The 142449-nt window shown below is 43.6% G+C and overlaps 7 protein-coding genes and 1 long non-coding RNA gene across 17 annotated transcripts in view; 3 read left to right on the top strand and 5 right to left on the bottom strand.

Moving 5' to 3' along the window:
* Positions 1–5239: 5239 nt before the first annotated feature.
* Positions 5240–9876, bottom strand: LOC117403021 (cytochrome c oxidase subunit 7A-related protein, mitochondrial-like). Its single transcript, XM_034004844.3, has 3 exons — positions 9702–9876; positions 7128–7262; positions 5240–6258 (listed from the first exon to the last, which is right to left on the bottom strand). The coding sequence occupies exons 1-3, from the start codon at positions 9771–9773 to the stop codon at positions 6118–6120; spliced, it is 348 nt and encodes a 115-aa protein (XP_033860735.2). The 5' UTR covers positions 9774–9876; the 3' UTR covers positions 5240–6117.
* Positions 9877–19174: 9298 nt separating this feature from the next.
* On the bottom strand, positions 19175–32985 carry LOC117403018 (potassium voltage-gated channel subfamily G member 3-like). Its single transcript, XM_034004840.3, has 2 exons — positions 32001–32985; positions 19175–25459 (listed from the first exon to the last, which is right to left on the bottom strand). The coding sequence occupies exons 1-2, from the start codon at positions 32651–32653 to the stop codon at positions 24814–24816; spliced, it is 1299 nt and encodes a 432-aa protein (XP_033860731.1). The 5' UTR covers positions 32654–32985; the 3' UTR covers positions 19175–24813.
* Positions 32986–43132: 10147 nt separating this feature from the next.
* Positions 43133–91617, top strand: LOC117403011 (metastasis-associated protein MTA3-like). Of its 5 annotated transcripts, none has more exons than XM_059024727.1 (15): positions 43133–43382; positions 48096–48163; positions 52421–52514; positions 56695–56821; positions 59744–59807; positions 60836–60953; positions 71217–71319; positions 81512–81611; positions 84068–84256; positions 85727–85801; positions 86382–86440; positions 86810–86937; positions 88428–88618; positions 88865–89087; positions 89442–91615. In XM_059024727.1, exons 1-15 carry the CDS (start codon positions 43355–43357, stop codon positions 89537–89539), a joined length of 1665 nt encoding a protein of 554 aa, XP_058880710.1. In that variant the 5' UTR covers positions 43133–43354; the 3' UTR covers positions 89540–91615. The 5 variants fall into 5 exon arrangements, with proteins under 5 accessions (XP_058880710.1, XP_033860715.1, XP_058880707.1 ...); XM_059024724.1 differs by lacking the exon at positions 43133–43382 and adding an exon at positions 46084–46205 and having other exon boundaries at positions 89442–91616; XM_059024728.1 differs by lacking the exon at positions 43133–43382 and adding an exon at positions 46085–46205 and having other exon boundaries at positions 89355–91617.
* A 16503-nt stretch (positions 91618–108120) lies between these two features.
* On the bottom strand, positions 108121–113147 carry LOC131737189 (zinc-binding protein A33-like). Of its 2 annotated transcripts, none has more exons than XM_059024734.1 (6): positions 112610–113147; positions 110814–110909; positions 110490–110720; positions 109999–110018; positions 109795–109913; positions 108121–109036 (listed from the first exon to the last, which is right to left on the bottom strand). In XM_059024734.1, the coding sequence occupies exons 1-6, from the start codon at positions 113009–113011 to the stop codon at positions 108483–108485; spliced, it is 1422 nt and encodes a 473-aa protein (XP_058880717.1). In that variant the 5' UTR covers positions 113012–113147; the 3' UTR covers positions 108121–108482. The 2 variants fall into 2 exon arrangements, with proteins under 2 accessions (XP_058880717.1, XP_058880716.1); XM_059024733.1 differs by having other exon boundaries at positions 108122–109036; positions 109999–110021; positions 112610–113144.
* On the top strand, positions 112297–119156 carry LOC131737190 (uncharacterized). Its single transcript, XR_009328776.1, has 3 exons — positions 112297–112506; positions 118594–118754; positions 118826–119156. It is a non-coding gene; the product is annotated as an uncharacterized LOC131737190 (long non-coding RNA).
* LOC131737188 (zinc-binding protein A33-like) lies at positions 114702–132705 on the bottom strand. Of its 4 annotated transcripts, XM_059024730.1 has the most exons (7): positions 132632–132705; positions 124700–124894; positions 120319–120414; positions 119994–120224; positions 117312–117334; positions 117103–117221; positions 114762–116925 (listed from the first exon to the last, which is right to left on the bottom strand). In XM_059024730.1, the coding sequence occupies exons 1-7, from the start codon at positions 132683–132685 to the stop codon at positions 116366–116368; spliced, it is 1278 nt and encodes a 425-aa protein (XP_058880713.1). In that variant the 5' UTR covers positions 132686–132705; the 3' UTR covers positions 114762–116365. The 4 variants fall into 4 exon arrangements, with proteins under 4 accessions (XP_058880714.1, XP_058880715.1, XP_058880713.1 ...); XM_059024732.1 differs by lacking the exon at positions 124700–124894 and having other exon boundaries at positions 114709–116925; positions 132632–132700; XM_059024729.1 differs by lacking the exon at positions 132632–132705 and having other exon boundaries at positions 114780–116925; positions 124700–125386.
* On the top strand, positions 126821–129869 carry wu:fj16a03 (uncharacterized protein LOC335475 homolog). Its single transcript, XM_034004845.2, has 3 exons — positions 126821–126976; positions 128467–128565; positions 129672–129869. The coding sequence occupies exons 1-3, from the start codon at positions 126931–126933 to the stop codon at positions 129755–129757; spliced, it is 231 nt and encodes a 76-aa protein (XP_033860736.1). The 5' UTR covers positions 126821–126930; the 3' UTR covers positions 129758–129869.
* Positions 132706–138729: 6024 nt separating the features above from the next.
* LOC117403008 (echinoderm microtubule-associated protein-like 4) overlaps positions 138730–142449 on the bottom strand; it is a 110131-nt gene continuing 106411 nt past the window's right edge. For both annotated transcript variants that reach the window (XM_059024736.1, XM_059024735.1), the window contains exon 24: positions 138730–141925. In XM_059024736.1, coding sequence (XP_058880719.1) covers positions 141245–141925 — 681 coding nt within the window. In that variant the 3' untranslated portion in view covers positions 138730–141244. The remainder of the gene's footprint in view (positions 141926–142449) is intronic.

Genomic DNA, 142449 nt, shown 5'->3' on the forward strand with positions numbered 1-142449 from the left:
GTCATCCAGTGGCGGGGTTGCAGTCACGTGACTCCAGCAGGCTACGCCTCCATACTGGCGATCAAAACAACCATGGCGGCTAATGCAAAACGGGTATCTTCCACAGCAAAATCTAATCTACTTGCAGCACAGAGCACACTTCTGACCTCCAGCCACAGCAATTAGAAAGACATTATGATAAGTGCAGATACTTGTGACTCCTGTTATGTGCCCCCAGGAGCGAGAAACACTTTGACGTGATTTCACTAAGTTTCTTTTTTTCCTTTTAAGAAAACTTACTTTCCGGTACATGTTACCAATTAAGAAAATACACATTTTCAATAGTTTGTTTCAAAATACAGTACTAATAGCCTAAAATTCCAGGTAGATGGATGCAGTTTGCATTATTGTGTATTTAAAAATGTGATTTCATATTGAAGTTCAGTAAAATAATTCATGTAGCATATTAATGCAAAGTAATATTTTATGTAAGGAGTGGGAATCACCAACCCGCTGAAGTGTAATCTCCGTTTAATATTTTTGCAAGAAAACAGTTATTATTATTATTATTATTATTATTATTATTATTATTATTATTATTATTATTATTATTATTATTAAATGGATAACCGATTTTTCAGAAATATTTATATGAAATCACTGAACCATCAATTGAACAATAATAAAAACTGCATTCGTCTACATGTAATTTTAGGCTACTTGATTGAGTTTGATTGCTAGAAGAGCACAACACTGTGTATACTGCATGCTTATTGATTTGTACCACGATCTGGTGCTATTGTGTTAAACACGTTACTGCACGATTATTGATTTGTACCACGATCTGGTGCTATTGTGTTAAACTGTATTACAGTATGCAGTTTGACTGACTGAGAAATATGTGCAGATTTGGTCTTTGGAGAAGGTGGCAACAAGACAAGTACAATTTTTTTTTTGTCACTGTTAGACGACAAACACTAAACTTGTGTAAACTTTAGTAAAAGAAAGACTGAGATTGTTATTGCTTCACAGAATCAGAAACGTATCACTGCTGCAGTAAGTTCAAACATTGCTTATAGAATCGACTGAGTCTACTGAGTGCTGCGGAAGTAATTGGAACATAGAAGATATCTGAGGAAACAGCAAAGATATCGCAAGAAGGATTACAATCGTTGGGGACCGGTTTTGTGGGCAATTGTGATCCCTGCTTTCTTTTGCACAGGATCCTCGCTCCCCCCTAAGGGTGGAGGAGGACCGAAGAGTATTAGTGGCTCTATTTCCAGGGTCACCCGGACTGCCCGTGTACAAACAAAATAGGATTACAAATTACAGCGCGGGACGCAAGGCTCGGACTGTGGTCATTTCCCTGAACCAACTGGATTAATGGACTTGGTTTGGGGCATTTCAAGTAACAAGGTCTAACGATGCTACAGAGGCTTGGGTTCTGGTCTTATGCATTATGTTATGTCTGACTATATATATATAATTTGTGGTGCATGTAGTTAGTAGGTAAAATTATAATAATTTATATGTTAAAGAATTAATGCTAGGACAAATGTAAATAGAATAAAAAATTATAATTCAATATTATAGTTATTAATAGTGTAAAATTGAGATTTGTATTCATAGTTGTAGGAATAATAGCAGCATTTTAAAGTATTAAATAGTTAGTAATAGTTTGTTTTGTATTGTCTTTTCTATTAGTCACTGGTCTACTTGTGGCTGTTCGTCGAATTTGATTTCTGCTGTGTTGTTGTTCAGTATTGTGTGTGGAAAATAAAAACATTTGTTTCTTTCCTGTTGTGGTCCCTCCTCTCTCATTGTCTAGTGGTCTGGGTGGTGACCTCGAAATCCAAAGAACCTATATAGGGGAAAAGAGAAACATTAGTTATTTATGAAATATAACTTCCCATTGTCACGAGTCCCCCTGTGGCATGTCTTTGGCTAATCTTTGTTCATTGCTGTTGAATAAAAAGTGAATTGAATACAGTGGTGTGGAGATTTATTAGAACACCCCGTTGCTTCTGTAGTTTTGATTTGTTGTGCATATGAAATCAAACCTCTGGAACTGAATACTAGGAAAATTGTCAAAATAGGCAATTAGCGATTGTCTAATTAAATTCATGACTTTAACAGGCCACACGTGGTAAAGATGCTGGTGTCGTCCCTTCTTGGATTTAATGAATCATATTTTAAAGAGCAGGTTTCCGCTGCTGCAGGTGAAGCCTGGTTCGAGGTGCTAGGCACACAATGTCATTGCTATCAAAGGCTATTACCAGCTGTTAAGAGGTATGGTTAGGACATGCTTTGACTGTGCTGACGTGAATTCTTGTCTTCTCTGAAGAGCCTGGATGTTTTAATATTCATTGTGTGTTGAATTACAAAGTAGATAAACATAATATTAATGTTCCATATCATACACAGGCAAAGGGCAAAGTCCCCTCCACCACCCCATGTTTCCAATCTGTGCTATTCAATGATTTCTCAGCTCAGGTTGCAGGAGTGGCAGTCACGCTGCCCTGCCTCTTGCCTCTTGCTGCTGCCTCTCTTAATCGTCTCTCTTGTCTCCAGGAGCACTGCGGAGCTGCTATTTCATTTATTGCTTTTTAATTGCCCATCAATAAAAGCATCTGTTGTTGATCTCAGTTAAATGATTAATTTCCTTCCCTGCATCCTGCGAATGCAAAATTAGACTCTTGTCACTGTTTGTTTAAATCCTGTGTTCTCTCCGCTTGTCCCATTTCCTTGTGGCAGGAGTCCACCTGCCACCCTCTCTCCCAGATCTCTTGTAGAGGCTAGTGTGAGCAGAGAGGCTGCAGGCTCCCCTCCAGCCTGTCAGCACAGCTCTACCTGTCAGAGACACCTGTCTGAGAGCTGCAGTGCAGGGAGAATCCACTCTGTACTACCAGTCAAAGACACCTGTCTGAGAGCTGCAGTGCAGGGAGAACCACTCTGTACTACCTGTCAGAGACACCTGACTGAGAGCTGCAGTGCAGGGAGAACCACTCTGTACTACCTGTCAAAGACACCTGTCTGAGAGCTGCAGTGCAGGGAGAATCCACTTACTACTACCTGTCAGAGACACCTGACTGAGAGCTGCAGTGCAGGGAGAATCACTCTGTACTACCTGCCTGAGAGCTGCAGCGCAGGGAGAATCCACTCACTACAAAAAAAAAAAAATCAGTTTCCTTGAGTTTTGTATTCATGGATTTGAAATACACAAAGCTCCTTTGATGCTAAACAAAAACAGACTGCAGCTATCCTTTGACCAGTGAATACACATTCCACATCCATGTGCAGGTAATAATCATGTAATAATCACACAAGAATCTTTTGATATTAATGGACCAGACATTCCAGTGCCTCTCCAGTATGAAAACAGCACTAGTGCTCATCATTTCACAGAACATTTAAAATCCAGTTATGACTAATCATTCATTTTCATTTTCAACAAACTGGGAATTGTTCTCAAGTACAACTGCCTGCTTTTGTGTTCAGACAAAGAGCAGCTCAAAGCGCAGCCATTTCTCACACTCTTGTTGTTGTTTTCTGAAGGCTACATTGTTTCTAAAGCACGGTGCATTAAGTACACATTATCATCTGAGTGACAGTTCAAAGCCAGAACGTCATGGTTTTAAAAGTTATTTGTTCATTATTATCTACATCTACATTTGGTAAGGCATACAGTTAATAGACTCGTATGTGACAGGCTGCCTGTCTTCAGTGTCTCAGCAAAGCCCTGCAGAAGGACTGCAAGGCCTTGATTACTGCCACGGGAACTTCACGCCTGTCTCTAGAAGTAGCCAATTCTATTCTGGTTTGTTGCTCATCTTTGAAATGAGAAAATCATTGTTATTTGCTAGATGCAGAGTACCACCAAGACCATGTGTATGATGTATGCAGTGTACGTACTGTATGTTTCCTCTTTCATTATATATTGTAACCTTTTATTATTATTATTATTTTTTGCATTTCCTCTTTCCTTGGAACTCCTAACAGGATTCTTTCAATGCTGCAATTGGTTCAAAACACAGCTGCTGTTCTAAATGGAACAGAAGGGTCAAACACATTATTCTTCTTCTGCTTTTTTGCATTCACTGCCAGAAACATACACAATAAAGATCTGCTGGTCAAAGCCAGTCTCTTATAGCATCCCTGGTTGCTTATTGAAATAATTTCGCTGGTTTGTTGCATGTGTTCAGATCTAGAAGGTGCGCACATGTTGAGATGAGGTGTTGATGCACAAGGTTTGAGGAATGTAGGTACAAAGAAATGTTTCCCCTTTTTTTCAATTTCACAATGCTCATATCAGTTATACCCAGCCTTTTCAGATACTGTGCGACTATTGAGTGTGCAGTAAACAGGGCAGAAAGGATGTCCTAGAATCAACAGTCTGATTGTGAAAGTACACTCTAAATCTCCCTCAGCACTACAATACGCTGTGAAGCAAGTCCAGCAGCGCGCTTGGCTCCCTTACTCTCCTTTGTGGCGTTCCCAAGTTAGAAATCCTCCAAACAATGCATTATGGGCTTGAAGGCATACATTTTTTATAAGACCCTAACCAAGAGTGTCCCATGCCATTTCCATGACTGCGTGAAGGGTCGAGGAAGATTTAATAGACTGTGAAACACTCAATCAGAACCCCTGGGAGATTTACCTATAATTAGCTTTGAAACCGTACAAGTACTGGAGATTAAAAAAAGAAACTCCAGCCACACAAAACTTTCAACCCTGAATGCTAGAAATAGGTTTGCTGCAGCATATAGCTGTGCTTTAGAAAGACGTGCTGCAGCATATAGCTGTGCTTTAGAAAGACGTGCTGCAGCATATAGCTGTGCTTTAGAAAGATGTGCTGCAGCATATAGCTGTGCTTTAGAAAGATGTGCTGCAGCATATAGCTGTGCTTTAGAAAGATGTGCTGCAGCATATAGCTGTGCTTTAGAAAGATGTGCTGCAGCATATAGCTGTGCTTTAGAAAGATGTGCTGCAGCATATAGCTGTGCTTTAGAAAGATGCAGCAACTCTAGTGACTGGAATTCCCTTCTGCAATCCACCAGGTTCCAGCTGCAAGCATTTCTCTATGGAAGGACAAGTTGTTTAGATTTTGTGTTGACCTCGATATCCCACAATTTCATTTTGACCTCATTTTATTACTGTATTACCATCGAAAACTTTTTCAGGAAAAAAAAAAAAAAAAAATTATGTGGTGGGAAAACTCAATAAACCATGAAATGAACAAAAAGAATGAACACAAAGCATACACAATAAATGCAATACTTTTTATTGCTGCATTTAAAATTAAAGAGCAAGACAATTGTATTTTTCAAATGTGCCTTTACAAATAAAATATCTTTCTATTTCCCAAAAGTACAAGGACAACAGATGCATCCCAAGTTGTGGTGACAATATAACAGTGAGGCAACACAAGTGACACATTGCAACCAGCAGCGCGGTGTCTCAACCACTGTGATAATTACAGTATTTCTGACAGTTACACCATTCTGATATCTTCTTGTTGCGGGTCTGTTTTATACAAATAATAATGCTAGCTATATTTTTTTCGTCCCATTGTCACAAAAGCTGACAAACCCACCCAATAAAATCCCAGCACTTCCATCTGATCTTGATTAGCAGGTTTACCTTGAATCTGTCTTCCCTGCTTAAACCATCCCAGCTAAATGTGCTCACATAAACCTGCAGCACAGCACCACCCAAAGAGACTACTGCAAGACGCATTGCAGAGCTGCATGGAAGTTTTAGATTTTTGAATAAATTATTATAAGGATTTGAATCATGCAATCCTAATAAAATGTGTCATTGCTTTTTCGCGTGGCCTAATTAAGCATCCTTGGAAGGATGGGGGGTTTGCACACCTCTGGTCTATTAGCATACAAACAATGTATGTTTCCATGCCTGCTCAGTTGATGCTGCAGTAAGTTAAGCCAGTCCCTTAAAACAAAAAAACTCTTAATGGATGAGACCCGAAACCAGTCTTGTAAATGGAAGTAAAATTAGAAATTATATAGTAGTATACATCATAGCTGGATCAATTTTTACATGAGGCTGTTGAGTTGACGACTGTTTTAGTTTTTTTTAGATCATTTATGCTAACACGATGCGCCTGTCGGAAGCTGCCGATCAGCGTTTCCTGGGCTGGGAGGCCATGTAAAGCGCTACCAGGCAGTAGAGGGTCCCTCCTATCGTCAGTGCCATGGTGGTCCTGTACAGCAGCTTGTCAGGAACACCCCGCTTCAGGTGGACAGGGACTCCATCAGACCTCTGAGGAGAGAGCGAGAGACAGAAACCAGGGACCAGTTTACCACTGCTGAAAAGGAACTGATTCTGTATACACTTTAAGGGGCACTTCATTAAAAAATAAACTATATTGCAGTAATTAAGTCTTCAATATCAAGACTACAGACAAGTCCAATAATGATTAAACTTCTGTGTATTACAATAGATAACCACACAAAAGTGCCACATGTACAGAAACAAAACTGGGGGGATATTACAGAGATGTCTTTTTATCAGGTCAAGCAATAACCTGAGCAATGCACACATCTCCACAGATACACAGCTCATAGACCATGAAGTCTCCACAGATAAATGACTCATAGACCATGAAGTCAAGTCTCCACAGATACACAGCTCATTGACCATGAAGTCAACTCTCCACAGACATGGATCATAGACCATGAAGTCTCCACAGATACACAACTCATAGACCATGAAGTCTCCACAGATACACAGCTCGTAGACCATGAAGTCAAGTCTCCACATATATGGATCATAGACCATGAAGTCTCCACAGATACACGACTCATGGACCATGAAGTCAAGTCACCACAGATACACGACTCATGGACCATGAAGTCAAGTCTCCACAGATACACAGCTCATAGACCATGAAGTCAAGTCTCCACAGATACACGACTCATAGACCATGAAGTCTCCACAGATACATGACTCATGGACCATGAAGTCTCCACAGATACACGACTCATAGACCATGAAGTCTCCACAGATACACGACTCATAGACCATGAAGTCTCCACAGATACACGACTCATAGACCATGAAGGCTGTATGATTCCCCCCACCCCCCCCCCCCCCCCACCCCCCACCCACCCCCCACCCCCCACCCGTACCTGAAAGAGCCTCTGCAGGTCGGGGACTCTGTTGGCCCCCAGGTACTGCACCGCCTCTCCTGAATGGGACGCCACTTTGGTCGGGGTGGCGAAGATCAGGGGCTGGGGCTGCGAAGGCACACCCGGTCTCAGCCCCTGCAGAGAGACAAAAATCAGATCCTCATAAGAATGTGTGCCTTTACACTATGGCTAACTGACACCCCTTTAATGTAAGCAGTGCTGCCAACTCAAGCCCATTCATTCTTCATTGTCTGGACAGGTGCAGCTGAAGTTCTGTTAATTAAAACTACCACCATCACATAAAACCACAAGCGTGCCTCAACATTTACCTAGTAGAACACACCGAGAGATAAGAAGGTGATAATTTGGGGTGTGCAGAAACTGGTACTTGGAATTCCCTTTAAGAAGTATTTAAATCAGCAGGTATTCCATAAATCCATTCATTATGTGTGGATTTCAAAACAGCACGTCAGTAAAAATGTCAGCGCCCTGAATGACAGGAAAATATTCTTCCAATCGGCTTTTAAAACACTCAGTATTGAAGTTAATTGCCATTGACTGGTTCTCAATTGTAAATCAACACATTAAGGAATTAATTTATTGAATACCTGCCGATAAATACTTCATAGACAATTCATAGCAGGAGTTTTTGCACACCCCTAGTAATAATGTCTCTACACTGACTCCTAAACTAACTGTGCCTTTAGCCTTACCTGAATGTAGATCAGAGCGTTTAGTTTACACTTGGAATAATGTATTCGCCTTTTGAACCACTTTAAAACTCCTGTCATGACAGTTCTCTACTATGCAAAGGTTCCTTAAAATACATTTGCCCTTGACATGTAGAGAACAATGTTTACGTCGAAGACTGAGGTTAGAAACTACAAGGCATGCATCCCCCTGTCCTCTTCCTCCCACCACAACCAGCCTCGTACAGTCTCACTGCAGCTAGCAGGCAAGGTGACCTTGCTATACAGAGCTTTGTTCTGTACTCAAAACTGACATCTGCCTGTCATGCCCTGTTAAAGATAAAGGTAAACAGTGTACTCTTTGTAACTTTTGCAGAAAAGCAGAGGTACTGCAGCTGGCACAGTGCAGGGATGGAAATAAGACTCCCACTGCATAGCAGTTTGATCCATTCCTGGTTTTCCTATAAGTTTAATAAGACACACCTAAGCCGGTTACCTATACAAGCTTAGAATGGGTAAAACTGCTATGCTATAGGAGTCGCAGTTCCATCCATGCAATGCATGTAACAATGTAATTAGGAGTTATCTAATCAATTAATTTGGTGGAATCAACCTAAGTGTGATACATCATGAAGCACAGTATCCCAACTGAGTTTTCCAATATGGGAAACATCCCACTCACATCAGATCTGAAATTGTACTTCCCATTAGAAAACATTGCATGACATTTCAATGAAATACTCAAACGATAATTAAAACAAATGGCAAATACATTAACATCTACTTCAGGGCATCCCAACCCTGGTCCTGGGGACCCCATGTGTCTCAGTTACTTAACTAGATGCTTAATTGAACTGATAATTTAATAACAACAACAATATATTTATTTTGTATAGCATCATTCATTAAAAGAAATACATAAAATAAATAAAAATACATAAAACAATACAATAAAAACTATACAGTGCAGTAAGCCAATGTATGAAAATGAGTCTTGAGGTGCGATTTAAACACACAGTCTGTCAAGTCCCTGATAGACCTTGGAAGGGAGTTCCAGAAATGCTTAACAAGTTTAAAGTATAAAATGTTACAACTAACTTGAAACCTGCTACTGTTTAAGAGCTGAGCATAATTAAAAAAAGGTATAATTAATCAAATCAGTTCAATGAAGGGTCTAGTTAAGTAATTGAGAGCTCAGTTGGAATGAAAACCAGCAGACACAGGGGGTCCCCAGGACCGGGACTGGGAGCCAGTGGTGTATAAAGAACACAGACTGTTCTAGGGAGAGGGACCTACAAGGAGAATAATCAGATTGTATCAGTGTGACACGGTCTCCTTGCTGTGTTGACTTAATCTGACAGTTGTATGCAGGCTAGGAGATAATGTCTTTTTTATTTTCTAAATGGATCCCACATTATATAATTAATAAAAGACATGGACTACAGGGAAGGAAAAACCGGTTGAAACATCCCTGGTTTTACCAGGAGTTTAATTAAGACACACCTGAGCTTGTTACCTATACGCACTAGTACTAATCAAGCTAGTAGTGAAACCTATGGGTGAAAATGCTATGCAATAGGGATCTTATTGACATCCCTGGACTTGGCGATGCACCGGTACGAGTCAAATTAAGTCCAGTTTAAACCTTACCCCGCTTTTAAAATGACATTCAACCCCACACCATGTATATTAAACTGTAACCAGGAGCCGTGAAGACATTATGCACATCACTTAGACCGGTAAGTGTCGAGAGGAGTCGGACTGCCCGTCTTTCTCAACGCAGACAGAGCCGACACGGTACAGTAACTGAAGGTCATGCTCATGCAGTCTTCATCAGTCAGGATGTTTAAAACCTCATATAAATCCCCCTGATTTAAGTCGTTACCTGAGGGCAGTAGGCGGGGGCCGGCTCAGATCCGATGAGTCTCTGGGAGAACCCGCTGAATTTGTAGTACATTGTATATTTTGATTTGAGATTTTAAAAAGCACAGAGTTCACCCTCCTCCAGTCCAGGCACCCTCTACCAACCGGTACACACAGAGAGACGGACCACAGGACAGTCGCCGAGCAGTGACGCGATTAGGCTGTCTATGCAGCGCCTGTAAGAAATACCAGGACTCGCAGGTAACATTGTAACACATCTGTGCGTGATCTGTTTTTTTTTTTAATAGTATACGTTCAATAAATATCTATTTATTGCATTAATATACCCGTTGTTTCTTGTTGAATTGGATTGTATTTACAGGCAAAGTAAAAAGCCGCCCTAGAATTGCACATGGTGTGAATGCATGCGCGCTGTGCGTGTACTCTACCAGTTCAGTAGTCGTAGGTCAGTTCAAGTTCGGTCAGGCGTTAGGAGGAGTTGTTTCTTTGCTTAGTGAGTGCGTAATCACCTGGGTCCGTTACAGACCTCCATCTATTAATACAACACAATGCCATTCAGAGAGTGCACAGTGTGCTGGTAACCATGGCAGCGAGAATGGAAAACCACGTGTGATTAATTAAAAGACAGTCACTTGACTGTTACAGCACTGTGAAATACATCTTTATATTGCAACGCTTTTTAACTAGCATCGTGTCAGCTTAGCCTGTGCCGTGCATATTGCTTTGATCTCTGGCGGTCTCGGGATGATTGTGTAAAAATAAGTGTAATGTCGACTTTACCTCAATATTCGCATGCACGTCTCTGCTGGTACCATGCTACACATGTAGGGATATTGGGGTAAATCGCAAACGTCTTGGGACTTGTGGAAGAAAATTGGAGACAATCGTAGAAATGCAGCACAGTGTCTCTGGGGGGAGGCAATATCGGGGATTCTGTCTGTGGAGGGCGCATTACATGTGAACTGCAGCTGAGAAGAAGCCAGGTCGTGAACCCATGACCCTAACACAGCTGAGCGCTAACACAATGCTGCTGATGCTGAAGGGACGTCTCTGATTACTGAGGAGGAAAGCACCACACAGGGAGTAATGAGCAGCGACATGCATTGCATTGAACACACACACACACACTTCAATGAAGTGATTAAGCAGCCTGAGATACATATATATATATATATATATATATATATACACACAATAGATGCCGGTTATTAGCAACCTTGATAATGACAACTTTCGCTTATTAACAACATTTTGTTTCCCAGGAACCAGTCCTGGCCCATACACTGTAATGTTAATGGAATTCTGATATTAGCAACTGCACGCCGCTTATTGACAGCTTTATTACTAGTTGCCAGCGCTACAGACGCACGTGCATGATGTGTGCACATGCTTCGTGCAGCTTTTATAACACACTGACTAAATACTCCTCTACAGCTTGGAATCTTTGGAAAGTGCCATTGTAATGTTCAAACCATACATGGTTCAAGGCTGCTTTTCGTTGTTAATTTCTGATGCCATGAACATGCTGTTGGCTGAATACTTCTTCTATTGTAATAATATTACAGCATTCTGTCCTGGCCTGGAATCAAGCAGAAGATTGAGAGGTGAATCCTATAGTGAAGTCACAGATTCCCAGCCCCCAGCTCTTTATGGGATTTACAGGGTTTAGTATGTGTGCCCCTTTTCTGTTTAATGTGAGGTTTACTGCATCACTTCTACACCACTGTTGTGTTAATAATGCAAGGAGCTACATGTTGGCAGTATCTCATTCTGTTTCTTTTGTCAGCCTCTGGCCATGCAGGATCAGTAAGGACACACAGTGTGTGGATGGTGAATGCAGGATTTATGTGCTGTTGGATGTGTTGAACTGTTAAGGACATCGATAGTAATTGATCATTTTTTAAGAACAAATGAATTCAATAGAAGAGAGGCTTTAAAGTCTTAAACCAGCTTGAGTTTCCCACAGGTTGTGAAATGAAATGGAATAATGTCATGCTGTAGAAATGACAGTGACTGTTGTAAGTGAAATCAGTGAGGGTCTGAAGCTCCTTTTGTGTACAGATTGGACTGCAGTCTAGCTCCCACCTGACTGCATGGCCCCATTCTCACTTCAGTTAACCGCACGCATCAGGCAGTGCTTAAAGAAAGATTCACCCCATAGCAGTGCTTAAAGAAAGATTCACCCCATAGCAGTGCTTAAAGAAAGATTCACCCATAGCAGTGCTTAAAGAAAGATTCACCCGTAGCAGTGCTTAAAGAAAGATTCACCCCGTAGCAGTGCTTAAAGAAAGATTCACCCCGTAGCAGTGCTGAAAGAAAGATTCACCCATAGCAGTGCTTAAAGAAAGATTCACCCGTAGCAGTGCTTAAAGAAAGATTCACCCGTAGCAGTGCTTAAAGAAAGCTTCACCCATAGCAGTGCTTAAAGAAAGATTCACCCATAGCAGTGCTTAAAGAAAGATTCACCCATAGCAGTGCTTAAAGAAAGATTCACCCATAGCAGTGATTAAAGAAAGATTCACCCATAGCAGTGCTTAAAGAAAGATTCACCCATAGCAGTGATTAAAGAAAGATTCACCCATAGCAGTGCTTAAAGAAAGATTCACCCGTAGCAGTGCTGAAAGAAAGATTCACCCGTAGCAGTGCTTAAAGAAAGATTCACCCGTAGCAGTGCTTAAAGAAAGATTCACCCCGTAGCAGTGCTTAAAGAAAGATTCACCCCGTAGCAGTGCTGAAAGAAAGATTCACCCATAGCAGTGCTTAAAGAAAGATTCACCCGTAGCAGTGCTTAAAGAAAGATTCACCCGTAGCAGTGCTTAAAGAAAGCTTCACCCGTAGCAGTGCTTAAAGAAAGATTCACCCATAGCAGTGCTTAAAGAAAGATTCACCCATAGCAGTGCTTAAAGAAAGATTCACCCATAGCAGTGATTAAAGAAAGATTCACCCATAGCAGTGCTTAAAGAAAGATTCACCCATAGCAGTGATTAAAGAAAGATTCACCCATAGCAGTGCTTAAAGAAAGATTCACCCATAGCAGTGATTAAAGAAAGATTCACCCATAGCAGTGCTTAAAGAAAGATTCACCCCGTAGCAGTGCTGAAAGAAAGATTCACCCGTAGCAGTGCTTAAAGAAAGATTCACCCGTAGCAGTGCTTAAAGAAAGATTCACCCCATAGCAGTGCTTAAAGAAAGATTCACCCCGTAGCAGTGCTTAAAGAAAGATTCACCCCATAGCAGTGCTTAAAGAAAGATTCACCCCGTAGCAGTGATTAAAGAAAGAGTCACCCCATAGCAGTGCTTAAAGAAAGATTCACCCGTAGCAGTGCTTAAAGAAAGATTCACCCGTAGCAGTGCTGAAAGAAAGATTCACCCGTAGCAGTGCTTAAAGAAAGATTCACCCCATAGCAGTGCTTAAAGAAAGATTCACCCGTAGCAGTGCTTAAAGAAAGATTCACCCATAGCAGTGCTTAAAGAAAGATTCACCCGTAGCAGTGCTTAAAGAAAGATTCACCCGTAGCAGTGCTTAAAGAAAGATTCACCCCATAGCAGTGCTTAAAGAAAGATTCACCCGTAGCAGTGCTTAAAGAAAGATTCACCCGTAGCAGTGCTTAAAGAAAGATTCACCCGTAGCAGTGCTGAAAGAAAGATTCACCCGTAGCAGTGCTTAAAGAAAGATTCACCCGTAGCAGTGCTTAAAGAAAGATTCACCCCATAGCAGTGCTTAAAGAAAGATTCACCCGTAGCAGTGCTGAAAGAAAGATTCACCCGTAGCAGTGCTTAAAGAAAGATTCACCCCATAGCAGTGCTTAAAGAAAGATTCACCCGTAGCAGTGCTTAAAGAAAGATTCACCCATAGCAGTGCTTAAAGAAAGATTAATCCGTAGCAGTGCTGAAAGAAAGATTCACCCATAGCAGTGCTTAAAGAAAGATTCACCCGTAGCAGTGCTTAAAGAAAGAGTCACCCCATAGCAGTGCTTAAAGAAAGATTCACCCCATAGCAGTGCTTAAAGAAAGATTCACCCCATAGCAGTGCTTAAAGAAAGATTCACCCCATAGCAGTGCTTAAAGAAAGATTCACACGTAGCAGTGCTTAAAGAAAGATTCACCCCATAGCAGTGCTTAAAGAAAGATTCACCCGTAGCAGTGCTTAAAGAAAGATTCACCCGTAGCAGTGCTTAAAGAAAGATTCACCCCATAGCAGTGCTTAAAGAAAGATTCACCCCATAGCAGTGCTTAAAGAAAGATTCACCCCATAGCAGTGCTTAAAGAAAGATTCACCCGTAGCAGTGCTTAAAGAAAGATTCACCCGTAGCAGTGCTTAAAGAAAGATTCACCCATAGCAGTGCTTAAAGAAAGATTCACCCGTAGCAGTGCTTAAAGAAAGATTCACCCGTAGCAGTGCTTAAAGAAAGATTCACCCGTAGCAGTGCTGAAAGAAAGATTCACCCCATAGCAGTGCTTAAAGAAAGATTCACCCGTAGCAGTGCTTAAAGAAAGATTCACCCCATAGCAGTGCTTAAAGAAAGATTCACCCGTAGCAGTGCTTAAAGAAAGATTCACCCGTAGCAGTGCTGAAAGAAAGATTCACCCGTAGCAGTGCTTAAAGAAAGAGTCACCCCATAGCAGTGCTTAAAGAAAGATTCACCCCATAGCAGTGCTTAAAGAAAGATTCACCCGTAGCAGTGCTTAAAGAAAGATTCACCCGTAGCAGTGCTTAAAGAAAGAGTCACCCCATAGCAGTGCTTAAAGAAAGATTCACCCGTAGCAGTGCTTAAAGAAAGATTCACCCCATAGCAGTGCTTAAAGAAAGATTCACCCCATAGCAGTGCTTAAAGAAAGATTCACCCGTAGCAGTGCTTAAAGAAAGATTCACCCGTAGCAGTGCTTAAAGAAAGATTCACCCCATAGCAGTGCTTAAAGAAAGATTCACCCCATAGCAGTGCTTAAAGAAAGATTCACCCCATAGCAGTGCTTAAAGAAAGATTCACCCGTAGCAGTGCTTAAAGAAAGATTCACCCGTAGCAGTGCTTAAAGAAAGATTCACCCCATAGCAGTGCTTAAAGAAAGATTCACCCATAGCAGTGCTTAAAGAAAGATTCACCCGTAGCAGTGCTTAAAGAAAGAGTCACCCCATAGCAGTGCTTAAAGAAAGATTCACCCGTAGCAGTGCTTAAAGAAAGATTCACCCATAGCAGTGCTTAAAGAAAGATTCACCCGTAGCAGTGCTGAAAGAAAGATTCACCCCGTAGCAGTGCTTAAAGAAAGATTCACCCCATAGCAGTGCTTAAAGAAAGATTCACCCGTAGCAGTGCTTAAAGAAAGATTCACCCGTAGCAGTGCTTAAAGAAAGATTCACCTGTAGCAGTGCTTAAAGAAAGATTCACCCCATAGCAGTGCTTAAAGAAAGATTCACCCATAGCAGTGATTAAAGAAAGATTCACCCCGTAGCAGTGCTTAAAGAAAGATTCACCCCATAGCAGTGCTTAAAGAAAGATTCACCCCATAGCAGTGCTTAAAGAAAGATTCACCCCATAGCAGTGCTTAAAGAAAGATTCACCCGTAGCAGTGCTTAAAGAAAGATTCACCCATAGCAGTGCTTAAAGAAAGATTCACCCCATAGCAGTGCTTAAAGAAAGATTCACCCGTAGCAGTGCTTAAAGAAAGATTCACCCGTAGCAGTGCTTAAAGAAAGATTCACCCCATAGCAGTGCTTAAAGAAAGATTCACCCCATAGCAGTGCTTAAAGAAAGATTCACCCGTAGCAGTGCTTAAAGAAAGATTCACCCGTAGCAGTGCTTAAAGAAAGATTCACCCATAGCAGTGCTTAAAGAAAGATTCACCCGTAGCAGTGCTTAAAGAAAGATTCACCCGTAGCAGTGCTTAAAGAAAGATTCACCCGTAGCAGTGCTGAAAGAAAGATTCACCCCATAGCAGTGCTTAAAGAAAGATTCACCCGTAGCAGTGCTTAAAGAAAGATTCACCCCATAGCAGTGCTTAAAGAAAGATTCACCCGTAGCAGTGCTTAAAGAAAGATTCACCCGTAGCAGTGCTGAAAGAAAGATTCACCCGTAGCAGTGCTTAAAGAAAGAGTCACCCCATAGCAGTGCTTAAAGAAAGATTCACCCCATAGCAGTGCTTAAAGAAAGATTCACCCGTAGCAGTGCTTAAAGAAAGATTCACCCGTAGCAGTGCTTAAAGAAAGATTCACCCCATAGCAGTGCTTAAAGAAAGATTCACCCGTAGCAGTGCTTAAAGAAAGATTCACCCGTAGCAGTGCTGAAAGAAAGATTCACCCCATAGCAGTGCTTAAAGAAAGATTCACCCCATAGCAGTGCTTAAAGAAAGATTCACCCATAGCAGTGCTTAAAGAAAGATTCACCCGTAGCAGTGCTTAAAGAAAGAGTCACCCCATAGCAGTGCTTAAAGAAAGATTCACCCGTAGCAGTGCTTAAAGAAAGATTCACCCATAGCAGTGCTTAAAGAAAGATTCACCCGTAGCAGTGCTGAAAGAAAGATTCACCCCGTAGCAGTGCTTAAAGAAAGATTCACCCCATAGCAGTGCTTAAAGAAAGATTCACCCGTAGCAGTGCTTAAAGAAAGATTCACCCGTAGCAGTGCTTAAAGAAAGATTCACCTGTAGCAGTGCTTAAAGAAAGATTCACCCCATAGCAGTGCTTAAAGAAAGATTCACCCATAGCAGTGATTAAAGAAAGATTCACCCCGTAGCAGTGCTTAAAGAAAGATTCACCCCATAGCAGTGCTTAAAGAAAGATTCACCCCATAGCAGTGCTTAAAGAAAGATTCACCCCATAGCAGTGCTTAAAGAAAGATTCACCCGTAGCAGTGCTTAAAGAAAGATTCACCCATAGCAGTGCTTAAAGAAAGATTCACCCCATAGCAGTGCTTAAAGAAAGATTCACCCCATAGCAGTGCTTAAAGAAAGATTCACCCCATAGCAGTGCTTAAAGAAAGATTCACCCGTAGCAGTGCTTAAAGAAAGATTCACCCATAGCAGTGCTTAAAGAAAGATTCACCCCATAGCAGTGCTTAAAGAAAGATTCACCCCGTAGCAGTGCTTAAAGAAAGATTCACCCGTAGCAGTGCTTAAAGAAAGATTCACACGTAGCAGTGCTGAAAGAAAGATTCACCCGTAGCAGTGCTGAAAGAAAGATTCACCCCATAGCAGTGCTTAAAGAAAGATTCACCCCATAGCAGTGCTTAAAGAAAGATTCACCCCATAGCAGTGCTTAAAGAAAGATTCACCCGTAGCAGTGCTTAAAGAAAGATTCACCCGTAGCAGTGCTTAAAGAAAGATTCACCCCATAGCAGTGCTTAAAGAAAGATTCACCCGTAGCAGTGCTTAAAGAAAGATTCACCCGTAGCAGTGCTTAAAGAAAGATTCGCCCATAGCAGTGCTTAAAGAAAGATTCACCCCATAGCAGTGCTTAAAGAAAGATTCACCCATAGCAGTGCTTAAAGAAAGATTCACCCATAGCAGTGATTAAAGAAAGATTCACCCCATAGCAGTGCTTAAAGAAAGATTCACCCGTAGCAGTGCTTAAAGAAAGATTCACCCGTAGCAGTGCTTAAAGAAAGATTCACCCATAGCAGTGCTTAAAGAAAGAGTCACCCCATAGCAGTGCTTAAAGAAAGAGTCACCCCATAGCAGTGCTTAAAGAAAGATTCACCCCATAGCAGTGCTTAAAGAAAGATTCACCCATAGCAGTGATTAAAGAAAGATTCACCCATAGCAGTGATTAAAGAAAGATTCACCCGTAGCAGTGATTAAAGAAAGATTCACCCGTAGCAGTGCTTAAAGAAAGATTCACCCATAGCAGTGCTTAAAGAAAGATTCACCCGTAGCAGTGCTTAAAGAAAGATTCACCCATAGCAGTGCTTAAAGAAAGATTCACCCCATAGCAGTGCTTAAAGAAAGATTCACCCCATAGCAGTGCTTAAAGAAAGATTCACCCCATAGCAGTGCTTAAAGAAAGATTCACCCGTAGCAGTGCTTAAAGAAAGATTCACCCGTAGCAGTGCTTAAAGAAAGATTCACCCCATAGCAGTGCTTAAAGAAAGATTCACCCCATTGCAGTGCTTAAAGAAAGATTCACCCGTAGCAGTGCTTAAAGAAAGATTCACCCCATAGCAGTGCTTAAAGAAAGATTCACCCATAGCAGTGCTTAAAGAAAGATTCACCCAATAGCAGTGCTTAAAGAAAGATTCACCCATAGCAGTGCTTAAAGAAAGATTCACCCCATAGCAGTGCTTAAAGAAAGATTCACCCCATAGCAGTGCTTAAAGAAAGATTCACCCCATAGCAGTGCTTAAAGAAAGATTCACCCATAGCAGTGCTTAAAGAAAGATTCACCCGTAGCAGTGCTTAAAGAAAGAGTCACCCCATAGCAGTGCTTAAAGAAAGATTCACCCGTAGCAGTGCTTAAAGAAAGATTCACCCGTAGCAGTGCTTAAAGAAAGATTCACCCGTAGCAGTGCTTAAAGAAAGATTCACCCCATAGCAGTGCTTAAAGAAAGATTCACCCGTAGCAGTGGTTAAAGAAAGATTCACCCGTAGCAGTGGTTAAAGAAAGATTCACCCGTAGCAGTGCTTAAAGAAAGATTCACCCCATAGCAGTGCTTAAAGAAAGATTCACCCCATAGCAGTGCTTAAAGAAAGATTCACCCCATAGCAGTGCTTAAAGAAAGATTCACCCATAGCAGTGCTTAAAGAAAGATTCACCCGTAGCAGTGCTTAAAGAAAGATTCACCCATAGCAGCGGGCTGGTTATGCCACCGTTAACAAGTGGATTATTCTTCAGTATGACGGGCTGTCCTGTTTATAGCAACAAAAAACAACACACTTTTGAAGCAGAATGTAGGGGAAGCGGTTCCAGTCAAAATACTGTCCTATAAATCCATGCTTTCTGCTCCCTTGATCCTCTGCTTTTGAAACCTGGTGTCGACCGCCTCGGTACATCTTCTGAGCAAACAAACCATCCTGGCTGTCTGAGCTGTCTGGTGCAGTTTTGGTGTCAGTCTATGTTTTTTTATTTTTTTTCAGCAGCAGCAGCCTGGATTGGGTTTAGTTTGCTCCCTGGCATAAAGGCTTGGTGCCTGAACCTCACAGCTGTTTTACAAATCCTCGTTGTGTGGCAGCAGCCTCAGGCATCACCCTGGTATTAACTGTAAAGAATGTCAGGAGAATAGGCCAGGTCCTTTACTACAGCCCAAGACAGACTCCCCCTGCTATAGGAAACCACAATCCATTATTATTATTATTATTATTATTATTATTATTATTATTATTATTATTATTATTATTATTATTAATAATAATAAAATAAAATACAAAGCTTAATAAAAGAAAGTTGTATTTAACTCTTCTAGGAATCATGTATTTTTATATCATATTATTGCTATCTGTTGAAATAGCACAAATATTATTTGAATACAAAAAAAGAGGCAAAATTGAGAAGCAACATTTTTATTAATTTTCAAGTATATAAGCCATAGAGACATTCTATCTGGAAACATAAGCAATATATAAAATAGATGTTTATACAATTAAAACTATAAACTTGTGTTTTTATTTCCTAATGAACAAAAGAATTCTGCTGAAATGGCAGTCACATTTACAGAATAGATATTTAATCCCATTGTCCTAAAATAACGTCTAGATTTAACACGAAGAGTCGCCAGCTGTTTAAACTCTGAATCATGATTTAGTCTAGAAAGGATAATCACTGCAATGTGAACACATTAGTTAGATGAAACAACAGAGAGCTTTGTTCTGACACAAATACAGTATTACAGCTGCTGCATTGCACATCTTAAAACATGTTTGAAAGAGAAAGAACATGATGCATACTGTACAGTGCATTGAGTGAAGGCTTCCTTTCCATCCTCTGCTGTTGCTCCATGAGCAATCTGACAGTCAGATATCTGAATTGTTCTTATTGTGATTCAATCCGAAAATACAGCACTGTATCAGACCGCCAGTGTATCCCTCCTGGCTAGATTTCATCCTGTAATTGAGATCAATTCTATACAGTGCCATCCTTCTTTAGTATATCACCGTAGATCAGGCAAATATGCACTGTTTTTTTTGTTGTTTTTTTTAATATAAATCCAACTCCAGCCCAATGTTTAAAACCACTCTGTTAAATTAATAATCCTCATGGAACAGTATCATTCTTTTTTTCTCTGTAGAAGCAAAGCTGAATTAAACTGAAGGGCTTTTGCATAATTGATTGCTTCTATTTTAGTTGAATCCCAGCAGAAAATCTGTCTTCTAAAGAAATGGACGATGGAACAGGATGAGCCCGTGCTCTGCAGTACAAGAATAGACACAGTTCAAATGACAGGGTCACTTTAAGAATGATGGGAACTCATATGGAAGTAATGAGCACAGGGTTTAAAATGAAGACAGGCTGTACATATATGCCCATGTGCATTGTATATATGCTCTGTTTGTTTGTAACACTTAAGAGAGACAGCATTGCTACTTAGGGGGGATTCAATCAAAACTGACAGCGCTGCTATATAACCCCCTGTTCTGTGCCGGTATTCAATCAGATACTGCTAAGGGGTGTCCTACATTAAATCTGTTCTCAATTAAGGGCTTATCAAATGACAGCACATTTCTTGCTTTGGCAAGGGTATGTGTCCTCCTGTGTCTAGCACTTGGATTGAATATCGCTATAGAATGGAAATAACATGAGTCATAAAGTGGTGCTGTATTTGTTTTGATTGAATCCCCCTCTAGCTGGCTTGTATGAACAGTTCAAAGGTAACGGGAGGGGAATGCCAATGCTAATTGACTCTGTCTTACAGTACAGTGCAATGCAGTAATACAAGCAGGGTAGACAATAATGCAGTAATATAAACACTTTCAAGGGCCACGTGCACTAATATTTGGCTCCCATGCAAGTTCCAGAGGAGCAAACAGGCTGTCAATGGAACAAAACGTTGAAAATGGGAAGCAATACAATCTGCAATATGGATTTGTTTTGAGTGACATAGGAATCTTTTCACTGGATCACAACCTTTATAACCTTGACATAGAGTGTTTTAATACTCTAGAAATGGTAGAAATATTCAGAATTGTAATTTAAGGGTTCTTAAATCCTTGTGTGTTCAGAAGTTGTTTCTGAATAATTGCATAATATTAATCGTTTTTTTACTTCATTCAATTCTGTAAAAAGTCAAAATAACAGAGATCTTTTTGCCTGAAATGTTGGAGCCTATTTCTAAAGTATTAGCAGGTAGACTATTATTCACTGGTCCCCTTATAAAGTTTTAGCATGATAATCCCCATGTTATTAACCATCCTTTACCAGGCTTTACCATACTTTTCTGTGATTTACCACGCTTACCACTGCTTGACCACACTTAACTATCCCATGGTGCATTGCAGTAACCTCTTGTAAGGTTCCTAGCATGCTAACCCCTTCTCTGCTTGACCGCACTTTGCTATCCCATGGTGCACTGCAGTAACCTCTTGTAAGGTTCCTAGCATGCTAATGCTTTATAGAAAGGCCCTTGCTTGAAACAGGCCCAGACTGAGGTAGCAGAAAGCTGAATATCTCGTTCTAGCTCTCCGTTCAGCCTCACTGAATACATTATGGCCAGATGACGCTGACAGAGCTTGTAAATGAAGAAAGTTAATTAGTGTTCCGGAAGGCAGCGTTTGCACATTTGCCTGACTGGATTGTCGGTGTAAAAGGTCATCCTGAAAGAGCTTCCAGAGCCATGCACCCCTGCACCCCAGTCTGTAATAGCAGTAATAGCAGGACCATTGAAGAGTCCTAAACTTCACTATCGTTATCGGTGCTAATCAGTTTAAAAGTGTGGTTTTATATATGCATGTGTATTGCAGAGTGTTACAACATTATTATAACACAGCAGCATCATCATTCAGCCCCACCACGTTGAATACATCTCAGATCCCTTCTGGTTTAGTGTCCACAGTTTAAAGCATTGTAACAGGCGGTTCAACCTCGGTCTAGGAAACAAATAGGTTAATTAGTTATAAACACCAACAGGAAAATAGCTAAACATGTGATGAGTCTCCTGAATGGTTATTAGTCAGACGTGGTTAGTGTGTAACCCTCAGCGGGGAAACCTTTTCTTTATTGACCAGCTGCAGTGTAACATGTTTATCAATCAATCAATCAATCTTTATTTTATATAGCGCCTTTCATAGTGGACCACCATCACAAAGCGATGTACAAGATGCAGTAACAACAAGAACATCCATAATAACTGATTACTGATGAAGGAATGGCCCCTGATGAATCACACAGGTTAACTAACTGACACTTTCCTTGAGCAGCTTGTTTTTTTTGTTTTGTTTTTTGCAGGTTGCAGATTTCCTCTCATCAGCACGTTTTAATTAGCTGGATTTACATGCATTTTCTTTCTAGCATATGGGATCCAAGAGGATCTGGATTCTGTTTAGAACGCGCTGCAAAGCGGCTCCACTGATCAAGGTGCGTTTTCATGCACAGCTTGTAATGGGTCATCATGAGGTCACAGGCTCGACAAAGACTTACATCTTTACCTAAGTTTCAGACTGTTTTGATGAAAATCCAAGTGCCATATTGTTTACAACTGAATGACATCTGTATTCACATACAGAATGGTTCACAGTCAATATTCAGATTTCAATCAACACAGTCAGAAAGCAGGGTATAGATAACTCAACCCTGATTTTCTACATTTTCTCATGATCCGGATCTCGGAATCCGACCATCTGAGCGGAACGAAATGGGCCGTGTCAAGAGATTTAACCCATGACATCACACGAAATGGGCCATGACAAGAGATCTAACCCATGACATCACATGAAATAGGCCATGACAAGAGATCTAACCCATGACATCACATGAAATGGGCCATGACAAGAGATCTAACCCATGACATTACACGAAATGGGCCATGACAAGAGATCTAACCCATGACATCACACGAAATGGGCCATGTCAAGAGATCTAACCATAACATCACACATGCAATATTTTCGTGCAAATCAATTGAACGGGGTCGAAGTTATTAAAGTACAAAAATGGAGGCCTTAACATTAAAGTACCATCTCAACCCTTAGAAAATAACACTGTTTATTAACTAATAAACACATTGAAGCATGTCGATACTCTATTAACTTGGATTCAGACAGAGTGTGATCTTTGACTTAAAGAATGGGTTTCTGCCCTTGTATGTACAGCATTATGAAACAAACTAACTAACACAATGACTGGAGCCTCCTTCACACCCTTCCAATTAGATAATCAGTCATGGGGGTGGATTCAATCAACTAACACTAATAAATATAAATAAATAAATAACAAGCATGTCCCTTGTCCCTTGTCCACCAATGCCATGCTCTTCTTCCTGGAAGTAGCAAGACGTGCTGGTTTCCTGGGACAGGCACATTTACTGGCTTCGTACTTTCTGTAACATGCAGTAGGAGGTTTGGAGACACTCAGTCCAGGTTTACTGTACTGTTATGAGACATTTTTTTTCACAGAGGGATCAGACGTGCTGCTGCTTAGATCCGTTGATTAGACTCCAACACTCTTTTCTTAATCAAACCAGAACAAGCAGCTCTTGGTCCCTGGACTGCCAGTGACTCCTGCTGATGTCTTTGTTGAGTACAGTCCAGTCGCTGGCTTGACTCTCAATGTGCAGAGAAGCCACAGCTCTTCAGAGTGGAATTCAGATATATGTATATATTTATATTTCAAGGGTGAGGAAAGCATGTTATGTCACTGGACCGAAAACTCGAAATCTGATTGGCTCAAAGCTACTGCGTAATTCCTTGCAACCTACCTGACGTCTCATCACACACAGAAGCTGGAAGCAATACCTGGGCTTCAGACCACAAGGAGAACAGTGAAACCTCAAATACATCACATTGACATTTAATAGCAGTAGTACCCTCCACATCTGCAATGAGCTGAATCACAGAGCAGTCCGGTAACGTCCTGTAATCGCCTCTCTCAAAACCAAAGCAATCATTCCCAGCAGAGAGAATCGCCAGATGTTTGCTGCCCCATAATTCTGCTCGCTCCAGATGTTGAATATTATTGCTTTGGTACGTCATGGACACAGCAGATAGAATTTTCTTTGTTGTATCTAAGGTTTTGTTTTGTGGTGTGTAAGGATATTGCACACTGGGTGATTATGAAGGCACTTGACCACTTTGCACTGCTGCCGTGGAACAACTAGACAATGAGAAAGGTAAAGGCGACATGGAAGAGTTAAAATGTTCTTGGCCCACAGAGCAGTGCTGGTAATTCATCTCAGTGTAGCTGCTGGGTATAGCCCCTCAAGTCTGGTGGAGGGGTTCCATGTGTAGATGCTGAAAGGTTATTCCACAGCAGCAGTGCACAGTGCCCAGATGAGCTGATATTCACTCTGCTCCTCCAGCTTCTATTGAGAAAATGTCACACAGGTTATTTAGGATTATGCACTGTGTTTTAGCCAACCAGATTGAGAGTTTTCATCCAAATGATATTTGCAGTAACATTGCATTGTGCTTTGGAGCAGAAGCTTAGCGATTCAAGCCAATAGCCTTCTCTTGAGACAAAGTTTGTAGGTGTTGCTATTTATTACATTTGATTAAATCCCAAAATATATTGTATATATTCATAGTAAATAAATATGGTGTAAAACTCTATATGGTTTAAACGGCTGTGAGGAAACTCTATCAGATTCACTCTCTAGTAGTCTTCCATTCCTGCTGTTAGCTGAACAGTTAGACTACTGATTTCCGAAGGAGATTCCAAACATAGTAAGTGAGTCTTTACTTCCCATTCCTAAACCCCCACCCCACAAAAACAGAGACACTACAGAAGCATCCTTGGAAAGACAAATCCATTGTCTCTTTTAAATGAAATCCGGCACCCACTTTGATTGTGGCTCCTCTGAGGGGTAGGGGAGCATCAGGGTCAGTTTAAGAGCTCTGCAGACAGGCTCCTCTGAGGGGTAGGGGAGCATCAGGGTCAGTCTAAGAGCTCTGCAGACAGGCTCCTCTGAGGGGTAGGGGAGCATCAGGGTCAGTCTAAGAGCTCTGCAGACAGGCTCCTCTGAGGGGTAGGGGAGCATCAGGGTCAGTTTAAGAGCTCTGCAGACAGGCTCCTGCCGCAGCGCGCGGAGCGGCACTTGAGTTCTTGGTAGCACTGGACGAAGCTGTGGTAGATGAAAGTGATGGGCAGCGCCAGCAGGACAATGCCACTGACCACACAGACCCCTCCCAGCACTCTCCCGGGCATGGTGATGGGGTACATGTCTCCATAGCCAACGGTGGTCATGGAGATAATAACCCACCAGCAGGCAGCGGGGATGCTGGCGTAGTCCTCGTTGCCCATGTCCAGGTCCAGCCCATGCTCCAGCAGCTGGGACAGAGCCCCGAAGATGACCATGGCCACGCAGATGAAGACCAGTAGCATGACCATCTCACGGTAGCAGCGCTTCAGAGTCAACCCCAGAGTCTGCAGCCCCAGGAAGTGGCGGGCCAGCTTGATGAGCCAAAAGATCCTCATCATGCGGAGCACGCGCAGGGTCACCCCGGCCCGCTGCAGCTGCGAGTTCTCGCCGGTCAGCCCCGTCATCAACACGGAGATGTAGTACGGGGTGATAGCCAGCATGTCGATGATGTTCAGGGGCCGTCGCATGAACTTGCACTTGTCCTTCGACACGATGAAGCGCACGATGCATTCCGCCGTGAACCAGCCAATGCACACCGCCTCGATTATCCTGCAAGACACAAAGCGCAATAAAGGAGGGGGTAGGAGGTTATTTTGTTGCATTTTATTGTAAAGGAAGGCAGCCATTTGTGGGAAGTATCCTAAGGTGAGCTGTTCAGTATACTGGGTTCAGCCAGCAGATGATCAGTGCCTCAGTTAATATAAACTGGTTAATGATCGCGATCTGGTGACTACAGGCATTGCTGAATCATGAAGTGGCAAAAATAATCTAAAAGATGTACCTATAATCTAAGATTGCTCGTCTGGGATGATTTGATGATCAAAAGCTATTGGTTGCCAAGCCACTAAATAATGAGCTGATTCAAAAGCATTTCAAGATGCAGATTAAGGGCTGGGGATCATGGAAGGCAGCAGTTTGCTAATAAAATGTCAAGGGGAGGGGAAAGGAGATAAAGAGACCCAAACAGCAAACCGCATTCTGATCAGGGTTTCAGAGAGACTTTGAGGCATATGGGTTGCATTCATTGATCATGATTTCTCATCAAGATAGTGAATGATTTGTGAAGATGATGATAAAGCAGCAGCCCTGTCCTCCTCTCCCATGTGCTGTAAGTCTCTCCTGACCCCTGTTCTGTGCCTGGATTCTTATTCTCCTTTTCCATGCTTCCCACATTTTCAGCTTCTCCCATGATGATCACAAACCTCTCCCTCCTTGCCGGTCCTGTTTCAATCTGCAAGGCTCATATTTTACCTTCGTCAGTGCCAGTGCTGTGGAGGGCTGTGTGCTTTTCCCGTCTGCTGATCCCACACAGTCACAACCACGCTCCACTGTGAGCATGGCGCGCCTATACATTACCTCTCTGAGTGACTGCCATGGAAGAGGTTTAATGTGGGAATAGACTGGGAAGTTAACAGTGTGATTAGTCAGATGGAAACAAGGCATTCACGAATGTTAAGGTGATTCAGGCTGCCATAACCATTTGTTGGGTAGAAGATCGTTTTTGTTAAAAAAAAAAAAACAGACACAATACAATATAAAATGAATGTCCCATAATGCATTGCATCTAGGCATCACACCTCCCCTATCACAAAGTGGCGTTTTGATCTATCGTCTCAACATTTTTAAGTACGCATCAACACATTAATGAATGGATTTATTTAATACCTGCCTATAAACACTTCTGAATGGCAATTCCCAGTACAAGTACAAGTAGCAGCACACCCCTACTTGTAACAATGCAACACTTTACCTTTCCACATCAAGAACACTGAAAAGGCAAATGAGCTATCCAATATCATTTATAACACTGTACTAGAGCTATTAATCAGGTGAAAGACATGGGGTGGTCACCCTAGAATGAGCTATCCAATATCTAAAAAAAAACTACTTTCCAAACTTTTGCAAAATGTTACAAAAGTTGGCATTGTGCCAACCAGCTGGATGGACAGGAGACATTACTCATTGACTAGACTTGTAATAAGCTTCACATCTTCGTTTGCAAGCCAAGAAAGCTTATCACAGTCTAGCAGGTTTTAAAGTGTTTGAGAGAGAAGCAATAAAAACAACTCGATAATCTGATTTCAAAAGACATCAGTCAATACCACAGGTCTTCCTAACTGTTTCAGGGTGGCACTGTAATTGAGAAATACAAATTGAGCATACATAACGTGCAAATCAGAATGATTCATTTTGAAATTGAGTGCCATAAAACAGAATAAAATGTAAAAACAAATCTGGTATCCGGAAATCTTGTTACAGTCCAAGGCTCACCATGAATGTTTCATTTATAACACTGTACTAGAGCTATTAATCAGGTGAAAGACATGGGGTGAGGAGGATCAGCTCTGCAGTGTCTCAGCTTCATAGATGTTTGAAAGAGCAGAACACTAATGAGAGCTGCACTCTAGTGAATCCTCCTTGCAGTGTGTTATACAATGAGAGCTGCTCTAGTGAATCCTCTTTGCAGTGTGCTATGTTATGAGAGCTGCACTCTAGTGAATCCTCCTTGCAGTGTGCTCTGCAATGAGAGCTGCACTCTAGTGAATCCTCTTTGCATTGTGCTGTACATGCTGGCTGCTCTGTTCCTGTTACTGGGCACAATGAGGCTGTGTGGTCCAGTGGTTAAGTGGTTAAAGAAAAGGGCTTGTAACCAGGAGGTCCCCAGTTCAAATCCCACCTCAGCTACTGACTCATTGTGTGACCCTGAGCAAGTCACTTAACCTCCTTGCACTCCGTCTTTCGGATGAGATGTAATTGTAAGTGACTCTGCAGCTGATGCATAGTTCACACACCCTAGTCTCTGTAAATCGCCTTGGATAAAGGCGTCTGCTAAATAAACAAATAATAATAATAATGAGCTTCCTCTTATTGGCGCCAATTTACAAATAGCTTAGTGCATGTTACAGTACACTGAACCTGATAAAACAGCACTGATAGACAGCTCTGCCTGTCATGGCCTGGGACTCTTCTCTGTGACCTCTGGGATGGAATCTGCTTGTCAGGCTGGAGGAGGAAAGCTCCTTTAATTCAGCTGGTAGCCTCCTTCTCGGCAGCAGAAAGGTAGTTTGATTTTTTCTTTTTTGTGATCTACTCTGCCCACTGGAACAGATGATTGTGACAATGAGAATCTGGACAGGACTCACAAGTACAGTATACACAATCAAAATGCAAGCATAATTATACAACATGTATAAATTCACAAACCCAAACACAAACAATGATATTTGCATTGTACCATACTTTTCTTGTGTTATACTATGCATCTGCTGTTTAGGTTTGTACAATACTTTACTCTGCTCCAAATTGCCATACTTGACTAGACTTTCACTATGCTTTACCACATTTTGCTGCGTTTTTTACCATAGTAAACGTTTAGAAGGGCTATTACACCTGTGTCAAGACTCATTAGCATACAGGGCTGCACAGCAAAATAGAAAGGCTGCTGAAACCATGCGTCCACTCGCTAGTTCACAGCATTCTCCAAGACGGGATGGCCCTGGTGTTTCAGGTATTTCACACAGACCACGATCAGTGTGGGGCCAAAAACATGTATTTGTACAACGACTTACACAAGCACCAGTGATAGCAGTCCTGTCCAGTATATCAGATGCGTCTTTAGAATCACCTTGCATTAGTTTATGGGTCTGCTGTTTTTAAAGACCTCTTAAGGAAACTTCCCTGCACAGAATGAAATCGTTTATTTATTTAAAAACGTTTTCAGTGATACATTTATAAATTGTGGATTATTTATATATTTATGTATTTATTTTATGAATAAATGTACGACGTGTGGAACATTATTAGTTTGTTCAATATCATTCAGTGTATTTGGTTTCCTTATCAATACAGGATAATTCAGACCTCAAGTGCTCTCCAGACAACAGGTGTGTGTAGACCAACAATTATATTATCAATCACTGCCCAATTATGTTTTTTTTTTTGTTTTTTTTAAATTATCCAAGTGAATATATGGACGCGAATGGACCAAATAAATCAATACATACAAAATAAATAAATAAATAAATCGCAATTGACTGGAAATGCTATAGATCGATCGTTGTGAATTACCTGTACTGTTCCACACACATGCCATTGAAATTAATTTGAATCGCACAGTTAAAATGCTACTATGTTAACTGGTCCAAACTTTCCGAGGCAACCTACAGTGCGGCTGTGTCCTTGTATCCCAATGCAAAAAGCAGGTACAGCTAAGATTCTCACTCTGCATTCTGTGTGGGGTCTCACTGACTGTTTTGTAAGATCGGTGGTTGTTGCATTTTGTTTTTTGGCTGAGCGGGTTCTAAGGCATTTGATCTAGTATATATTTATAATGAGCGGCGCTGCTATTTTTTTCTCTTCAGATTTCGGTTCCGGTGAATTGCATGGCACTCCAGAGGCGAGCAAGAGACGCAGAGAGCGCACCCCTCAATCCGGACCGCAACACCTGCTGCCTGCCAGCCAGACCCCGGCCTCTCTCAAGCACGCCTGGTAAGTGTGCTGGACTGCTTGCCGGTGTTTGTGAAGTAGACTCGTATCCACTGGGAGAGCTGAGACTCGGTCGTGAGTAGAGCCCATGCTTATGAAAGGCATGGAAGTCGAGAGGATGTGACCATCTAATGTGGGTTGTGATGTGTAAATCCAAAATGTATAATATCTTCCTCCCATAATTCAGAGTTGGAAAGCGCGGAAATAGTGTTCGCCGCGGAAAAGTTGCCAAGTCGATGACCGCGGTGATCTCGCGCACAGTCTTTCAGCACCACAGACAGCTCCCGTCTGCAGGGAAGCCGCTGTAGTGCATTCCTCACATACGATACAGTAGGGTATTAAATCGCGGGTGATTTTTCAGGTAGCAATATTAATCTATATTTCTTATTAAAGTTATTTTAAAAACATAGATAGCATGGTTTTCCACCCGTGGCTTTATTCTAAACATACATTTGAAATATAATCTACCAATGACACTGGAAGTAGGTCACCTGCTTCCTGCCGTTTTATTATTTGGTAATGCACCGTCATTATACGGATCAAGACACCATATTGACAATAGCATGCCAATGAAAAAAAGCAGTCGTGTCTGCTAAAAGTGTATCTGGGTATAATTCATGACTTTCATGTTAAATCTGTTTATATTTTCAAGATCCCTAGGAGTTTGTAGTTTACTCCTATTTTGAAAGAAATCCAATACATCCAACAAAGGGCTCTAAAAGCATGCGCCTACCTGTCTCCCCTTTCTTATTAAAACAATGCATTGTTTTATTTGTTGCTTTTTTCGTCGGGTGTTCTCAGTGGAAGGGATCTGGAATCGGAACGCTACACTGCACTCTGTTTGTTCTGATGAGATATTAACGCTGCCACAGCGTGAGAAGCTTTCAAGGGACGCTTCGCACTTACAGATTACTTTGATTTTCTGATTGAAGGAAGAACATGGTTTGTCTGGATACAACAAGATTATGCAGATGTATTATTATTATTATTATTATTATTATTATTATTATTATTATTATTATTATTATTATTATTATTATTATTATTATTATTTTAAATGAGGCTACTTTAATGTAACATTATTGAATTCGATGACGTTGTTGAAATCTGTCTGAACTAAAGGTTCTTGAAAGATATAAGAATTGAGGAACAGTGCCACACGGAGACAGGATTCCCTGAAATCGGAGGCTGAACTTATCCACAAACAAACAAACATAATAATAATAATAATAATAATAATAATAATAATAATAATAATAATAATAATAATAATAATAATAATAACCCTATATGTACCTTTGAACCCAATGAGAATGCACAATAGCTGGGTATACCAAAAGCATTCCTGAGTATCTTTGAGTCGAGTATTTCAAGAGCAAGAGTATTTAAAACTTGCTTACAGCTTGGTTTAACCAGAGTAAATACACAAGAAAAAACACACTTAAAAGTAGATACCAGCAATCTCACCCATTCGACACGCGTGTGCATGCATACACTTTCAAATAAATACGTCCTCGTATAGACCTGCTTCCTTTAAAATCAAACGCAATGTTTGGTCGACAAATGGAAGTACCATTTGCTGGTATTGATTTATCTCACGAAATACCTTCTTATCTGGCTGTGTAAACAGTAAATCCCTGCATTGTGAAACTGTGTTCCAACAAGCAGCTGCTGTACTGTAAAGCTCAGCAGTGATGCTGTTAGAGGAATCACATTGAAACCGGATCTGTGTCATTTCGAGTGATGTTCTCCTCGATCGAACGACAGAAGCACCCGGCTTAACATTCTTATTTTTAAAATTAATTTAAAGAGGCTTCTTACAGTATATGATTTTTAATCAATGTTATTCTATTCCGTAAAGGTAACTGTAAGATACGTGTTTCATGCAAGAACCTTACGCGCTAAAATTAACATCCAAAGTACTGTGCTAAAGAAGATAAGATCAAATACAAACTAATACACAAAACAGTACAGTACTCTGAAAATCTTAGAACATTTGAACAAAGGGTTCTGTGGTGCTCAAGACAAGACAGCGCCCCCCGCCTCTCCAGTCAGCGCTGTCCGTTACCTGAATCACTCAACCTTTTTCTGTTAACTTTCATCAATTCATTATTTGTAGATTCGAAATACTCTTTATAGAAAAAAAGAATCGAGCCTAATCGTGTTTTCTATTAACGGGAACATTTTCTTACTCTCTCAAGCAAATTCCATTATTGCTCAAACCACAAACTGACTCCCATCTGTTTTTTTTCTGACATCAAATGGCTTTGTGGTGAAACCAAATGAATGTTATTGAAAACAAACACACAGGGCAATGTTTCCTGACTGAGCCGGGATACCAGTGTTCTTAATCAGCGTTGTTGCAAACAGCCCCGGTGCGATCATCGGGTTTGCTCTGTCAGTCACTGACTGCAATAAGGTGGCGGAGGTTCCTTTTGTTTCCTAGTTTAGCTGCTTTAATCTACTCTACGGCATTTGTTCAAACGGGTTACACATGGGCTGATCAGATTCCTAATGTGCTGAACAACCACACTTTTCAATAATGTTAACAATGTGGCAGGCTAACTGTATGTCATGCTAGAGAAATAAAATAAAGTATAAATACCCGGAGTGATCCGTTAAGTGCTCTGTGTACCTGTGCTCGTCCACGCTTCTGTTCTCTGCAGTTTTCCAGTCTGGCAGCGTGCTGGCACATAGGATCACCATGGACACAATTACAAATATTACCGACACTGAGGCCAGAATCTGCGCGGCTATGGAGGACATGGGTTCCTCAAAAGTCCTCCGCATCCTCTCCAGCCACTTTGCGCTCCTTCTTCCCCGTCCCGCCGGGTGCTCGCCCTCTTCCTCCACTCTCAGCTCGTCCTCTGTTTTCGTGTCCTCCTCTGAGTAGTAGGTGTAAGTCTCGGACATCCTGTCGTCCAGTCGCCTTTGGCAGCAGAACTCCAGGTGCGCACTTTCCAGCCCCCAGTAGATCATCTCGTTGTAGAAGGCCAGCTCGCACATCTGCGGGGCGAAGCGGAGCTTGCCGTACTTGACATAGAGCATGATAAAGCCGAAAGCTTCCGAGTGCCGGTCAAAGAAAAACTCGTTCCTCTCCCGGTCGTAGTCATCGCACACTTCCAGCACCTCTTTCTCCGACACGCAGCCGTGGAGCCGACTGACTCTCCTGAGAGGGAAATCCTTGATCACATCTCTGGGGAACGCATACTTGATGCCACCCACATTCAGAATGCAAGTGCCGCTTCCAAACTTCATTTTAGTGCAATCCACACAGCAAATACTACTTACGCACTCAAGCAGTGAGCACCGCAGAGGGGCTCTTCTGGTCGGCAAATATATCTCCCATCATCACCACACTCTTTTCCCAAGTCCAGATACAGGTAACCATACGATGTCCAGGCAAAACGAAAAACAGTGAGATTCCAGTACAGAAAAGCCAGTCATCCTTTTCATCTGGTCTTAAATTGCAGTAGTAAGTAGTGAACGCTCAATTGGCGAATTATAAAAAAGAAAAATACTTCTGGTAAGAGCGAACGGAGCGCTTTATAGCTGTGTACTTGTTCAGACTCTCTCTCTCTCTCTCTCTCTCTCTCTCTCTCTCTCTCTCTCTCTCTCTCTCTCTCTCTCTCTCTCTCTCTCTCTCTCTCTCTCTCTCTCTCTCTCTCTCTCTCTCTCTCTCTCTCTCAGCTCTGTAGCTGGCAGTTCTGGTGAGTGATGTCACGTACAGACACACCTCCGCAGTGTACAACAACTGGATTAACTCTCCCGGCATCTTTACGCACCGAGGAAAGCTCCATTGTTCTGTTGCTGTTCGGTGACTGCTGGACCTGCTAGTTCGTCACTTGGTACAATCAAATCATGTTTTTATTGATCGGACTATCTTCTTTTCAATTAAAAATGTAATTTGGCAAGATGGAATCGATTCGCTGAATAGCCATTATAAAATGAAAATGTTCAATAGCCTTCGTATACTGTAGGCTGCTGAACAAACTATAAGACAGATACTGGTGACACGGTAATGATTCAGTATTGAAATCCAGGTTTAGGACTATTTCAAGAGTACCATTATTATTATTATTATTATTAGGAGCAGGAGGAGGAGGAGGGAAACAAAGGGAGTTTGACATTAAACCTTTTTTATGATTTTAATCAGTTCTTTGTTCCATTATATAGTAGAATATGTGCTCTAGACGAATGGGAACATGAAAGTACACGTCCCGTAAGTTCATGGTGCAGCAGGACGGACTGACTGGAGAATGTGACGGTGCGTCAGCATCTGGAACCTCCTTTCTTTCTTTAAAGCCACCATATTTTTGGGAACCAGAAAATACCTCAAGCAGTACCCCTCTCCGTGGGAGGCAGGGTCCACAAGATGAATGGCTCGCTTGCACAGCAAGGCGGCCACTTCCTTCTGAAGTACCGAGGCCTGGAGAGGGTCTGTCATGAAAGTATTCATGATACCTCGAAAGGGAGTACGCCCCAAGCGGAACCCAGGTGTCGAAAAGGAGGTCGAGGCCACCAGCCTTCAGGGGCGCTGCTCGGGCTGCTGAGGCTGAGGCGGGGTAGTTTGGGGTGGCAGTTTGAGGTGGCTGTTTACGGCGCTGGTCCTGAAAACGTCTCCTGTGACGCTGGTGTGTGGGCTGGCCATGTCCTGTGTTCCCCGTTGGTTGGGCCCGGTTGTTTGTTGCTGGTGTGCCCTGTAGGCGATGCCTTAGGTCACCCAGTGGAGACGTGGGGACTGGAACTGTCCTGGTGACAGTCCACATCTGAGGAGCTCGCCAGCGGTTTGACCTGCCCCACGCCAAAGCGCGGGGAGGGAGCAACGTGGCCACCTGCTGGGACGCCTCCCGTTCCCAGTGGGATCTCTGTAAGATCTCCTCCATGGCTGGCCCAAAGGTATGCCCTGGGGAAATAGGCACGTCTAGCAGCGCGGCCTTATCTGCATCAGGAACTCTGGCTTGTGACAGCCACAGCTGTCTCTACGAGCCACAATCAAGCTAGCCAGGCTCCGGCTGTGTGCACCTAGTACTGAGAGCACTATGTGCACCGTGTACCGTGCAGTGCTGTGTCTGTGCACTGACGCTGTGGCGCTGGGCACCAAGTGCTATATGCACTGGGCACTTTGCGCACCAAAATACCTAAGTACTAAGGTACTAAGGGCTTTTCAGCCGGCGAAGTCTGCTCAACAGCGAAGATGCGGCAAGGCCTAGCCCCGTGGAGGAGAGCGTGGCTGGAAGAGTCACTCAACAGTGGGGATACGGCAAGGCCTAGCCCTGTGGAGGAACTGTGTACTTTCAGAAAGAAGCAGACAACCAGTTGCGGGTGACTGCACAGGCAGTCGCTCCCACACAACAGACAGATACAAAAAGCGGCCTACCACGCAAGCGAGGAGGCCGCTGAAAGACAGAAAGGCAAAAGGCTTGGTCTTTTCAAAGTCATTTATTCCGGGAAAGCGGCCAACCAGCTTTCAGCATGAATGCAAGGGAAATACAATCGACTCGAGAAGCTCTTTTCTATCAACACGCTCAGCTCAACACAGAGGTCTTACCGTACCGTCTTGAGAAGGAAAAAGAGAAATGGCTTCCATTGGATGACAGTTTTATTCCCTCAGTGGGCGGGACCGAGTGCATCATCCCAGGAAGGGGCCTATCGGCAGCTCTGGTATAGAGAGCTCAGCGATACCTACCCAATGGGCAGGCATATCCCATACGTAATGCCTTTGAATTGAAAGGGAAATAAACACTTTGGAGCATAATATTGTAATGGACCTTGTTGATCTCTCCATTAGAGATGTGAATAGACACACCTGTTTAATTAGTGCAATGCAGTCTGTCGGCAGGTGCCGCGATTGCAATTTGACTGCCCAGACTTTAAAAAGAGAACCGCCACTTAACAGGGGGCACCTGGACCGGGGATAGACTGCTCTGTGTGAGCACCGGGGTTCTATCAGTCTGTAAGGGGACTGACTTTGACTCTGAAACCAGAGAGTGTTCTTTTAAACTGCTTTACTATTGTATTGTATTTTCTACCTTGTAATCTGGGTGTTTTATCGGTCTTAACCACACTTAAACTCTAAATTGATACACTGTATTTAAATCATGTGTGGATCTGTAAGGGACAGACACGATCACTCTAATCTTTGTGGGGGGTTATTTCTGTGTGTTTGAGTTTGCTGTGATATATAGATATTATTTCTCTTGTTTGCTGTTAGCAGTTATTTGATTTGTGGTTCATCGGGTAGCAGTGTGGAGTAGTGGTTAGGGTTCTGGACTCTTGACCGGAGGGTTGTTGGTTCAATCCCAGGTGGGGAACACTGCTGCTGTACCCTTGAGTAAGGTACTTTACCTAGATTGCTCCAGTAAAAACCCAGCTGTATAAATGGGTAATTGTATGTAAAAATAATGTGCTACCTTGTAACAATTGTAAGCCGCCCTGGATAAGGTTGTGTCTGCTAAGAAATAAATAATAATTGAGCCACTTTATTGTGTATTGTGACTTATTATGATTTATGATTGCATTGAGATTTAAGTTCACCAATGATTTATTGTTTATTGCGTTATTTTCTTACCTTGCAAAGGTCTGTAGTGGTTGTATCTGCCCCCTCTCTTACCCATTGCACAGAGAATTATTAAATTCACATAATTAGATAATTCTATTGGTATGGTCGCTAATCGCCCAGTTTTAATTAATTGTGTTTTAATAAACTGTTTGCCCTGAGTTGCTGCTCCTGGTGTCTTTGTGACGTGACTTCACACACTCTCCGCCTTTATACTAAAAATATATCAATAACTACCCCCCCCCCCCCCCCCCCCCCCCAGTTAAACAAACGTGGTGGCAGTGGCACGCTATCGTAGAATTAACCCATGCCGTGAACAAGAAGGTCCATTTCAATATATAAGTGTGTGCGGGTACTGTTTGTTTAACTTTATAATCTTTCTACCCTGCACCTTGAAAGACTCTGGATGTGCGTATGCTTTCTCTTTGTTTCAAATCCCGGTTCAGCCACACTGCCAAACACCTTCGCGTTTAATATCCATTCTTTAGAACTATATTGACAGGATGAGCCGGATGCCCTCCCAAACACCATGATTACTTTCTATTGATTGTCACATTTCTGCAGCGATTTAAATTGTATCCATTATCCAAAACTGTCCTTAAGTGATGGATCAGATACCGGATTAATGTAGGAGAAAAGTCGCTCTGCTCGAATAGTAGAAATGAAAACTACTGAGATACGGCGTTTAAAACATAAGAACATAAGAAAGTTTACAAACGAGAGGAGGCCATTCAGCCCATCTTGCTCGTTTGGTTGTTAGTAGCTTATTGATCCCAGAATCTCATCAAGCAGCTTCTTGAAGGATCCCAGGGTGTCAGCTTCAACAACATTACTGGGGAGTTGGTTCCAGACCCTCACAATTCTCTGTATAAAAAGGTGCCTCCTATTTTCTGTTCTGAATGCCCCTTTATCTAATCTCCATTTGTGACCCCTGGTCCTTGTTTCTTTTTTCAGGTCAAAAAAGTTCACTGCGTCGACATTGTCTATATCTTTTAGGATTTTGAATGCTTGAATCAGATCACCGCATAGTCTTCTTTGTTCAAGACTGAATAGATTAAATTCTTTTAGCCTGTCTGCATACGACATGCCTTTTAAACCCGGGATAATTCTGGTTGCTCTTCTTTGCACTCTTTCTAGAGCAGCAATATCCTTTTTGTAACGAGGTGACCAGAACTGAACACAATATTCTAGGTGAGGTCTTACTAATGCATTGTAAAGTTTTAACATTACTTCCCTTGATTTAAATTCAACACTTCTCACAATATATCCGAGCATCTTCTTGGCCTTATTTATAGCTTCCCCACATTGTCTAGATGAAGACATTTCTGAGTCAACATAAACTCCTAGGTCTTTTTCATAGTTCCCTTCTTCAATTTCACTATCTCCCATATGATATTTATAATGCACATTTTTATTGCCTGCATGCAATACCTTACACTTATCTCTATTAAATTTCATTTGCCATGTGTCTGCCCAGTTCTGAATGCTGTCTAGATCATTTTGAATGACCTTTGCTGCTGCAACAGTGTTTGCCACTCCTCCTATTTTTGTGTTGTCTGCAAATTTAACGAGTTTGCTTACTATACCAGAATCTAAATCATTAATGTAGATTAGGAATAGCAGAGGACCTAATACTGATCCCTGTGGTACACCACTGGTTACCTCACTCCATTTAGAGGTTTCTCCTCTAATCAGTACTTTCTGTTTTCTACATGTTAACCACTAACTAATCCATGTGCATGCATTTCCTTGAATCCCTACTGCATTCAGTTTGAGAATTACTCTTTTATGCGACTTTTATACGGCGCTAGAGAGTGTGTATTTTTTTTTTTAACCTGATTAGATCTAAACTATACGCGGCTGGATAATACATGAGTGCATGTACTAGTTCCTAATGGCAAACAGTCTGTCTTCAAATACAGAACCAAAATCCAATTATGAAATAAAAGCTTTATGCAAGACCGCAATCTAGGTAGTCGAATCAGAATACTATGAAGAGCACAGCACATTTAGTGAGCGGCCACGTTTTATTGTCCATATTTTATTTTATAGTTCTCTTTATATAGTCCATTACTGGAAGCTTGGAGTATAACATTTTTAGGGGGTCTAAAAAGGCTGTGTCCCGTAATGTTTACTATATTCCAACTTTCATTAATGTGCACCCCTCGCCCCTCTAGGATTCAGAAGATATCATCTATATGGGAGGCAGTGCAAAGTGTGTAGTGTGTTGGTGTTCTATACTTATGAAGGGGGGTCGCACTAGTTCGTCATTGTTATCTTTATGAGTTAAATGCTGGTAGTACGCAGCACTATTTATGTTTAGCCTGTTGATGTATCACCCTGACCTGTGTGGGATTTGTGTTGTATCAGTTAGAGTACTTGTATGGTAATGTTAGACTCTGTGTGTGTGTGTGTAGCTGCACAGTAAATCCATTTCCACTAATGTCACTATGGACCCTCTCGCAAGCCCAACATCATTTTCAATTTAAAAAAAAATAGTGAATTCAATTACAGGCCCATTTGAAATCATCAATGCAATCTTAGAAAACCCTTATTGATAAACAATTAACGTGAGTGCTTAAAGAAACTTCTTATTTATTGGAAGTTTAAAATAAATTGTATTCATTTACAGTATGCCATGGAACGGATGACTCATCTCGATAGAATGCGTTCTAAATAAATACATCCATTAATTAATGCAGCACATGTTTGGAGTAACCAGAGGCTGCTGTCAGATTGATAACCCAATGTTGTCTTGAACCATTAAACTGGGGTTGAGGCCCCATCCATGGGCTTCTACAATCCAGCTGACATCCCCCCGGTTGTGTAATTAAAGGTATTGAATACGCACAGACCAGTTGAACTCTGCCTGAGTGGTGGGGGTGCTTCAATACAGGCTGTCTCTGTACTTCCATTTCATCTGCTTACTCTCGTTAGATCTGTGCACTCCGCATCATTTCAGCAGAAACCCCTGCAGGAACAGGAAAAGCAAACGGGTTCTTTTGTACAGAATGTAATATTAGTTTGCTCCCCCACATTTTGGTAAACAGGCTACACTATATATTTATGCAAATACGCTCCCAGTAGCTCCATTCACAATGTAAATGACCGGCCAGGTATCCAAATTATCTGGAACTTGATCAGGCCAGCTTGGTCTAAAAAGAAATTGCCATGGTAACAGAATATATATGGCACTCAGGCTGATAGGCCATGGGATGGAGAGGGGAAGCTAACTGAGAATTGACTGAGCTCAGCCACACAGACACTGAGACACACACAGACAAGCAGGTTAAACACACAGACACACAGACACTGACACACAGACAGACAAGCAGGTTAACACACAGACACTGACACACAAACACTGACACACAGAGAGACAAGCAGGTTAAACACACAGACACACAGACACTGACACACAGACAGACAGACAGTGATAAAGGCAGACATGGTTATTATAGACAGCTGTAATAAAGCACGATGAGGCAATGGTCTGTTTTTGCCGTAACCTTTAAAATTAGATGTATCACACCCACATAAACTTACACTGATGCTTGAAATGCGATATTAAAGTACTTGTTCTGATCAAAACTAACGCACACAAACATTACAAAGTACCACCGAGAGGGGTGCTTCCAAAATTTACAATCAGAAATTAGCCATTTCCAATCCCTGGGCTCTGTGCTGCTGTGTGGAGATCTCAATGCCAGGACCGGCAGAGAGGTCGACTACATCAGCACAGAGGGGAACAGCCATGTGATTGGACAGCAGACCTCTTTGTACCACACACCCATCACCACACAGAGGAATAGTTTTGACAGTGTGGTGAACAAGAGTGGGAAGCAGGTACTGCATATCTGTAAAGGCCTGGGTCTGTACATCATTAATGGCAGGATCAGAGGGGATTCTCAGGGCAGATATACATACAGCTCTGCTCTAGGTAATAGTGTAGTGGACTACGCTATCACAGACATGGACCCAGAATCTATTAATGCATTTATAGTCCGGCAACAAAACCCCCTATCAGACCACTGCCAAACAGTCCTGTATCTAAAAACGAACCCAAAACTAAATAAGTCAAACCCGACCCCACCCGCCAAATTATACGGTCTTAAACCAGCCTATAAGTGGACACAAAGCAGTGCTGAGGAATATAAACAAACAATTCATAGTGCAGAAATAGAAAGTATGCTAAACAGCTTTCTAACTAAATTTTTTAAATTAGACAAAAATGGAATCAATTCGGCCATCAAAGAAATCAATTTTATATTCGAAACAACAGCAACAAAATCAAAACTCAAGAAAACAAACAAGAAAAAAACTAATTCTAAAAAGAAATCAAATGAAAAATGGTTTGACATGGAGTGTAAAACAAACAGAAAAGAATTAAGAAAATTGTCAAACCAGAAACACAGAGAGCCAAACAATATCGAACTGAGACTCAGCTACTGCAAGGCTCTGAAACAATACAAACACCTTCTCAATAAGAAAAGAGAAGAACACGTGTCCAAACAATTATCCCAAATTGAAGAATCCATAGAGCAAAATTCCTTTTGGGAACTATGGAACAAATTAAACACATCAAAAACTAGTCACGAATTGGCAATCAAAAATGGTAACATTTGGAAAAATTACTTTGATAAACTTTATCAAGAATTAGACGAAAACTAATTAAATCCAGACCAAAATTCTATTTTAAAAAAACTAAACAAATTGGAAACCATAATCAAGGACAATCAGAACCCACTGGACTTCCCAATAACAGGACCAGAGCTAAAAGAAAAGCTCCAAGCCCTCAAGCCCAGGAAAGCCTGCGGGCCCGACAGCATCATAAACGAGATGCTGAAACACAGCAGCCCCAGGATGCAGGAGGCCCTGCTCAAAGTATTCAACCTCATCCTGGCTGCGGGCTGTTTCCCTGACATCTGGAACCAAGGGCTAATAACACCAATTCATAAAAGTGGAGACAAATTCGACCCCAATAATTACCGAGGCATCTGTGTGAGCAGTAATCTGGGGAAGGTGTTCTGCAGTATCATTAACGCCCGGATACTGGCCTTCCTTACCGAACACAATGTCTTGAGTAAGAGTCAGATTGGATTTCTACCAAATTACCGCACCTCTGACCATGTTTACACCCTACACACCCTAATAAACAAACATGTGCACCAAAAAAATAAAGGAAAAATCTTTGCTTGTTTTATAGATTTTAAAAAAGCATTCGACGCAATTTGGCATCCAGGTCTATTCCTTAGAATTCTTGAGAGCGGTGTAGGGGGTAAAATTTATGACATCATTAAGTCAATGTATACAGAGAATAAGTGTGGTGTGAAAATTGGAAACCAAAGAACAGGGTTTTTCACCCAAGGGCGTGGAGTGAGACAGGGCTGCAGTCTGAGCCCAACACTGTTCAACATCTACATCAACGAGTTGGCTACGGTGCTGGAACAGTCTGCAGCCCCTGGCATCACTCTACACGACAAAGAAATCAAATTCCTGCTCTATGCAGATGACCTGGTCCTGCTGTCACCCACTGAACAGGGGTTGCAGCAGAGCCTGGCACTGCTAGAGCAGTACTGTCAGAAATGGGCACTGACAGTAAACCTGGACAAGACCAGAGTTATGGTATTCCAGAAGAAAGCCAGATCTCAGGGAAACAGGTACCACTTCACTCTGGGAAACAACACCCTGGAGCACAGCACCAGCTACAATTACCTGGGTCTAAAAATCAGTGCGTCTGGGAACTTCAACCTGGCTATAAATGCATTAAGAGATAAAGCGCACAGGGCTTTTTATGCAATAAAGAATCGGCTATACAAAATTAAACCACCAATAAAAATTTGGCTAAAAATTTTCGACAGCATAATAAAGCCAATCCTTCTGTATGGTAGTGAAGTATGGGGTCCCCTTATGAACCCTGATTATAAAAAATGGGATCAAAGCCCCATAGAGAATTTCCATCAGGAATTCTGTAAACACCTCCTGCAGGTTCACAGGAGTGCAGCCAATAGCGCTTGCAGGGCTGAATTGGGCCGGTTCCCCTTACTCCACTCCATACAGAAACGAGCGCTGAACTACTGGGTCCATCTACAGCAGGCTGATCCGCAGTCCTACCACCACACTGCACTGCGGAGCTGCTCACAGCCCCCACAAGAGAATCCCCTCAGTAGAATGGTACTGAAGCTCAGCCAAATAAGTCAAATTAATACCAGCGAGCTTCAGAACACCACCAACAAAAAACTCCCAGCACAAAAAATGAAACAAATTAATCTAAATCTGGAAAACAATTATAAAGTACATTGGAATAACGAAATTGAATCACACAATAAATTACAATGCTATCTGGCCCTAAAAAAAGAATTTACCCTGGCAGAATATCTGGTCAGGGTCAAAAACACAAAACATAGACAGATCCTGACCAAGTACAGACTCAGTGACCACAGCCTGGCCATCGAAACTGGCCGGCACAAAAAAACCTGGATTGCCAAAGAAAAAAGGCTGTGCTGTCACTGTGATCTGGGAGAGGTAGAGACAGAAATGCACTTCCTGTTGTCCTGCCCAAAATACACAGAGATACGGGAGAGATACATCCCCCAATTCAAAAAACAAATGACAGAGTTTAACCTCCTCTCCAATTCGAGTAAAATCCCCATCCTTCTAGGAGAGGAGGAGCGAACTGCAAATCTAGCAGCACAGTATGTGTCTGCCTGCCACAACCTGAGGGACAGTGTGTGACACCCTGCATACACAACCATGGGTTACTGGTGATGAGGAGGGAGGGAGGTAGTTATATTGTTCAAAGGGAAGGGAACAATGGTTTTTTGTGTTTGTTGTGTTCTGTAATTGTATTTCTGTTTTATTATTTCTGTTTTGTATTATAAAAGCTTTGGCAATACCTGAGCGCTCTCGTCATGCCAATAAAGCATTTTTGAATTTTAATTTAGGTACCACCAAAATATATGAAAAAAAAGAATAGCTGTACTAATTTAATAAGCATTTTACAGTCTAAATATTTTAAACGACAGAAAAATGTGCCAAGCTCTGCCAACAACAGACTGCAGAAAGTCCAGCATTGTCGTTTGCACAGCCCTACTCGGCTGCGTTCGTATTTCTCCGTCTTGCTCCCTAAGATAAGCTGCGGCGGAGTGGACGCTACGCAATAAGTCGTACTCCGGGCTCCGCCTCTTCTCCCCCTATCTCTGCCAATCATCCTCACTCCGCCTCCTCTTCGTGAAACGTTTCTCCGTGTAGTGGGGTATTAACCCTTTTCGCGTGTGCAGCCAGGGAAGAGGGAAAGGGGGGCACTTGTTTAAATCTCTCCCGCTCAACTGCAGTAAATCTCGTTCGGTATTAGAAAGGTTTTTTTTTTTTTTCTCCCCTAACACTCCGGGAGGGCTGAAATGGCGGCCAACATGTACCGGGTCGGAGGTATGTGTCTCAGTTTTGAAATGCAAAGCGACCCTTTGTTCGTAGCAATTGAGCAATGCAATTATTTTAGAATATTTTTGCAGAAGTGCATTGTGTGGAAAAGAGGCCATGGACTCCCTTTCGGCGCCCGTCAGTTCAGGATGAAGTACCTGAATCGGGCCTTTCTGTGTTTGTCCACCGTGCTGCAATGTCTGTTTAACTAAGAACCGTATTTATTATTTGATTTCACCAAATTGTACTTCACAGAATCGCAAACAAACAAACAAACACGCGCATGATACTAACAATCTGCTCTGGTAATGAAACACACAGGTTTAAAAAGTCTCCCGGTGGTAGGTACGTCGACGGTAGCCGGGAATGTCTTTTATTTATTTATTTATTTATTTATTTATTTTCATTATCACTTATGTTATGCCACTAGCCGCACAGCTCCAGTAATACTTGATGTAGTTCTGATTCCTGTAGTGGTGTAACGTCCAATCCGGCCATTTTTTTATTATGTTAACGGTCTAGGATTTGATTGTTGCACTGTCTATGTACAATAAATCCATAAAACAGCATTTAAATTAATTGCATGAAATCGCCGCCAGCAGACAGTTTCTATGTTAATCGTTGGGAACCCGAGTGTTTTAAGTTACTTAATGTCATGAAGCCCCCCTCTCTTCGGTCTCTCCTAACTTTTTGTTCTGAGTTCTGTAATATTGGTAGTTTGTTGAACCAATTTATATATATAATTTCCCTATATTCTGATCTCGGCAAGCAGGTACAGCAATGCACCGGTAGGGATTTTGTTGTTCCTAGGCCGGTAAATCTGTCATGTAAACATACAGAAAGTATTTTAATTGGCTGATGTGAATCGCGATGGGAGTGCAGACTTGGTGGTTATTAAGAGAGTTAGGTGCCGCTACTGTAAGCTGTATTACAAATAATACTGTATCCTTATTTAAACCTTGTCAGCTGCTGTTTCCAACTCCTACAGAAGTGCTACATAATAACGATTAACATTTTTCCCGTTTGACCCGTCAGCTTTGCATTATTTAATTGCCTTATATATATATATACACTTGGTTAGTTTGCAGTTGTGGCCTATCCATGCCTTATTTATATATATATGTGTGTGTAGAATGATACCTGAAAACCCGGGGATGACAGTAAGACTCCTATTGCATTGCAGTTTCACCCATTCCAGGTTTTACTACGAGCTTGATTTGCCAGTGTGTACAGGTAACAAGCTCAGGTGTGTCTCATTAAACTCATAGTAAAGCCAGGAATGGATCAGACTGCTATGCAATGGTAGTGTTATTTCCAGCTGGGCACACTGCAAAGCCCTCTGTTCTGCTTCAGCAGGGTTTGACATTATTAGGTTACCTCTTCTAAACCTAACTGCTTACTTGTCCTCGTTCCAGTGCTGGTTATATATCCTATTGCTATGAATACAGTTGCAGCTTCTTTTGCGTTCAAACCAGTTGTTTTTCTGTTTTTTTTTCTTAATCCAAAGAATAAAGTGAGGACTGCAGTGACTCCTGAGTGACCGTCCACACGTCGGTCCATCATAACAGGCCATTTCATTTGTGTGATTATTTTCAGTTTGTTGTCCTTGTTTTGTGGAGGTGAACACTGCTAAGTTAGGTATTCACATTTGACATCAGAGTTGTTGTTTTTTTGCACACCCTGGTTTAACATTGGTCTTGGATGACCATACCTAAAATAACACTGTGCTTGTCAAGGTCTTTGAAACCGGGCGTTGATGTTTAAAAATTAGCCAAGTTGTAAACGTTTCTCATTCATCCTGACCATTTAACCGCATTCAAAATATTCCTTCTAAAACCAGGCGTTATCCTTCGTGTTTACCAGAGCTGGTTGAATTGCGATTGTCGTTGTGTTTGAACCCTGACTCGGTGGCGGAAGTGTCATCTTAATTAATCATGTGATCATTCTTGTATTTTCAACAGCTTTGGCGACACCATCTGTTTGCAAGTTCTGTAGTATTTGCACCTGTGATTATTGCTGGGCGATTTCGAATACACTGTAATCTGTCACAAGTGTTATTCAATCTGTAGTATTTTGTATTTAATTATATCCTGATGTAACTATCACTGACACTGTTATCTGCTCCGTTATTGAATTGCATTTTGTCACACTTGTACTTGCTAGAACCAAAGTCATTGTATCTGTCTTGCTCTTAATTGTATTATTACTTGTACTGTGATTCTTGAAATGTATTTTTGTTTATGACTGTAAGTCGCACTGGATAAGGGCATCTGCTAAGAAATAAATAATAATAATAATAATAATAGTAGTAATAATTCTGCTGTAATAGTTCTTGTAATTATCATTGCTCCAGGTCTGGTGGTTACACAGTAGTAAGTGTACTGTGTCAGCAAATGTATTTGCTAGTCAGTATTTCTTCACACGGTTTTTCATGTGCAATTACATGCTGTGCAAATCCAGGTTGCAGTGATTTATAAAATAAGCAATGGAGGAGTTATTATGATTGCTTTCCTGGTTGGTTACAAACTGTCCCAGCATGTTTACAAGTGTATGAAGTTAAACAGAAACTAACACTTCGGTGCCAAGTGTGGTAGAGACCTGTGCTGTCAGCTCTGCTACCAAGCAATGCAAGTAGCCTAGCTGTGCAGCGTCCTGACTGATCCGGTTCCACAGCACAGCATTGTCTCTTTCATTTCACGTGAAAGTAAAAAGAAATGGAGAGCACAGAGTGGATTCAACACCGACTGTACATCTCATTTGGAACTAGAAAGGATCCCCCCCCTTTACACTCCGGGAGGGCTGAAATGGCTGCCAACGTGTACCGGGTCGGAGGTATGTGTCTCAGTTTTGAAATGCAACGCGACCCTTTCGGGAAGTGCACTGTGTGGAAAAGAGGCCATGGACTCCCTTGCGGCGCCCGTCAGTTAAGGATGAAGTACCTGAATCGGGCCTTTCTGTGTTTGTCCACCGTGCTGCAATGTCTGTTTAACTAAGAACCGTATTTATTATTTGATTTCACCAAATTGTACTTCACAGAATCGCAAACAAACAAACACGCGCATGACATTAGCAATCTGCTCTGGTAATGAAACACACAGGTTTAAAAAGTCTCCCGGCGGTAGGTATGGCGATGGTAGCCGGGAATGTGTTTTACACTAAAGAGACAGTCATGTGGTCTGAGGGATTGATTAAAGACTTGGTGCAGCTGGCTTCACAGACCCAGACTGATAATGTTAAACTTGAAAAGCAATCCCAAACGTTAAGTTGGGTAGTTCAAGACTGTGACACTGTCCAGAAGATCCAAGAGTCTAAATCTGAATTCGTTAGTCTCTTTACAAAACAAGTTCCGTGACAGTACAGTACTCATGGGAAAAGCACAGACATTGCCTTGTGCAGTCTCTGAAACTTATTATTATTATTTGTTTATTTAGCAGACACCTTTATCCAGGGCGACTCACAGAGACTAGGGTGTGTGAACTATGCATCCGCTGCAGAGTCACTTACAACAACGTCTCACCCGAAAGACGGAGCACATGGAGGTTAAGTGACTTGCTCTGGGTCACACAGTGAGTGAGCTGGGATTTGAAGCGGGGACCTCCTGGTTACAAGCCCTTTTCTTTAACCACTGGACCACATAAGAAAATATTCCTTAGTGTATGTATCAGGGATGGGAGTAAGACTCCTGCTGCATAGCAGTTTCACAGGGATGGGAGTAAGACTCCTGCTGCATAGCAGTTTCACAGGGATGGGAGTAAGACTCCTGCTGCATAGCAGTTTTACAGGGATGGGAGTAAGACTCCTGCTGCATAGCAGTTTCACAGGGATGGGAGTAAGACTCCTGCTGCATAGCAGTTTCACAGGGATGGGAGTAAGACTCCTGCTGCATAGCAGTTTCACAGGGATGGGAGTAAGACTCCTGCTGCATAGCAGTTTCACAGGGATGGGAGTAAGACTCCTGCTGCATAGCAGTTTCACAGGGATGGGAGTAAGACTCCTGCTGCATAGCAGTTTCACCCTGTGGCAGGATGCCCTGCCCTCTTTGTGTATTTTTGTGTTCTTGTTGGTGTATTGGTGCTCACGGTATAAATTGGGCTATGTAGCAGAAGTGTTGTTAGTATTTGTATTTAGGCACAGGGATTGCACTTCAAGGGTTGATAAAGTGTGTGTTAGGATGTGGGCACGGAGATTGCACAGATTAGTTCACGTGCTGGGATTCAAGTGAATGATTAATTAGTCATTGAATCCCGGCACAGCTGTATATATAGAGGCACAAGTCACTCACTCGGGGTTGGGGGTTCAGGGCGAAAGGACGTGAGAGAGGAGAGTAAAAGCTAAAATAACAATTGCTACTCGTGCTGACACATTTTGTTTGCTTGCTTGCTTGCTTGTTTGTTTGTTTGCTTGTTTTGTGTGCAGTGTTGTGTTTTGTTTACCCTGTTTATTTGTTCATTTATTGAACCGCACAAGCAGCGCATTCACAATTCACTCCGCGCTCTGTGTGTGTCTCTGGCCTGACGTCACCACACAAGGTGTGCCTTATTACAACAGGAATGGATCAAGCTGCTATGCAATAGGAGTCCTATTTCCATCCGTGTGTATGCTCCTATGCCATGTTGCCATGATATTTCAATTCTTTATTCTCTTACCCTGTGAAATAAATAAACAGTGTTGACTTTCCTGTGTAGTGTTAAATGTGTGCCTCTTGTTTATTTTTTGTTTCAGATTACGTGTTCTTTGAGAACTCTTCCAGTAACCCGTACCTCATCCGAAGAATAGAAGAACTCAACAAGGTAGTGGCTTTAAATAATGCATTCCGGTAGAAACATGCAGAGCAGGGGTGTCAAACACCTTTCGTTTGGCAGGCCTGATCTGATACCCTGGAGCTTGACTCGGCCTGAGTGACAGTTGTAAAAATAAAGACAAACCCAAAACCTCAAAGTTATTGTATTTAACAAAAATGATCATACATAGCATATTTACATTCCCCTAAATAGCACATATTGATTAGTTCACTCACATGTGCAAACATGCCTCCAGCGAGTTCCTTCGCATGAGCAACACACGTTGTCATGTTTCTGTGATTGCTGTCAATCACCGACCACGTGGCTGAGACGGCGTGCGGCAGCTGGGTCGAGTTACGACCCCAGTGATACCAGAAAAAAGGGTTTTAGTTCTGATTTGTAAGTTCTGTATTGACAAGTGTCATCATGTTTTTATCCGTGAAGAGAAAGGTGGAACAAGACAGCTGTGTGTTTCAAGAGATATGGGCATGAATGGAAAGCCAATGTGCTTAATTTGTAAGCAACATGTGGCTGTTGGGAAATAATTTAACATTAAAAGATGCTGTGAAGCAAACCTTGGCAAGAAATATGATAAATATACAGGAAAGTTACGTGAAGACAAATACTTTCAATCAGCAGTCATTGAAAAAGCAGCAATCAGTTTACTAATGTTTGTAGCAGAAGTGATGCTGCTGTTACAGCAAGCTGTGAGTGCTCAAAATAGCTGTTTCTTCAAAACCATTTCCTGATGGAGAGTTTTTGAAGAGCTGCTGCTGAAATAGTTTGTCCTGAGAAACGACAAGCCTTCTCCATCATGAATATCAACAAATCAAAATCTAATTCTCAACTAACCGACACACACCTTCACTCGATTCTCAAGATATCCTCAGCCCAGTCATTTGCTCCAGATGTTGATGTGCTGGTTCAAGCAAACCGGTCCCAGGTATCAGGAAGCAGCAGGAGCAGTCACTCGTGTTCTTTGTCTTTATCTTTTGGTGAGTGCTAAATAAAAAATTGATCTGTATTTATTTCTATTTTGCAATTTTTTTTTGTGCTGAGATTAATGCTGTATCTGCACACCATAGCAACTCAACCTGCGTGAGGTGGTGCTGAACACACTGTATCTGCACACCATAGCAACTCAACCTGCGTGAGGTGGTGCTGAACACACTGTATCTGCACACCATAGCAACTCAACCTGCGTGAGGTGGTGCTGAACACACTGTATCTGCACACCATAGCAACTCAACCTGCGTGAGGTGCTGTGAAACACACTGTATCTGCACACCATAGCAACTCAACCTGCGTGAGGTGCTACTGAACACACTGTATCTGCACACCATAGCAACTCAACCTGCGTGAGGTGCTGCTGAACACACTGTATCTGCACACCATAGCAACTCAACCTGCGTGAGGTGGTGCTGAACACACTGTATCTGCACACCATAGCAACTCAACCTGCGTGAGGTGCTGCTGAACACACTGTATCTGCACACCATAGCAACTCAACCTGCGTGAGGTGGTGCTGAACACACTGTATCTGCACACCATAGCAACTCAACCTGCGTGAGGTGCTGCTGAACACACTGTATCTGCACACCATAGCAACTCAACCTGCGTGAGGTGCTACTGAACACACTGTATCTGCACACCATAGCAACTCAACCTGCGTGAGGTGCTACTGAACACACTGTATCTGCTCACCATAGCAACTCAACCTGCGTGAGGTGCTGCTGAACACACTGTATCTGCACACCATAGCAACTCAACCTGCGTGAGGTGCTACTGAACACACTGTATCTGCACACCATAGCAACTCAACCTGCGTGAGGTGCTACTGAACACACTGTATCTGCACACCATAGCAACTCAACCTGCGTGAGGTGCTACTGAACAAACTGTATCTGCTCACCATAGCAACTCAACCTGCGTGAGGTGGTGCTGAACACACTATCTGCTGGTCTACATTTCCATGGTAGTCGGATGACTGTACTGTAGCTGTGTCTGGGAGTGGACAGTGTGTTACTGACACACTTGATCCTGTTGTCTGTCTGATTGGTTTCAATTCACAAAGGTAGTTTTAGCTAAAGGGACACAAGCTTCCTTTCTCATTCCAGCTTTTGAGTTCAACACCCTTGTAGGTGAGTCTATGAAATCAGTTATTCTGAATTGCCTTATAGTTTGGTCCATCCATTCCAACTTGGCTGGAGAGTAATATAACCTTGTGAGGGATTCTTATTGGGGTCATCTGATTTTAAACATGCAGTTTAAATAATTCAGACACCAAGGCCTGCCTGGGCATTGGAAGACACCGCTGTTGCTCTGCTCCCGTAGCTTTCTGACCCTGGTGAAGATCAGTGTCGACGGCTTTGCATGACTTTGAATTTGAGACATTCTTGAAAATGAGATGCAGATTGTGCTGTGTTTGCAGAACTAATCAGTAATTCTGCAGGTGATTCAAAGGGTTAAGGAAAGCTTGTCATCTTTATTTTATTTATTGGTTTGGTCCCCCTGTGCTACACTACGAGGAGGAGGCTGTCACTCCATTAATATACACTACGAGGAGGAGGAGGAGGCTGTCACTCCATTAATATACACTACGAGGAGGAGGCTGTCACTCCATTAATATACACTACGAGGAGGAGGCTGCTGTCACTCCATTAATATACACTACGAGGAGGAGGCTGTCACTCCATTAATATACACTACGAGGAGGAGGAGGCTGCTGTCACTCCATTAATATACACTACGAGGAGGAGGAGGCTGCTGTCACTCCATTAATATACACTACGAGGAGGAGGAGGCTGCTGTCACTCCATTAATATACACTACGAGGAGGAGGAGGCTGCTGTCACTCCATTAATATACACTACGAGGAGGAGGAGGCTGCTGTCACTCCATTAATATACACTACGAGGAGGAGGCTGCTGTCACTCCATTAATATACACTACGAGGAGGAGGCTGCTGTCACTCCATTAATATACATTACGAGGAGGAGGCTGTCACTCCATTAGTATACAGTACGAGGAGGAGGCTGCTGTCACGCCTTTAATAATGCTGTGCACGGCTTAAGTCCTCTGTCTGTCTGGATTCAGCAGCTCTCTGGTTTTCATTTTTTCATTTTGTGTGTTCCCGGTTCATGCCTGCTGTGTGTTGTGGAGGTGCCTGTAGTTCTGTGCAGTGCAGTGTGTTGATTTGTTCAGTGTGTTCGAGGTGCCTGTAGTTCTGTGCAGTGCAGTGTGTTGATTTGTTCAGAGTGTGTTCGAGGTGCCTGTAGTTCTGTGCAGTGCAGTGTGTTGATTTGTTCAGAGTGTGTTCGAGGTGCCTGTAGTTCTGTGCAGTGCAGTGTGTTGATTTGTTCAGAGTGTGTTCGAGGTGCCTGTAGTTCTGTGCAGTGCAGTGTGTTGATTTGTTCAGAGTGTGTTCGAGGTGCCTGTAGTTCTGTGCAGTGCAGTGTGTTGATTTGTTCAGAGTGTGTTTGAGGTGCCTGTACTGTGCAGTGCAGTGTGTTGATTTGTTCAGAGTGTGTTTGAGGTGCCTGTAGTTCTGTGCAGTGCAGTGTGTTGATTTGTTCAGAGTGTGTTTGAGGTGCCTGTAGTTCTGTGCAGTGCAGTGTGTTGATTTGTTCAGAGTGTGTTTGAGGTGCCTGTAGTTCTGTGCAGTGCAGTGTGTTGATTTGTTCAGAATGTGTTCCCGGTTCATGCCTGCTGTGTGTCGTGGAGGTGCCTGTAGTTCTGTGTAGTGGAGTGTGTTGATTTGTTTCCATTGTCGGAGCTGACCAAGGTGGAGCTAGGCTGGATTGTTTTAGGAATGGAAATGAGACTCCTGTTGCATAGCAGTTTAATCCATTCCTGGTTTTTATTATGAGTTTAATGAGACATGCTTGAGCGTGTTACTTATACACTGGGGCTGATCAAGCCCATAGTAAAACTTGGAATGGGCGAAACTGCTGTGCAGTAGGAGTCTTATTCCCATCCCCGCTGCACATGGGACCAGCGACGGAGTTCGCTGATTTGATGGTGCCGATGGAAACGTGGCCCCTGTTCAGATCTTTCATGTGTGTTTGTATGCTACTCCAGGTTTTATTTTTATTTGTATTTGTTTTCAGTGCTTGTAATTCTGTGATACCGATAGCGGCATGCCAGTTGTTTTGACTAATTGTGATTGGGGTGAAGTGTTCACTTGTAATCCGTTTCAGTAAATGCTGTTTTTATGCCTTGTATTATAGGTACTAAGTTAACTATATTTAATGTGCTTTATTTCAGACCACGAACGGCAACGTTGAAGCGAAGGTGGTCTGCTTCTACAGGAGACGAGACATTTCAAACAGTCTAATACAGCTCGCGGATAAGCATGCAAGTAAGTGCAGGCGTTCCCTTAACCCTGGATTCTGTGTAGTGTTCAGCCACGCCATTTACAAGTTGACAGTAGAAGGATAAGTATCCTCTAACGCTACATCTTACCAAAGAAAAAAAACTGTTGGTAATAGAGAATGTTGCCTGAAAGCAACATTTGACAATAAAGGGTTAAGGGTATTTGTTTGTTAGTTTTTGAAATTGTGTGAAGTGTATGTGATGGGTTTGTACAGCATGTGAATGCAATGAGTTTGTACAGCATGTGAATGCAATGAGTTTGTACAGCATATGAGCTGTGGGACCGGTTCAAGCCCTCTGTGCACCCTGCTCTGGAGTCCTGGTCTGGACAGTGCACTCTGCTCTGGAGTCCTGGTCTGGGCAGTGCACTCTGCTCTGGAGTCCTGGTCTGGGCAGTGCACTCTGCTCTGGAGTCCTGGTCTGGGCAGTGCACTCTGCTCTGGAGTCCTGGTCTGGGCAGTGCACTCCGCTCTGGATTCCTGGTCTGGGCAGTGCACTCCGCTCTGGAGTCCTGGTCTGGTCTGGGCAGTGCACTCCGCTCTGGAGTCCTGGTCTGGTCTGGGCAGTGCACTCCGCTCAGGAGTCCTGGTCTGGGGAGTGCACTCCGCTCAGGAGTCCTGGTCTGGGCAGTGCACTCCGCTCAGGAGTCCTGGTCTGGTCTGGGCAGTGCACTCCGCTCTGGAGTCCTGGTCTGGTCTGGGCAGTGCACTCCGCTCAGGAGTCCTGGTCTGGTCTGGGCAGTGCACTCTGCTCTGGAGTCCTGGTCTGGTCTGGGCAGTGCACTCCCTTCAGGACTCCTGGTCCGGGCAGTGCACCGGTGACACAGCTAGCAGCATTCCATTGCTGACCTGACGGGCTTAACGTCAGATTAGTGGTTTATAAGGGGCTGAGTTGTTGCTGCTTGCGTAAAACCCTCTGATCCCAGTCAGTGTTTGCCAGCCAGTGACTGAGCGAGCGAGCAGGCGACTTCATTCCAGGGTAATCGCTGTCAGAAACCAGAGTCTGTTTTGTTCTGTACCTTGTGACGCTAAATTAAAGTCGCACACAGAATGTCCAATACAGATTGTTGGTGGGTTTGTGTTGGGGGAGTGGGACATTTGAATTTTTTGGGGTGATTTGGGTGGCAGGCTGGCTTGCAGTTAGTTGTTGTTGTTGTTGTTGTTATTGTTATTATTATTATTATTATTATTATTATTATTATTATTATTATTATTATTATTATTATTATTATTTATTTCTTAGCAGACGCACTTATCCAGGGTATTACAGTGCAAGTAATAATACAATTAAGAGCAAGATAAATACAATGACTTTGGTTCAAGCAAGTACAAGTGTGACAAAATACAATTCAATAATACAGCAGATAACAGTGTCAGTGATAGTTACATCAGGATATGATTAAATACAAAATACTACAGATTAAACACTTGGCAGATTACAGTACTCTGAAGTACAGGATTAAATGCAGTAAAATAGGGGGCAGATAAGATCAAATAAAGCGTCCCAGGGGAAAAACAGAGGAGTTCTACAGGTGCTGTCTGAAGAGGTGAATCTTAAGGAGGCGCCGGAATGTGGTCAGGGACTGGGCAGTCCTGACATCTGTAGGAAGGTCATTCCACCACTGCGGAGCGAGGGTGGAGAAGGAGCGGGCTCTGGAGGCAGGGGAGCGTAGAGTAGGTAGAGCCAGTCTTCTAGCGCAAGCGGAGCGGAGAGGTCGAGGTGGGGGTGTAGGGAGAGATACAGAGTTGCCTTGTGTGCATCTGTAGCAATTGTGTAATTAACCCTGCGTGCTCAAGCTGCAGTTTAACCTCCACACAACAGACTGAATCAGCAATACAGTGCGTTCCAGAATGCTGTCAAACACCAATGAACCTTCAGTGAAGGCTGACTGACTGGCAACTGCAGACATTCACTTTATTATAGGTGGCTGTAAATACAGTAATACAAGGACACGTTTGGGAGAGTTTGGGTTTCCTCAGCTGAGAAGGCAGAGGCAGCTTTTAGTCACTATGCTACCTTACATTGCATTGCCACCTCGTATCTGAAGTGCTACATTATGTAATGGTTTTTCAGAATTTAAAAAAAACACATTTTTTTTTTATCTGAATACAAATGCATTTGACTTTCCTTTGTATTGTCTTGTGCAGCGCTGAAGCCAGTGAAGGCATAGAAAACTGCATGTCAAGTCCAGACCATGTAGCTGATATTGTACACCGGATATTTTATAATACAATTATTTCCATTGCTGCATGCGTCTGCCTCCGGGATCAGTTTCCCAAACATCCCCACATTGATCATGATTGATGAAACACCATAATAATAGACCGTAGAATTTTCACTCTGTTATTTATTATTGATAAATAATAAAGTTAAAAACAAAGCAGCAATGTTTCGGGCAGAAGACCTTCACCAGGATGTCAAAGTGCATGGACATCTTCATTTCTTTGTTTGCTTCAGCAGTGCTTTAGTTGAATGTTATATCTTGGGAGAGGTAATGGCAGGTCATTCTCAATTCTCAGCTTGAATGTCAGATCTAAGCCTGGTTTCCCCTTGAAGACAATAAGTGATATCAAAAAGCAATGCTGGAATCTGTTGGTTACACGTTATGAATGAATGTATTTGCAGCAAAGGGGGAATCCATCCGTCTGTATGCTCCTGTTTCACTGAGAAACTCCTGATACAGAAATACAAGCGGAATAAAAAGCATTGCCCTCCTGACATGACTTTAACTGGGAATTTCAATATGTAATTGTCTTCTCTAATGAGTGTACAAACTCATTGAATTGGAGGTAGTCTCCCCCCGCCCCCCCCCCCCCTCACGCGCGCACACACACAGACACACTCTTTCCTCCAGAATCCATGCTGGTTTCTGTAATGTTACCCTAAATTTCAATGGTTCATACACACGCCACTGGTGTGTGCGTGTGCATGAATTGTGCCTCCTAGCTCTGCCTACCAATTTGATTAATAAAGTTTACTGGATTAATAATAGAGGTGTGCCTTCCTAATAATTCTGAAGTTTTGTCCAGTGAGGCTCAGTGCTGTTCCGACAATGAGACTTTCGGGGTTTGATTTCCTCCAGTTTAATTCTTGCACAGTTGCAAAGAGACCCTCTTTAAGTAAATGATCAGATGAGATCTTGTCTTGCAATCCACGCTCTGTTGTGTTTTTCATTATAAGCAGCAATTGAAAGTAATTGATATTCTCATGGCACGTCTAATTGTTCATGATGGTGTCTGGTAATAATTGATGCTGCTTTATTAAGGGATGTTGCACTAGGTGGCTGTTCCTGTTTTTCCCCTCCAGTGGGTTTTTGCACCATGCATTCTGAGGTGCAATCCTGCAAGCAAATTCTCTGTCTTGACTAATAAAGAGCTTGTGAAAGGTGTTTATTGCGCTGGAGAAGTGTGCTGTCTGTCTGCCTGTGCCACACAGTAGAGTGCACAGTAGAAGGCCTTGTTTGTATGATCCCTCAATTAACTCTCATCTGGAAGGCACCAGTCCCACTGGTGCGTGGGGGGTTAATCACTGTTTTAGACGTAGAATCCACAACCACCCGCAGTAACACATGGTGAGCTGGGCACTTGCTGTAGAAAATGCCTGGCTGTGACGGTAGTCTGTTGGTATTGATTTGGCTTCCTTGAACCAGACACCAAAAGAAGCTGGGACCTGAATCAGAGACATTGAGAAGATCCCAATACACTCCAGAAATTAGCTATTGTGGAGCATGTAATGTGTATGTGGGTTTATTTTATTTAGTTCTGTTTTATAATTTTTTTTTACCATAGTGCTGCCCGAAACGATTATTCGATTGTCCGGATCCAGGTCTCCACAGGGGAGGATCATTGGTGTTGACCGGACTATTGCACTATTCCAAGTGAAACAAATGAAAGAAAGCTGCTTGCGTTTGAGTGGATCGCTGTTCTCCACAGTCTTAAGAAAAGCAGCAGTCATCACAAACCCCAGCAGCTAGAGCTCAATCCCAACAATTGAATAATCTGTTTGTGCTGCTGCACTGCGCAGGCTGGGGTTGACCAGGCGTGTGTGTGGGAGTGGGGCTTGGCTTGGCTTGGCTTGGCACGGCACAGCCCTGGGGATGCAGTCCCTGCACTGTGTGCAGTGTGATTTGGTTCTGTGTTTAACGTCTGTTTTGCTGTCATGTTCAGAGGACCTGGAGGAGGAGAGGCGGAGCCCCAGCGCGCCCGAGCTGACAGAGAAACACAAGCACCAGCTGAGACACCGGGAGCTCTTCCTGTCCCGGCAGTATGAGTCTTTGCCAGCCACTCACATCAGGTACGAGCAATCGCTCACAGAGACAGGCGCATCAGGTACGAGCAATCGCTCACAGAGACAGGCGCATCAGGTACGATGATTGCTACCCTACACGCAGCTGCACTTTCCTTTGATGACATGCAGGCGCAGAGACATGTTCTCCTCTCTGGCACGCGCCCTCAGCCTCACTCCTCCACTGAGTGCTTTATTTCTGTAGTTATTTATTTCTTACACTTCAGCGTTTATTGCGATTAAACTTTTTATTTAGAGTTTTTTAGTGTATGTTAATCTGTATAGAGGGTATGTGGGGGCTGTCTCCATGTCACACTTCCTTTTTCTTGTACATATCGAGAGAACCGTTCTGTTATGAGAGAACCTGGACATGCTTTGGAAGATGTTATTGAGACTCTAGGAATCTAGGGTTATACTGGGCTGTATCAGCCAGAGTGCTGCCCTGCTCCAGCAATCCAGGCTGCCCTTGTCTCCTGAAGATCAGCCCCAACTCTGAAAACCCCAATCCTGCAGAGTCCTGCCTTTGTGCAGCCAGGGCGTGAACGCAGTGCCCTGGAGCTCATTGAGGTGCTAAAGGGCAGCGAAGCTCTCCTACACTGCAGGGCTTTTAGAAGCCTCTGACACTGTCAGAGAAAATGAAGGGTTTTGTTTCCAGAAAAAAAAGAAAATCTGCTCATAAAAATGTTACCAGAATCACTGTCATGAAATTTATGAGGCTGTGTTCTTTTTTTAATTTCCAGACCTACACAGTTACATCGCTATCGCACAGTAAATGAGCCCTGGAAGAGGACAGGTGGCACTTTAATTTTAGTAATTTGGGTCCCGAACAGTCAGGGCATGGTTGGGTTTGCAGTCTGTGTGTTTTTTTTTATTATTATTATTTATTAGTGTATTTATTAGTGTGCTTTGTTTTGTTTTTTGGTCTGGAATCCAAAGTGAAATATGGTGTGTCTCATTTACAAGAGCTAGACTTATTACAGAAGATTCAGCGTCTTGTATATAAACTTAAATTTCGCATAACTTGTGTTTGGATATTCACTCAATTTAAATGTTTGTTTGAATATTCATTCGTTTTCAAAAGTAATAAACGCCATTCTATTGCTCTGAACGCAGGCAGAGACAGCAGGGGCAGGGGCAGGGGGGCGTGGCCCGTGTGTGTGTCTGTGTTTTACAGCAAGACTTTACAATATGTAACATGTTAAAGTAGAAAAATATCCCAGGAGAAAAGTTTTTGCTCAAAAGAGCCAGTTTGCCTACATTTCGGTATGTTTACATACCTTTGTCAAGGAAAAGTGTGTTTGAAAACAAACAGTGGAGGTACTTACAGGCTTTGGCTGTCATGGCAACTACAATAATTTATTTCTATTTAAATCTATTAATGTGATTGTGATGTAATTCACCACATACTGTAGTTGATGATGTAATGATCTACTATTCCCTTCTATTTAAACCTTCAGGCATCCTGGTATTGAGTTTATTTATCCATTTATTTTCTTTTAGTCTTCTATGATATATTTTGTCATTTGTAGTGAATACAAACATCTGATTTTTGTATCTGAATACATGTCAAAAAAATATTCGTTCGAGTATACAGATTTGTCCCAGCACTACATATAACTGAAGTATCTTCTAGGAAGTTAGACTTTTTTATGATTTTGGTATTGGATTTCATTAAAATGTCTGTTCCCAGTAATTGAAAAATTGTTTAGCCTTTTGTGCTTCCGTTTTTTTTCTCCCCGACTGTTGCCGCTGGAAATTCGGTTTCAGGTTCTTGAGAAGCCGCTGGTTAGGAAGCTGAATGGTGTGGCTGTAGGGAAGGGGTTTGAAAAGCAGGTTGGGTTCTTGGTGGGTGTACTGGCGCCTCCTAAAATGAGTTTGCTTTTTTGAGTGACCTCTTCCAGTAGGGCAAAATGAAATTAACGACACAATGATTTTTGCTCCAAGTGCTTATTGATCCTGAGTCTGTGAAGCTGTGTAACGGACAGTGTCTTGCTGTTTCTTGCATTTCTTTCTCTTCCCGGTCTGCAGACTCTCCGTTCTGGCCCGGTCCGGTTCAGGAAGTGCTCCAGACCAGTCAGTACAAGTGAAGTCCAAGTCCAGGGGCATCTCGTTTGAAAAGCCTTTCTAAATATTATTATATTCTCTGTAGGAGTGTAACAGTTCATCATGTATCGATGAATCGTGATACTTTCCTTACGTGATGTATCTTATCGTAATAGGGTTTGTATCAGAGGTATCGTGACATCACAAACTGTAGCTGATTGCAGCTCAACAAGTGCTTATTGAATGAAGAATAAGTGTGTTTTATAGTTGGTATACACACTCTCCCAAACTCATCATTTTTGTCTTAACAAAATGGTCCATCAATTAATGACCATTGGATCTTATGTGTCATACAAGTAGCCAATCAGGACAATCGCATGTATTGTGATGCATATCATATAGCAACCTGCTAGCCAATCAGGACAGTCTCATGTATCGTGATGCGTATCATATCGCAACCTGCTAGCCAATCAGGACAGTCTCATGTATCGTGATGCGTATCATATCGCAACCTGCTAGCCAATCAGGACAGTCTCATGTATCGTGATGCGTATCATATCGCAACCTGCTAGCCAATCAGGACAGTCTCATGTATCGTTATGCGTATCATATCGTAACCTGCATATCGAGAGACAAGTGTATTGTTACATCCCTAATTCTCTGAACCAATGAAGCAAAGGCAGTGTTGTATAAATGCAATTTTCTCATTCTATGAATACCTACTAATCTGCCTTTTTAAGACGGTGTGTGAACATGGCTTCAGGGTTGTTCATTTTAAACTATGAAGGAGTGGATTGGCGTTGGGTCATGTTCAGCACTCTCAATGCCTGGCCCCTCCCGAGGGACCGGGGCTCCTGTTCAACACTTAATGTCTTTCTTCCTTGGCAGGGGGAAGTGCAGCGTGGCCCTCCTGAATGAAACGGAAGCTGTGCTTGGCTACCTTGACAAAGAGGTAAGGAGCAGCACGAACTGAAATGAATAAAGCAAGGGGGTTTATTCAATCGATCTGATTACCAGTCTATTCAGTCATTAAAAAAAGGGGTCTTATCAAGATAAGATCACTAACCGAGTGCGAGACTCTTTAGTCTTTTAATATTCAATCTGAACAAACCTGCTATTTTACTGGTCTGTAGATCCGCCACTGTTTAGATCAGTTCAGTAGTCCCCGGGATGTTTTGCAGTGGAGAGCGAGAACGAGTTTGCTCTCCTTCTCCCATTCAGTGCCATTGTCAGGCTGCTTTACACTTTTGTGGAGGTGATGGACAGCTCCAAGTTGCCCCTTGGTTTGCTCATCTTTACTTTCTCGGTTACCTCCACCAGTGTATTTAAAGGAACCCTCTGCGCCACGTCCCTATTCGAATTTGCAGGTGTTCCCTTCATTTTTAATCGGGTCTGATGAGGCAGCCGGCTCCTTCTGCCTTAAGTGGGGAACTTCATGGTTTGTTTTTCTAACCAGAGAGAGCTTTGATTCATGGTCATGCACACATCTAATAGGAAGATACTTAAATTGCATACAAATTGTGCAGAAAGATATGAATGATAAACACAAAAGACTAATTGAGTTGAGGAACTGAAGTAGAAAGATGAGGCTCGAAAAGGAGATGAATCTTGTTGCAAAATTATCAATTACCATTCCAGGTACCTCCTTGTGCTTTGAATTAAAATTCCATTTCCATACCTCCTTGTGCTTTTAATTAGAATTCCATTTTTTGATTCGCTGTGCAGATTTACATTTCTAGTTTCAACTTCTTATGCATCAATAAGGAATGGGCTTTTTATATTGAGCCTCTTAATGAGCCTATTCTGTTTGCCTCAGAGTCCGAGGGGGCATGTCTGGATTTCATTACAAATAGAAGTACAAAGAGCCCTGTAATGTGGGTGAGTAGCAGCTAAAGGCTGTAATGACGCAGCAGTGAGCAGCGTGTCCTGTTTCAAACCTGCAAACCCCACCCGCCCCCTTCCTTCCCCTCTCTCCTGCAGGACTCTTTTTTCTATTCTTTGGTGTACGACCCCACACAGAAGACTCTCCTGGCAGACAAGGGGGAGATCCGAGTGGGACCTCGATTCCAGGCAGACGTTCCTGACAAGCTGCTGGAAGGTGAGTCTGGCTGTTCTAACGCAATCCCAAAATAATAAAATATTTGCATAGCCTGGGTACTTTTCAAAATGCTCCAGAACCAGTGACATCAAGTCTACAGTGTTTGATGTTCTGAGGCAATGCTAAAAACTACATATATTTATTTCCCCCAAATGTCATCGGAAGAGATGCTTTTCTTTTCTTGAGCGGTTTTCAAAGGTACAAGGCAGACCAATCTATTGCTAGGCTACATAATTGCAGTGAATTGCTTGCTGGCCTAGATTCCCCCAGGCATGGAAAAGTATGATTGTCCCCATTCAGTGATTCCAGAGAAAATGTAGTTATCAGGTGTGCCAAAGCATGGAGCCTGGTCACAGCATTACTGCACTGAGAGAGGAACTAAACGAGCATTAACCTCTTCAGCTCACCGTAATTGCATAAGTTGACAATCTTATGCAATTACAGGGCTTGCTCAGTTGAGAAGGGTTTTTTCATGGAGAAAGCAGATGATGATGGCAGGTAGTTTACCCAGCCAGACCCAGAGGTGTAATGGCACAGCCGAGACAAACTCCTTTTAAATGAAGATGAGTGTACGAGACCCAGAGACCTGAGGAGAGGATAAACCCCATGGAAATATCAGCTGACTCGAATCCCACCCTAGGGGGGGTTGGCTTCTGCAATCCTCTGGTCTGGCTTATTGAGACCTGCTGTACTCTTTACATCACTGACACAAGGAGGTGATATCCTTGCCTTGCAGTTACTTAGACTTTCTGGGATTCTTGATCTGTTTCAGTAATGGGGGATTAGCACAGTAGAAATAGATTGGATTGTTCTTGTGTAACCCCCTGTCAGCACAGTGTCCCTGGTACGTTTTCCCTGTCCTCCTCACAGATTGAAGCCCTGTCAGCACAGTGTACCTGGTACGTTTTCCCTGTCCTCCTCACAGATTGAAGCCCTGTCAGCACAGTGTACCTGGTACGTTTCCCCTGTCCTCCTCACAGATTGAAGCCCTGTCAGCACAGTGTCCCTGGTACGTTTTCCCTGTCCTCCTCACAGATTGAAGCCCTGTCAGCACAGTGTACCTGGTACGTTTCCCCTGTCCTCCTCACAGATTGAAGCCCTGTCAGCACAGTGTACCTGGTACGTTTCCCCTGTCCTCCTCACAGATTGAAGCCCTGTCAGCACAGTGTACCTGGTACGTTTCCCCTGTCCTCCTCACAGAAGCCCTGTCAGCACAGCGTACCTGGTACGTTTCCCCTGTCCTCCTCACAGATTGAAGCCCTGTCAGCACAGTGTACCTGGTACGTTTCCCCTGTCCTCCTCACAGAAGCCCTGTCAGCACAGCGTACCTGGTACATTTCCCCTGTCCTCCTCACAGATTGAAGCCCTGTCAGCACAGTGTACCTGGTACATTTCCCCTTTCCTTCTCACAGAAGCACTTCACATTGAAAGGTCCTCTCTTAGACTCTTTGTTCATATATTTATTGGTGTGTGTCATATTATCTTAGTTAGGTTAGAAATAAATATTGCTCCGTGGCTCCTAAGTTTAATACCCTGCCAATGAGCCAGCTGCTGCGACACCTCCTGTATGGTTCGTTCGCATCTTCATGACTGTGCTGGGAAACCTGCCTGCCCTGAATTTGGAATGCCTTTCTCGTAGCTGATGTGTGTTGAATGCACAGGAGTGAAAGCAAAGGGGAGCCAGCAGCAGAGAGCAGTGGAGCTACACAGGGATGTTTAGCACTAATGGAAACCATTGAAATGTCATTAAAATCCCACAAGCCTCTAAACTATAGGGTCGAGGTGATGGCGTGCGGCAAAGTGGATGGAATTGGATTGTGGGTTTAATGCTGAAACTCTGATTACTAGCGAGAATTTCTCAAAAATGCAGGGCAGTGAACAAAGAGAGTGAACACTGAGTGCTTGAGACTGGTGCTGCTCCTGCCTCTGGGACCTCTCTGTTATTTGTGTTGAAAATTTAACTCAGTCTTTCCTGAGGTTTAAGCTACTAGCTGGTGAAAGCAGTGTGCGTGGAGAGGTTAGGGTGGGCTGGCTGGTGAAAGCAGTGTGCGTGGAGAGGTTAGGGTGGGCTGGCTGGTGAAAGCAGTGTGCGTGGAGAGGTTAGGGTGGGCTGGCTGGTGAAAGCAGTGTGCGTGGAGAGGTTAGGGTGGGCTGGCTGGTGAAAGCAGTGAGCGTGGAGAGGTTAGGGTGGGCTGGCTGGTGAAAGCAGTGAGCGTGGAGAGGTTAGGGTGGGCTGGCTGGTGAAAGCAGTGAGCGTGGAGAGGTTAGGGTGGGCTGGCTGGTGAAAGCAGTGTGCGTGGAGAGGTTAGGGTGGGCTGGCTGGTGAAAGCAGTGAGCGTGGAGAGGTTAGGGTGGGCTGGCTGGTGAAAGCAGTGAGCGTGGAGAGGTTAGGGTGGGCTGGCTGGTGAAAGCAGTGTGCGTAGAGAGGTTAGGGTGGGCTGGCTGGTGAAAGCAGTGAGAGTGGAGAGGTTAGGGTGGGCTGGCTGGTGAAAGCAGTGAGCGTGGAGAGGTTAGGGTGGGCTGGCTGGTGAAAGCAGTGAGCATGGAGAGGTTAGGGTGGGCTGGCTGGTGAAAGCAGTGAGCGTGGAGAGGTTAGGGTGGGCTGGCTGGTGAAAGCAGTAAGCGTGGAGAGGTTAGGGTTAGGGTGGGCTGGCTGGTGAAAGCAGTGAGCGTGGAGAGGTTAGGGTGGGCTGGCTGGTGAAAGCAGTGAGCGTGGAGAGGTTAGGGTGGGCTGGCTGGTGAAAGCAGTGTGCGTGGAGAGGTTAGGGTGGGCTGGCTGGTGAAAGCAGTGAGCGTGGAGAGGTTAGGGTGGGCTGGCTGGTGAAAGCAGTGAGCGTGGAGAGGTTAGGGTGGGCTGGCTGGTGAAAGCAGTGAGCGTGGAGAGGTTAGGGTGGGCTGGCTGTTGAAAGCAGTGTGCGTGGAGAGGTTAGGGTGGGCTGGCTGGTGAAAGCAGTGAGCGTGGAGAGGTTAGGGTGGGCTGGCTGGTGAAAGCAGTGAGCGTGGAGAGGTTAGGGTGGGCTGGCTGGTGAAAGCAGTGTGCGTGGAGAGGTTAGGGTGGGCTGGCTGGTGAAAGCAGTGAGCGTGGAGAGGTTAGGGTGGGCTGGCTGGTGAAAGCAGTGTGCGTGGAGAGGTTAGGGTGGGCTGGCTGGTGAAAGCAGCAATTTACCAGCTTCTCTATTTTCATATAGCAAACTGAGTGATGGGGATTATACTTTATAATCTACAGCATACACATTTTAAAGGGAAAATGAATCCTATTTTATACTGTTTCTCTTGTATAAATGATGTACATTTTGTTACTGCTGTTTTAAAGTAAGATATACATATATTTAATATGTGTTTTAAAGGGGTATTTCATCATATCTTCGACTGTTTCTCAATTGATTTGAAAACTTAAAAGGGGTTGACCAACAATCCGAACTAAATGCAGCACAGAAACCAGAACCAGAGGACACGGTGGAAATGAAGTGGAGATAGACTCTGGACAGGGGGAAGGAGACACTTCTTCATATAGAGAGTGGAGAGGGGATGGGATGGGTTGCTTTGTAATGATGTTGAGGCAGAATGACTTACGTTTGCTGAGTCAGAGATGGTGTTATTTATTGAGCTGCTATAGAAATGTAATGTATATAAAACCTGCTGAACTCTGTATTCTTAACCATAGGTAAATAAATCACAGTTCACTAAGTCGGTCTCCGAACTTAATTATCCGGCTCCCTTTTTGAAAGCACAGAACGTTCCGTTTAAAATGAATCTGGCTCAGTGTTCAGCATCTCTTTGGGCATGTCCCAGGTGAAGTGCACCAGCAGTCCATGATGGATGTTCGTGTAGCCGAGCCCACCTGCCTGTGCTCTAGCCAGATGTCCCTGTTGATATGCTTTTTTTCTGTATTTTGTTATTTTTATTTAATAACTAAAAAGCAACTGTACATCTTGGCAAAAATCCATTTGAGACAGCTGGATACTGCTTTTCAGAGCGCCTGATTTTGGCAGATTTTCAGCGACAATTGAACTTGTAGCAATAACTACAACGTTTGCTGTGTTGGATTTAGTTTATGAATGTCCTGTCTCTCTCCACCGCACATCTGTAGAGAACAATGAGGTGTTTCTGTGAGGGATACAGATTCAGAAAACATGTTATAGAAAAAAAAATGTGTGTGGGTGGGGAGAGGGGGTTCAGTTCCATTGTCAGACTCGTAGGACTGTGAAAGATGTCTGGGTGAAGTCGATTGTCTGCTTTAATGTCTTATTTTTTTTAATCAGAATTTGTCTGGCATTATCACAGCCTGTAGAATCCTAGTTGCCGGCTTCTTGCGAGTACTTTCTGATTTGCAAAGTAATGGCAAGTCATTTTTAACTCTGCTGCCCCATTATTATGAAGGTAGGGCAGCAGAAATGAAGCTCACAGCTTTATCCCATTTTGTTTGGAATCAGGGAGCTCTCAAAAGGCGTCCGTCACCTAGGATTCTAAAACCGTTTGAAGCTGTTTTCCCCTTTTTATAATGTGATATCAGCCTGAGGATGGGAACTCGGAAGCGCTGTGCTCCCACAGAGCCCCTATCGCATGTCTCTCCTCCTCTCTCTCCTTCTCATTGTTTTGTCATTCCCAATTCAATTAATTATCTCAATTATCTGGACGGTTGAAACTGTAATTGGCGGGCGTGAGTAACTGTTTCCCCCCCTAGAACAAGAGGCGCTGTTGGCTTGTGGTGTTCTGGGACCTCTGGCACAGCTGCTGGACTCATTCTGCCTACACAGCTTGAAACCAGGAATTCTCTAGTTGGGGCATTACTTTGTAAAGTTGTGCATTTAAATATATGAATGTCAGGCACCTTTTTTCAAGCAATTAGGCAAGTTCCCTGGGATGCTTGCACATGAAGGGTGCTTTTGTGAAAGAAATTGGTAAGGTAGTTGTAGCTGGGGACTTTATGCTTAAGACATATTGCATTTATTAATTTTCTTTAACACTTTGCTGAAATATGCCTTGCGATTTCCTTGCATTTCCCTGAACATCTGAAAAGGTTAAAATGATAATAAAAATGAATAACAGAAAATGACTTTAATTCCGGGTTGTGAACCTACAGTCCTGTACAGCGGCAGTAACATATTGAATGAATCTGTGTGATTTATTAAATGTCTCACTATTTTAGGTGCCATTAATTAGAACTTAAAAAAAAAAAAAAAAAAGTTACGTTGTGATTTAATGCTGCTGAAGATAATGGGATACCAATCCTTTTTTTTGTGTTTCGCAGAAATGAACTGGGATGATAAATCCCAAGGAGAGCGCAGTGAAAGGCTTGCCTGGTTTCTTTGCAGCATAATGAATGTTATACATCAAAAAGAAATCCTACTTCATGCTGGGCTTTGAAGTTTTGGAGCAAGGGAAGAAAACTGCACAAAATTGAAATAATGAGCTTGCGGTTGTTTTTAAATTCACTGTGATAATAGATTTTATTTTAATATTATTATTATTTTGTGTCTTAAAGGGCACATAAGGACCTTTTTATTTTATTGTGTTCCCATGTGTTGCTACAACTGTTTCCGTAAGGTGTGTGTATTGTCTTATTTTTTTTTGTACATTTTGACCACTTTTTTAAACTTTTAAATTGCGTTCCCTGCCCTGCATGGTCCTCTCAGAACTACATTTCCCATCATCCTCCTGCTCACATATGTAACTGAGATGGATTTACCAGTGAGCAGGAGGAGGAGAAAATATAATGTTCTTCATAATAATAATAATCACATTCACACAATGAGAAGATTTTATTAATTGAAAATCAATAAAAGTATATTGTATTTAACTAATTTCTTCAGTATTTCCAAATAGATGTGTAGATGTATTTTGAGTAATTTACATGTTAAACCAGATCACATATAAACAGTCACTGTTAAATTTCCTTTTTTTTTTTTAAGTCTATTTCTTTGTTTTATTTATTTTATTTCGTCTCCACAGAAGAAGCAAAAGGAGACACTATTTACATTTCATGACTAGCTACAGTTTTTTTAATGTACTCGTGCTGTATTCGCGTTGTTCGCTTAGCTCCCAGTGTGCATACTTTATTTGCCTCGAATTTGCTCGCTCGCGTCGTTCACGGCTGGTGTGCATAGCCTTTTAGGCATCCGATTTCTATATGGATACATATAAAGTAAAACCTCTATAATCGCAGTGACCTGGGACTGTTCAGATAATCGAATTACAACTGATATTATTCTTTACTTTCCTGATCGACACCTCCAAACAAATCTATATGATACAACCCCTTTACCTGCAACGCATAACACACAGTCCTGCCCTGTTGTGTAAATATCACTAACTGAGGGCTGAATTACACATGTTCTGCACACAGCTAGGCAGGTTACCAGGGGCTGTGCAGATAACACACGCGATCTCCATGTAATTGTAACGGTTAGGGTTCAGCTGTAGATATACTTTCTAAAGATCTCGTTTTGATTGAATCCAGGCCTAGGACAGGTATCCATTGTGGTTGTTTGTTTGTTTGTTTTAGGTTTGTTTTTATTTCGGGTCATGGCTGACCTCTTTTTTTTTTTTTTTAACCCTGCATAGACCCACACCCTGACGCTGCTTGCTTCGAGGTCTACAGGGTGTGTGTGGTTGGGCCTTAGTGCTATGAAGGGCTGCAGTACCATGGGGTATGACCTCAGCACCTCAGAGTAGATCAGTTTTGGCAGCACATTTACACCGTAAAATAGGGTGATGGGCACATAAATATTAATGTAATTGCTTAATAAACGGAGACTGGCAGCTAGCTAATGAGCTGGTTGATTTTCACCCTGCAGCTCATCGTTTCAGGACTGAATGTGCTGTGCCTGGAGGAGTGATGGGTACAGGGTCACGTTGCAAGCTTTATTGCATTTTATTTCTTTAATTTACTTTCTTTTTATAGTTGTGGGTTTATTGTAAATATTTCTGTTGGATAGTAACTTTTTTGTGTTATTTTATTTACTGTATTTTTATTTGTTATTTCTGTATAGTTGCACTCAAACAAATGAAGCGTGCCTCTACTGCGATACGATCTAGCATGTGAAGACAGTATCATCATTCATCGAGGCACCCCTGCTGTACCCTATGTAATGCCACACTTGCAGTAAGACATGTGGGTGTACTGTAGGGAGAGATCTGCTCTTTCATGATCCGAATTGATCTTTATTCTGTATTGATCTGTGGCGGGGGTGGCAGGCAATATTACTAACATTGTTTAACTCCTTTGGTCATTTCAAATTTAATCCGGGGGAAAGACAAATGGTGACGTTTTCATGTATTTTTTTTTTTTCTTTTAATTTAATTTAAATACATTTTTCAAGGTGCCCTGAGAGATACAGGCCAGTCAGTTTTACAAATTGCATTTCCACGCATGCCATGGTGATTTCATTTTTTTTCTGAAATTACTTTTTTTTTTCTTTTTCAAGTGGATGCTTAAGGCAGTAGATTCATAAGGTGTTACAGTGGCATTCTGAATCGAGACTGCAGTTTGTAATCATGTCTTACCTGGAAGGGGGGGGTCACTTTACTGTGTGTGACTGATGCACCTCCTTCATATGAAGCATCTCTTGGCTCCCATAGTTTGCAAGACTCTTTGTGGAGGAAAAATCTAACGTGTTGACTGGACTTAAATATGAAATGATGGACTGCAGCACACATTACATCACTAGCCCTTTAAAGTCCGCTGCGCTTCACATTCCTGCTTTCGCGCCACTGCCTCATTGTAGCCTGAATCTGTGCGTCGGCCTGATGCTACCTGTCAGGCTGTTCCAGCAGGAAAGACCTCCTGGGGGGCAAAGTCTCCTACCCCCTGACAGGCGGGATGTGAATCCAGAGGGAATGACAGTATGAGATTCACGCTCCGGTATGTGTGTACGGCAGGGCGACGGTGTTCGGGATGTGAATCCAGAGGGAATGACAGCATGAGATTCACGCTGTGGTCTGTGTGTACGGCAGGGCGACGGTGTTCGGGTTGTGAATCCAGAGGGAATGACAGTATGAGATTCACGCTGTGGTCTGTGTGTGCGGCAGGGCGACGGTGTTCGGGATGTGAATCCAGAGGGAATGACAGCATGAGATTCACGCTGTGGTCTGTGTGTACGGCAGGGCGACGGTGTTCGGGATGTGAATCCAGAGGGAATGACAGTATGAGATTCACGCTCCGGTCTGTGTGTGCGGCAGGGCGACGGTGTTCGGGATGTGAATCCAGAGGGAATGACATTTTGAGATTCACACTGTGGTCTGTGTGTACGGCAGGGCGACGGTGTTCGGGTTGTGAATCCAGAGGGAATGACAGTATGAGATTCACGCTCCGGTATGTGTGTACGGCAGGGCGACGGTGTTCGGGATGTGAATCCAGAGGGAATGACAGCATGAGATTCACGCTGTGGTCTGTGTGTACGGCAGGGCGACGGTGTTCGGGATGTGAATCCAGAGGGAATGACAGTATGAGATTCACGCTCCGGTCTGTGTGTGCGGCAGGGCGACGGTGTTCGGGATGTGAATCCAGAGGGAATGACAGTATGAGATTCACGCTCCGGTCTGTGTGTACGGCAGGGCGACGGTGTTCGGGATGTGAATCCAGAGGGAATGACAGTATGAGATTCACGCTGTGGTCTGTGTGTACGGCAGGGCGACGGTGTTCGGGATGTGAATCCAGAGGGAATGACATTTTGAGATTCACACTGTGGTCTGTGTGTACGGCAGGGCGACGGTGTTCGGGTTGTGAATCCAGAGGGAATGACAGTATGAGATTCACGCTCCGGTATGTGTGTACGGCAGGGCGACGGTGTTCGGGATGTGAATCCAGAGGGAATGACATTTTGAGATTCACACTGTGGTCTGTGTGTACGGCAGGGCGACGGTGTTCGGGTTGTGAATCCAGAGGGAATGACAGTATGAGATTCACGCTCCGGTCTGTGTGTACGGCAGGGCGACGGTGTTCGGGATGTGAATCCAGAGGGAATGACAGCATGAGATTCACGCTGTGGTCTGTGTGTACGGCAGGGCGACGGTGTTCGGGTTGTGAATCCAGAGGGAATGACAGTATGAGATTCACGCTGTGGTCTGTGTGTACGGCAGGGCGACGGTGTTCGGGATGTGAATCCAGAGGGAATGACAGCATGAGATTCACGCTGTGGTCTGTGTGTACGGCAGGGCGACGGTGTTCGGGATGTGAATCCAGAGGGAATGACAGTATGAGATTCACGCTCCGGTCTGTGTGTGCGGCAGGGCGACGGTGTTCGGGATGTGAATCCAGAGGGAATGACAGTATGAGATTCACGCTCCGGTCTGTGTGTACGGCAGGGCGACGGTGTTCGGGATGTGAATCCAGAGGGAATGACAGTATGAGATTCACGCTGTGGTCTGTGTGTACGGCAGGGCGACGGTGTTCGGGTTGTGAATCCAGAGGGAATGACAGTATGAGATTCACGCTCCGGTATGTGTGTACGGCAGGGCGACGGTGTTCGGGATGTGAATCCAGAGGGAATGACAGTATGAGATTCACGCTGTGGTCTGTGTGTACGGCAGGGCGACGGTGTTCGGGTTGTGAATCCAGAGGGAATGACAGTATGAGATTCACGCTGTGGTCTGTGTGTACGGCAGGGCGACGGTGTTCGGGTTGTGAATCCAGAGGGAATGACAGTATGAGATTCACGCTGTGGTCTGTGTGTACGGCAGGGCGACGGTGTTCGGGATGTGAATCCAGAGGGAATGACCGTGTGAGATTCACGCTCCGGTATGTGTGTACTGCAGGGCGACGGTGTTCGGGATGTGAATCCAGAGGGAATGACCGTGTGAGATTCACGCTGTGGTCTGTGTGTACGGCAGGGCGACGGTGTTCGGGATGTGAATCCAGAGGGAATGACAGTATGAGATTCACGCTGTGGTCTGTGTGTACGGCAGGGCGACGGTGTTCGGGATGTGAATCCAGAGGGAATGACCGTGTGAGATTCACGCTGTGGTCTGTGTGTACGGCAGGGCGACGGTGTTCGGGATGTGAATCCAGAGGGAATGACCGTATGAGATTCACGCTGTGGTCTGTGTGTACGGCAGGGCGACGAGGATAAGGGACTGTCCCATCCATGTCCTGCTCACACTCTGTTTTCCTACACTTGGGACCTTGACTGCCAAATTAAACCTTGCAGTCTTGTGCCGCCTTAAGATTGGCAAGGACTCTTCAGGGAAGTCTTTGGAAAGTGCTTTCCTGTACGGAGATTGACTTGCAGCCTGTTTTATTTCTGTTCTTTCTTTATTCTGCAGGTGAACCTGATGACCGGGACCTGTCGAAACTAGAAGTGAAGACGTGGGACCCAGACTGCCCGCTGACGGACAGGCAGATAGACCAGTTTCTCGTTGTTGCTCGGTAAGGCTTCCAATTTCACCTCTGCTGCTCCATAACACTAGAAGCCCCGCGGCAGTCATTTTGGCGGTTTTTGGTTTTAAAATGTAATTTTCTCCAGTCGTGTAACACATATGGAGCTGCGCGTTCGTGTACCTTTCTGTCCGTATGTATTAAATATTCTCACAAAGCATGAAACGCGGGAGTGCAGAAATAAAGGAGATATATTACATTATACCTAAAAGCCCCGGGAGCAGTCACATTGACGGCCACACAGAAAACAATTGTATTGTGATTATACAGAATGGTATTCTACTTTTATTATTTTTATTTACCAGTCTGCAATGTGTTTAGCTGTAATTAGATTAGTCTCTACGCTCTGCCTGAGTGAATGACTGACAGTATTGTTTTTCAATCTGCCTTTTCAAAGGCTGGCACCTGCTTGCTAGCTGTGCTGTTTTGGTCAGTCAATTAGCATCGGGTCTTGTGAAAATAAATAGACCGTGGAATTTCGCAGCGCAAGAAAATATGGAGTTGAAGTTTTGGATCAGATGGCACGGAAGTATTCTGTGAAAGCTGGCTCCCGACGGTGGCCTTTTCTGGTGTTTTACAGCCATCAGCTCCTGGGTACTTTACAAAGAATGCACAGAGAAGAATTTACTACGGATTTACAGTTAGCACAGGGACTTCACAGGAAGCCTTTGGAACAGAGGGAGACTGCCATGCGTGTACCCACAGCTGAAGCTGGCAACCCTTCTGAGAGCCACAAGAGATGCCAATGTAAGGTTGGCAAGTACAATAAAAATAAAACTTCGGACAGCTGTGGCCTGTGCAGACAGGCGGTGTGGAGAAGCGTATTATCTGTATTGATTGTGAACAGCCTTACACTCAAGGTAAAGGAATACCATTTTGTCAAAAAAAAAAAAAAAAAACTACTTCTGTAAAATGTTTTCTAAGTTTATTTATCTATGTTGTTCAGTTGCTTTTGCGCATCTGATAATAAACCGATTGCTGTTGAAAAGTTAAAAATGTATTACTGTGGTTTCAGTTTTATAAATGTATGTTGTAAACCGATGTCTGTTCAGATGTTTGTTTGTTTATTTATTTACATTTTCTTGTTTTGATTTGTAAAATAAATGTTTGTGTGTGTATTATATATATATATATATATATATATATATATATATATATACACGCTTCAGTTGTTCAGATGTTTATGTAACAGTCAAAAAAAAAAAAAAAAAAACGAATTGCATCTGACTAATTGTTTCTCCTTTCGTTACACTATTTACAGTGTTTTGAATACAGCCGTCAGAAAGGCTTCTAGGTATGAGAATATCTCCGGTCCTTCTACTGTTAAGTTTATTATTTATTTTTTCTAGGTACCGACTTCTTTTTATGTTCAGCAGTATTTAGGTTTTCTCAAAATATGCTGTTTACAAAAACAAGTGTCTGTCGCAGGTTTCAAAGCGTTTTGGATTGAAAGCGTTTTTCTGTGTTTTTTATTTTATTTTCTAAACATGTGGTTGGATTTGCTGCGCCTCACCTGCAGTCAGTCAGTGACACTCTGATCCTCACTGACGATAAGGGTTGTGAATGTCCACTTGGTATAGTCCAGACTGAATGATTGAATGTGTAGTTTCCAATGCCGATGTGCTTTTCCAGTCCTACACACACACACACACCTACCTATGGGACTCTTGTTATAGGTTTGTAGAAATCTGAACGTGTAAAGAATTCCTGTTCAGCCATGCCTTCGCCTGACCTTAAGTAAATATCACACTGCCTGTACCAAAATTGCCTTTATCCCACACCTCTTCATGTCGCAGGATTTTATTATGTGGGGTTTGACTACAGCTGGACCTTATTAAAAAGTGCGTCTGCTGCCGTGTGCTTTGAATGTGTTTTCTTGTTGTTGTTTTTCGTCTACATTTGCTGAGTAAAATGTTCAGAACCCTAACCTTTTTTACACAGTTATAAATGCATGGACTAGCCTACCAGGTGACATAGTAGGATTTAAACCAAGGTTGTGTAATTTGTGAAAAAAACTTCTTGTCCAAGGGACAAAATGCTAGAAAAATCTACTCGCCCCCTCCCCGTCACACAAAGTACAATATAACTTGTAGGATTTTGGTTTTATTTAGGCTAACAGTGAACACTATCAATCAATTAGTGAGTAACAGGGGAGGATCTAGCCTTGTAGCTTGACAGGTTAACTAAATTCAAGATACACAAAAGATTCCCTGTGACCTCACCTCAACAAATTTATAACATACTTAGAAGTATAAGTATAATAAGCAATATAAAAATATCTTATGCATGTTTCTTTGCACTCTCTATAAGCTCAATTCAGCTCCTGATGTACAGGTGTTTTAGTTTGTTGCATCACAGATATGAAATAATTTCCAACTATTACTGCTGCTGTGTGGAATTCAGATTTTTCTTGACGTTTCAGTTTTGTAATTGCTGAACCCCAGATTTTTAAGGGACTTGTATATAACCTGTCAAGTTTTTGTGCATTTTTTTTACTGTTTTTCTACCAAAATGCAAGCAATATTTACAAATATTCTGCAAAGACCAAATAGGTTTTATCTTTTGTTTATTTCTATTATACAACAGTTTTTTTTGTTGTTTGTTTGTTTTTTAAACGTACAACATTTTGCAGCTGTTTCTCCTACTGCAGCATCTTGTCCCATGATGGCTAACAGGAACACAGCTGCAGCAGGGGATCCTGGTTTCATACCTGCATGGCTTTTTTTGTTTTTGGGAGGGCAACATTCTTTCCCTGCACTACCCTCACTGAAAAATAAATACATAAATGAACTATTGCATAAACAGATTGCCATGGGATTTACAGGCTGTATTTTATTTTAAAATAATAAAATATTCTACAGGTAATCTCGTATAGAGAGAGGTAGAGAGAGAGAGAGATAGAGATGAGATTTATACAAGTATCATAATTATAACAGCCAATCAAATCACAAGAAAGTTGCCATAAGACTTCTACATTAATAGGGTTTTAAAAGTCAAAGCACAGTATCTGCAGAAATGTTTCGCCCTGTTTGGGGCTCATCAGTGCAGCGCAACTGAACTTTAACTAGTGAAAAGCTCAGGAGAGTAAGTAAATACAAGTAGCTTTCGAGTACTGTATCATTATAAACACATTTGTCACTCTTCACAATTAAAGTGTTACACAACCCGCTTTCCTTTCAAATATAAAATATAACCATTACGTATTGGGTGTTTACCTTCTAAAGGCTGTGTGGTCCAGTGGTTAAAGAAAAGGGCTTGTAACCAGGAGGTCCCCGGTTCAAATCCCACCTCAGCCACTGACTCATTGTGTGACCCTGAGCAAGTCACTTAACCTCCTTGTGCTCCGTCTTTTGGGTGAGACGTAGTTGTAAGTGACTCTGCAGCTGATGCGTAGTTCACACACCCTAGTCTCTGTAAGTCGCCTTGGATAAAGGCGTCTGCTAAATAAACAAATAATAAAGACCCGAAACCTGACTGTTAGATACCAAAGCTGCTGTGCCGAGCCTGTGACCCAGTCATGCCTGCCCCCGAGGGTATAAAGCACTGCGTGCACAGACCTCGGCGCCGTGTTTCCTTTCAACACTGACCTGACAGGGAACCTGGTAACAGATCAGTACTTGTTGCTAATGACTGTATCATTTTCACAAATTATTGTGTTTTATGTAATTTCTGCTGTATTTTATTTGTGCTGTGATGTGCTACAGCCTGTTTGTTACGTCCCGTAGCAGCCTTGTGCCTTGCGTGAAGCCAGCGTCTGAGTCGCTCCTTCCCAGGGATCAAGCAACATAACTCGGCTGACTTGTGCTGTCCTCACAGGCTGCTTTGCTCCAGCTGGAGTTAAATTAAAATTCTCGTTTTAAGTTACGAGATGTTTATTTTCTGAACTGTGATTGTGTTATTACTGTTTTCTGTGGAGAAATATTTCTTGTTTTGTATTTTCTGTGTGTTTTTTTTTTTTTTTTTACAGGAACACGCTGGACCGAGATACTCACTTTGGTTGAGATTGCTTGCAGTCTCATTCCACAGTATCTCACTGCCGCTTTGGTGACTGCTTTGCATCACTGTTACGGAGGCTGTTAGTAGCTCTAACCAGCGGGCTTCCCTCAGCCTCATGTGGGTACTGACTGTGGTTTTGCCAGTCGCTCGTACAGGTGGGCATCTCTGTACAGTGCTATCTGTAAACTGTGCACCGGTGGACCCGTACCGAGACCATAGGCGCCTAACCCATAGCGGACAGGGGAGGCAAACTATATGTTGTGCCCCTATACTTTTTTTGCTCAGTATATACACACTATTGTTCTATGTTTTGTTGTGGTTTTGCCTTTTAAACAGTTTAAACATGAACAGTGATTTGACCCATAGTCCGCACTGCACTATTTACAACAGCTAACGTTGGCAGCGGTGTGACTGCAACAGAAGATACTGGGCAGTTTGTGGAAACTACAAAGTTGTTACTTTTATTTTTATTCTCTATTCATTAAATTAATCAATTGAAAAAAAGGCAAGAGGTTCAGTAGAGCAGAGATAGATCTCTTTGCCTCCTCCTCTTTGGCCGAGGCAACTGTTACATGCCTTCCCACGGCTTGCATTGCTCCCGCTGTCTCTGGAGAAAATCAGGCAGGACCAAGCCAAGGTGCTCCTAGTAGTCCCTTATTGGCTCAGGAGACTCTGGTTTTCAACCCTGATGCAGCTCTTGAGCGGCCAGCCGTGGAGACTGCCCAAGCGCCGCGACCTACTAAGTCAGGCACAGGGGACCTTATGGCATCCCAACCCATCAAGCCTGCAGCTCTCGGTCTGTCCCCTGTACAGCTGCATTTGAGCCGTCTGGGTCTATCCAATTGAGATATTGACACCCTACAAAATGCCAGAGCAGCCTCCACACATTCCCAGGATGGGTACAAGTGGAGCATCTTTTAGATGTGGTGTCTGCCTCTTGGGTTCGATTTGACCTATGGCAGTAACACTGCAGTTTTTGCAGGGCCTGTTGAATGAGGGGAATTACCCCTCTATGTTCAAGGTCTATCTGGCAGCCATTTCAGCTTGCTATGTCAAAATTGACTTGTTCTCCCCAGGAAGCTCACTTCCTGGCTGGGGAATCTTTGAAAGGAGCTTGGTGACTTTGGCCGCCTATGGAGGATGTTGGTCCTCACTGGAGGCTTAACGTGGTGCTTGATGCACTCATGAAGCCTCTATTTGAGCCCTTGCATTCAGCTGAGCTGAAATGTTTTATCTCTGAAAGCGGCTTTCTTGCTTGCAATCAGTTCCACAAAGCGGGTGAGTGAGATGAAAGCATTCTCAATTGCAAAAGGCTGCTTAATTTTTGCAGAAGCCAGGACATAAGTTATGTTCTGTACCAATCCTGCTTTTTTGTCAAAGACTATCTCTGCATTATCATGTCAACCAGTCAGGACTGTACAGCATAGCGACTCACCTGGGTATCAGGCACGGGACTGTACAGCATAGCGACTCACCTGGGTATCAGGAACGGGACTGTACAGCATAGCGACTCACCTGGGTATCAGGCACGGGACTGTACAGCATAGCGACTCACCTGGGTATCAGGCACGGGACTGTACAGCATAGCGACTCACCTGGGTATCAGGCACGGGACTGTACAGCATAGCGACTCACCTGGGTATCAGGAACGGGACTGTACAGCATAGCGACTCACCTGGGTATCAGGAACGGGACTGTACAGCATAGCGACTCACCTGGGTATCAGGAACAGGACTGTACAGCATAGCGACTCACCTGGGTATCAGGAACAGGACTGTACAGCATAGCGACTCACCTGGGTATCAGGAACAGGACTGTACAGCATAGCGACTCACCTGGGTATTGGAGGCTTTCCATCCACCTCCTTTCCAGTCTGACAGAGAGCGGCAGCTCCAAACACTCTGCCCTGTGCAGCACCAGCGTATTATGTTGACAGGACGAAAAGTTGGAGGCGAAGTCCCATGGTCAAGCCCTGTCTAAGCAGCGGCTGTCCACGTGGATAACAGACACAGTCAGGACTGCCTATGAGCTGGCCAACTAGCCCCCTCCAGAAAAACTCACCGCCCATTCCTCCAGGGGCATGGCAACTTTGTGGGTTGTATTCCAGGGTGCAATGCAGCGATGTGGGCTACTCCCCATACCTTCACTAGTTTCTGTAGGCTAAATGTCATGGATCCTCAAAACCCTGTTTTTGGAACTAGAGTGTTTAGGGCGGCTTCCCAGTCGACCCTTACAACATGGAAGTGAGTTTCTCTCTAGGTTTTTTAGCCGTAGCTACTTGTTACTGGGGTTCGTAATGGCAACACACGAGGCAGCCTCTCGACTTAGCCTTGTGGCATTCCAGTCGTTCAGCAAATTGCCCTTGTGATGGTGTGGGTACACTTACCCATACAGTAATGGTTGCATTCGTACTTGAAAGGGAACGTTAGGTTATTATCATAACCCTGGTTCCCTGAAATAGAAATGTAGCCATTAACCTTGGAGGGCGGGACGTAAACATTTTAAATGTTTGTGTGTAGGTGCAAGACTTCCGCAATTCAGTTTTCAGAAACTTACGTGGCTCTCTAGAAATATATCCAGAGTGTTTTTCTAGCAACAGAACGAACATAGGAAAAATAAACACATGAAAACTATTTGTCCAACGAGCAAACTTGTTCGTCCCTCACACAAATCTTGTCCCGGGCGTCGGGCGATATGAATTGCACACCCCTGTTTAAACACAGGGAGTATTTAAAAAGACGAGGTTCTGTGCTTTTAAATGAGACCCCCCCCCCCCCCCCCCCCCAAGTAGCTTCTCGTCTGAGATCACACTCGCCCTGCATTTACCACCGTAAATGTGTTAATCCACTTGGTGTGGATACACAGTTAAATTAGAAGTATATACTGTACCTACGCACCCAAAGCAGCTACCCTGGATATGATGTTCAATAATTTAATAAATAAATACATGCATCAAATAAATATCCTTTTAAAAATAGATGTGTGGGCATTTAGAGCTTTTAATCTGTAATTGGAATTTCCTTTCATCCTGCAATTTACATTTCAAAGTTAGAATGATAATGATTAGAGTGTTTACTGAAGTATGATTTTCTCTTTGAACCATGCCCCCCCACACAGCGTTTTCAATAGCAAGGTATGGGATCTGAGCAAGTGATCTGAAATGTTAATTGTTACTGCTGAAGAGTTAATGGGAAGGAATCTCTTCAGACTAGCCTAGGTGAAAGCATTAAGAAGCAACCTGGTGTATCGCTGTGCATCCCCTGAACACCCCTCACCTGGTCACGCTAGTATCGCTGTGCTTCCCCTAAATATTCCTCACCTGGTCATGCTAGTATCACTGTGCTTTTCCCCTCACCTGGGTATCAGGAGCAGGACTGTACAGCATAGCGACTCACCTGGGTATCAGGAACAGGAGCAGGACTGTACAGCATAGCGACTCACCTGGGTATCGGGAACGGGACTGTACAGCATAGCGACTCACCTGGGTATCAGGAACAGGACTGTACAGCATAGCGACTCACCTGGGTATCAGGAACAGGACTGTACAGCATAGCGACTCACCTGGGTATCAGGAACAGGACTGTACAGCATAGCGACTCACCTGGGTATCAGGAACAGGACTGTACAGCATAGCGACTCACCTGGGTATCAGGAACGGGACTGTACAGCATAGCGACTCACCTGGGTATCAGGAGCAGGACTGTACAGCATGAAGAGACTCATTTTAAGAACTTAACTAAACAATGAACATTGCAAGTATGTGGAACCTCTCTCGCTCCCACTCTCTCTCTGTTACAGTGAGCTAGTTTTTGTGGAGATGATCATGAGGTGGCTTTGGCAGTTTCATGTCAGGTTTATTAGCAGTTTACCTGGATCTTGGTGTCCTTAGTAACTGTGGGCAACAGCGGTGGCTTAAAAAAAAAACAGGCGGGCATCTGATTTTTATTTACTGATTATGTGTTCCACTTAAAAGCTGAACAAATAAGCACAGGGTCCTGCAGCAGCTGTGAACCTGTTCAATTTGATCATGAGGTTTTAGTGGTGATGTACTGTAATTATTATTTATTTCTTAGCAGATGCCCTTATCCAGGGCGACTTACAATTGTTACAAGATATCACATTATTTTTACATACAATTACCCATTTATACAGTTGGGTTTTTACTGGCGCAATCTAGGTAAAGTACCTTGCTCAAGGGTACAGCAGCAGTGTCCCCCACCTGGGATTGACCCCACGACCCTCCAGTCAAGAGTCCAGAGCCTTAACCACTACTCCACACTGCTGCCCTGTAGAGCCAGGCAGTGCCCGTCTCTCCTGCTCTGAACCCAACCTGTATGCACTGTACAGCCAGGCAGTGCCCGTCTCTCCCTCTGAACCCAACCTGTATGCACTGTACAGCCAGGCAGTGCCCGTCTCTCCCTCTGAACCCAACCTGTATGCACTGTACAGCCAGGCAGTGCCCGTCTCTCCCTCTGAACCCAACCTGTATGCACTGTACAGCCAGGCAGTGCCCGTCTCTCCCTCTGAACCCAACCTGTAGCCAAGGAGACAAAATATCTCTGCCTCTTATTTACTGGGCCAGGTCAGTCTCTGTATTCCCAATAATGAAGATAGCGAGGAGAGATTTATTCAGAGTGGATTGAAAATTGCAAGGTGCTCGCAATACGCACGATATGCATATTTTAAATTTTGCTACGGTCTGGGATGTGAGTGTGTGTGTGTGTGTGTGAGAGAAGGCTGAGATGTGTCATTCACTCTGCTGCTGTAAGTAGCAGTGCTTGGCAGACACTAGAATTGCTCATACTCTGTTATTAAGGGTGCTTATTAATCTAGCACGTTTGCTAGATTTATTTTTATTTGCAGCAACAGTACAGTATATTTCTTTACCCAAATCCAATTTAACAGGTAACTGCAAATTATTAATGCAACATTAATCAATAAAATTTCTGGGGTGGGTGAAAAAAAAAAAAAAAGAAAAAAGCTGTTGCTATTTTAGGCATAAATGAGAGAGAGAGAGAGAGAGAGAGAGAGAGAGAGAGAGAGAGTCATGATTTAAGCAGAAGAAAAGTGGTATCCACCCCCAGCAGGGAGACAATAACATTTACAAAGAAACTTGTGGGGGGTGTGAGACGGCAGTCGCTGCACTGGGTTCTCTGTTTGCTGCCAGTGGCACAGCGTGGGGGTAAGGATTTATGGGGTGAAATAACAATAAAGAAACTCTCTTCTGGCTCCTCCATCTGTGCAAACATTTAAAAGCTAAATACAATTAGAAATAAAAATGTTTTGAGGAGAAGTCTTTATCAGGGCCTTATGCTTTTTGGTTTCTATTGGTGCTACAGAATAACCTTTTTACTTTGTCAAACAAAAAGCATGTTCATGTCTCGGATAGCAAGGTGGCAATACGTTCATCAAAATGTCTGTTCTATCAATGCTTCGAATTGATTGTGCCTCAATACATTTGATTTTTCTCTTGTGCATTTTGTAGTTGGCAGTTCTAGGTGTTGGTTGGACCCCAGTGGCCTGTGTGCTGACTCTTCTGTCCTGTTCAGTGCCGTGGCCTGTGTGCTGACTCTTCTGTCCTGTTCAGTGCCGTGGCCTGTGTGCTGACTCTTCTGTCCTGTCCTGTTCAGTGCCGTGGCCTGTGTGCTGACTCTTCTGTCCTGTCCTGTTCAGTGCCGTGGCCTGTGTGCTGACTCTCCTGTCCTGTTCAGTGCCGTGGCCTGTGTGCTGACTCTCCTGTCCTGTTCAGTGCCGTGGCCTGTGTGCTGACTCTCCTGTCCTGTTCAGTGCCGTGGCCTGTGTGCTGACTCTCCTGTCCTGTTCAGTGCCGTGGCCTGTGTGCTGACTCTCCTGTCCTGTTCAGTGCCGTGGCCTGTGTGCTGACTCTCCTGTCCTGTTCAGTGCCGTGGCCTGTGTGCTGACTCTCCTGTCCTGTTCAGTGCCGTGGCCTGTGTGCTGACTCTCCTGTCCTGTTCAGTGCCGTGGCCTGTGTGCTGACTCTCCTGTCCTGTTCAGTGCTGTGGCCTGTGTGCTGACTCTTCTGTCCTGTTCAGTGCCGTGGCCTGTGTGCTGACTCTTCTGTCCTGTTCAGTGCCGTGGCCTGTGTGCTGACTGTGTCTGTCTTGTTCTCTGCCCTGTTCAGTGCGGTGTGCTGACTTTCCTGTCATGTGTTCTTTGCCCTGTTCAGTGCGGTGGGGACGTTCGCCCGAGCCCTTGACTGCAGCAGCTCTGTGAGGCAGCCCAGTTTACACATGAGCGCCGCCGCAGCATCCAGAGACATCACACTGGTAAGAGAGCCTGCTGTTAATAAACCTTCTCAATACTTCTCCTTTACTCCCTAGTTCAGAGACATCACACTGGTAAAAGAACCTGCTATTGATCAACCTTCTCAATACCCCTCTCCTTTACACCTGTTAACCTGAATACTCTAACAATCTAACAAAGCTATCCTCGCCCTGTTGCAGAACTCTGTTTTTAGAAAGCAGCTCCTATCTAAAAAGCCGTCTCGTCATAATCTACCGGAACCCTTCGACGTTGACGCATTGGCTGCTGTATCGTGGTCATGTGAAGTTGTGGTTTCCGGGTGATGAAGATGAAACTTTGAGATACTGGCTTCATATTCAGTGCACATCCTTTAGGATGGGATTATCTAGGTCAGATTGGATCGTGGATACTGGCTTCATATTCAGTGCACATCCTTTAGGATGGGATTATCTAGGTCAGATCGGATTGTGGATACTGGCTTCATATTCAGTACACATCCTTTAGGATGGGTTTATCTAGGTCAGATTGGATCGTGGATACTGGCTTCATATTCAGTGCACATCCTTTAGGATGGGATTATCTAGGTTGGATCTGATCGTGGGTATCGTACAGGAAATTGTAATACTGTTTTCTGGCAGTAATTTTACAAAAGCTTCCGCGGCCTTGTATCTTGTATAGCATTTGAGATTCTGGCTTCAGGTATATTAACACTGCATGCTAAATTTGTTGCAGACCCGACCTTGAGATTTACCTCAAACACAATATGGCTTGCGTATTATATTTGGTACGCAGCTGTGTTCTATGATTTTCTGTGTCAAGTTTCATTAAAGGTACAGTGTGGAATTTACCCTTTCCCTGCTACATTGTTTTAATTCCTGGTCATATCAATGATACAGGCAACAAGCTTTGAGATAGTGTCTTCACATTTTACTTTATTCAGCATTCAGGGTCTTTGGGGGGGTGATTCAGGGGGCAAATCAATACAGTAGTTAAATGAACTGCACCTCAGTGGACTGGTTTCCTTTTTTTAATCATAGCTACTGTAAAGACATTTACACTTTGTATTTATTTATTTAAAATTCCTGTAATCGCTTATCCTATGACACCGTCTCCTCCAGCAAAGGGCATAAACCCTGCCTGCTTGCGGTATGTTTGACTCCAGTGTAATTATTATACAGTTGCAGTGTCTCCAGCAGCGAGCATGCTAATTGGAATTGGACATGCTCATTACAGCACCAGCTTGAAGGCAAAATAGGGCAATCATGCAATAAGTGAGCTTCATTGAAATGGAAACACTGAGTACCTGCTGCCTTTCTGTAGGCTCTCGCTTGGCTGCAGCTGTAGTAACTGTTCAGACGCAGTAAAAAAAAAAAAAAAAAAAAAAAAAGAAAATCTAAAACAAAGGAGTAGTTTTTCTTTGTGGATTTAGGATTCTCGCCAGTGCCACAGTGCTTTAGGATTCTTGCCAGTGCCACAATGCTTTAGGGTTCTCACCACAGTGTTATAGGATTCTTGCCAGTGCCACAGTGCTTTAGGATTCTCACCACATTGTTATAGAATTCTCGCCAGTGCCACAGTGCTTTAGGATTCTCGCCAGTGCCACAGTGTTATAGGATTCTCGCCAGTGCCACAGTGCTTTAGGATTCTCGCCAGTGCCACAGTGTTATAGGATTCTCGCCAGTGCCACAGTGCTATAGGATTCTCACCAGTGCCACAGTGCTTTAGGATTCTCGCCAGTGCCACAGTGCTTTAGGATTCTCGCCAGTGCCACAGTGCTTTAGGATTCTCGCCACTGCCACAGTGCTTTAGGATTCTCACCAGTGCCACAGTGCTTTAGGATTCTCACCAGTGCCTCTGTTTTAGGATTCTCACCAGTGCCTCTGTGTTTTAGGATTCTCACCAGTGCCTCTGTGTTTTAGGATTCTCACCAGTGCCTTGGTGCTTTAGGATTCTCACCAGGTCCTCGGTGCTGTAGGATTCTCACCAGTGCCACAGTGCTTTAGGATTCTCACCAGTGCCTCGGTGCTGTAGGATTCGCTGCTCCAATCAATTAAGGGATACACTGTATTAAGTCTTGCAAAGAAATAATGCACAAACCCACCTACAGATGTCATGAGAGTGACAGTACCATATGGAACAGCTGGAGTGTCTTGGAAACATTGGGCATTGTCGTTAATACAGGATTGGGGATTTGTAATCCACTCCTCTTTGGGGTATATGCTGATTGTTAAGAGCCGTGTGCTCCTCTTGCCTAATCTGCCCTTTCAATTCAAGGAGAGCATTCCTTTCACCCCAGATCAGGAAATAAACAAAATACAAATGGGTCCGTGGTTATTCCTCTGGGAGTTTGACTTAGACCCGTTTTGAAAGTTGTTCATGGTTATTCCTCTGGGGTTATTCCATGCTTGAGGGCTCTCTGTATGAGTGTGTTTTAAATCCTTAGTGAGGTTACGAGTTGACTGTGTTTCTTCCCCTCCAGTTTCACGCGATGGACACCCTGCACCGGCTGGACTACGACCTGACGACCGCGATCAGCATCCTGGTGCCGCAGGGCGGGCCGGTGCTGTGCCGGGACGAGATGGAGGAGTGGTCCGCCTCCGAGGCAAACCTCTTCGAGGAGGCTCTGGAGAAGTACGGCAAGGACTTCAACGACATCCGGCAAGACTTTGTGAGTGCTGGCCGGCCGGGCTGTAGATCAGCTGCCCACCTGTACAGTGTATCGTACCCATTACAGCAGTGCCCTCGAATCCAAAGCAGGGTCTTTTAATACAGTATCATACCCACTACAGCAGTGCCCTGGAATCGAAAGCAGGGTCTTTTAATACAGTATCGTACCCACTACAGCAGTGCCCTGGAATCGAAAGCAGGGTCTTTTAATACAGTATCGTACCCACTACAGCAGTGCCCTGGAATCGAAAGCAGGGTCTTTTTAATAAAGTATCGTACCCACTACAGCAGTGCCCTGGAATCGAAAGCAGGGTCTTTTAATACAGTATCATACCCACTATAGCAGTGCCTTGGAATTGAAAGCAGGGTCTTTTAATACAGTATCATACCCACTATAGCAGTGCCTTGGAATTGAAAGCAGGGTCTTTTAATACAGTATCATACCCACTACAGCAGTGCCCTGGAATTATACCCACTACAGCAGTGCCCTGGCAGCTAGGCTCTTGTTTTTTTCTTTTAGACTTCCAGTTTAAACTCATTGTTTTTATTTACTGTTGTCTCTCAGTATGAAGGAGCTGTGTTTATTTAAAAGAAAGAATGCTACATTTTTAATCTTGATTTTAATCTTGAAATAAAAGTTCTGTCATGTGTATCCTTCAGCCAGTGACAGATTGTTTTGACCTCTTAGTGGTGTAGCGGGTATCATAGTCCTCTGCTGCCCTGGTCTTCCCTCTCATGCAGACAGCGTGGGGGTTTTCCTCTGCTGCCCTGGTCTTCCCTCTCATGCAGACAGCGTGGGGGTTTTCCTCTGCTGCCCTGGTCTTCCCTCTCATGCAGACAGCGTGGGGGTTTTCCTCTGCTGCCCTGGTCTTCCCTCTCATGCAGACAGCGTGGGGGTTTTCCTCTGCTGCCCTGGTCTTCCCTCTCATGCAGACAGCGTGGGGGTTTTCCTCTGCTGCCCTGGTCTTCTCTCTCATGCAGACAGCGTGGGGGTTTTCCTCTGCTGCCCTGGTCTTCCCTCTCATGCAGACAGCGTGGGGGTTTTCCTCTGCTGCCCTGGTCTTCCCTCTCATGCAGACAGCGTGAGGGTTTTCCTCTGCTGCCCTGGTCTTCCCTCTCATGCAGACAGCGTGGGGGTTTTCCTCTGCTGCCCTGGTCTTCCCTCTCATGCAGACAGCGTGGGGGTTTTCCTCTGCTGCCCTGGTCTTCCCTCTCATGCAGACAGTTTTTAAGCCCATCTAACATTTATGTGCTGCGCTTCTCGCAATGGCATCAGGGTTCCACTCCTTTGCACAGCATTATCCCATGTGATCTCCTGATCATTTTTATTTAGTGGCTGCAGCACCACGTGGCTACCTGCAAACTTTGAAACAACAAAATCATTTATTTTGTTCTTTTTAAATGAATGAGACTGTACATTCTTTTTTTTTTTGCATTTCTTTTTAATGCACATCTTGTCTCCTCGTTGCAGCTTCCTTGGAAATCCCTCACTAGCATCATTGAATATTACTACATGTGGAAGACGACTGACCGGTACGTGCAGCAGGTGAGTGAGAGAGAGAGTCCGAGCACTTCCAGGCTGGCTTGTCAGCCCTGTTTACCTGCTCTCCTTAACCCAGGAATGCTGCCCACTGGGACAGCCGGTCTCTGATCTGCAGCTCCATTCAGTGGAGCTCTTCATGGGGGTCTGTACACTGGTTCAATACTCCAAGCTTTAAACTTTCAGTGCCCCGACGAAACATCCGTGCATCCTGCATCAAACATCGCAGAACTATAGTCTTGTATCGGAATAAACTATTTTGTGTTGTGTGTTTTTTATTAGTTTATTTATTTTAGTGTTTGGCGGGGAGGGTGCTAAACTTTGGCTGCTGAAACCGGTGTCAAGCCTGTGTTGAATGTATGGAATTTAGCATCAGATAGCTCGTTCAGTTTATTGATTGCTTCTCAGAGTGGTGCGTAGATTCTGCATCACAGTCAGGAAAAGGTCTGCACTCACTTATCTATTGAAAGGACCCTCTTTGTTTGGTCACCAGTTCCATGTGATGCCTGGGTGCCTGTTATCTGGATAATATTGAGTGCAGATTTTTTTTTCTATTTAATATATATATATATTTTTTTTTAATTAGAAACGCCTTAAGGCTTCAGAGGCTGAGAGCAAGCTGAAACAAGTTTACATCCCGACCTAGTAAGTATGTGTTGTGTTTCCAGGGCTCTTGCACTGAGCAGGACTGCAGTACTGTCTTACTGCTGTAGTGAACACAGAAGTAATTGGACTTGCTGCTGTAGGCAGTCCTTCTTTTATTTGATTATTACTGCCCGCCAGAACCACTTATTTTCCTTGGTTAAGTCAGGTTATTGTCATCATCATATTTGCTCAGGCTGTGCTTTTCAATTTCAAGGTCTTTAGTCAAACTTTTGTTCTCCTTGCATATGTTGCTCCTCAGCCCAGATTAATTAGCTGGTCCCGCAGAAGTTTAGTCTCAGAAATAAATAACTGTGCATTGCTTTACCAGCATGCTTTAATTAACAGCCAGTGTGTTTCTTTCACCTCCAGTAACAAGCCCAACCCCAATCAGATCTCGGTGAGCAATGGGAAGCCGCTGGTGATGAACGGTGCAGCTGGCGCCGGGGTTGCCCAGTCCCTGAACTCGGCGCCGAGCCGAGCCTGCGAGAGCTGCTTCTGTGAGTATCCGCACCGAGCCACAAAGCTCCAGCCGGCGCAGGGTGGAAATGAGACTCCTACTGCATAGCAGTTTCACCCATTCCAGGGTTTAATATGAGCTGGATTAGCACAGTGTGTATGTAGGTAACAAGCTCAGGTGAGTCATTTTAAACTTGCAGTGGAACCAGGAGTGGATCAAACTGCTATGCAGTGGCAGTCTTATTCCCATCCCTGCAGTGCATAGGGTCAAATCCAAAAGCTGTTTCTTCTGGGTTAAATCATCCCGTTGGAGAGAATTAATCGCATGTTGAAAAATGAAATCTACAATGTGTTGATGAGCATATTTAACCCTTTGCGGTCCATTTATTCAGCGCCTGTCAGGCGCCTCAGGTCTAATTTCACTGTTTATTTTACACACGCTGTTTAAAAGTAATTTTATTCACAGTAAAACAGGTTTAAAAGGCACTGCATATCAACAGGACACTCAGTACTGCATCTCCAGCCCCTTGTTCGCTGTATTTCACATACCTCTTCATAGTCGTGCATACTGATAAATCATCTCCTGATCACCAAACTCCACAATAATGCTATCCAAGTCATTATTTTATTACTATAAAATCTCAAAAAGTTTGGCAAATGTCAGTGATTTTCTATGAGTGCTGGATGCGGAAGCAGCTGTCTTGTTTGTTTATGTCCGTGTTATGTCTGTGGTGAAGGGACTATGCGTGTTGCTCAGATCCGCCTCCATTTTTTTCCCTGTCTTCTCTCGGCCTCTCTCAGCCATTTAAAGCTTTTCTCTGCGTTTTCCAGAGAAAAAATGACTAGGGACCTGTGCTTGACGCCGTTTTGATGATGTTGGACCGGAAAGGAAAAATGTTAATGTTGGACCATTAAAAGCATAAAGGGTTAAACCTTTATGCTTTTAATGGCCTCCTCTTGAAAAGTCTTGCACACAGAGATGAGGCTAACGTGTTGCACGAATGGTATTGATTGTACTGTGTGTGTCGTTCAGGCTCATACAGTATATGTGAATCCATGTGCCAGCAGCTTGTATGAAATGCCCTCTTGGTGTCTCTGGTGAATTCAGGACCACACTGTGTGCTGCTGGTGCTCACGGTCGTCATGTTCCATCGGTAACCTCAGCATTATTGGCCAGATGAAAACCACAGCAGTTCTGCTCTGTGTTTTAACCTTCTTTTCATTGAAGCGACCCCTATTAGTCTGAATTGCTGAGCTCTGGGTGGGGTTCAGCTGCGGTCATTGTAAACGAGGGCATGCAAGCCCATGAGGGCTGTTCCGTGTTACTTTTTTGTTTCTCAGATGAGCTGAGCTTACAAATGGCTTGAAATTAGCGCAGCTCTTTCACAGCATGTGTGAGACAATCCCCCTTTAGATGTGTACATTTGTCCTCATGTTTTCAGGCGTTTATTTGTGTGTGTGTGTTTTGCATGATGTGTTTTTGGTAGAAATGCCCGTCTAACTGCACTGCTCTCTTCCATTCCCTCCCCAGCCCTGCAGTCTGCGCAGTGGTACTCGTGGGGACCCCCCAGCATGCAGTGCCGGCTGTGCGTGTCTTGCTGGGCGTACTGGAAGAAGTACGGGGGTCTCAAGATGCCGAGCCGAGGAGAGGAGGAGGAGGAAGAGGAAGGGGAGGGGGAGGGAGAGGGAGAAGAGAAGCCGGCGCCCAGACCAGCACCCACGGTACAAGCTTTTAACTCTTAAAATGCTTAATGATAAATTATCCCCCACTACGTTTTTTGTTATTGTGACATTTTAACTCGGTGGCCTTTCAGACTTGGTTTGCGTATTGGCGTACGATGAATTTGGATCTAATGAGCATAAGCTCAGCGTTTCATAAGCATCACAGTTGCAGATCTAACTCGTGGCAAGCTTGCACGGTCTTGAATCTTGAATCAAATTTTTTGTGTCTCTTTCTGTTTGCATCAGGAGGTGCGATCCCGAGGGCACGGGCAGCGCCAGTCTGCGTACTCCATTCCCATCCGCAACAGTGGCAGCCCCAGGTCGTCCACGAAGACACGGCAAACCTTCCTGCTGCAGGCCACGCGCATCACCAAGCTGGCGCGCCACGTGTGCCGGGACCTGCTGCGGCTTCGCCAGGCGGCGCGCCGGCCCTTTGTTCCCATTAACTGTGCTGCCATTAAGGCAGAGTGTAAGAGCTTTTTAAATTCCTAGCTTGCGTCGCACTGATCACGCTCTGAACCATTTCCTTTTTTTTATTCTGTTTTTTTTTTTTTTACTTTCTTTTTGTTTTTGATTTTGTTTGCAATAAAAATACCTGGTCCCACATTCTTTCAAATTGTTTTTTAATGTATTTATTATACCTTTTATTGTTTTTCCTGTTTTGATTTCCTTTTTTTTTGTCATTCTTGTTAATTTTGTGTTTGGTGTCTTTTTCTTTTTTCTGTGCCACATCAAGAACTCTGACCAGTTGCTTGTGCTTTACCAAAAAGAAGAAACAAAGGCTGACGCAGCTGGCTGAAGATACTGTCATGTTGCCTTATAGGGCTGGAATCATGGATGAGTCTTCCCAGGGATATTAAAACAGGAGAAACGATCCCGAGCATTGCTGGATTGGACACGCAAGCATGGAGCTGCTTGTGAGAGTCAATGGATAGAAGATCAAAGTGGCTTGAAGAGAGAACGGAACATTTCATTTATCTGAGAGACAAAGTAAAGGCAGCCTGTGAAGTGTGCTTTCACTGTGATGCGCTGCTGTGCTCAGAGTGGATCAGGGTCCATTAAGGCAGCACTATGTTTGCTGAGAGATTCTTCTTGCTTTGGCTCTGCTTGATTATTTTTTTTTTGTTTGTTTTTTACATGAAAGCAAAGCAATTCAGACATGTTCCCTATGAACAGAATGCATTTGTTTGTTTGAAAGAGTAGGGATTAGGCCAAAGAAGCAAGACATTGCTGATTGCATGGAAAGGGCTAAAGATTCCCCCCTGCCCCACCTCCCTCCAAAATAAAACACTCATATTTGAGTTTACTTTCCAATGTTACACACAATTTCATCATCTGAGGTTTTTTTTTGTTTGTTTTACTATGAAAATGTTTTTATGTTAGTATGCTGACCTCGCACATTGCAAGCGAGAGTCTTAACCACCATGCAAAAGAGCCGGGCACGTCTGCATTCGGTGTTCTAAAGCTTCTCACCGACAAGGGACTAGACTCTGTATGAACAATGCATCACACAGCACTGCCTCCCGACAAGGGACTAGACTGTATGAACAATGCATCACACAGCACTGCCTCTTACACGCTCTTCCCCTTTGTCTAAACAAATTCATTATTTATTTTCAACACATAACATGTTCTCATCATGAGCACACGGTTCACAGAGACCCCATTCCGTTTTTTAAAATGAAATGCAGTTTGTTTAAAACAATTGTTTTGTTTCCAGTGCTTGATGGGTTTTAGTGGGAAACAAAGCAGGTGAGATTGCAGTGTGTTCAGGAGGTGAGATGAAAAGGTAGGGAGAAGTGAGAAAGCAGCAGAGTCTGGAGTTTCAATATAGAGTCCTGATTGACGGTACACCCAGCAGAGAAATGTTCAGATGCATTTTAATAATAGGAACATGTACTTTAGCTGCTGTTTTAGGCTTGTCTCTGAATTGACATGAATTGCATTTTGAATTCAGACAGGACTTTTCAGTGTGCCTCAGTGCATTAGAGCTGGGGGTTTGATGCTTGTGGCAGCTCTGGTGCTCTATTCATTCTTGCCTTGCGTTTTAATGGTTTTAAAATGACAGCCATGCACTGTTAAAATGACACATTGATACGTATGTTTTAGGCCTATTTTAATACTTTTATTCTCAACATGGTGACCTGTGAACTGCAGTTACAGGGCTGCATAATGAACTGAACAGTGATTTTTAAATACTGAATAGAAACATTTCTTGTTTTTATCTGTGGTGCAGCAAGCTACATGAAGAATTGAGCGGTTGTTCAAACAATTTCTTAATACATTTGCGAGTGATTCAAGTATCATGAGGAAACTGACAATTTGGATGACCAGATCAAACCTGTCAGTACATTTTGAACCCTGTTTTGTGCACCTTGTTGCAAAAATAAAGTTAGCATCTCTTTATTTGTGGGACACATGTCCCTTGTACCTTAAAGGGTTAAACCTCCAGTGTACAAATAAAACTTCAACTGTGCATTGACCTGTTCAACACAACCTCAATACAACTTCTCTACTGTGCACGGACCTGTTCAACACACCCTCAATACAACTTCTCTACTGTGCCCTGACCTGTTCAACACAACTTCTCTACTGTGCCCTGACCTGTTCAATACAACTTCTCTACTGTGCCCTGACCTGTTCAACACAACCTGACCCCAGATTAAAGCAATAGCGGAGCCGATTCGAGGCCAGCTGAGTTTAGATAAAGACTGCAAATACTGAAACATTGAACTATGAAGTCTAGAGCAACTGTCCTGATTTCCATGGAGTCCTGAGACAGCCATAATAAAAGAAAGATTGCTTTTAACCAGCCTTTACACTGCATCAGTATTCTTGTGCTGTTAAATGCTACGTGTTTAAACACTTGCACACATCATTAGGTTTCTTCTATTAAAAACTGCTGATTGTCCAATAGAAAGCTGTATTATGGAGGCCAATGAACCATACAGCTCAAGAACCCCCCTGCATTAACCAGCTCCACAATCCATCCATCCTGCATTAACCAGCTCCACTATCCATCCACCCTGCATTAACCAGCTCCACAATCCATCCACTCTGCATTAACCAGCTCTTCTATCCATCCACCCTGCATTAACCAGCTCCACTATCCATCCACCCTGCATTAACCAGCTCCACAATCCATCCATCCTGCATTAACCAGCTCCACTATCCAGCCACCCTGCATTAACCAGCTCCACTATCCATCCACCCTGCATTAAACAGCTCCACAATCCGTCCACCTTGCATTAACCAGCTCCACTATCCATCCACTCTGCATTAACCAGCTCCACTGTCCATCCACCCTGCATTAACCAGCTCCACTATCCAGCCACCCTGCATTAACCAGCTCCACTATCCATCCACCCTGCATTAACCAGCTCCACTATCCAGCCACCCTGCATTAACCAGCTCCACTATCCATCCACCCTGCATTAACCAGCTCCACTATCCATCCACCCTGCATTAACCAGCTCCACTATCCAGCCACCCTGCATTAACCAGCTTCACTATCCATCCACCCTGCATTAACCAGCTCCACTATCCATCCACCCTGCATTAACCAGCTCCACTATCCAGCCACCCTGCATTAACCAGCTCCACTATCCATCCACCCTGCATTAACCAGCTCCACTATCCATCCACCCTGCATTAACCAGCTCCACTATCCATCCACTCTGCATTAACCAGCTTCACTATCCAGCCACCCTGCATTAACCAGCTCCACAATCCAGCCACCCTGCATTAACCAGCTCCACTATCCAGCCACCCTGCATTAACCAGCTCCACAATCCAGCCACCCTGCATTAACCAGCTCCACTATCCATCCACCCTGCATTAACCAGCTCCACAATCCATCCACCCTGCATTAACCAGCTCCACTATCCATCCACCCTGCATTAACCAGCTCCACTATCCATCCACCCTGCATTAACCAGCTCCACTATCCATCCACCCTGCATTAACCAGCTCCACTATCCATCCACCCTGCATTAACCAGCTCCACTATCCAGCCACCCTGCATTAACCAGCTCCACAATCCATCCACCCTGCATTAACCAGCTCCACTATCCATCCACCCTGCATTAACCAGCTCCACTATCCATCCACCCTGCATTAACCAGCTCCACTATCCATCCACCCTGCATTAACCAGCTCCACTATCCATCCACCCTACATTAACCAGCTCCACTATCCATCCACCCTGCATTAACCAGCTCCACTATCCATCCACTCTGCATTAACCAGCTCCACTGTCCATCCACCCTGCATTAACCAGCTCCACTATCCAGCCACCCTACATTAACCATCTCCACAATCCAGCCACCCTACATTAACCAGCTCCACTATCCATCCACCCTGCATTAACCAGCTCCACAATCCAGCCACCCTGCATTAACCAGCTCCACTATCCAGCCACCCTGCATTAACCAGCTCCACAATCCAGCCACCCTGCATTAACCAGCTCCACTATCCATCCACCCTGCATTAACCAGCTCCACTATCCATCCACCCTGCATTAACCAGCTCCACTATCCATCCACCCTGCATTAACCAGCTCCACTATCCATCCACCCTGCATTAACCAGCTCCACTATCCATCCACCCTGCATTAACCAGCTCCACAATCCAGCCACCCTGCATTAACCAGCTCCACTATCCATCCACCCTGCATTAACCAGCTCCACTATCCAGTCTCTGACTTCACCCATGCTTTAAACATTCATTGAAATAATAGACGCTGATTACCTCTCTCCCCGTGTGGGTTTGTTTGGGCCATTGCATTTTCTAAAAACGGTTGACTGATCAGCAAACCAGTTTTTAAATTACCTGTTCATTCATCTTGAATCTTTTGAAATATGTATTCTAGTTTTGAATTCTTGCCTTGATTGCTGATTGAACCCAGTGACTTACCCAGATCATTGTGGAACAGGAAGGTACATGTTTCTTTGTATTAAATGGTGCAGGTTAAATTAAATAACATGTAAGTAGTATGTGGATTTGTTTTGCTGTTTGAAACCCTGAACCCTGACGTGACCTTCTCTGGGTAAAAGGAATAGGAGTAGCGCTGCGGCATTGCTTTCATTGGCTTTCATTGGCTTTCATTAGCTTTCATTGCCTTTCATTGGCTTACATTGGCTTTCATTGGCTTTCATTGGCTTACATTGACTTTCATTGGCTTTCATTGGCTTACATTGGCTTTCATTGCCTTACATTGGCTTTCATTGGCTTTTTAAAATATTTTGATTTCTTTAGAGACGATTCTAAAGGTTTTTTTAAATTTATTTTCCAACTTGGCAATTCTCTATTGATTCTGCATGATTAGGTTGATGCTTGCAGATTTTTTGTAAACCGGCAGGGAATGTAAAGAGAAGAAAAAATAAAAAGAACGGTGAGACTGTCAACCTCTTTGTTGCTTCAGTTGAATTATTTTCCAGCTCTGCTTCTATTCCTCTGCTTTGTGTGATTTTTTCAAAATCAATGTGAGGTCTTTTTGACATCTAATTGAGTGATGTAGTGGCCCATGTGGTTTTACAGATTCGTTTTGATGTGCTTAAGGAGGCTGTTGTTTTTACGGACACATCTTTCAGAAACATGCAGATCTGCAGGTGTTTCCTGTAAAATGTTCTCAGTAAAGTGAAACTATTATGTAGGAGGGGAGCGGTAGGGGAGACAATTAGTTGTCTGAGACAGGAATACAATACAATAAAATTACTTTTAATGTAGAGGAGCAGTTCTGAATGCTGATGTATACCTTTGCCAGTAAATATGTTGAACAGACTAACGATTAAACCTGTTGAATGGTTTATTCAGTATATTTGTGAAGTGCAGTGACATGTGACATATCAAGATACTATAAATGGTAACATTGCAGGCACGTATCATACTGACACAAGCTGCTCATATGACTGGGCAGTGCGTTTACTCTTAATCTTGTGTATATACTTACAGCCTTCCAGAAAATGTCATTTCTTTTTAGTTTTATTGCATAGCTTTACATGTTTTGTTTCCTCCATGCCTCAGTATTCCGTAAACATTTTTGACTTGCTTCTCCTACCCTGCTGTTGTGTTCTGAAGCCCTCTGCTTGAGATTCACGGCATTACAGCAGCACTATGTTTACAAACCATGCGATTGCTGTTACTGCTGTGTGGGATTTGCTACACCTGGGTTAAATAAAAAGTGTAAAGTAATCTGAGTGCTTGTGAATGTCTGCAGTGTATAACATACCATACAACTCAGCTGATAAAGCAACACACAGAACAGACCTGACCCAAATGGATTTCCAGCACAGGCAGAAACACACAGAACAGACCCGACCCGAATGAATCTCCAGCACACGCAGAAACACACAGAACTGACCCGACCCGAATGGATCTCCAGCACACGCAGAAACATACAGAACTGACCCGACCCGAATGAATCTCCAGCACACGCAGAAACACACAGAACTGACCCGACCCGAATGGATCTCCAGCACACGCAGAAACACACAGAACAGACCCGACCCGAATGAATCTCCAGCACACGCAGAAACACACAGAACTGACCCGACCCGAATGGATCTCCAGCACACGCAGAAACACACAGAACTGACCCGACCCGAATGAATCTCCAGCACAGGCAGAGGCATGCTCACAAAACACAGTTTGGGGGTATTCATTTAATTGGCAATTAAGAAAGTTCTGTAAGAATAAGTTGGCCATGTTCTCTTCTTCTTTTATCTGAGATTTTAAAATGTTCTCAACCAGTCGTGACGACAATCAATATGAGCTGTCCAACCTGACCTGGTGAGGCATCAAATATTTAGTTTTTAATCATAAAGCAATTTTACACAGCAGAAAACTGCAGTCAAGACTGATCATGCTATCAGTTGATTCACAGGCAGATTAAAAAGCCACCTGGACGGTTTTGTGTTATGATGCTGTAGGCAAACCATTCCTAACAAAAGGTGATGTGTGTCTCTGCTGCACTCTGCTGTTACACTGTCACTCCAGTGAAAGGTGATGTGTGTCTCTGCTGCACTCTGCTGTTACACTGTCACTCCAGTGAAAGGTGATGTGTGTCTCTGCTGCACACTGCTGTTACACTGTCACTCCAGTGAAAGGTGATGTGTGTCTCTGCTGCACTCTGCTGTTACACTGTCACTCCAGTGAAAGGTGATGTGTGTCCCTGCTGCACTCTGCTGTTACACTGTCACTCCAGTGAAAGGTGATGTGTGTCCCTGCTGCACTCTGCTGTTACACTGTCACTCCAGTGAAAGGTGATGTGTGTCCCTGCTGTTACACTGTCACTCCAGTGAAAGGTGATGTGTGTCTCTGCTGCACTCTGCTGTTACACTGTCACTCCAGTGAAAGGTGATGTGTGTCCTTGCTGCACTCTGCTGTTACACTGTCAATCCAGTGAAAGGTGATGTGTGTCCCTGCTGTTACACTGTATCCCCAGTGAAAGGTGATGTGTGTCCCTGCTGTTACACTGTCACTCCAGTGAAAGGTGATGTTTGTCCCTGCTGCACTCTGCTGTTACACTGTCACTCCAGTGAAAGGTGATGTGTGTCTCTGCTGCACACTGCTGTTACACTGTCACTCCAGTGAAAGGTGATGTGTGTCCCTGCTGCACTCTGCTGTTACACTGTCACTCCAGTGAAAGGTGATGTGTGTCTCTGCTGCACTCTGCTGTTACACTGTCACTCCAGTGAAAGGTGATGTGTGTCTCTGCTGCACTCTGCTGTTACACTGTCACTCCAGTGAAAGGTGATGTGTGTCCCTGCTGCACTCTGCTGTTACACTGTCACTCCAGTGAAAGGTGATGTGTGTCTCTGCTGCACTCTGCTGTTACACTGTCACTCCAGTGAAAGGTGATGTGTGTCTCTGCTGCACTCTGCTGTTACACTGTCACTCCAGTGAAAGGTGATGTGTGTCTCTGCTGCACACTGCTGTTACACTGTCACTCCAGTGAAAGGTGATGTGTGTCTCTGCTGCACTCTGCTGTTACACTGTCACTCCAGTGAAAGGTGATGTGTGTCCCTGCTGCACTCTGCTGTTACACTGTCACTCCAGTGAAAGGTGATGTGTGTCCCTGCTGTTACACTGTCACCCCAGTGAAAGGTGATGTGTGTCTCTGCTGCACTCTGCTGTTACACTGTCACTCCAGTGAAAGGTGATGTGTGTCCCTGCTGTTACACTGTCACTCCAGTGAAAGGTGATGTGTGTCTCTGCTGCACTCTGCTGTTACACTGTCACTCCAGTGAAAGGTGATGTGTGTCCTTGCTGCACTCTGCTGTTACACTGTCACTCCAGTGAAAGGTGATGTGTGTCCCTGCTGTTACACTGTATCCCCAGTGAAAGGTGATGTGTGTCCCTGCTGTTACACTGTCACTCCAGTGAAAGGTGATGTTTGTCCCTGCTGCACTCTGCTGTTACACTGTCACTCCAGTGAAAGGTGATGTGTGTCTCTGCTGCACACTGCTGTTACACTGTCACTCCAGTGAAAGGTGATGTGTGTCCCTGCTGCACTCTGCTGTTACACTGTCACTCCAGTGAAAGGTGATGTGTGTCTCTGCTGCACTCTGCTGTTACACTGTCACTCCAGTGAAAGGTGATGTGTGTCCCTGCTGTTACACTGTCACTCCAGTGAAAGGTGATGTGTGTCCCTGCTGCACTCTGCTGTTACACTGTCACTCCAGTGAAAGGTGATGTGTGTCCCTGCTGTTACACTGTCACTCCAGTGAAAGGTGATGTGTGTCCCTGCTGTTACACTGTCACTCCAGTGAAAGGTGATGTGTGTCTCTGCTGCACTCTGCTGTTACACTGTCACTCCAGTGAAAGGTGATGTGTGTCCCTGCTGCACTCTGCTGTTACACTGTCACTCCAGTGAAAGGTGATGTGTGTCCCTGCTGCACTCTGCTGTTACACTGTCACTCCAGTAAAAGGTGATGTGTGTCCCTGCTGCACTCTGCTGTTACACTGTCACTCCAGTGAAAGGTGATGTGTGTCCCTGCTGCACTCTGCTGTTACACTGTCACTCCAGTGAAAGGTGATGTGTGTCCCTGCTGTTACACTGTCACTCCAGTGAAAGGTGATGTGTGTCCCTGCTGTTACACTGTCACCCCAGTGAAAGGTGATGTGTGTCTCTGCTGCACTCTGCTGTTACACTGTCACTCCAGTGAAAGGTGATGTGTGTCCCTGCTGCACTCTGCTGTTACACTGTCACTCCAGTGAAAGGTGATGTGTGTCCCTGCTGCACTCTGCTGTTACACTGTCACTCCAGTGAAAGGTGATGTGTGTCCCTGCTGCACTCTGCTGTTACACTGTCACTCCAGTGAAAGGTGATGTGTGTCCCTGCTGCACTCTGCTGTTACACTGTCACTCCAGTAAAAGGTGATGTGTGTCCCTGCTGCACTCTGCTGTTACACTGTCACTCCAGTGAAAGGTGATGTGTGTCCCTGCTGCACTCTGCTGTTACACTGTCACTCCAGTAAAAGGTGATGTGTGTCCCTGCTGTTACACTGTCACTCCAGTGAAAGGTGATGTGTGTCCCTGCTGCACTCTGCTGTTACACTGTCACTCCAGTGAAAGGTGATGTGTGTCCCTGCTGTTACACTGTCACTCCAGTGAAATGTGATGTGTGTCTCTGCTGCACTCTGCTGTTACACTGTCACTCCAGTGAAAGGTGATGTGTGTCTCTGCTGCACTCTGCTGTTACACTGTCACTCCAGTGAAAGGTGATGTGTGTCTCTGCTGCACTCTGCTGTTACACTGTCACTCCAGTGAAAGGTGATGTGTGTCTCTGCTGCACTCTGCTGTTACACTTAAGTCAAGACTAAAAACACACTTTTATAAAATGACTTTCTTATTTTAGTGGGTTTTAATGTAACTTTAAAATTGCTGCTTATGTATTATTATTATTATTATTATTATTATTATTATTATTATTATTATACTGTTATTATACTGTTATTATACTGTTATTATACTGTTATTTAAATCTGTTATTTAAATGGTCTGAATGGCAGTTTTATTTGTGACATGCTATACAAATATACACTGCTTTGCAATGCTTTTGTATAAAAAGCACTATATAAATGCAATAAATAAATAAATACAGAAAGACTGCCCTGCACTCTTTAAATTAATGCAGTGTAATCTGAATTTGTTTTTGCAGTAAATATCTGTAAAACTTGTCAACTTGACAGAAAGTTATCTATAAAAACATCCTGCTAGAGCTGTCTGCAGTCCTGAGTGGAGTCATCCTTCCTACACCTGTAATCACAATTAATCTGAATGTTTACCACAATCCTGCTAGACCTGTAATCACAGTTAATCTGAACGTTTACCACAATCCTGCTAGACCTGTAATCACAGTTAATCAGAACGTTTACCACAATCCTGCTAGACCTGTAATCACAGTTAATCTGAACGTTTACCACAATCCTGCTAGACCTGTAATCACAGTTAATCTGAACCTTTACCACAATCCTGCTAGACCTGTAATCACAGTTAATCTGAACCTTTACCACAATCCTGCTAGACCTGTAATCACAGTCTGAACGTTTACCACAATCCTGCTAGACCTGTAATCACAGTTAATCTGAACGTTTACCACATCCTGCTAGACCTGTAATCACAGTTAATCTGAACGTTTACCACAATCCTGCTAGACCTGTAATCACAGTTAATCTGAACCTTTACCACAATCCTGCTAGACCTGTAATCACAGTTAATCTGAACCTTTACCACAATCCTGCTAGACCTGTAATCACAGTTAATCTGAACCTTTACCACAATCCTGCTAGACCTGTAATCACAGTTAATCTGAACCTTTACCACAATCCTGCTAGACCTGTAATCACAGTTAATCTGAACCTTTACCACAATCCTGCTAGACCTGTAATCACAGTTAATCAGAATGTTTACCACAATCCTGCTAGACCTGTAATCACAGTCTGAACGTTTACCACAAGCCTGAACATTCTGAATTAACTGATAATCTGCAAGCACAGGGGCTGCAGATAATTCAAAGTGAATGCAGTGACTAAGCCTGAAGGGCCTCTCAGACCTGCCTGCTCGTTGGTACTCTTCATGATTAAGCTCATCTGAATGATACTCTTCATGATTAACCTCATCTGAATGATACTCTTCATGATTAACCTCATCTGAATGCTCGTAATAGACAGGAGTCAGGAGCCAGGAAAGTGTGTAGCCTGACAAGCTGAGGGGCTCTGAGACGCTGCTGTGCGCGAGCGAGTGAGCCAGCGATCGATAGGATCTTGATATCTGCACTCGGATGCTGGCCAGCTATTGATTCCTCCTCAGAACAGAGCTTAAATCTCACTGCATTACAATTCAGGGTGTGAACTCCTCTGGGGGATATTGACTTAGCATTAGCCCGGCTAAACACAGTCAATAATCTCAGTATTAATTATTCCTGGGTGGAGTTCGGCTCTCTCGCCTTTCCTCCTGTCTACTCATGATGCCCCATCTCAGTGGTCAAGGCACTCCCCAGCCCAGCTGATCCTGTTCAATCCAGCTCAGCCTGACTGGTCACTCCCCAGCCCAGCTGATCCTGTTCAATCCAGCTCAGCCTGACTGGTCACTCCCCAGCCCAGCTGATCCTGTTCAATCCAGCTCAGCCTGACTGAATGCTTTAATGCCTCCAGCTTGAGGACAAGGGAAAGAAAACAAAGAAAACAAAGAAAACATCTACAGGTTTTCTATGACCTTCTCCATTATCACCAAACAGATACGGTTTTGCTTTAGGTGATGGAAGGCTGTTGTCTTGGGGATAAATGACACTTATGAACAAGTCCTTCACCTCTCATCACCTGGAGGTTTCATTCCTGATTCAGTGAAATTAGTTTCCAGTGGGTAGATCCTACTTTCCTGACTGTTTTATTAAGGAACTCCATTGCCCCACGAGGTCAATTGCTTAGCTACAGAAGCCCAATTTTGTAAAAAAAAATAAAAATACAAAAATTACATTTACATTTACATTGACCCCTATAGATGCACATTTCAAAATATGTAGGACCCAATGCTGGGTTTAATTCTGTATGTGAAGCAAACACACAGCATCTACAAAACACACCAGCAAACTGAAACAGCCTGGGGGCATGGCTCGTCACGAGCACACAGCTACAGGGGGCGTGGCTCGTCACGAGCACACAGCTACAGGGGCGTGGCTCGTCACGAGCACACAGCTACAGGGGTGTGGCTCGTCACGAGCACACAGCTACAGGGGCGTGGCTCGTCACGAGCACACAGCTACAGGGGGCGTGGCTCAGGATTCATTTCTGTTTCATTTTCATTCTGTGATCTGTTGGTTTGGAAATGCTAGACGTAAAACTTGGTAAAAAATTCACAAAAGTTGTCTTCTGAAAACAATAATGTCCATGTTGTGCTTTGGCAAACGCATAGTAAACTGGGAGTTTTATGAGCATAATCAGACATCTCAGCAATATTGCCAGTCAGTGAGATTTTATTAAAGATGAAAATCAATTCCTAATCATCTTGACAGCTACGTGTGTCTTCATTTATAACTCGATGCACCCAGGTTTTGGATTTTTTTTTTATTATTATTATTATTTTATTATTTTTTTCTTGCTCTTGACTTAATTCCCCACAGCCATGAAAAAAATCATTAACAGCTTAATTACAGCTAGAATTTTCAATCATGCAATGTAAAGGACTGGCATGGAGTCACATGGCTTGGGGGGTGCATCCTCACAGAGTGATTTAACAAGCTGATGTAGAGTGCTGAATTCTGGTACTGACACAGAACAAGCACGATGGGGGGGTGTGCATCCTCACAGAGTGATTTAACCAGCTGATGTAGAGTGCTGAATTCTGGTACTGACACAGAACAAGCACGATGGGGGGGTGTGCATCCTCACAGAGTGATTTAACCAGCTGATGTAGAGTGCTGAATTCTGGTACTGACACAGAACAAGGCACGAGGAACAAAAAACACTTCATACAAAAATGGACTGTGCTGAAACACGTGTGTGAAATTGTAAATCACTGTCTGATCTGTACAAGAACATACAAGGCTGTGTGTTTGAGGCCTTGTACTTATTCATTCAGCATCGTATCACTCAGTCACTTTACACTCTTAGTTAATTCACCATGTTTTGCGTCAGTGCGTTTCACACAAGCCTTGTTGTGTGAGGCTATACTCTGGTAAGCTATATCCCAAGCAAGCCCTTGTGTGGTATTTCATTTTTCAGATGTAACAATAGAGGCTGCAGGGCAGTATTTATCCAGCCTTCACTCACAAGCCATGTGTCCTGAACCCCTTCAGGTACACAAGGAATTGAGCTGTTCAAAGGGTTTCTTCTTAAAACGAGGAAACTGACCATTTGGATGAGCAGATCCAGCTGTCAGCATGTTTGAAACGTGCACCTCATTGCAACACCAAGAACGTGAGCATCATTGTATTTGTGGGACACGTGTCCCTTATACCTCAAAGGGGTAAACTGTATATACTGACATGGTACAAATTGAGGATCACAAACGCTTCTTCTAAAGCACTTCCCTTTGCCTGCAAAACCTTAGTAAAACTAACTCTGTGTTTCCCAAAGATACAGTAACTACAGACTGAAAAACCAGTGAACACAACGCACATGCTGCGGGTCCTCAGAATAATTATTTGTTTGTTATCAGATTGTATCTAGATGCAGAAGTCAATAGGAGTCCATGAGAAAGGTTAGTAAATGTATAAAAGCATGTCAGACAAACACAATCAGTACAGCCGGGTTAAAAATCTGAGGCTGCAAGTCCTTTGGTTTTGCTGAGGTGCTGCTTTGCTCAACAGAAAGGATGTATTTCAAGCCGTCAGTTTGCCGTGTTGCTCCCAGGGGAAATTGTTCTTCTCCATCCATTTCAAGTGTTCTTTCTTTCTTGTGTTTCGTTAATCCCCAGGCATGAGCTGGATCTCTGAAGAGGAGAGGCCAGCAGAGATGAAAGCATCTCACAGGCACCCTCTATCGAGGAAACTCAAGAGCCCAGGTGAGTCTGCAATCCAGCTCTCTGAAGAGGAGAGGCCAGCAGAGATGAAAGCATCTCACAGGCACCCTCTATCGAGGAAACTCAGGATCCCAGGGTGTCAGCTTCAACAACATTACTGGGGAGTTGGTTCCAGACCCTCACAATTCTCTGTGTAAAAAAGTGCCTCCTATTTTCTGTTCTGAATGCCCCTTTATCTAATCTCCATTTGTGACTCCTGGTCCTTGTTTCTTTTTGCAGGTCAAAGAAGTCCCCTGGCTCGACATTGCCTATATCTAAATGGTTTTGTTCTGAAACACATTCAAATAACCTTTCAAGTTACAAAATGACCAACAAGCAACCTAACTTCGATAAACTACCTTAACTCAAATACCTGCTGTTTTCTAACCCCACCCCGTCAATAACAGAATTCAACAAGTCTTCTATTTTCTTCATTTTAAGCTTGTTCTGATGCCCGGCTGCATTGGAACAGAGAGGGACCCTGGTCACACCCTACACTACACTCCAGACCCTCCACTCCCCCCACTCACACACAGAGAGGGACCCCTGGTCACACCCTACACTACACTCCAGACCCTCCACTCACACACAGAGAGGGACCCTGGTCACACCCTACACTACACTCCAGACCCTCCACTCACACACAGAGAGGGACCCCTGGTCACACCCTACACTACACTCCAGACCCCCCACTCACACATAGAGAGGGACCCCTGGTCACACCCTACACTACACTCCAGACCCTCCACTCACACACAGAGAGGGACCCTGGTCACACCCTACACTACACTCCAGACCCCCCACTCACACACAGAGAGGGACCCTGGTCACACCCTATACTACACTCCAGACCCCCCACTCACACCCTACACTACACTCCAGACCCTCCACTCACACACAGAGAGGGACCCCTGGTCACACCCTACACTACACTCCAGACCCCCCACTCACACACAGAGAGGGACCCTGGTCACACCCTACACTACACTCCAGACCCTCCACTCACACACAGAGAGGGACCCTGGTCACACCCTACACTACACTCCAGACCTCCCACTCACACACAGAGAGGGACCCTGGTCACCCCCTGCTAGGTATGAAGATCCACCCAAGCCCCAGCCACTGCATTGTTACGTACTGAAACCATGGAAGCAAGACTGCAGCTGCTAAGATTGAGCAGGAGACAAAATTGTTTAATATGTTTTCATAATGATTGCATTGTTTAAAAAATACATATATATTAACTAACATGGAACTTGTTACATGTCCTTTAACCTCTGTAGAGGAGAGCCAGACTGGTTTGCTCACCATGCACACTGCCTGTCACAGCACATGTGCTGAGTACTGTTTCATTGTACTTTTCACTTACAAATACAACACATTTAACTCAATACAGGGCTGGAGCAGCATGAGACTGCAGGGTCAATCATTCAAGAAACTGTAACTGGGGGTCTGAGAGACCTCAACACAAAGAGCTTGGTTTTTAATTTTATAGCAGCTGGATCCCACTCCCATTACGTTTGTTATGGACCTGTTATTTTTCAATAATGTCACAACAGATAAAGCAAGGGTCTTTTTACAGTGCACAGGTACCAGCAGACTGGTTAACTGCTCTTCCATGTTTCAGTGTGTATTGAATGTTTTTATTTCTGCTCTGTCCCTGGCTTTGTCTCTCTGTGAGTCTCACTCCTGTCCCTGCCTTTGTCTCTCTGTGAGTCTCACTCCTGTCCCTGCCTTTGTCTCTCTGTGAGTCTCACTCCTGTCACCCGGATGGCTGGTGGTGACATCAGACCAGGAAATGGACACACACAGGACTGCAAGGATTTATTATAAATAACATATTTAAACAAAACAAAACACTTTTCAAATGAAAAGGCACGATGGCCAAAACAGACAGACAATTAACAAGAGGACAAAACAAACCAGTATTGTGCTGGTTTCAGCCAGCACGAGTAGCAATTGTTATTTCAGAGATCTCACTGTCACTCCGCCTCCTTTCACCAAACTACAACTCCCTGGAGCGTGTAATGTTTATTTATTTATTTATTTATTTATTTATTTATTTATTATATTTTTATTCTCACCGCAGTCTGAATTTGACCCCCTGACCCTCGGCACTACAGGCAGACACGCTACAGTTTCATTAAAGAGAATCCCCTCCAGTGGGGTTTGCAGTCATGTCTATTCGGCCAGTCGGGTCATTCATTACAAGCGGCTGCTCTGCTTTTATATATGTGGCCACCTCCCCAATTGGTAGATACTTCATTAATTTGGCAGGCGGCCACATTATTCACGAGTTTAACTGTGTGGGAGTTTTTAACCCCATCATTGCTGCAAAACAACAATAACAAAACATTGTGTAAAACAAACACAAAACAGTACATTTAAACATTAATACAGCAAAATAGTACAAAATACATACAAAAGATACGCACAGGTGCGGGTGTAGCCCGCCACAAAATCCCATCACCGCTGCACAAACCAGACTGCCTGTACCGCTGCGATTATACACATCCCATCACCGCTGCACAAACCAGACTGCCTGTACCGCTGTGATTATACACATCCCATCACCGCTGCACAAACCAGACTGCCTGTGCCGCTGTGATTATACACATCCCATCACCGCTGCACAAACCAGACTGCCTGTGCCGCTGTGATTATACACATCCCATCACCGCTGCACAGACCAGACTGCCTGTGCCGCTGTGATTATACACATCCCATCACCGCTGCACAGACCAGACTGCCTGTGCCGCTGTGATTATACACATCCCATCACCGCTGCACAGAGCAGACTGCCTGTGCCGCTGTGATTATACACATCCCATCACCGCTGCACAGACCAGACTGCCTGTGCCGCTGTGATTATACACATCCCATCACCGCTGCACAGACCAGACTGCCTGTGCCGCTGCGATTATACACATCCCATCACCGCTGCACAGACCAGACTGCCTGTGCCGCTGCGATTATACACATCCCATCACCGCTGCACAGACCAGACTGCCTGTGCCGCTGCGATTATACACATCCCATCACCGCTGCACAGAGCAGACTGCCTGTGCCGCTGCGATTATACACATCCCATCACCGCTGCACAAACCAGACTGCCTGTGCCGCTGTGATTATACACATCCCATCACCGCTGCACAGACCAGACTGCCTGTGCCGCTGTGATTATACACATCCCATCACCGCTGCACAGACCAGACTGCCTGTGCCGCTGTGATTATACACATCCCATCACCGCTGCACAGACCAGACTGCCTGTGCCGCTGCGATTATACACATCCCATCACCGCTGCACAGACCAGACTGCCTGTGCCGCTGTGATTATACACATCCCATCACCGCTGCACAAACCAGACTGCCTGTGCCGCTGTGATGATTATACACATCCCATCACCGCTGCACAAACCAGACTGCCTGTGCCGCTGCGATTATACACATCCCATCACCGCTGCACAGACCAGACTGCCTGTGCCGCTGTGATTATACACATCCCATCACCGCTGCACAAACCAGACTGCCTGTGCCGCTGTGATTATACACATCCCATCACCGCTGCACAGACCAGACTGCCTGTGCCGCTGCGATTATACACATCCCATCACCGCTGCACAGACCAGACTGCCTGTACCGCTGCGATTATACACATCCCATCACCGCTGCACAGACCAGACTGCCTGTGCCGCTGCGATTATACACATCCCATCACCGCTGCACAGACCAGACTGCCTGTACCGCTGCGATTATACACATCCCATCACCGCTGCACAGACCAGACTGCCTGTACCGCTGCGATTATACACATCCCATCACCGCTGCACAGACCAGACTGCCTGTACCGCTGCGATTATACACATCCCATCACCGCTGCACAGACCAGACTGCCTGTACCGCTGCGATTATACACATCCCATCACCGCTGCACAGACCAGACTGCCTGTACCGCTGCGATTATACACATCCCATCACCGCTGCACAGACCAGACTGCCTGTACCGCTGCTATTATACACATCCCATCACCGCTGCACAAACCAGACTGCCTGTACCGCTGCGATTATACACATCCCATCACCGCTGCACAAACCAGACTGCCTGTACCGCTGCGATTATACACATCCCATCACCGCTGCACAAACCAGACTGCCTGTACCGCTGTGATTATACACATCCCATCACCGCTGCACAGACCAGACTGCCTGTACCTCTGTGATTATACACATCCCATCACCGCTGCACAGACCAGACTGCCTGTACCTCTGTGATTATACACATCCCATCACCGCTGCACAGACCAGACTGCCTGTACCGCTGTGATTATACACATCCCATCACTGCTTGAGATTCAGTGTGGTTCAGTTGTATGCTTTGTCAATGATTTCCAGCTCGTACAGGCTAGTATTTGTGATGTGGTTGAAGGCAGGGTAAACTCCAGGCTGGGTTTGCAGCACTCTGCTGCTGCTGAAGACTCAGGGCTGGGCTGGTGCGAGACTCGTTCATGCCAGGCCCTCTGCTGCAGTTCCAGGTCTCTGCTTCTCAATTCAACTCTCGGCAGGTATTGCCTCCAGACTCCATTTACCACCTAAATTGGTTCTCACGTCACTAATTCAGCGCTTTTAACCTGTGCTCCATTGTGCACATGGATCTGCTGGACCCCCTGGGGTAGGAGCGGGTCAGACCGCGTAGCAGACGCAGAACACCAGCACGATCTCCCACTCCCTGCTCATGCTCCGGTGCTTCGGGGTCCAGCTGAACAGCAGGACGGAGAAGGCTCTGTTAAAGCTGGGCAGCTGTGTGCTGCTGTGTGTTCAGGCTTGTAATTTGTCCTTGTTACTGTCAAAGTGTGGCTCAATTATCCACAAAACCAGCTACTGCTTCCTGTCCCCATTACTCTGGTGCTTCATGTGTACTTTATATAGAAAACTGAAACTATATTGTCATTGGTAGAAATCTATAGTAATGTATAGAAATATGGTCACTCTATAGATCTTATACACAAGTTAAATAAATATCAATGTGTTATTAGGAAGCATTTGCGTTTGATTTAGAAGCTGACTGTAGCTAGCGTCCTCAGAGAAGCAGAGTGAATGTTCACGTGTCATTTTATAATTAAGGGGTAAAAACCTAGGCTTTAAAAAACATACTCTTCCCTTCATTAGCTCAATAGTCCTGTCCGGAATGCAGTGTTGGAATGCTCCCAGAGCTCTAAGAATGTTGGTGCGGAGCAGTGACACAGGGTTCTATTCTAGAGCTCTGTGATAGAACTCTGTGAGCAGCTGACTCCACCTCCAGTCCTGTGTGCAGCAAAGGGAGTTTAAAGCTCCAGGTGGGATCCTAATACCTGCTGCACAGGGAGTGAATCTACAGTGTGGTGGCAGGAGAAATGGGCTTCACCCCATTCAAAGGGAATTAAAGAGTAGAAATACAAAAGAAAATGTAAAGGTTAGGTCATGTTTTAATGCCTTGGTTATTACCAATCTTTAGATAATAAATAATTACATAAACAATGTGGGGTCATAACTTTATTAGATTTATAACATTGGCATTAATTACAAAGAGTTGACTGCCAGCCAGCATCCTTTTATTCTGAGTTCCAGCAGGAATGATGTATTTACTGTGTTTCTATTGGCTGCAGCAGTGTGACATGATATTATACCAATGAGACCCCCCCCCCATATACACCCCCAGCACCTCCAGTAAACTACACAACCTGCTCCTGTTCTTACTGGTTTACTACTTATTATTATTATTATTATTATACAGCCCTATCAGAGTGCAGCGGCCAGCAGGGTCACAGGCTTATTATTATTATTATTATTATACAGCCCTATTGTTCATCCTGAACACATTGGGCTAGTCCACTTTTATAACTGTCTTCACAGGGCACACTCTGAGGGGGGCAGAGTTTTTCCCATCTTCATTTAAGCAAGGAGAGAAATATGGAAACATCCTGTCAGTAAATCTGTGTTTAAAAGTGTAGAGAGGTCTCATATCACTGGAGTCAAAGAATGCCACCTCCCCCCCATCACAGTCCAGCTGAACTCTGATCTTCTGGGGTTTCTTCTCCACAGTGAGTTGTGTCTGTGGTGAGGTCCATGCCCAGTACTGATCCCCATTCATCAGGCCTATAACCCAGTATCCTGCTCCTGGGTTCAGAGTGAATCTCCCTTTCCTCTGGCTGGACTCTTTTGTCACACCCAGATCCCAGGCAGTTTTGTTTCCAACTTCAACATCCCAGCAGTGTTTCCCTGAAGTGAATCCCTCAAAGCCCAGCACAAAGACATAGTAATCAAACCGCTCTGGGTTGTCAGGAAGCTGCTGTTTCTCATTGCTGTCTCTCACACTTGTTAGATCCTCAGACAGTATGAGCCAGGGTGCTGCTGTGTTGGGATCCAGAGTCACTGGAGCTGAGAGAGGAAACGAGAGACAGGGTTAGAAATGAGAACATCTACCTGCACACTAAAGCATTGTAATACATTAGGAGGCAGGAGCTGTGTATTCTATTTAGTATTATAATGCATCATTTCAATTATTATTATTCAACATCAAACAATATAAAAAAGCAGGTATGTGCCTGTCAAAATATCACACTAACAGCATGTAAACCTGTTTAATCACAGTGTGTAAAGACCCTGCCCTGATTGGCTGAGAGGGTGTACAGTATATAAATGCTGAACTAATGTCCGGCTGGATGATTTGAGTAGAACTCTGGCTCCGGAACTCTGGGCAGTGAGAATTGTAGCTGCTCACAGAGTTCTATCACAGAGCTCTAGAACAGAACACTGTGACACTGCTCAGCACTAACATTCTTAGAGCTCTGGGAGCATTCCAAGACAATGGGCTGAACTCAGAGAAGTCTGTGTTCTACTGCAGGGGTTTCTTTACAAGGAGTTTTAATGCAGACCAACATGGGATCAGAAAGCCTTTTGCTCTCTTGGAATGCTCTTCCAGCTCACCTCAATACTATGAGCAGCTCACAGTGATTAATATTGAACTGAGAGATGATCTCTGTGATGGATAGAATTGTGTTTGCTACAGGTGTGTACATTTCATTGTGTATTATTATTGATTGTAGAGAGCTGTATCTTGCTGCTTACACACATTGTGGATTGTGGTTATATGCACCCCCCACCCCCTCCTTTGTGATGCTCCCCACAGGACTCACTGTATTGAACAATCCCCAGCATCTTCTCCCACACTTTGTACTTCAGAGAGCCCAGGTGCTCGGCTACATCTATCAGCGCTCCTGAAACACACTGTGGATCCTGCAGTGTGCACTCGGCTCTGCAATCATATTCAGGAGTTAGTGCTGCTCTGTGTTTGCATTCAATACAATACAAGAGAGGAAGACAGGCCAGATCTTACATACCTTCTCTTTGTGTCTTTGTACTTCTGAAACAAACAAGGAAAATAATTGAATACATTATTAAACAACAATCCACATTTTATATAAAACAGCAGCAGCGATGCCCAGCTTTCCATGTTAAACTCAGTGTTGATACTTCACACTCTGGCATTCCCAATAATGACCCGCCTGTGCTGGTTTGTGGTGCGGGGGGGGCGGGGGGGGGGGGGGGCAGTGTCTTGCTATCCCTGAATATATAAGGGCTGCTCTTCAAATACATGCACATTATTTTAATGAGCAGGCTGTCCCACAAGTGCAGGGCTGCTCCAGATGTTCTCCATTTCCTACCAATGCAGAGCGACTGGGGGGGATATTGGTGTGTGAGTGTCGTAGCAGTCTTGCAGTCTCCATTGCACAAACACATTGTATGGGCACATGTCTAATCATCTGTTCCCTGTGCTAGTCAGTGTGCATTCACAATAAGAACATGTCACACACAGTTAAACAATCACTACCTGCAGGAAGAAGATGTCTTCAGCTTCCAGCTCCTGTTCTATCACTCGGATTGTGTCTGAAAGGGATGAGATTTCTCTTGTAATATTTTCAATCTTCTCTTTCATGATTCTTCCCTTTTGTTCCTCTTCCCCCCTCAGTGCAGCTATCCTGGCCTTTTCTTCATCTCGTAGAAACTGGTGAAGTCTCTCAAACTCCTCCTTTATCTGCCTCTCTGTTTGCTGGGCTTGTTTCTATACATGAAAAGGATCACTTTAGAGTTAGTTTGGATGTCCAGTGAGCATGTATGTTGTGTATTGTTTAAATCACTAATCTAGTTATCTTACCTTGATGTGCTCTGCTGTTTTATCACATTCTGCTTTAACTTTATTACAGGTTTTCAGCTTGTCCCTCAAGGGCTCCAGCACAGTCTTGAGTTCTCCCTGAAATGCAATGAAACCCAGAGTTTGCACATCACTGTTAACACATGCCTGGCTAGTAGCTATATGAATGCAGTGTGTGAGAAATCCCCTCAGCACTGGGGCTGGCAGTGGACAGTCCTGGAATCCTGTGTCCTGTCTGTCCAGCAGGAGGTCCTGATCCTGGCTCTGTCACCTGTTTCCAGCCTCATTTTATTAAATGTTCATGCCATGGAGAACGTCTTTCTATGTACTGTGTTGATGCAATTGACTCAACTGAGTAACATCAATATAAAGTCACTCAATTCATGATACAGTGGTGTACATGTACTGTGAGGAAGCACTGAGGCAAACATCGCTTCCCTATCAACACAGCTGACCAAATAAAAAAGTGTCTTAGAAGAAAAGTTAAAAGCTGATCGAGTCAAAAGTGGGCCTAAAAAAATGGATGTTTGTGATTTAAAAGTTGGCAAATGCGAATCAGAGATCCGTGTGAACAAGAAAACCAAGCAGAAAAGAGTAAGCGAAAGTACCCCGTTGTACACTGCCTGACTGACTAAGGAAGTCGCAGGCTTTATGTATTTGTATTAGAATATACAGTGCTTAATTTGTAAAGAACGAGGTGCCGGGGCGCAAGCAATGACAATAATACCGTCCTTAAGAAGCGCGCATTGAAAATCATGCACGTGTATTTGAAAGAGTATTGTACTTACTAGGGTTAGATGATTACAATCACGTGTTCTACACAAAGTAGTCGTACGTGCCGAAAAAAACAATCAAAGGCAACCGCAGGACAAATAATAAATGTCAAAAAAGTATACGTGTTTTTGCATTTAAATGGTTTAAAAAAAAAACAAATTAAAAGGCACTCCGAGGACTCCACAAGAACAAAAAAATGCGCACCCCAACACGAACATTGGTTTGACCCACTCCTGGTAGATTACAAAAACGATTAATTAAACTTAGGCTAGGTAGTTGTTACCTTAGTATGTTTTATTCTCTATTAGTTAAATTATATTAATTGAAAAGGGCAAGAGAGAACCAATGTTCCTTTTGAAGTAGGCTACAATATTTTTTCATTAAAAAGTTGTCGTTGTTCTTTGTTGAAATTCATGTTCAACTTTCAAATTTTGTTGTGTGCTACTCGTTTAATCAAACCAAGTAGTGTAAGAAGCAGCTTTTTTCACATCAAGCAAGCTTATTTGTGTATAAAAAACGATAACAGAGTTGCAGCCAGTGTCATCTTACTTGAAGGCACTCAAGTTGAAATCCTAAAGTACTTTAAAGTAGGCTACAAACGTGGCACCAAACGTGGCAGTTCTCGCACGCAAGAACCTGCAGACCACTGTGTTGAGAATTTCAAAAGAAAGCATTTTATGACATTTTTAACAAGAGGTACCGGGAATATGACTCTGCACGCCCAGAGGTTCCGGCACAAATTAAGCACTGATAATAGGTAACGTTAGTGTTACTTGTAGTGTATGCAATCTGTTACTTTTACCCTGCGGTAAACAGTGATTGCCCGTTCTTCTCTAGCAATGTGTATGCGAGTGTGAGGTGTATCTTCTGGACCTCTGCACCTGAGACCCCCCTAAGGAAGATCCTGGTTGCGCCCCTGAATGTGAGTGCTGATGCTTATTTCTTTACTAGCTGTTACATTTTGAAAGGTTGGTGAAGTGTATTATTCTGTTTTTTTTTTAATAACAACCCTAATAGAATCCTACCTTGTAATCCAGTACAGCTTCCTGGACTGGACGGACCTTGTGGTTTTCATGTTTCTTGGCAGTTTGACACACAAGACAAATAGGCTCTTCATCATCCAAACAGAACAGCTTCTTTTTTTCAATATGCAGGCTGCAGATAGTTTCAGTTGTTGCTGAGCATTTCTGATTTACGTACGACTCCACGATATTTTTGAGAGTGAAATTGCTTTGAGGGCAATCCACAGAAGATAGTCTCCTGCACACTGGGCACTCCTTAATCCCCTTCTTCTTCCAGTGCTGGCTCAGACAGGCCTTGCAGAAGTTATGGTTACACTCAATTGTAACAGGATCCTTGAATATATCACAGCACACAGAACAGGACAGCTCCTCTTCCAGGCTGAACAAGAAAGATTTCTCTGCCATTCTTAAAGAAAGTTACTGCCTTCTCTGCTCTCTAAAATGGCTGCCTCACACACTGTGAAGGAAAGATAAGAAACAGTTTCACTTTCACGCTGACTGTGTTTATTGTAAAAAGTTTTATCATAAGATGGCTTCTCACTTTTCAAAAACATGCGGCTCTTACACCTTTCATCTCTCTTTTTTTTTTTTTTTTTGCTTTTTTTATGTTATAAAAATAATCTTTGGAGAACGTAAACTAGATTGACTAGCTAGTAATTAAGTCCACTTCCTGAACAGTACAGTGCAAAGTGCAGTTAGAAATTAGAAGCAGGCTTAGGACAGAGGATGTGTCTTTACAGTGCTGAGGGAATGGAAAGGGTTACCTTCTCATGTAACTGTGCTGTGACCTGCAGCATGGATTTCTGCAGCAGGGCTACAGCGTTAAGTATATATGCAATACGAATCTGCTCCATGTAAAATGCACCTGCAGATCCTACTCTAGTACTTTCATTTACTATGAGTAGTATATTACTGAGGAGTGCCAGACCTCTTGTGAGCCAGTCTGCATGTGTACCTGCGTGATACTTTCTTCAAGGTATTACTGAGGAGTGCCAGACCTCTTGTGAGCCAGTCTGCATGTGTACCTGCATGATACTTTCTTCAATGCTCTGCATTGCTGCTTTGGAAACTAAAGCTTGGGCTATCGTATACTATTATTGGATGTATAGCTACAGTATATTGAAACCTACTGTAGATGATCATTATTCTTAAATACAATACCACTACTGGTACTGTTTCTTTTGTATTAGGCTATTAATTCAATCAACAATATAGAACATATTAATTCAATCAGCAATATAGAACATCGACAATGTACCGGAGGGTCATGGGTTCAATCCCCAATGGGGGACACTGCTGCTGTACCTAGATTGCTGCAGCAAAAACCCAACTGTATAAATGGGTAACTGTATGTAAAAAAATAATGTGATATCTGTATAATGTGAAATAATGTGATATCTTGTATCGCCCTGGATAAGGGTGTCTGCTAAGAAATAAATAACAAGGGGAGGGGGGTATGAGAAGAGCTGGGAAAAGGGATAATGTAATGGATTACGCTTCGGCCCTGTAGTCACACAGTTAATTGCGATTTGGCTTTCTGTTGAAACTTAAACAAAAATGGCATTCCCACACACCTATCTTTCTTAACTACACGATGCTCCTGTCGGGGGTTGTCCCTTTTCATTCTCATCTTGGAGAGATAGAGGTGTACACACAGTTACTGATATTTCTCATTCTTAACTACACGATGCTCCTGTCGGGGGTTGTCCCTTTTCATTCTCATCTTGTAGAGATAGAGGTGTACACACTGTTACTGATATTTCTCATTCTTAACTACACGATGCTCCTGTCGGGGGTCGTCCCTTTTCATTCTCATCTTGGAGAGAGAGAGGTGTGCACACTGTTACTGATATTTCTCTTTCTTAACTACACAATGCTCCTGCTTCATTGTGGGAGCAGGTATCATCTGCTTTTTCTTCTATATTTGGAATGTTTATTTAGCAGACGCCTTTATCCAAGGCGACTTACAGAGACTAGGGTGTGTGAGCTATGCATCAGCTGCAGAGTCACTTACAACTACGTCTCACCCGAAAGACGGAGCACAAGGAGGTGAAGTGACTTACTCAGGGTCACACAATGAGTCAGTGGCTGAGGTGGGATTTGAACCGAGAACCTCCTGGTTACAGGCCCTTTTCTTTATCCACTGGACCACACAGCCTCCATGATAATCCCTTGCTCTGCTCTGGTTCATCTGCTTTTTCTACTATATTTAGAATGATAATCCCTTGCTCCGCTCTGGTTTTTCTTCTATATTTGGAATGATAATCCCTTGCTCCGCTCTGCTTTTTCTTCTATATTTGTAAAAATAATCGCTTGCTCCGCTCTGGTTTTCTTATTGAACGATGATAGATCCCTTGACTCAACACCACAACAGATAGCGTTTGGTTAGCTGGCCTTACTGCAGTGAAAGAGATGGTGGCTCTGCGTTGGCAGCCACCACACTCCCCTCCCCTGCACCAATGGATCCTAATGTTTCTGATATTACTTACTCAGAACTTTCTAAAGCTCGGATCCATGGTGCCAGAGAGAAGACGATCCAAGCCTGGATGAAACATACTAGAGAAACAAACACACAAGAACCGTCCTGTTGAAACATACTTGCTGTTTCCACCAAATATAGTGTCAGAAAGGGTGAACAAAGTCTCAAGAAGAAAGCATGCATTGTCACAGTGTTAAAGAGATATTTCAGGAGCATGAGTATCCCCAGTGCAGGTGTGTATACTGTATGTAGTAGCTAAATGTTTTCTTTTGATTTTTGGCTTTGCAGCACACACATTTCTGTTCTTTCAGAACCACAAATATTAAGTCTAGGGAAATGGAATACACCACATTTGAATATTTGTTTTGCACAGTAACAGAGCATAAAATGATTTTCTTTTTTAACATTAAACTTTGTTAGCACCAGGACAGATTAAAATCGCACCAGCTTTCAACGATCATTTTAATGTACATCTCATTTTAAACTGTTTTACAAAGTTACTTTTTTATAATTTCAAATATTAATATAACATATATTTTTTTACTGTTATACATATGACACTCACCAAACAAGTTTTATTCATGGTAAAAGTCGAAGCAAAACTCCACATGCAAACACAAGAACACTAGGAATTGCACTGAATCAAAACGTAATATTTTACAAAGTATTTTATAATATAAGCAAGTGCCTGTGGATATTTGGTGTTCCAGGCAATAAGACTATTGTCAGAATGGGATATACAGGCACAATATTTCAAGTGTAAATTTGATTCTTTTGGTATAGGGTTCTGGATCATTTACACTGGAGTTTCTCTTTGGCTTTAATGTACAAAACATTGACTAGTGTCTGTTCAGAACAATACTGTAATAATGTACATCACCAGGAAGTAATTCAAGAATGTCAATCCATGCCTTATATAGGGTTAAATCACTATTACAACCTTGCTAAGAACTCTGCTGTCATGTACTCTTCAGCAAACCGGTCGACTCAACACAGATTATGCATTGCGTTTTGTTCATTCTAAACAGAGATTTGATTTGTGCATTGTTAAAGCACCAGTAATATGTGAACATTCGTAATTGAATCTGGCTAGCAAAAGAGAACTTGGTTTGTGTTTACAACCCTCCTGAAAGTGGACCAGAAACAGTAATTATTTAAGAACTAACTTGAACCCTTGAACTGAAGAGAAGTGAACTTTGCATCAGTGAACTTTGCATCAGAAGTGTGTGTGCTGTGGAGAGTTTGTACAACAGTCTCTTTGCTCTGCGGAACGCAGCATTTTAAATACTGGGCAATTCCACTTTTACCTCTAGAGTCATGGGGCAGATTTTAAGGGGCTCAGTTTGATTTTCATTTAAACCGAATGAGAAATATGGAAAAATTCTCTCAGAAAATAGATCTGTAAAACTGTAGATAGGTGTCATATTACTTGCATCAAAAAAGGACACCTTCCCACCACCATAGTCCAGCTGAACCCTGATCTTCTGAGGTTTTCCCTCCAGTGGAAGTTTAGTGTGTGACTTTGTGCAAGCGCTATACCCATCCTCGTTCCTCAGGGCTACAGCCCAGAAACCTTCACCTGGATCCAGAATGATTTTCTCTTTCCTGTTCGCAGACTCCTTTACTACACCCAAAACCCATTCAGTGTTGTTCCCCACCTCCACGTCCCAGCAGTGTTTCCCTGAGGTGAATCCTTCAGAGCCCAGAACACAGCTATAGCAATCAAACCTCTCTGGGTTGTCTTGAAAGTAATGTTTCTTACTACTGTCTGTCATACTGGTGAGATCCTCAGATAATACAAGCCACGGTGCTGCTGTGTTGGGATCCAGGGTCACAGGGGCTATACAAATTAGAAAAATAAAGGGTTTACAGGACCCTGCTAGGAATTGACTTGGCATACTGAATTGTTCATATATATATATTAAAATCAATGACTCAATGTAAGACAAGCATGGGCATTCTCTTCAATCTTAAATAATTCACAGTAAAACACTGTCTTCCAGCAAGTAGTACTCACTGTATTGAACAATCCCCAGCATCTTCTCCCACACTTTGTACTTCAGAGAGCCCAGGTGCTCGGCTACATCTATCAGCGCTCCTGAAACACACTGTGGATCCTCCAGTGTCCACTTTGCTCTGCAATCATATTCAGGAGTTAGTGCTGCCCTGTGCTTTTTCATGCCATACAGTTGAAAAAAGAATACAGCTTAGATTTTACATACATACCTTTTCTTAGTTTTTCTGTAGGTCTGAAATAAAGAAGACAAAAACATTGTTTCAAATGTTAAATAAACATGATCGCTTTGTGTATATAACTTCAGTGCCACCCTGTTATAACGTGACCTGTCACAGTGTGGAACCAGTTACAACGCAGTAAGGTTGTGGCTCCCATTTCCCCCATAATGCAATGTGACTCTCAAACGTTGGGTGAACGTTCCAGATGCTTTAAGTGATCCTGGTGATGTCATTGTGAATTATGCTCAGATAAATTGTAATACAAAGAAAAAAGAAAACCCACAACACTGTGAGCTTGTTTAACATTGTTTTTACATTACTGAATTTAAAACGCATTTACGTTGAAACAGGGCCATGTCGTACTTATAAAGCTCCTGTGCTTGCACTGTAAAAAACTGTCAGTTAACGTTACAAAACAAGCACCGTAAAACTTGAAATAATCGCTCCAGACTATTTGAGACTCAGCGTTTATTATGTAAGATCACTAACACCTGCAAATACTTCAGATGCAATCATATTTATTTATTGTTCACCATCAAAACATGTACATTGGTAAGCATGGACAATCGATGAAAAATTAACCAGCAACGAATCTGCATTGCAAAGCAACCGCATGAAATACTGTGTTAACACAAAAAATAAGTTTGTACTGTTGGCCCTCAACACACTCAAAAATGCTTCAAACTGTTTAAAGATTAACAGTAAAATCACTACAAGTACCAGTTTTATCATAAAATCAAAGCAAACGTGACTACTTTGTTCTTATAACATGTACAGTGATAAATAAATTAAATTCAGTTTTCTTATCATTCATCTTGAGCCTTAGGGTCTTCATCGCTGTTGAAAAACAAACTGGTAAACTCGCTGTACAGCCATGTGTGTATATTGAGTGGAACATTCAGTATGACACGCATTATATTCTTATTCATAACCCGACGTTTGAGAGACCAGGTGTCTATTTACCATATTTCCCAGCAGCCCTGGCGCTTAGAGACCCAGCCAGTATTGGAGACTGGTGATTATTAAGTTTTACGGTATAAAACAATACAAGTGTGTATAAACATGCTTGGATTCTGTGTTATTTATTTACAGTTTACAACATTTATTATAAAAAATATATAATTTAAATAAGAGTGGTGTATGTTTTTATATAGCGCCTTTCACAGTGGCCCACCATCACAAAGAGCTTTACTTTGATTATTATTATTATTATTATTATTATTATTATTATTATTATTATTTATTATTATTATTATTATTATTTATTTCTTAGCAGACGCCTTTATCCAGGGTTGGGTTTTCTACTGGAGCAATCGAGGTAAAGTACCTTGCTCAAGGGTACAGCAGCAGTGCCCCCATCTGGGATTGAACTCACGACCGGTCAAGAGTCCAGAGCCCTGAGCCCTAACCACTACTCCACACTGCTGCCCAGAGGTAACCTGTGAATTGTGCATTATATGCAGAGTCACTTACAATAGGACATTGATTTAACATCTCATCCGCAGGGCGGAGCACATGGAGGTTAAGTGACTTGCTCAGAGTCACACAGCGAGTCAATTAGTGGCAGGAGGTGCGATTTGAACCGGAGATCTTCTAGTTACAAGCCCTGGACGTTAACCACTGGACCACACTGCCTCCTTAAACTGGTGGAATAGCAGTTTCTATTAAACTGTATATATTGTAATGACCCAGGACTATATTGTTGCAGGACTGGTCTACGGACCCTGTTTGTTTGTGTGTGTGTGTGTGTGTGTTAGCAGGCTATCTACAGGCGGCAAGCTTGCCTCAGCCGGGATTGGTGGGTGCCATCTGGGGAGATGAGGACATGAAAGCATATAGGGGGGTGCCCACATCAGCGTGGGCACAGCTGAGTGAGACAAGCTGCTGTGTGAATGTGCTGCTGTGAGAATGCAAGACTGTTTGTTGTTTTTGGTGTGGCCCAGGGAATAATCACCCCAATAAACCGAGGATTCGAGTACCTGCACATTGTGTGTGTCTCCTTCCTTCATTTTCCACCGTACGCTACAATATTCATTTGGCTTGTGGGTATTGTAAATCATTTCAGGAACAAAAATGCCAATATTGGTTATAAGGCGAAACACAAATAACGTGGTCTCCTAATTATGGACCCCAACAACCACAGTATAACGGGGTAGCGCTGTATGTACAAATATTACATGGACTCTGTCCAAAATCTCTTTGATAAATATCTATGTGAGGCTGAAGCCAGGATGTAAACACAGACAGAAACAAACAAGAACAGTATGCATCTTAAAGAGGAGGGACATTTCTTTGTGTAGCCCTATAGTGATCACTCCAATGCTGAATCATATTGGAACAGTCTCATTACTGCAATAAAATAAAGCAGTTAGGTCAGTGGTCAAGATAAAGCTCAGAGACATGTGTTAATATGACCATTATTAAGATCAAATCTGGATCTTGTATGACTTCTTATATACAGCCCACCTGTTTAGACAACACTTATAATAGTGAGAATAATATATGCTTCTAAGTGCTCCGTAGCTACCTCTAATCAAGCTGAGAGTGTATTTCTCAGGCACTCTTTGCTGTGCTAGGTCCCCGAGCATGGTGATTGAAAATCCATGTTCTACTTGATTAGAGGAAGCCACCGAACAATGCTACTGTATGTGATACTTAATTAAACTGCTGTACCTTAAGGAACACAAGGTCTTCTGTCTTCATCTCATGATCAATTGCAGTCATTGTTTCTGACATGGATGATATTATTTTACTTATATGTTCAATCTTCTCTTTCATGATTCTTCTCTTTTGTTCCTCTTCCCCCCTCAGTGCAGCTATCCTGGCCTTTTCTTCATCTCGTAGAAACTGGTGAAGTTTCTCAAACTCCTCCTTTATGTGCCCCTCTGTTTGCTGGGCTTGTTTCTATAACAAATACAGAGTATACTTGATTACAGTTTATTACATTACACAGTGCTCTGAACATGCATTTCAAATGGGTTCATTTAGGTTGGCGTACCTGAATGTGGTCTTCCAGGTTAACACATTGGGTTTTGAATGCTTGATATTTTTGTATCTTCAAGTTCATAGGCTCCAGTGCAGTCTCAATGTCTTTCTGTAATTCAATTAAATACAACACAGTTAGAACAGGGGATCAAAGAAACACAGAACGCTGACTGATATTGGAATTGGAGAGGATCTGCTCCCTCCCCATCCCCCATCATATGTAGTCTTTTCTGGGGTCATCATTAAAAAAAGGGGGACCCTTATGCGCTGACCACACCCGTCCATCTGTCAGTGTGTATCACTCCATTTCACTTACCCGTTATCATACACACCTAGCAGCCTGTTGTTCAGATTGCACTTCACTATAATCCAATAAACTCTTGACTTTATGCAAATATGTCTTTCAGGCACTGTGTGGTTGTGAGGAGCTCTGTATCTGTGGCGCTGGTTCTGGTTTCAGGCACTGTGAGGAGCTCTGTATCTGTGGCACTGGTTCTTGTTTCAGGTGCTGTGTGGTTGTGAGGAGCTCTGTATCTGTGGCACTGGTTCTTGTTTCAGGCGCTGTGTGGTTGTGAGGAGCCCTGTATCTGTGGCACTGGTTCTTGTTTCAGGTGCTGTGTGGTTGTGAGGAGCTCTGTATCTGTGGCGCTGGTTCTGGTTTCAGGTGCTGTGTGGTTGTGAGGAGCCCTGTATCTGTGGCACTGGTTCTTGTTTCAGGTGCTGTGTGGTTGTGAGGAGCTCTGTATCTGTGGCACTGGTTCTTGTTTCAGGCGCTGTGTGGTTGTGAGGAGCTCTGTATCTGTGGCGCTGGTTCTGGTTTCAGGCGCTGTGTGGTTGTGAGGAGCTCTGTATCTGTGGCACTGGTTCTTGTTTCAGGTGCTGTGTGGTTGTGAGGAGCTCTGTATCTGTGGCACTGGTTCTTGTTTCAGGTGCTGTGTGGTTGTGAGGAGCCCTGTATCTGTGGCGCTGGTTCTTGTTTCAGGCGCTGTGTGGTTGTGAGGAGCTCTGTATCTGTGGCGTTGGTTCTGGTTTCAGGTGCTGTGTGGTTGTGAGGAGCCCTGTATCTGTGGCACTGGTTCTTGTTTCAGGCGCTGTGTGGCTGTTAGGAGCCCTGTATCTGTGGCGCTGGTTCTGGTTTCAGGCGCTGTGTGGTTGTGAGGAGCTCTGTATCTGTGGCACTGGTTCTTGTTTCAGGCGCTGTGTGGTTGTGAGGAGCCCTGTATCTGTGGCACTGGTTCTGGTTTCAGGTGCTGTGTGGTTGTGAGGAGCCCTGTATCTGTGGCACTGGTTCTTGTTTCAGGTGCTGTGTGGTTGTGAGGAGCCCTGTATCTGTGGCACTGGTTCTTGTTTCAGGCGCTGTGAGGAGCCCTGTATCTGTGGCACTGGTTCTGGTTTCAGGCGCTGTGAGGAGCTCTGTATCTGTGGCACTGGTTCTTGTTTCAGGTGCTGTGTGGTTGTGAGGAGCCCTGTATCTGTGGCACTGGTTCTGGTTTCAGGTGCTGTGTGGTTGTGAGGAGCCCTGTATCTGTGGCGCTGGTTCTTGTTTCAGGTGCTGTGTGGTTGTGAGGAGCCCTGTATCTGTGGCACTGGTTCTGGTTTCAGGCGCTGTGAGGAGCTCTGTATCTGTGGCACTGGTTCTTGTTTCAGGTGCTGTGTGGTTGTGAGGAGCCCTGTATCTGTGGCACTGGTTCTTGTTTCAGGTGCTGTGTGGTTGTGAGGAGCCCTGTATCTGTGGCACTGGTTCTGGTTTCAGGTGCTGTGTGGTTGTGAGGAGCCCTGTATCTGTGGCGCTGGTTCTTGTTTCAGGTGCTGTGTGGTTGTGAGGAGCCCTGTATCTGTGGCGCTGGTTCTGGTTTCAGGTGCTGTGTGGTTGTGAGGAGCCCTGTATCTGTGGCGCTGGTTCTGGTTTCAGGTGCTGTGTGGTTGTGAGGAGCCCTGTATCTGTGGCACTGGTTCTGGTTTCAGGCGCTGTGTGGTTGTGAGGAGCTCTGTATCTGTGGCACTGGTTCTTGTTTCAGGTGCTGTGTGGTTGTGAGGAGCCCTGTATCTGTGGCGCTGGTTCTGGTTTCAGGTGCTGTGTGGTTGTGTGGAGTCCTGTATCTGTGGCACTGGTTCTGGTTTCAGGCGCTGTGTGGTTGTGAGGAGCTCTGTATCTGTGGCGCTGGTTCTTGTTTCAGGTGCTGTGTGGTTGTTAGGAGCCCTGTATCTGTGGCGCTGGTTCTTGTTTCAGGTGCTGTGTGGTTGTGAGGAGCCCTGTATCTGTGGCACTGGTTCTTGTTTCAGGTGCTGTGTGGTTGTGTGGAGTCCTGTATCTGTGGCACTGGTTCTTGTTTCAGGAGCTGTGTGGTTGTGAGGAGCCCTGTATCTGTGGCACTGGTTCTGGTTTCAGGTGCTGTGTGGTTGTTAGGAGCCCTGTATCTGTGGCGCTGGTTCTTGTTTCAGGTGCTGTGTGGTTGTGAGGAGCCCTGTATCTGTGGCACTGGTTCTTGTTTCAGGTGCTGTGTGGTTGTGAGGAGCCCTGTATCTGTGGCACTGGTTCTGGTTTTAGGCGCTGTGTGGTTGTGAGGAGCCCTGTATCTGTGGCACTGGTTCTGGTTTCAGGCGCTGTGTGGTTGTGAGGAGCCCTGTATCTGTGGCACTGGTTCTTGTTTCAGGTGCTGTGTGGTTGTGTGGAGTCCTGTATCTGTGGCACTGGTTCTTGTTTCAGGTGCTGTGTGGTTGTGAGGAGCCCTGTATCTGTGGCACTGGTTCTTGTTTCAGGTGCTGTGTGGTTGTGTGGAGTCCTGTATCTGTGGCACTGGTTCTGGTTTTAGGCGCTGTGTGGTTGTGAGGAGCCCTGTATCTGTGGCACTGGTTCTGGTTTCAGGTGCTGTGTGGTTGTTAGGAGCCCTGTATCTGTGGCGCTGGTTCTTGTTTCAGGTGCTGTGTGGTTGTGAGGAGCCCTGTATCTGTGGCACTGGTTCTTGTTTCAGGTGCTGTGTGGTTGTGAGGAGCCCTGTATCTGTGGCACTGGTTCTGGTTTTAGGCGCTGTGTGGTTGTGAGGAGCCCTGTATCTGTGGCGCTGGTTCTTGTTTCAGGTGCTGTGTGGTTGTGAGGAGCCCTGTATCTGTGGCGCTGGTTCTTGTTTCAGGTGCTGTGTGGTTGTGAGGAGCCCTGTATCTGTGGCGCTGGTTCTGGTTTCAGGTGCTGTGAGGTTGTGATGAGCCTTGTATCTGCGGCACTGGTTCTGGTTTCTTTTTAAAAGATGCAGCCTGTATCTTGTAAAGGGCTTCCCTCTGTAGAAAACAACAAGACGTCTGGACCCTTCAAATACAGTGCATTGAAATTGGTGTTTCTGATTAACATGCTGGTTGTAAAAAATTAGCTGGGTGTCAATGAACTGCTCCTGTAAGGTATCAGTTATTTCCTTTTGTTTTTTTTTCTGATCTTATTTTATATTTGTTTATTCAAACTCAAAGTATCAGAGTATTCCCAATTGCAATCCGCAAGATCTATAGGAGGCTAGGATAAACGTATTTGTTAAGCAGAGTGAGACAGACAGACAGGCAGACATGATCACTGCAATACAGTCAAGAGTACCTGAACTGTGCCACTGATGAATCCCTGTGTACTGCACACATAAGAGTACCTGAACTGTGCCACTGATGAATCCCTGTGTACTGCACACACCACAGTACCTGTACTGCACACACAACAGTACCTGTACTGGATCACTGATGAATCCCTGTGTACTGCACACACAAGAGTACCTGTGCTGGATCACTGATGAATCCCTGTGTACTGCACACACAAGAGTACCTGTACTGTGCCACTGATGAATCCCTGTGTACTGCACACACAACAGTACCTGAACTGTGCCACTGATGAATCCCTGTGTACTGCACACACAAGAGTACCTGAACTGTGCCACTGATGAATCCCTGTGTACTGCACACACAACAGTACCTGTACTGGATCACTGATGAATCCCTGTGTACTGCACACACAAGAGTACCTGTGCTGGATCACTGATGAATCCCTGTGTACTGCAAACACCACAGTCCCTTGAGCAGCCATGTAAAGAAGGTTTGATTGCAGTTACTAATTTAGCAAGTTTGGAAAACCAGGCCCTCACAACTTTGTGGCAACTATTGCTACAAATATTTCTGGAAATGTCTTTCAAATGATGAATTAGATATATAAGCAATATTACACCATTAAGGATTGTGCTTCTTTTAAGTTTGTTGAAGATGTGCTACTATTTTCATATATTAGCCATGTAATACACTGTACATATGCTCAATACAGCACCTATTCATACACTTACAGTGCCACTACAGGAATGATGTTGGCATAAGGACAGTATTGTATTAGTACTGCATGCTTTACAAGGTAGTTTGAGTATGTTTCATACCTTATAACCTTTCACAGCTTCCTGCACTGAAACATGCTTATGATCTTCATGTTCTGAAGTACAATCTTCACAGAATGTCTCTCCCTCATTCAAGCAAAACAGCTTCAGTTTCCCTCCGTGAACATCACAGGCTGTGCCTGCAGAAGTCTCACATCTCTTACTGTGTTGTTCTTTTCGGAAGGACTCTGCGATTTTCTGAAGAGTAAAATTGACAGACGGATCAGTCATTGAAGATTTCCTTCTGCAAACAGGGCAGTCCTGACTTCCTTTGCTTTTCCAGTGCTGAGTCAGACAAGCTTTACAAACATTGTGGTTGCATTTAATAGTAACAGGGTCCGTGAAAACTTCAAAGCACACAGGGCAGGAAAGATCGTCCTCTAAACTCGATAAAAAAGACTTGTCCGCCATGTCTAAAACGAAGCTTAACTGTGCTCGTCTCGGTAATGGCTGCCCTAAGTTAACCAAGACTCTGGCTTTCACTTTCAATTACTTTTCCTGAAAAAAAACACGCGGTTTGAACTTTTTTACCATTGTATCTTCATAATTAATATTATGAATTGTTTACGTTTGAGTCTTTAGTTGATAATTGTGACTGAACTTAAAAAATAAATAAATAGTTACAAGTGTTTTTTTTTTTTTTTAGGAGAGTTCTTCACTTCCTGCTTACACGCTGTAAGTGACGTCTGATGTCCACTCACTGCAGTTCAAGCGCAGCCACGCAGTCATCCCACAAGGGGGCGTATCTCAATACAGTACTGTACTAGAATCATTTCTGTGTGTGTGTGTGTGTGTGTTTCCAACGTGCAAAACGGTCCTGGCCAGCTCAGCAGCTAATGCTGTTAGTGCAGAGGTCCTCAGAACTTTCTAACCAAGGGCAGTGTATGTATTTCTCATAAGGTGGAGGGCACGACAATAGCTTTTTCTTGACAGTAAAGAAAATGCTTATTCCAAAAGGTAAATAGGAAACTGCTACATTAGTATTGCAGAATTGTAAGATTATGTCAACTGATTTTTTGGATATTCTTTCACAAACTACACTGAAGTGAATTACCGGAATCTTTTTAGTTACTTACCGGTGCCGGTAATTGCTTTCACACGGTAATGATAGATAATTACGCTGCTAGATTAAACATGCACATGTCAAGCTGTACCTCTGATTCATAACATCCTGATGGAACACATTGTGTTCACTGCAGTTTTTAATTTGAAATGGAGAAACAGCACGTGTTTAAGACACCCTGGACTTTTTTTTTTTTTTTTTTTGCTTTCTTTTAAACAAAGATTAATAATGAGATCATTCGAGTTTTAGACCGCAGGCAACAGGTGTATTGAGCAGCTCCATCTCCAGCCATTAGATGGCAGTGCTACGCCTATAAAATAGCTTTGCACGGTTAAAAAGAATCATAATGGGAAATATAGTTCATATTGTTCCATAGTAACCTTTAATATAACAGTGATCTTATCACATTCCCTACCATTGATACTAACCCTAATCCTCACACACAATCACAAACCCTGACAATAACCTGAACACCGTACTGAAAGGTACAATAACCTGAACACGGTACTGAAAGGTGCAATAACCTGAACACCGAACTGAAAGGTACAATAACCTGAACACCGTACTGAAAGGTGCAATAACCTAAACACGGTACTGAAAGGTGCAATAACCTGAACACCGTACTGAAAGGTACAATAACCTGAACACGGTACTGAAAGGTACAATAACCTGAACACGGTACTGAAAGGTACAATAACCTGAACACGGTACTGAAAGGTGCAATAACCTGAACACGGTACTGAAAGGTGCAATAACCTGAACGCCGTACTGAAAGGTGTTGACACAGGCTTGAAATGACTTCCCTCTCACTAGCACGTATTGTTATGCTGTTGATCTTTTTAATTTCCTCACTTTATTTTCATGTTGTATCTTAGAAAAACTCAAACACTGCGGGGAAAACATGCAGGCACACACCAGAGGAGAGCCTGTGTGCAGATATCACATTGAACAAACTGCAGATATCACATTGAACAAACTGCAGAGATCACATTGAACAAGCTGCATTTCACAAAGCCCTGACGGTGCAGTTTCAGCACTGCTGCTGGCACACACTTGCAAAGCAGTGTTTGTACGCAGTGTCAGAGCCTTTGCATGGACAGCACTAGGGGGAGTGTATAAATACCCGAGCCTCTGCCTTGCCTTGCAAACTCTGCAGAGAGCCGAAGCCACCATGAAGACTCTGTTTGTACTCCTGCTGCTGCTGCCCCTCTGCACTGGTGAGTAAACTGGAAGCAAACTGATCTAATTGTGAGACGTTTCCCATGGGTAATGGGCACAGTGTTTCTGCACAGTGTTTCCTATGGGTAATGTGCACAGTGTTTCTGCACAGTGTTTCCTATGGGTAATGTGTACAGTGTTTCCTATGGGTAATGTCCACAGTGTTTCTGCACAGTGTTTCTGCACAGTGTTTCCTATGGGTAATGGGCACAGTGTTTCTGCACAGTGTTTCCTATGGGTAATGTGCACAGTGTTTCCTATGGGTAATGTGCACAGTGTTTCTGCACAGTGTTTCCTATGGGTAATGTGCACAGTGTTTCTGCACAGTGTTTCCTATGGGTAATGTGTACAGTGTTTCCTATGGGTAATGTCCACAGTGTTTCTGCACAGTGTTTCTGCACAGTGTTTCCTATGGGTAATGGGCACAGTGTTTCTGCACAGTGTTTCCTATGGGTAATGTGCACAGTGTTTCTGCACAGTGTTTCCTATGGGTAATGTGCACAGTGTTTCTGCACAGTGTTTCCTATGGGTAATGTGCACAGTGTTTCCTATGGGTAATGTGCACAGTGTTTCTGCACAGTGTTTCCTATGGGTAATTTGCACAGTGTTTCTGCACAGTGTTTCCTATGGGTAATTTGCACAGTGTTTCTGCACAATGTTTCCTATGGGTAATTTGCACAGTGTTTCTGCACAGTGTTTCCTATGGGTAATTTGCACAGTGTTTCTGCACAGTGTTTCCTATGGGTAATTTGCACAGTGTTTCTGCACAGTGTTTCCTATGGGTAATGTCCACAGTGTTTCTGCACAGTGTTTCTGCACAGTGTTTCCTATGGGTAATGTCCACAGTGTTTCTGCACAGTGTTTCCTATGGGTAATTTGCACAGTGTTTCTGCACAGTGTTTCCGATGGGTAATTTGCACAGTGTTTCTGCACAATGTTTTTCCCATGCTTTTGGTATGCATTAGTCATGTTTTACCATTGCCTACAGGCTAACGACTTTCCGTATCTGAGTTTTACATGCCAGCTTCAGCCTGTGCTTTACCACTGTTGCAATTGCTTTTCTACATATTACTGCACTCTGCTTAGCCTTTACTATGGAATACTGCAGTATTGTTTTAGACAAAATTCTGATTCTTGTTTCAGAAACTGACTTCAGCTGCAACCATATTAAAACCAAAATATACAAGATATACACTTTCATGGATGTGCTGAAATCCATTTCAAACATATGTGTAATATATGTTTCTTAAATCAATATATTTTACACATCTGACATGGTTTTGTGTAGTATATTCATGTATTTTGTGTTACCAGGGAAAATGGCAAACAGAATGTTATTTTAAAAAAAGACACTGAGTTGTAAAGAGTTAAGCCTTCCAGTCGTTGTGATTGTAATTCTGTAAACCGTGTCAATAGGAGACCCATGCAGTGGGCCAGTCCTGCACTGGTGCCATTTCAATGACTGATAGCAACTCTTTCCATTCCGCAGCCGATTATACCATCAAATGCATGGGGGAGGATTTCGTGTTCGTCACAAACCAAGTGCTGCAGTGTTCCAGCAAAGTGCCTCAAGCTTGCTACACCACAGGTAAGCAGCATCACAGTATCCCCCTACATTCAATCTCTCTTTAATGTGTGTGATTGCAGTGAGCCTGCCTACACTGCCAGTCACTACAGGACCTACAAGAGACAGACCTGTAGAATAGGAGAGAAAAAATAAAAAAACCCTACATTTCACACATAGCTAGAGAAGCCACAGCGTCCGCTGAAACACTGCTATACACAGCTGTACTGTAAGGTGCAGGAGTGCTGCTCCGTACAGTAAGAACCCTGTCCTTTATTCATCCCCATTGCTCTCTGTTACTCTTCAATGTTCTATACACAGCTGTACTGTAAGGTGCAGGAGTGCTGCTCTGTACTGTAAGAACCCTGTCCTTTATTCATCCCCATTGCTCTCTGTTACTCTTCAATGTTCTATACACAGCTGTACTGTAAGGTGCAGGAGTGCTGCTCTGTACTGTAAGAACCCTGTCCTTTATTCATCCCCATTGCTCTCTGTTACTCTTCAATGTTCTATACACAGCTGTACTGTAAGGTGCAGGAGTGCTGCTCCGTACAGTAAGAACCCTGTCCTTTATTCATCCCCATTGCTCTCTGTTACTCTTCAATGTTCTATACACAGCTGTGGTTGCTTTTGTATATCCCCAGTGAACTCGTTTCAGGACTCAGGCTTTGATCTCAGTTGTAAATGTGACTGTAAGTAGCATGCTTCAGTCTCAGTGTGTCATGGATTGAATGGCTATTACTGTGCCAGTCTATTGGTAATGCATTGACTGCTGGATCTGTACAAACTTGCCCTGACGTTCTCACCCTTAAACTGACCATCGTCCAGAGCAGCAGCCCTTCTTACTGTGCACTCGATTCTCTTCAAAGCAACTGCAGTGCTGTACAGAATTCCTCCTTGATGAATACCAGTCATCCTCTCCACCCAAGTCCTTCACACATCTCATTAGCTGGAGAGTCCGTCTGCTTGTTGGTTTTTTTAGAACAGAAAGCCGGTCAATGGCCCGGCCTGTTTTGTTTGAGTGAACAGGTTTAACTTCTCCACATGAAGAGATTAAACCCTCAGAGTCATCTCAATCAAGACTCCTGCTGCTCCTAATGGTAATGTGTCATGACTGTTTCAATTCCCAGCTAGCGGAGAGAAAGGCTGCACCACCCTGAACTTCTGCAAGACCCCCGGCTGGAAATGCTGCACTGAGAATCTCTGCAACGTGTGAGGGGTCCAGACCCGCCCTGCCACCAGCGGAGCATGCAGATGAACACCATGTGTGTGCCTGTGTGTGCCTGTGTGTGCGTGTGTGTGCTCAAATAAACATCCATTCAACTAAACTGCTGCATCTTCATTTGTATTAACTGAATGAACAGACCGACTAGTTTAGTTTATCTTGTTTTTATCTACTGTATTTGCTCAGTTCTTTTTTTATCTGGCATTCTTATTCGTTTCTGGTTTCTTCGTTTTTTCTTTAGATTTTGTATTGTCATTATTACTGATATTATTATTATAATAATGTTAGGTTACTTTGTCATTTTCATTGCTTCATACTGCTCTTCTATTTTCACTGACATGCTTTGAGATACCGTGGTATGAAAGGCACTATACAAATACAATACATTGAAATTGAAATTTACAGTAAGCTGCTATCGTAACAACAGTTAACATCAATGTTTTGCTATTATTCATTTTTTTAAAACTATCAAATCCGAGATGCATGGAGGAAAAATGAAAATGAGCTGGTTTATTTGTGGCATTCCCTGTTTACAGAGACAGCAGAGTGTCCCTAATCAAGACCTGTCCCCTGGTTTCAGTCTGAACCGAGTGTCCCTAATCAAGACCTGTACCCTGGTTTCAGTCTGAACCGAGTGTCCCTAATCAAGACCTGTCCTCTTTTGTGCAGTGGTATGGTAGTGACTTTAATTTGATAAAGATTTGGGGGTAAATTATTATTTAAGTTGCTTAATTATTTATAGCAAATATATTAAATGATTAATTTTCACAAGTTTTTACAAAGGAGGATACGGACAACATGTCCCACATGTCGATCTGTTCATATCCAGTTTTAAATAACTTTAGCATAACAGAGGCAGAAGTGTTAAAGGGACTAGGAGCTCTTAAAATAAACAAATCCCCTGGGCTGGATGAGATCCTCCCAATAGTACTCAGAGAAATGAAAGAAGTTATTTACAAACCGCTAACCAAGATCATGCAACAGTCTCTTGACACAGGAGTTGTACCGACAGACTGGAAAATTGCAAACATAATACCAATCCACAAAAAGGGAAACAAAACCGAACGAGGTAACTACAGACCAATAAGCCTGACTTCTATTATATGTAAACTTATGGAAACTATAATAAGATCCAAAATGGAAAATTACCTATATGGTAACAATATCCTGGGAGACAGTCAACATGGTTTTAGGAAAGGGAGATCATGTCTAACTAACCTGCTTGATTTTTTTGAGGATGTAAGATTGACAATGGATAATTGCAAAGCATATGACATGGTTTATTTAGATTTCCAGAAAGCTTTAGACAAAGTCCTGCATAAAAGATTAATTCTCAAACTGAACGCAGTAGGGATTCAAGGAAATGCATGCACATGGATTAGGGAGTGGTTAACATGTAGAAAACAGAAAGTACTGATTAGAGGAGAAACCTCAAAATGGAGCGAGGTAACCAGTGGTGTACCGCAGGGATCAGTATTAGGTTCTCTGCTATTCCTAATCTACATTAATGATTTAGATTCTGGTATAGTAAGCAAACCTGTTAAATTTGCAGATGACACAAAAATATGAGGAGTGGTAAACACTGATGCAGCAGCAAAGGTCATTCAAAATTATCTAGACAGCATTCAGAACTGGGCAGACACATGGCAAATGACATTTAATAGAGAAAAGTATAAGGTACTGCATGCAGGCAATAAAAATGTGCATTATAAATACCATATGGGAGATATTGAAATTGAAGAAGTTTATGTTTTCTCAGAAATGTCTTCATCTAGACAATGTGGGGAAGCTATTTAGAAGGCCAACAAGATGCTTGGATATATAGTGAATAGTGTTGAATTTAAATCAAGGGAAGTAATATGAAAACTTTACAATGCATTAGTAAGACCTCATCTAGAATATTGTGTTGAGTTCTGGTCACCTTGTTACAAAAAGGATATTGCTGCTCTAGAAAGAGTGTAAAGAAGAGCGACCAGAATTATCCCGGGTTTAAAAGGCATGTCATATGCAGACAGGCTAAAAGAATTGAATCTATTCAGTCTTAAACAAAGAAGACTACGCAGTGATCTGATTCAAGCATTCAAAATTCTAAAAGATATTGATAATGTCGACCCAGGGGACTTTTTCGACCTGAAAAAAGAAACAAGGACCAGGGGTCACAAATGGAGATTAGATAAAGGGGCATTCAGAACAGAAAATAGGAGGGACTTTTTTACACAGAGAATTGTAAGGGTCTGAAACCAACTCCCCAGTAATGTTGTTGAAGCTGACATCCTGGGATCCTTCAAGAAGTTGCTTGATGAGATTCTGGGATCAATAAGCTACTAACAACCAAACGAGCAAGATGGGCCGAATGGCCGCCTCTCGTTTGTAAACTTTCTTATGTTCTTATGTTCTTAATTTTACTCACCAGGATCCTAGCCCACAAGCACCCAACTCCTGTGTCTCAGAGAATTGTGTACACTGTGCACCAGGGAAGCTTAACTAGAGTCAACTGAAGTAAAGTGAAGTCAAATAAAGTGAAGTGAAGTGACTGAACTAAAGTAAAGTAAAGTGAAGTGAACCGAACCAAACCGAACTGAACCGAACTGAACCGAACCGTGTGGCCTGATTCACGACGAGATGTCACTGTTGTGAGGGGGGGTTTCACGCTGTTATTATTTGTGTAGCTACTGATCTTTCAGCTGACAGGATCGGTGTACCATCACCAAGTTAGTTTCGGGTGACATCACACAAGAATTACCCGGAATAGAAATATAATAAACACTTCTCCCCCCCCCCCCCCCCCCCCCGCTGGTTTAGTCATCAGCATGCGTTTGCAGCACAGGATAATAATCATTCCGATTGCAAAACTCATGTACATACCTGGAGTGTCCTTTTCAGAAGAGAAATAGCCTTGTTCTGAAAACCTGTACTCATGTACAGACAGTGAGTGAGGATTCTGTTTGCGCATCTCTAAGCAGCAGGTCAGGGTCTGTTTATTGCACCCACAACAGCAATCTCACATGAGATGTTGGCAATTATTAACAACCCCATGTAGTTACACTGCATTAACAAAACATTATTCTACTAATACTCTTTAATAGTAAATCCATGAAGCACCTACTGAAATGTGAAACTTCCTATTCCGATGTACAGCATAGTCTTACTATAATACACCATGACAATTACAATAAAGGAATCTTATATCAGTAGCAAGTAACTTGTTGAAACACAAAAACAGTTTTCTTCATGTTCTGTTAAGAGCTGTTTACGATAATGATTGTTAACTACTGCTGTCAATACATGAGATAAAGTATTGCCCAATCAGCTTGCAATACTGCATGGGGTGGGGTAGCAGAGTCAAACACCAAATCCCAATCTTTGCCCTCACAATTACACATTAAATGTGAATGGTCACAGTGCTGAGTGTGTTTGACCTGGGCAGTGCTAGTTTCCAGTGCAAACATTTAGAAGTGTGCCCAGGGTGAAAGAACACAATGCAATATAATATCCATGATGTGTTTTAAAAAGCTCGGTCTTTTTTAGTGTTTCGCTCTCTTTAAGGCAAGCATGCAAATAGTTTAAAATGCAAAGCGATGTTCTGGCAGGAGATCAGAGAAGCACACAGATCCGGAGGCATCTTTCTACAGTTACTGCCTGAAGAGCTAGACACATTTGATTGTAAAAACAAAGTAGAAAAGACACCTCAGCAGATGAGGTAATACCCTGAGGTCGCCTGACTGCATGGGAAGCCTGCTGAGTCATACACAGTCTATAGCTACTGAACAGACGATACAGGATGAGTCTGTAATGAACCCCTGACATCAGCATAAGACCTGCACTTACCTCTGGACTACAGAGCTTGATCTTTGATAGAATGGTAAGACGTTCCTCTTTGAACCGGATGGTTTGCGGATTGCATCCAGCTCTTGCCTTTCCATTTGATTCAACGGGCTGAGATGCCAATTCATTACAAGTAGGAGACCCAACCTATACCATCACAGACCCCTCTCCTCCTGCTCTCATGGAAGTTACTGTCGGAGGGGTTGTGTGTGATGTGAACCCCCTCCACACACCCTAACCCTAACCCTAACCCAACCTATACCATCACCACACAGACAGGACCATGCAGTTTCATGCCATGCTGTGGAGGGGTTGTGTGTGATGTGAACCCCCTCCACACAGACAGGACCATGCAGTTTCATGCCATGCTGTGGAGGGGTTGTGTGTGATGTGAACCCCCTCCACACAGACAGGACCATGCAGTTTCATGCCATGCTGTGGAGGGGTTGTGTGTGATGTAAACCCCCTCCACACAGACAGGACCATGCAGTTTCATGCCATGCTGTGGAGGGGTTGTGTGTGATGTGAACCCCCTCCACACAGACAGGACCATGCAGTTTCATGCCATGTTGTGGAGGGGTTGTGTGTGATGTGAACCCCCTCCACACAGACAGGACCATGCAGTTTCATGCCATGCTGTGGAGGGGTTGTGTGTGATGTGAACCCCCTCCACACAGACAGGACCATGCAGTTTCATGCCATGCTGTGGAGGGGTTGTGTTGCTGCTTAAAAATACTGACTAAGATCAACAATATAAAAAACAAGACTAACAGTGCGTGCAAATCTCTTTAGTGCATTTTACTAAAAAAAACACCAGTATAAAAATCCTTAGCGTGTGGGGTGTAGAGTGTGGGGTGTAGAGTGTGAGGTGTAGAGTGTGAGGTGTAGAGTGTGAGGTGTAGAGTGTGGGGTGTAGAGTGTGTGGGGTGTAGAGTGTGGGATGTAGGTTATGTTAACCACTAGGGAGTAGTTAACAGTAGGGAGTGGTTAACATGTAGAAAACAGAAAGTACTGATTAGAGGAGAAACCTCAAAATGGAGTGAGGTAACCAGTGGTGTACCACAGGGATCAGTATTAGGTCCTCTGCTATTCCTAATCTACATTAATGATTTAGATTCTGGTATATTAAGCAAACTTGTTAAATCTGCAGACAACACAAAAATAGGAGGAGTGGCAAACACTTTTGCAGCAGCAAAGGTCATTCAAAATGATCTAGACAGCATTCAGAACTGGGAAGACACATGGCAAATTACATTTCATAAAGAAAAGTGTAAGGTTCTGCAAGCAGGCAATACAAATTTACATTATAAATACCATATCGGAGATAATGAAATTGAAAAAGTAACCTATGAAAAAAGTCATATTATCCATTGTCGATGTTGCATCCTCAAAAAAAAAAAGGAGGTTAGTTAGACACGATCTCCCTTTCCTAAAACCATGCTGACTGTCTCCCAGGATACTGTTACCATATAGGTAATTTTCCATTTTGGATCTTATTATAGTTTCCATAAGTTTACATATAATAGAAGTCAGGCTTGTTGGTCTGTAGTTACCTGGTTCGGTTTTGTCTCCCTTTTTGTGGGTCGGTATTACGTTTGCAATTCTCCAGTCTGTCGGTACAACCCCTGTGTCAAGAGACTGTTGCATGATCTTGGTTAGCGGTTTGTAAATAACTTCTTTCATTTCTTTGAGTACTATTGGGAGGATCTCCTCCAGCCCAGGGGATTAGTTTATTTTAAGAGCTCCTAGTCCCTTTAACAATTCTGCCTCTGTTATACTCAAGTTATTTAAAACTGGATAGGAACAGGTCAATATATGGGGCATGTTACTCGTATCCTCCTTTGTAAAAACATGTGAAAAGTAATTTAAATATATTTGCTATTTTTTTCTCTGATCTATGATTTTGCCATTAGTATCTCTTAGACATTTAACCTCCTCTTTGAATGTTCTCTTGCGGTTATAATATTGGAAAAACTTTTTGGAATTGGCTTTAGCCCCCTTAGCAATATTGATTTCTATCTCTCTCTTGGCCTGTCTAACTTCCTTTTTGACTTGTGTTTGCGGTTCCAAGTACTCTTTCTGTGTACTTTGTTTTTGGTTCCTTTTAAACGCTCTGTAAAGTGCCTTTATTCTCTGAATATATATTTTTTAATTTATCTATTAAACCATTTTGGCAATTTTGTTTTAGATTTAGATTTGTCTACTTTTGGGATGTAATTGTTTTGCGCCTCTAATACTATATTTTTTAAAAACAGCCATCCTTTTTCTGTGGATGTTTTATCTATTTTACTCCAGTCTGTTTCATTCCTTCATAGTTTGCCTTTCTAAAATTGTAAACCTTAGCTTTAGTCGTTACTTTTGGGATTTTAAAAAGCACTTCAAATGAGACCATGTTGTGGTCTGAGTTTGCCAATGGTTCTCTGACCTGTTTTAGTTATTCTGTCTTCGTTATTTAGACAGGTCGACACTGCAATCTGAGTGTGAGAGCTGTTCAATGAATGTGCCAGCTGTCTGGTTTTCAACCCACAATGACAAGTTTTTATAGCATATTTCCAATAGCAAGTCTTGAGAGAGCCCACCTGCGTTTGTCAGGTTCTTCAGCTGCAGCCTGTACCTGTTGAAACAGTGTGGACACGCCCCCTTTCTCCAGCTCTCCAACGGTACTGCTCCCACAGGGACACGCCCCTTTCTCCAGCACTCCATTGGTACTGCTCCCACAGGGACACGCCCCTTTCTCCAGCACTCCATTGGTACTGCTCCCACAGGGACACGCCCCTTTCTCCAGCACTCCATTGGCACTGCTCCCACAGGGACACACCCCTTTCTCCAGCTCTCAAACATAAGAACATAAGAAAGTTTACAAACGAGAGGAGGCCATTCAGCCCATCTTGCTCGTTTGGTTGTTAATAGCTTATTGATCCCAGAATCTCATCAAGCAGCTTCTTGAAAGATCCCAGGGTGTCAGCTTCAACATTACTGGGGAGTTGGTTCCAGACCCTCACAATTCTCTGAAAAAAGTGCCTCCTATTTTCTGTTCTGAATGCTCCTTTATCTAATCTCCATTTGTGACCCCTGGTCCTTGTTTCTTTTTTCAGGTCAAAGAAGTCCCCCGGGTTGACATTGTCTATACCTTTTAGAATTTTGAATGTTTGAATCAGATCGCCGCGTAGTCGTCTTTATTCAAGACTGAATAGATTCAATTATTTTAGCCTGTCTGCATACGACATGCCTTTTAAAACCGGAATAATTCTGGACGCTCTTTTTTGCACTCTTTCTAGAGCAGCAATATCCTTTTTGTAACGAGGAGACCAGAACTGAACACAATATTCTAGGTGAGGTCTTACTAATGTATTGTAAAGTTTTAACATTACTTCCCTTGATTTAAATTCAACACTTCTCACAATATATCCGAGCATCTTGTTGGCCTTTTTTTTATAGCTTCCCCACATTGTCTAGAGGAAGACATTTCTGAGTCAACATAAACTCCTCTGTCTTTTTCATAGATTCTTTCTTCAATTTCAGTATCTCTCATATGGTATTTATAATGCACATTTTTATTGCCGGCGTGCAGTACCTTACACTTTCCTCTATTAAATGTCAACAGTACTGCTCTTGGTTAATGGGTTTAGTTATTGGTCGATAGGTTGGCTGCTTGATTGGTGAATTGACTGATTGGTTTCTCTGCAGCAGTTTACAAAGATGTGGGTGACAGGTCACTTGAAAAGCATTTTAAACACAGGAAAGGTTTTCCCAGGAAGGTGAGATTACTGAATAACAAGGGCTTTGTTTCGTGCTCAGCTCCGCTCCAGGAAGGCTAGCTGTTCACACCTACACAGTACGTGTACGCTGTAGGGAGCTAAAGCAGCTTTGGTGGATAGAAAATGACCATATTTCTTTATTTTCTAACTATGTATACAGAAAGCTTGAACCCTGAAAGGGACCTGCTTTGTGGTTATATAATAATATGTCAGTCACATGGCAAAGTAGATCGCTGTGACCACATATAAAAACATAAGTGTGACATACAGAGATGGTCAGACAAAGCCAGCGGAAGAACAGAGAAAAATACACCTATGTGTGCATTTATATATACATACAATTACATACATAGAGCAGGTATACTTACATGTATTTACACACTGTATCCATAATAGATGGTATGTACAAACGAAGGTCAAGTAAACTGCAAGAAGTATTATTTACAATGTTTATTTTGAACTTCCCCCTTATCTGCACACACAGGTGGGGTGTGATCTTGAAACAGCAGCTCTCTGTGAATGTGTGATAGCAGGCCTGTGTGATTGTGGGATACTGGGTCTCTGAGATATTGTAAGCAGTGCGTATAGCACCCCCTGCTGTTCCTCCATGAGCATGACTGCTGGGTAGACACAAAGGCAAGAGCATCTACATTCAGTATAAATCTTAGGGGGAAATATGTTCTAATCTTAGCAATATGTGTGTGTCATTTGGTGCTGGATTGAGGCTTAAGACTGGCATCTACCTATAAGAAAAATGTCTACTCAGCAGTCCTAACCATGGAGGGACAAACCTTGAGCTTCTCCCTTCACAAGGAAGCCTCCAGCCCGACTCATCGCTCCCCCTGCAGCGCGTTGCTGTTCCGTGGCTGACCATCTTCCGGAGCTGAAAAACACCCGGTACGAAGCAGATCCGAACCGGACCGTGCCACGATGCTGCTTCTATCCCCTTCGCTCCCCCCAGCATGTGCACAACACAGCTGTGACTGAACGAATGCACAGTGAAGTGAAGGCATTTACCTGGATGTGACCTTGCTTTGTGTAAGGAGCAGGCAGAGAACATACAGGGCTCATACAATACCCACACAATATAATAAAAAGGGTGTCCAATACGTCAGGGATCTTAGGCAATATCATATACATTCTGATTAGGATGTTGTGTGTTAAACTGAGCAGATTATCTACACCACACAGCAGAATGATCTGAAGATCTCCCTGACAGAGACACAGACAATGCTATGCCTCCGATGCGTGGCTTGTGGGACACCCTCTCTCTCTCTGTATAAGTGAATAAGAAGTAAAACTACCATTTGGTGCAATAAGAGAACTTATCATGGGATTCCACCTTCCAGTGGATTAGAAAGAAACCAGACAATGACGCTGTGAGAAGAAGAGGTTCCCTCTGAAGTGACGGCTGAAAACCTGACTTTATTGATCCTGAGAAGATTCATGAGAAGGGAATGACAGTTTGGATGCACTTTGGAATGGCGCAATCACGTCAATGCTGGCTTGCATACTTAAGACTTTTAAAGAAAAAAAAAAAAAAGAAAAAAATCTAAAACATTTTTATTTGTTTCTAACCAACCCCTAAATAAGAAAAACAAATGCAGCAAAATTACAAAAAAAAGATCTAGATAATCCAAGTACAAATCAATTCATAGGAAATGCATATTATTATTTTGACAGTCTCTTTATAACTTTAGTACAAACAATGGCTCAGCAGTCCTCCAATGTGTAGCTGTTCTAAAGCATGGGTTTGATGTCACCGTGCTTGTAATGAATGCCTTATAATCGTTCCTGCCCAAACCGACTTCCAATATTCAGAGCACACTGAAATCAAGGAGACCAGGCTGGGATATCCCATCCACACACAGAACCAGGACTGGAACCAGGGCCAGTACAGAACACTTGCACTGTGTTTCCACAGCCCAGGACAGCCTTCTCAAATCAGCATGCTGGCAACCAGCAGCACACACCAATATTATTCTACTGGAATTCCCATCAATGTATGGTTACTGTATTGCATGGAATTGAACAGGCTCTCAATGGCGTTGGCTGAACCAGCGCACGGGGATCCAAAGAGACAGATGTGATGAAGGGACAAGACCTTCTTTTCTATCTCTTTCTCTACCCGCTGTACTAAACCCACCTGTATAAATGAATCCATTAAAAGAATGAGCTGGCTGTGGGAATCATTGAGAATGTGGCCAGTGCAAACACAGTTCAGTCTCATTAACAGACCAAGGGGTTTCCACTGGGCTGCCCTGGGAGAGTGCAGCACTTTTATAAAGACCTCTGCGGTGAATGGAGGCAGTGCGGGTATTTATACAGGGTAGCCCTTACAGAGTCTGGTAGGGGTGAGGCTTTTACACAGAGCACTTGTGATCCCTGCTAGTCTCAAAGACACATTCAGAGCTAGGAGGACCTTTGTCTTTATTGCATTAATAAGAATCAATGCTAAAGAGTTGCCAACAGTACAGACACATGTTTGCATGTCCTTGTGAGCAGCAGGGATTCTTGCACACTCTCGTTTGCTTGCACTATTCCAGGTAATCCCTCGGCAGAAATGTATTTGATGATCACCTGGATGAAAACCAGCAATGTGTTCAACTAGACCCCTTCCTCCCCCATCCCAATACAGGTCATAGGAAACAGGAGCCACACTCTGTTATCCCATTTGTATCCAGCAGGTGGGGCTGTGGTGAGAGTAGTAACATGAGAAAGCCTATCTAGTGGGAGAAGAAGGTGAGGTCATGCCAAAGATGAACTGCACAGTCCAAACACAGGCCTGGCTGGAGACAAGAATATGAAAGATCATCAGCCCCCCAGGAAGCACCACACCTCTGTCCTATACTGGACTCCTCTATCAGCCACCCAGGAAGCACCACACTTCTGTCCTATACTGGACTCCTCTATCAGCTCCCCAGGAAGCACCACACCTCTGTCCTATACTGGACTCCTCTATCAGCCCCCGAGGAAGCACCACACCTCTGTCCTATACTGGACTCCCCTGTCAGCCCCCAGGAAGCACCACACCTCTGTCCTATACCGGACTCCCCTGTCAGCCCCCCAGGAAGCACCACACCTCTGTCCTATACTGGACTCCTCTATCAGTCTCCTCAGTCACTGCGGTCACTACCTGACAGTAATGCCGCCTCCCTAGGTTACTGCTGTTAGAAACCGTTTCTCTCATTGCTGTAACCCTGCTGGGGCCTGGATTATTCTCACTGCAGGTAAACTGCACTCATGAGACGTTCCCCGCGAGGCACTTACTGCACAGAAACAAGCTGCATGTGTTTTCATTCATGGGCTTTGAATTCAGCACACTGGAGGACAGTCCTAATCCTCCCCACCGAAAGGTCGTACTGCCCCTCCTTTGAAAAAACACACTTTTTGACATACTAATCAAGTTTTCTTTTTACTGTATCCAAACTACGATCGCTTCAACCTGTTTCTTTATTCACAGTTTTATGTTTTTTTAAACTAATCTGCTATATTTGTTTGGATCAACCTGTCCCAAGAATTAAAAATGATCAGCTGCACAGCCCCTTGTAGTAAAAGGAACCAGTAAACCAGAAAAACAGAAACAAACAAACAAACAAAATGAAAAATTAAAAGCCTCATAGACTTATTAGAACTTTTAGTTATGCTCAGGTCAGCGTGCCATCACTTCTTTGAAGAAAAAAAAACCCAAAACAGAAGCAGTCTTGGCTTTCCATTCTCAAACGCCTGCCTGTATTCCCCATGCCCTTTCCCCACAAAAGCAGAACCCACCCCAATAAAACAAAACAGGAGATCAAAATAAAAAAAATAACGACGATGCAGCAGGAGCTGCTGTGAACTCAGAGCCCCCCCAGATCAGCAGCAGGGCGTCATAGAGCGAGGCGGGGGGAGGGGTTTAAGATGGCAGTGGGGTGGGGGTGCTGGGGGGCAGCTCGTCTCCGGGGCTGTAGGCTGGCTGTGGGGTGGGGGTGCCGGGGGGCAGCTCGTCTCCGGGGCTGTAGGCTGGCTGTGGGGTGGGGGTGCCGGGGGGCAGCTCGTCTCCGGGGCTGTAGGCTGGCTGTGGGGTGGGGGTGCTGGGGGGCAGCTCGTCTCCGGGGCTGTAGGCTGGCTGTGGGGTGGGGATCTCCTCGCTGGGCTCTAGGCTGTCGGAGGGGCTCAGGGTGCTATCGGAGGGGGGTGGGGTCTCTGGGGCGGACTCCTCCTCCTCTTGTCCGTTGGAGGTGACGGACTGGGGTTCGGGCTGGGGTTCGAGCTGGGCTTCGGTCTGGGGTTCGGGCTGGGCTTCGGTCTGGGGTTCGGGCTGGGCTTCGGTCTCAGCCTCGGTGGGGGTGAGTGGCGGGGTGGCAGCGGAGGGGGGCGGTGTTGCTGTGGTGAGGCTGGTCACTGTGGTTGCTGCCCTGCGGGAGGTCATGTTGTTGCTCCCGGTCATCTCCCCCGAGACAACGTTCTTCTCGATGAGACGCCACTGCATGACGCTCGTGTCCTTCCCGCCCGTGGAGATCAGGTGGCTGTCGCTGTGGACAAAGCTCACGTTCGTCACGTGGCTGCTGTGGGCACTGTACTTGTAGCTCGGGGCCTGGGGAGGGGGAGGTACAAAAACAAAATGAATGAATATTCAGCACAGAACAATGCTGCAAAACACAAAATTACACCCATCAGTGCTTGATTCGCCCCAGTGTGTAGAGGTAACAAGCTCAGGTGAGTGTTATTAAGCTCAGAACCAGAAATGGATTTAACTGCTGTGCAATGGGAGTCTTATTTCCATCCCTGTAAAAGTATATGCTGCAGAGGTGGGGGTGGGGGGGTGTGACCAGTTCCAGCTCAGATACAGGTACCGCTGTGGCAGGTCTGATTTCAACCACTTGAAACCATCACAGACTGCAGTTACCACACTGAATCGCTACAACAGGGAGCAGCAGGTTCATCGGTACAGAAATCATAACCTTGTTTTTATTAAAAGGGCACATTGATATTAAAACTGATGTTAAATCAGGCTACATTCGCAAAGCTATTTACTCCAAAGCATTATTTTGTCTGAATCTGTCTGCAGTTTACAATTCTAATACAAATACAATAAGAAACAACGTTGGGCACCTCACA

Source organism: Acipenser ruthenus, chromosome 5 (assembly GCF_902713425.1).
Source record: "Acipenser ruthenus chromosome 5, fAciRut3.2 maternal haplotype, whole genome shotgun sequence".
In the NCBI taxonomy this organism is placed as follows: Eukaryota; Metazoa; Chordata; class Actinopteri; order Acipenseriformes; family Acipenseridae; genus Acipenser; species Acipenser ruthenus.

What these genes read in the sequence shown, in the direction of transcription:
- LOC117403021 (XM_034004844.3), bottom strand. Translation starts at nt 9,773, where the DNA reads ATGTACTACAAATTCAGCGGGTTCTCCCAGAGACTCATCGGATCTGAG. An exon ending in CCCCCGCCTACTGCCCTCAG is followed by an intron (nt 7,263 to 9,701) that starts GTAACGACTTAA and finishes GTCTCTCTGCAG; the next exon opens with GGGCTGAGACCGGGTGTGCC. An exon ending in ACCTGCAGAGGCTCTTTCAG is followed by an intron (nt 6,259 to 7,127) that starts GTACGGGTGGGG and finishes CTCTCTCCTCAG; the next exon opens with AGGTCTGATGGAGTCCCTGT.
- LOC117403018 (XM_034004840.3), bottom strand. Translation starts at nt 32,653, where the DNA reads ATGAAGTTTGGAAGCGGCACTTGCATTCTGAATGTGGGTGGCATCAAG. An exon ending in CACTTAACGGATCACTCCGG is followed by an intron (nt 25,460 to 32,000) that starts GTATTTATACTT and finishes TGTGTCTTGCAG; the next exon opens with GATAATCGAGGCGGTGTGCA.
- LOC117403011 (XM_059024724.1), top strand. Translation starts at nt 46,088, where the DNA reads ATGGAGAGCACAGAGTGGATTCAACACCGACTGTACATCTCATTTGGA. An exon ending in TCCTGACAAGCTGCTGGAAG is followed by an intron (nt 60,954 to 71,216) that starts GTGAGTCTGGCT and finishes TTTATTCTGCAG; the next exon opens with GTGAACCTGATGACCGGGAC. An exon ending in CGCCCAGACCAGCACCCACG is followed by an intron (nt 88,619 to 88,864) that starts GTACAAGCTTTT and finishes TGTTTGCATCAG; the next exon opens with GAGGTGCGATCCCGAGGGCA.
- LOC131737189 (XM_059024733.1), bottom strand. Translation starts at nt 113,011, where the DNA reads ATGGCAGAGAAATCTTTCTTGTTCAGCCTGGAAGAGGAGCTGTCCTGT. An exon ending in AAACAGCAGAGCACATCAAG is followed by an intron (nt 110,721 to 110,813) that starts GTAAGATAACTA and finishes TTTCATGTATAG; the next exon opens with AAACAAGCCCAGCAAACAGA. An exon ending in TACAAAGACACAAAGAGAAG is followed by an intron (nt 109,914 to 109,998) that starts GTATGTAAGATC and finishes ATATGATTGCAG; the next exon opens with AGCCGAGTGCACACTGCAGG.
- LOC131737188 (XM_059024729.1), bottom strand. Translation starts at nt 125,107, where the DNA reads ATGGCGGACAAGTCTTTTTTATCGAGTTTAGAGGACGATCTTTCCTGC. An exon ending in AAGACCTTGTGTTCCTTAAG is followed by an intron (nt 117,335 to 119,993) that starts GTACAGCAGTTT and finishes TCTTTATTTCAG; the next exon opens with ACCTACAGAAAAACTAAGAA. An exon ending in GCTGGGGATTGTTCAATACA is followed by an intron (nt 116,926 to 117,102) that starts GTGAGTACTACT and finishes TAATTTGTATAG; the next exon opens with CCCCTGTGACCCTGGATCCC.
- wu:fj16a03 (XM_034004845.2), top strand. Translation starts at nt 126,931, where the DNA reads ATGAAGACTCTGTTTGTACTCCTGCTGCTGCTGCCCCTCTGCACTG. An exon ending in GCTGCTGCCCCTCTGCACTG is followed by an intron (nt 126,977 to 128,466) that starts GTGAGTAAACTG and finishes TCCATTCCGCAG; the next exon opens with CCGATTATACCATCAAATGC. An exon ending in TCAAGCTTGCTACACCACAG is followed by an intron (nt 128,566 to 129,671) that starts GTAAGCAGCATC and finishes TTCAATTCCCAG; the next exon opens with CTAGCGGAGAGAAAGGCTGC.